The sequence below is a fragment of the Neomonachus schauinslandi genome, chromosome 4 (genome assembly GCF_002201575.2).
Source record: "Neomonachus schauinslandi chromosome 4, ASM220157v2, whole genome shotgun sequence".
In the NCBI taxonomy this organism is placed as follows: Eukaryota; Metazoa; Chordata; class Mammalia; order Carnivora; family Phocidae; genus Neomonachus; species Neomonachus schauinslandi.
The window spans coordinates 122,618,518-122,754,695 of NC_058406.1; the positions used below are offsets into that span (position 1 = coordinate 122,618,518).

The 136,178-nt window shown below is 38.2% G+C and overlaps 1 protein-coding gene across 1 annotated transcript; it reads left to right on the forward strand.

Moving 5' to 3' along the window:
* Positions 1 to 63,413: 63,413 nt before the first annotated feature.
* On the forward strand, positions 63,414 to 121,656 carry DNAJC5B (DnaJ heat shock protein family (Hsp40) member C5 beta). The gene is made up of 4 exons (XM_021688630.1): positions 63,414 to 63,532; positions 97,675 to 97,888; positions 101,750 to 101,921; positions 121,562 to 121,656. Exons 1-4 carry the CDS (start codon positions 63,414 to 63,416, stop codon positions 121,654 to 121,656), a joined length of 600 nt encoding a protein of 199 aa, XP_021544305.1.
* The last annotated feature ends 14,522 nt before the right edge of the window (positions 121,657 to 136,178 follow it).

Consider the following 136,178-nt stretch of genomic DNA (forward strand, 5'->3'; position numbering starts at 1 on the left):
CGAGCAGGTGGAGGAGCATTCTGTGCTATATACTGTAACAGGGGCTCAGGCTGAGACGTGCGGAGAAGAGGCAGGGTCGGGCTTTAACCAGAAGCTGTAACCTTTGCTCAAATTATTATCTTTCTTGCTGCTATGGCAGACACCTTACTACCTTTCAGGAGGACAAAAAGGATGAAATTTTCAGCCTGGTGTCTGACCCCAGCTTGGCTTTCTCATTGGATCATCATCACTCTCATGCAAATTGTGGTCCAATGTGACAATATATCTGCTGTTCTCCAGGAACGACCCACACAGCCATGTCTGGCTGACTGCTTTTCATGTATCTCCATCTTTCGTGATCTTGCTCATCATTCAAGAGCCTACTCAAATCTCGCTGTTGTCATCAGAACATCCCTGCTCCCACCCGCAGGAAGGAAGCTTTCTGTTCCTTATTCTTCTGTTACCATCAGAGACTATTCTAAATATTTGTCAAGGCCAGCTCTCCATTTTTTTTAATTTTTATTTTATTTTTATTATTAACACATAATGTATTCTATATTTCAGAGGTACAGGTCTGTGATTCATCAGTCTTACACAATACACAGCGCTCACCACAACACATACCCTCCCCAGTGTCCATCACCCAGCCACCCCATCCCCCTAACCACCTCCCTTCCAGCAACTCTCAGTTTATTTCCTGAGATTAAGAGTCTGTTATGGTTTGTCTCCCTCTCTGGTTTCATCTTGTTTCATTTTTTCCTCTCTTCCCTTATGATCCTCTGCCTTGTTTCTCAAATTCCACATATTAGTGAGATCATATGATAATTGTCTTTCTCTGATTGGCTTATTTTGCTTAGCATAATACCCTTCTTTATCTGTGTCAGCCTTCCTCACCAGATGGTGAAACCTTAAAAAGAATGGGTCATCCCCCCCAACTCCCATACACTTGTGCCTGGCACAGGGCCTGTGTATTTTTGAATTGTTGAAAGAATCGCAGGAGAAATGGGAAGGAATGGGGATTTGAACTTAATTTTTTTTTTACTTGAGTACAGTTGACACACAACGTTACATTAGTTTCAGGTGTACAACTTAGTGATTCAACTTCTCTATACATTATTCTACGCTCACCACAAGAGTAACTGCCATCTGTCACCATACAACACTATGACAATATCATTGACCACATTCCCTATGCTGTGCCTTTTCTTCTCAGGGCTTATTCATTCCATACCTGGGAGTGGGAGATAGAAGTTGGCTTTCAAAAAGCGTGCACTGCCTAAAACACTGAGCTCCTAACTCTACCATGGTTAAACATGTGATGAGTATTGTAAAGCAAATATATTTCCTTTTAGAAGCTGCTGTGCCTCATAAATGCCAGGGTTGAAATCCTTTAGGGAATATTTTTACAAGAACTTTTAGAAAAGTATTGATCGTTAAGCCAAATTGGTCAAATGTGCAAAGGCATCAAACACCATTTGCTTAACCAAATGGAGAGCTTGATCTGATCTTTACAGCCGTTGCTATATTGTAACTCTTGTATTCAGACATTTCACTCCAAAATTGGTTTATACTTGACTGTTAAGAAAGAGAAGTAAAACTGTTCATTGAGTGGATTGAAGGTCAATGGGCTTTCCTTCTTTCTTTTTTGGTGCTAACCACAGGTGTCTTTAACTGTATGAAGCCTTTCCAAATGACCCTTTCGGTTTCTACAGCTACTACGTTGTGAACTAAAGCTCAACAGTTTGTGGATTTGACAATTTGACTTGGTAATCCCCTAAGCAGAATCTGAAAAACAAAACAACTTAATATCTCTGTGAAGAGTTCTGCTGAAATTCAAGTAAATAAGTCTTCAGTTTTATGGCTACTAGTTAATAGCACATCTGTGCCAGGCCATAGTAACCAATTAAATAAAATGTAGCCTCTAGTTATTAAAGTTTCCATTTAACAAAATTATCAAAGGAGGTAAAGGAGAGGACTTAAACTTTTTTGTTACTTACAGGACATCAAAGAAACAATCCCATCTTCCTCCTCTTTTCTCCATCAAACTAAAGAAGGAGAAAGGAAGCAAGGGAGGGAGGGAGGGAGGGAGGGAGAGACAGAGAGAGAGAGGAAGGAAAGAAAAAAATGCAAACATTTTCAAACAATCAAACCAGGAAAATTTTAACAATGTCTCAAGAATAGGTACTATGTTTCTTAGATGAAAATCTTTAATTTAGCTGAGTAAACTAGAAATAGTAACACTACTCCTCTTTTGGCTCTAAACCCCTATCATGACATTTTATTGAATCTACATTTCTACGCTAATTGCTACAATTTTTCTAGAGTAAAACAGAACAGTAGTACAACAGTTGTGATGACACTCAAAGTGTTCAACTGTGACACACGAATGACCCACATTGTAAGGGAGGTTGGGAAAGAGGATATTTAATGTTTCCAGCTTCTATAGTAGAAGATGACAAGAGAAAAAAGGAAGTTAGGAATGACAACTGGATTAGCCAACCAGGTAAGAGACATGGCTTGCAGGTGGAATGTGTAAGGTATGTTGGAGGAAGGGCAAGTAGATGACATCTCACTGGGGCTGAGTATAGGTGAGAATTAAGAGATGAGATTAGAGAAGATAGCTTGGCACCAGGACCCTACCTGCCAAATGAAGGAGTTTGGCATTTATCCTTTTAGCAATTTGAGTAGAAGAGTGGAAATTTGAGTAGAAGAGTGATATGCTTAACAGTGTTTGAGCACCAATAATCTGGCCAGAGCATTGAATGTATTGAAGGAGGAGTCTAGGAGACCATTGCAGTGGTCCCTCCATGAAGTGGACATGAGTGGGAATGGTGGCAGTAGTATGGAATAAAAAGTATGACCATGGAAGAGGTCATAAAGTATGAATGGTCAGGACTTGCTGACTCATAGAGGACCAAGAAGAGGGAGCATCAAAGATGACACTGCAGCTTTACGCTTGGATAACTAGGAAAACATGTAATAGAAGTAGGAAATTAAGAAGGGAGCTGGTCTTAGGAAGAAGATTAGTTCAAGTTTAGATGTTGAGTTTGAGGGTTTAGATGTTGAGTTTGAGGCAGAGACAGCAGACTGTGCAATGGAAACACGTAACAGGCAGATAACACACAGCCCACAAGATATTGGACATTAAGAATAATGGCATTTCTGGTGCTGCTCCGGGACACATTTGGCGCAGGAAGTACTATGGTGTTTCCTAGAGGAGGGTTTACAGAGTGTTTCAGAGAAAGGCAAATAATTTTCTATATAGTCTGTACTCAGTACAAGTGAAGCCTGAAAACTTTTTGAGATTAGTAATAATGGCCCTCAAACAAGAAGTGGACATTTCATGGCAGTAGGATGAAATATTCAGATGTGTATCCCAAAACCTGGGAGAGGAGAATCCAGGCGGTATAATAGCTGAGACAATTCCCACAACCACACTGACTAATTGTTATCAACAATTTCTGAGTGAGAAAGAACTAGAGTATTCAAAATCACCTGTATTTTTATATCTAAGCTACTCGTTCAGTAAACATTAGGTGTAGTTCTCTTTCTAAAAGATGCTGTCATTCCAACAAGACCCTTTGTCAGATCCCTAAGTTAAAGAACCTCTGCATTAAATTGTTACAGATAGATAACTAATCAGGGTAGAAGGGAACTAACTAACACAGTCAAGATGTTGTGCCAGAATTGACACGCCCAGCACAGACACCTCAGAATGCTGTCTCGGCCAGGCCCCTATTTTGGTCTGCCTGTGCCTGTTGCAGCAGAGCTGATGCTGTCTGAAGCTTAAGTGGAGCTAAAGGTGATCTCCCTGCATGCAGTCATTGGGCTTGAGGTTGAGAGGATTCAGTTAAGAGGTAGAGGAGGGGCGCCATGGTGGCTCAGTTGGTTAAGCCTCTGCCTTCAGCTCAGGTCATGATCCCAGGGTCCTGGGATCCAGCCCCACATTGGGCTCCCTGCTCAGTAGTGAGTCTGTTTCTCTCTCTCCCTCTGTCCCTCCCCCGTTCATGCTCCCTCCCTCCCTCTCTCATAAATAAATAAAATCTTAAAAAAAAGAGGTAGAGGAAATAGATGTGTTCATCAAATTTTCTATATGAAGTAGGATTACCTTTCTACTTAGAAAAAAAATTATTAATAAGAAAAACTTCTGAGCCCCCCAAATTACAATATTCTTAAAACATCTTTTTGAAGGAGATAGAACAAGGTGAATGCAATCATCCTTATAATAGTGTAGTTTTGTTAAGTTAGTGTATCTCAACTTCCTTCCAGAGTTTTCATCTTCTCAGAGTTTATCTGTACACTGGGTTGCCAAGTCAACCAAGAAACATCCAGTAGGACTCAGACACCTAAACTAATTTTTATGAATGCCAGCCATAAGACTTCTTTTGCTTCATGTTATATAAAGCCCAGAGCCCAGCATTCACATTCTACTTCAGTTTATATTTTGAACCCTGTTTTCCTTTCATAGATAAGGATGGTTATGAATGTGTATAAGATATAATCGTATGTGGATTTACACTATTTATGTAAAAGATATAAGATGTATGTATACATGTATGGGGAAGATAGTATGTGTGCCTGTTTTAAAAATGTAAATGGGGCAAAAGTTACCGCCCCTAAAAAGAAGAATCCCAAAGAACAAACAATAACAACAAAAAGTCTTGATTATCCATATAAATGAATTAAAATTAGAGGCTAAGTTTTCTGGCTTTTTTTTTTCCTAGAAAGAACAGACATGCAAAAAAGCCAATTGATCTCAGAGATTTCTTGAAAATGCCATTATTTTGTGCTCTGGCACTTTCTACAGTGGGAGTCCTTGTTAGTCAGGGGCATGGGAGAGGAGAGACAGCTGGGAAAGAGGGCAGAGACTACTGACAGTGGTGGGCCAAGAGACCCTTGAGGGTACAGAGGACACCAATGCTTAGAAACTAGCAGATGGGTCCACTGCAGGGAATGAGGCAGCAACTAGGCAATTCAACTTAGCAAACATGCACCAACTCAAACTGTGATGAAAAATACAATCAAACCTCTGCTTTCACTTTCTCAACTTGTGGTCTAAACTCAACAGGAAAATTAAGATCTTGTCCTTTGGACCTGACAAAAATGCTTGAAAACTCCTCATGCCAGACCTTGAGTCCTATTAGCAAACAGGCTGTTTCAGCTCCTTTCTTGTTGGGATGCCTTCTGCCTTTTATGTAGATCTCTTGTAGCTGAGGTACCTGGCTAGGACTCCTGTCTCTTGATACCCAAACCTTTTGCCTGGTGGGTCACTTGAATTTCTGGGCCACTAGGTTTCCTCATCTGATTCTTCCTCTTTCTCCTCTCAGAGTCTGGAACTCGTCTGCCCACAGACCCTCCTTGATCCTCTCTATCATTGACTTCTCACCACTCTCCCATTCCTCTTCCTAGCTGAATTCCCAATCCTGGCTCTTAAGCCTTTCCATATTGTATCATGAAAATTAAGACCTCAAGGAATGCAAGTTCTTCAACTCCACACTTGGTCAAAGCTGGAACATATCTGTGATGTTCATCGCTGTTTGCCCAGCACCTAATAGTGCCTACATATGCTTGGCATACTATAGACACAAAAGAAAGAACAAAAGTTAAAATAAGTTGGTAATGTATTATTGACCCCAAATAGGAAACTTAAGATTTTTAATAAGGTTGAAACAAAAAGATGCTCTGCTTTATCAGCAGTTCATTAGAAAATTTTTTAAAAATGAAAAAATTCATATGCTTATAGTTAATTGAGATTTAAATCCTAGTAAGTCTTTCACCCTGGCCTCCTCACTGCGCCCCAAACACACCAAGTAGCATCCTGCTTTAGGGCCTTTGTATTTGATATTTCCTCTGCCAGAAATGTTCTTCCCTTAATTACTGCATGGCTCATGTGTCCTGGAATGTTTTTTTCTCTGTTTCTTGAATGGCTCATATGTTCACTTCCTCCATATCTCTGCTCAAATGTCACCACAGAGGGAGGCCTTTCCCTGACTCCCCAGCTAAAATAATAACACCCTACCACTTTCTAGATCTTTTGCTTTGCTTCATTTTCTCCCACCTGACACATCATATGTTTATGGGTCCATTTCTGTCTCCTCCCACTAGAATTTATAAGCTTCATGAGTGAACACCTTTGTTTTCTCCACTACTGTATCCTCACTCCCTGGAATGGTGCCTGCTTTAAGGCAGGTGCTCACTAGCTATTTTATTGAATGGGTAATTCAAGGTAGGAACTTAAATATGCACTTCTCAATCTGATGGTTAAAACTACATTCTTTTTTTTTTTTTTAAAGATTTTACTTATTTATTTGAGAGAGAGAATGAGAGAGAGAGAGCATGAGAGCAGGGAGGGTCAGAGGGAGAAGCAGACTCCCTGCTGAGCAGGGAGCCCGATGTGGGACTCGATCCTGGGACTCCAGGATCATGACCTGAGCCGAAGGCAGACGCTTAACGACTGAGCCACCCAGGCGCCCAAAACTACATTCTTAATCAGTACTGTACTTCAACTGAATAATCATTATTGTTGGAACATATAAGAAATCATGAAAGAAAATAGCCTATTGTATTTAATTCTACTGCATTTAACTACAGACTATGCTTATATTTATAAGTATTGTGACTTGAGGTACATTTTCCTCATTTTTATTTACCCTTTTGAGCCTCATTAACCTATTCTAAAATATGTTACTGCTTACTCAACAATATTTTATCTTCTGGCTAAATAAGACAGAACATCTGTCTCCTAAATTACATATAATAAGTGATAAAAGTACAAATAGTACAGACCCATGTTAGGAATAGGAAAAGCAGACCTCTTTAAAAAACACTCATGTTTAATCTTTAAATGGATTTTCTGTGGGGCTTTTGACAATCTGATAGCCAGAGTGCATTTACAAACTAATGCTTTTAAAGCCACCCACTAGTCATTCGTGGGTAATTCTATTGAAAAAAATTTTTTTGTCACATCTAATGGTAAGTCCCAAGCCCATGCTATGGGAAAGGATAAATCAAATGTGGGCATTTGTCATGATATCATATATTAGACACCAGAACCTAATCGCTGGCTTCCCTGCTAAGTCAGAGCACCCAGAAAAGCATACATACACTTGTCATTCCTAGGAAGTTAATGATCAAAATGGATATAAAAGGATTATAAACAAAAATCAGGATAATTGAGGTGCGGGAGGGCAGGAAGGGTAATGTCCAGAGAATATCGTGTGGGTGGTTGAACAGTTGTCAGGTTCATAGATTTTTTTAAGCCTCCCAAGCAAGATTAAAACTTTATTCTTTAGTTATTGAAACATAAAGCAGAATCTCCTGCCACTCTTTTTCAAGTACAAACTGGTAGTAAAAGTACAAACTGTTAGTAAAATGTCTATATGGAAGCCTTGAGGCCTCTCCTTCTCTTCCAGAAGCTAGATTTAACAAATAAGAAGGCTGGTCTGGAATCAGAAAAACACTTTCCTGGCATTAGGAAAGTTACTCAACTTCTCTGAGCCTCCCCACCTGTTAAGCAGAGATAATAAGAATGTATATCAGAGGTAATTGTAAATATTAAATGAGATAATATACACATGTGCTAAACTGGAGACTGGTGATTTAGTAAGCTCTCAATAAATTAATATTAATGATTATTTCTTCCACATTCTTTCTATAGCCTCACTTTTTCTCTCTGTTCCATTTCCTTTCCCTGTGTCTTTCCCTCACGACAGAGCCCGAACTGTAATTATTATTTGTAAATATGTATTGAGCATCAATCAATTACCATTAAACAATAGTTCAAAAGAGTCAATATGTATGTGAGGATTTACTAAGCAATTACCAGAAGCAACAGGCTGGGAGAATCAATATGTATGTGAGGATTTACTAAGCAGTTACCAGAAGCAACAGGCTGGCCGAGAGGTCTCGGCCTGGTTGGGTATGCAATCACACAGCAGAGCAATGCAGGCTGTTACTCAGGTTGGGGCAACACTGCTGTTGAATTGATGGTGGTGGCTGGGCCTGACTGACTCTGAGAACAAAGACCTGAAATGTCTGGTTTCTTAGGAAGCCTGTTCCCATTTGGGAACAAGAAGTTTCTGGGTAAGTGCTTCCTGTGGTGGAGAGTGAGAAGGGCTCCTTTCCCTGCCTCCTAGAGTTCCTGAGCTCAGGAGAACAGGCTCTGTGAACCCTGGGGCATGACTCTTTCAGGATGTTTCTGAGAGGTAGGCCTATCCAGAAAAACACTTTCCTGGCATCAGAAACATTTGGCTCAACTATAGCTGGACAGGGAGCTGTGAAAGTTGTTTCATGGAACCCCTCTCTGTGCTTCCCTTGCTCATACCTTTGTCTTACCTGATATCTGCTCCCTACTCCTTACCATGCCTTTCACAGAACTACTGCTCCCAGCTTCCAAATTTCTATATCAGCCATTCCGAAATGTTTACAATTTCCCAAAGGAGCCCTGTGTTCTCTCCTTTGCTTATTAAAGAGCTGCTTCCTCTGCCTTTAATGTGCTTCTTGGCCTGTCTCTTATTTCTCAAGACCTAGTCCTGGTACACTTCTGGGCAGTCTCCCTTCATCCCCATTGTACAACAAGGTGTCCCTCAATGTGTTCCCAAGGTCTCAGTGTTTGTAGCCATGGTGGCTCTCATCAGGCAGTCAGTATGTAACTATCATGACTATTCATTCTTCTGTAAGCGCCTTGATAGTACAGACCATATATGTTTGTTTAATCTCTGTGTCCCTAGTACATGGTATATACTATGTATACATAGTACAGTCCTAATGCTTTGAAAGTGCTTAGTAAATGTTGGTGGAACAAATTAATAAGAATCTGAATTACATTCCTCTACATACTCCATCTGCAAGTGAGCTGCTGACTGCTAAATTGTTCAATAAAATAGTGTTGAAAAAGTGTACACTTTCACCTATCTCCTTTGGTGTTAAAAAGGTTAATACCTATTTGGCAACAAAAGTTTAATGAGGAGCCTTAAGTTCCTTGGAGGAAAGGGGCCATACATATTTTAAAATTCAGTAGCAACTCCTATCCATGGTTATTGTCACATTTCTCCTTGTGCTCTGCTTATAGAGAATTCAGATGCCCCAAACTACTTAATAAAGTGGTACAATTTTTAGAAAATGACTATTTATTACCCAACATTCTTGTAAGATGAAATAAAAGAGATATTTTAAATGAGCGAACAACGACGACGACAACAACAACAAAACTCCCAAACAATCATTGATTTGATTCACATACTCTCCACCCTCCAACTGGGGAAAACCAACTTTTTTTTTCTTAAAGAAGACTGTGGACTGCCAACTGTTTCTGTTTTCTTTCCGGAGATAGTATGTCCAGACATCACATGCCACATTGCCATAGGCAGCAATTAAAGAAGATGGGTAGGACACAGATTCAGAAATGAATCCAAGAAAAATATTCATTGGGCATTGGTGGTTGCTCTACTTGGTTTCTGAGAAATCTACAAAGAGATCCTTGCTGAGTAATAGTGAGGGTTTATTAAACACAAAACCCTCCTCTCCCAAACATCTAGCTCTACTATGTCCCTTAATGTTTTTCAAAATAAACTCTTCCACGTACCTTTGCTTCAGGGTGCCCTTGGCATTGATGACTGGCCTTCCATAAATGACAATGGGTAGAGCTAGGGGATTCCAACTCTGATCTACTTTCCAACAATATTATCACCTAGAGTTTGTAAAATAAATGCAGAAGGAAAGGCATTAAAATCTTGAATTTTCTGGAAAGCTTCAAAGATGAGCATAAAAATATGCAATGAAAACAGAATGGTTGATATGCTTCTTGCCTCCCTGAGACACTTCCAAGAAAATGCCCTAAAAATGTCACCATAAAGAGAGACAACATTATCACTATCAGTGAAGAAAGTAAATATATAAACTTCTGAAGTGTAATGTAAGAAGGGTTCTGACCAGCTAGGAGGTAATGCAGTTGTTGTAAAAAAAAAAAAAAAAAAAAAGGCATGGTCTTAGACCAGGTTCAAACTCTGCTCTCTTACTTAGTAGCTGTATAAAATTGGACAAATTACTTAATTTCATGAAATATATCTTTCTTATTTTTAATTTGGATTCCTAACTACTTTACAAATTTATTGTTCATTCACTCAAGTAACTGATAAATGTTTGATTTTTGAGCAATTACTAGAAACCAGATACCATGCTGGGTGCTAGATATTCAACAACAGGATATGTTTCCCTCATGGATTTCATTGTCTAGGAGCAAAGATAGTTGAATAATAAAATCATTACAATATATTGTGACAACTGCCTTAATAGTGGTACATTCAAGGTAGTACAAAGGTGAAAGTGGTTGGGTCCTCTTAGGACAATCAAGGAAGTCTTCAAAGAAGAGATGGAGTTTAAGTATCAGCTAATGTTTAACAGATGAGCAGAGATAGGGAATGGAAAGACTTTTGGTGCAAAAACAACAGAGTGGCCAGTGGCATGATGTGAAAAATTTAGAAACTTCAAGAGTTCAGGAAACATCGTGTGGCTCAACTTATTTAAGAAGTAGGAGAGGATTGGTGACCATCTGAATAAAAAGGATTAGCAAAGAGAAGGATGACACCCAGGCTTTTTTAGGAAGAGACTCAGTTGAGGTTGATGTCCTTTACTGAGGGAGAAGGGGTATTAAGAAGAAGGGATGACAGAGATAAAGAGGCAATTTGGGGACAAGTTGACTGTGTGAGGGTTCTATGAAACATCTAAATGAAATATCTTGTAAGCAGTCCAATGTACCGGTCTGGAGCTCAGGAGAGAGAGCCGACCTGGAGATTCAGGTTCAGAACCCAGAGCCTCATATGTAAGACCAGATGAGCACTTGGATCTTTCCTCCACATAGACTGGCCTCAAGGCAAATGAGGAAGTCTGGGTTGTGGGGGTGATGTCCAAGGGGAAATCCATACTTTTGTTCAGAGTCTTTGTGGGGAAGAGGTATGCTTGGGAAACCCTGTGATCCATCCTTACAGTAGAACTGCCATAAAGGAAAACCTGCCATAAATCAAAAAGTACTGCAAAATTATAGAAGTTATTTTATTTGCTTACATTTAAAAAAATATTTTGAAGGAATACAAAGACCACAGCAATACTTCTTAAAACCCCTGTCTCTTTCTCATTTGCTTCCCTTTAATCACAAATTGCTCCTTTAACCCTCCTACATGTCCTGAAAAGCCTTCCCCCACTCCTAGCCCCACATCTCCTATTCATATATCCCTCCCACTTTCTCCTTATCCTACATCACTAAAATCCCCAAAAATGAGACTGATAAGGCAGGAAGAGGCTTCTTTGGAGGGTGAGGGAGGAGAAGAAATGAAACCTACAAAGTCAGGATCCTTTTAGAGGCCAGGAAGAGGAGAACAGTTGGAAGGACTCATGCATTAATAATATTGTTCTTGTTACAGTAGACTCAAAAGCCAGGCTGATCATCTAAATAAGTCATGCATGCAAAGAAGCCTAGCAGAGAGCAAGGATCCTTGTTCCAGGGAATGGGATAGAAACTAAAAAGAAAAAAAGGTTCTAAGTTCATGGGTGAAACGTGTTTCCTAAAGAAATTCCCTGGGCATCAGGCAACTGCTGCAGCAACTTGTATATGTTGCAGTGATCTCTGGTACAGGAGAAAGAAGCTATTAAAGTTTCTGCTAAGGCCTGGATATCATTGGAAGAAGATATAGAGTGAGAAGAAAACAAGAGTCAGGACAGAAGCTTAGGGAGCAGGTTGATGGAGAAAGTCAGTGAAGGATTCTGATGAGAATCTGTCAGGAGGTGGAAGAGAACCTGGAGTTTATGGTGTCTTGGAAATTAGGATGCATTTTTTTCAAGGAGACAGTTCCAAATGTCCCATAATCATCAAATTTGAATGGAAAGTAATCATTGGATTTGGCAATTGGGAGGTCACTGATAACCTTAGCAAAAGCATCTTCAGTGAAATGGTAGAGACAAAAGGCAAATTACAATGTGTTCATCGTGAAAAATGAAAAACTGGAGACATGAGGACAACCATCCTGAGAAGCCTGTCTGAGGACGGGAGACAGCACAATAACTAGAGGAGTTTCTTCCCTCCCTGTCTCCCTTTCCCCCCTCTCTCTTCTCTCTCCCTCCATTTCTTCCTTCCTGATGGGCAAGATTTGAATATCTTTAAAGGTCGTTGGGTAGGATCTTGTGAAAAAGAGTCTAGAAGTTCAGAAAGGAAATTATAGAGATGGGGGCGGAGAGTACAAGGTTAGATTGAAGGATTCACCAGGAATAATAGAAGAAGGAATATGCTTTGCTCTGAGAGTAGAGGGAAGGAAAGTTTTGGTAGGAAAGCAGGAGGTCATCAGTCAGGAAGTTGAAGGAGTTTCTCTCTGCTAGCATTTGAGTTCTCTGCCAGGCAAGGTCATCCACTGAGAGTAAGGTATAAGGAGGGAAGAGTTGGGTAGGGGGACACAGGGAGAAGTTTGGAATAGTGAAAGTATAGAATGGGAGGGGGGACAAGATAAATGGCACAAAGGGTTCATATTTTTGAGACCACATGTTGGAGCCACCTAGTATATTTGAGACTCATAGGCTACTTTTCCCAGCTGCGGCTGCATGAGGTGCAGAGATGCTATCATTAGATGTATTTAGGGATGGCAGTTTGAGGCAGGTGAGGCATTCAATAAATACCTGCTTCCCCACTAAAAAAGTACAGGTTAGTAGTATAGAAAACATACAGTTGTGACTTCCTAGCAGGAAGAAATGTTTTCATTTCTTGAAGTGAAGTTTAGTCAAGTAAAGTCTAATTGTGGCATTTAGTCAAGACCATGAAGGTCTTCTAAAATTGTTGGTTTTAACTTTGGGCAGATAAACTGCAAAATATCAGGTAGTGCCACTTGGTTACTGGACTTCAGGTTGTGACTGCTGTTATCTTGAGGACACAACAGGAGTAATCAATTCCCTTTTTGCCCTACCCATGTCAAGGGAGACAAAAGAATTCCAACAGGTCTAATCCTCTTGCCCTTGCAGACAACCTCTAACATACCAGGAAGTAGTAGAACAGTGACTTTGGGGAACATGCTCACAAAGTGTCCACACACATGAGATCATTTCTTACAATTATTGCATAAAGGCAGAAATATTTCTTTCTCAGAAAAGAGATCTGAATTCAGATAAGGCAGAAGCAAATACAAAAGAGCAAGAATCAGAATCAACCAATTTGTCCTTTTTTATCCAGTTAAGAAAGCAAACCCACTCTTCCAGCAGATAGGAGTCAAAGCAGGCAAGAGAGATGGAATGAATCAGAAGGAATGCTCAAGGACTCACGGAGGTCATAGCCATGCTCCTTGAAATTGCAATGATTGTGTAATATTTTAGAAAGAAACCTGCACCTGAGCCAGAGCCCATCTTGCGGCATTAATTTTGGTACGAACTGGGAACACAGCTCATGCGTGTATGTGTGAGTGTGTGTAGAACAAAGTGGAAGGAAAGGAAACTAACATTTTTTGGATCCTTACTATGTGCTAGCACTTCACTTTTTCTCATTTAATTCACATATCAGCCCTGTGCCATAGACGTGATTTTCTTTATTTCACAGAGGAAAGAATCTGGGCCTCAGAGTGGTATGAAAGCTTGCTCAAGTTTGCCTTTAGAGACTGCACACTGCATGGCTTAGACATGAGTCAGGAGACAGGCAGAAAGGGCCTGAGGACTTAACTCTGCCACTAACCACCCCTGTGACTTGGGGAACTATTTAAACAAAATAGTACCTGTGATGATAGATTTTTGTGTAAACTTGTCTAGGTTACAGTCTCCAATTATTCAATCACTATTCTAGGTGTTGCTATAAAGGTGTTTTGCAGGTGTCATTAAAGTCCATAATAAGTAGATTTTAAGTAAGGGAGATTATCCTGGAAAATCTTCATGGACCTGATTTAATCAGTTGAAAAATTTAAAAGTAGTGCTGGGGCTTCTTGAAGAAGAAGAAATTCTACCTGGGGACAGCAGCTTCACTCTGCCCCAAATCCCAGACTACTCTCCTCTACAGATTTTGGACTTTCTTTGTCAGCCCCCACAATCACATAAACCAATTGCAACAAACCTCTTAATATGTACCTCCTACTGATTCTGTTTTTCAAGAGGAATCTTGGCTGATACAGCACCTCCCTCTGGTGGGTTGTGCAGATTAAATGAAGTAATGTATGGCTGTATGGTAAGTACCTGACATGGTGCCAGAAACACTAAAAAGGGTTTGAAAAATGGTATTTACTATTATGATGACTTGACAAACACAGGTTGGATCTTCATCTAGTTGACTTCCAACCTGACTCTTTACCCAACAATTTGGTCAAGAACTGTAGTTACTGGGTCTGGGTTTTCTCCCTAATTCAATGTGACCTGGAGCAAGCCATAAACTCTAAGGGCCTTGGTTTCCTTTCTGTAAAATAAGGAGCTGTACACCAAATGATTTCGGTACAAACTCTTCCAGCTCTGATGTTCTCTGGGTCAGTTTTGACCTAATTTATTAGATTTTTATTAGGCCTGGTCTATTTCATCCAGCTACCAGACAAGATCTATTCCAATACAGTTACATTCAAGGCTGCTCCTACACGAATAACCCTCTAATTACTGGGTGGTTTATGGCCCGAGAATACAAACTAAGTTTAATCTTAACCTGAGCAAAGCATTCTTGTTCTTTTAGCCAGTAGTTATAGAGCTCTGGCTCTACCCCAGACTATCGGCTCTAGGGACTAATAAAAGAACATTAAATCTGGTTCCTGCCCTCGAGGAACATAGCAAGATATCTAAAAATCAGATACTACTATGAGGGACTATATATTTAAGTCTAAGCACTATTGGAGTTGAGAAAAAGGGGGAGAATAAGATCATTCTGAGCTGGAATGATCAGAAAGGCTTAATAGAAGAGGCAGGGATTCAGATAGATGGCATGTCTATGTAAGAGATGAGAAAGAAGTTAAATCTTCCACCCTTACTATGCATCAATTATTCAACAATGGTGGAATAAACAGGTAAGATTTGGGCAGCTCTTTACATTGCTGCTTACCTTTGTTGGCACAGGTGATATAAAAGTGAATGCTTCATGACTTCAGGTTTTCTCTCCTATTCTACCTAGGATGTTCTGTGCAAGGATGAATGGACAGCAGTCGTACTACCTTGCACCCATTTACACATGGATACCTTCAAACACCACGACAACCCCCATCATCCATGCATTAGGGCACCCCCCCCATAGAAAATTAAGTTCCATTAAGATGAGGTCCATGCTTCTCTTGTCTGCTATATAAATATTCATGTAATAAATCAATGAAATCCTTGGTCTCCAGAATATGGGAGACATAAAGGGGAAGCTTCCCTAACTGAAACTTTCAATGGGATTAAACCACTAAAAACAGTGATTCTTAGACTTTGGAAATTCTTTGATTGTCAATGTCAGCCCATTCTGACTCCCTGCTCCCACTCCCTGCAAAATGTTGCTTGAGCCCTACTGGTAGGGCTTCTTCTCCAAAGAGCCACTGACAGAACTTCTGCCAAAACTTTGCTGGAGCTGAACAAAAAAACTAGTCGCTGTGTGTAGAAGAAAAGTTATGCTTGAATAACAAGCAAACACCAGAAGGATTAATTTTATAAGCTTACCTTTGAGATCAGATAAAGGCAGCTTGACTTTTTAAAGACAATATTTATTTTTATCAGTTTAATAAACATCTCTTAGCAATACTGATAGTCATCTTTAATGGGTAGGAACAAAGAAACCTTATTAACAGTTAAACTTAAATTGTTCACTAATCTTACGTCAGTTTATTGCCTCTTTCATGATGATCTTTTGCTAAATGAGTCTAAAAAAATACTTGGTGATGTGTGTAAACAAGCCAGAAATTCTCAAGACTGTGGTCTAATGAAAGCAAATAAACAGGGTTTACAAAATAATTCAGAACACTGAAAGAGACAGTGTTTGAGGTATAAATATAGACTTCTAGAAATAAGAAGTTAATAATCATAAGTCAATATCCATAAGGATCACTATAAAGATTGGAAGTGGAAAAATATCCTCTGTATTCAGAAACATTTCCTAGTCAATTGCAAAATAATTCTGCCCATAGATTATTAACATTTACATTCCAACAAATTTTTGTAAATATTTATTCAGCTCCAACTACATGCAATGAAAGTTCTCAAAACATACTGTATCCAATCAATGCAATAAATCATTGCATATTTACCAAGGACTGGACTATGAGTAGTCTGGGTAATGTAGTGTACACATGCTGTTTTTGTCTGTCAGCCTCTATATATTCCCCCTTCTTCTGTTAACAACACCTGAATTTTTCCTTTGGGGAGCCACTCTCTCCCATTTCACACTAGGTGTTTCTATGAGATTGACCTCACCCTGCTAGCTCCAAGGATATTCAGGTAATCATGACCCGCTCAGTTGTCCTTTGACCACAGTGGGATTGATTTAGAGGTGGGCATATAGATTGAAGTAGAGGTGAATTTGGTGATAAAAGCCAGGCCAATGAGACTAAACTCTGGGGTTTTATTAGAAAAACTTGGGCAAGATGGGCGCCTGGGTGGCTCAGTCCTTAAGCGTCTGCCGTCAGCTCAGGTCATGATCCCAGGGTCCTGGGATCGAGTCCCACAACTGGCTCCCTGCTCAGCGGGAAGCTTGCTTCTCCCTCTCCCACTCCCCCTGCTTGTGTTCCCTCTCTCACTGTCTCTCTCTCTCGAAAAATAAATAAAATCTTAAAAAAAAAAAAAAAGAAAAAAGAAAAACTTGGGCAAGAAAAGCTCTCTTCCCACAGATTGAAAAGAGCGACGAGCTGAGACCTTGTTAAAAAGACACCAACACAGAAGATGGAGAGCAAGACCAAGTTTTAATGGTGGTGCTGGCCACTTTCCCCTTGCCCCCAGATCTCTCTCCTCCTCTCTACTGGCTGACTAAATGGATTCTATCAATCTCTCTTCTCCTCTGGCTTCCAGGTGGGAGTGCTGTGAGGAGATCAGAGATATTAGATTATTTCCCAGTCCTTTTCTGTGGCGTTTGCTCAGGTTGGCTGTCCCTCTACTGGAGGCTACAGCTCCTGTTAGGAAACCCTTTCCATAAAACTCTCTTATCTTCAGATTCCAGTAAGCACTTTTGCCTTGCACCTTTACGTCTAGAGATGATAACAATGTCCCACTATTACTTGCTTTGGTATATCAACAACCCTTATAATTTTCCTAAACCCTGTCCCCATCTTTGTAATTAGTCTTTTTTTTTTTTTTTTTTTAACTCAGTTGAACGGAGCCGTATTTCCTGCTAGGACCTTGACAGATAAAATGACATTATTATAGTTCTTAATCCAGACATGCCTAAAGATAGTGATACTCCTAACTCAACTACTTGAGCCAATAAATTCCCTTTTTTCCTAAAGGCTGTTTGAATAGGATTTTCTGCCTCTTACAACAGAGAGTCCTAATATAGTTTGTCAGGTTGTTTTGATTGCATAGACTCACACAAAACACTTAAATAATAGGGAGAGGACACTCTTATGGACCGAATTGAGCCCCTCAATTCATATGTTGACTTCCTAACCCCCAGTACTTCAGAATGTGATTCTGATTTGGAGATGGGTTCTTTAAAGGGGTAATTAAGTTAAAATAAGATCATTAGCATGGGCCCTAATCCAATCTGTCTTGTATCCTTCTGAAAAGAGGAGATTAGGACACAGACTTGTACAGAAGGAAGACAGCCATCTATGAGCCAAGGAGAAACCAGTATCTTGATAACAGACTCTACCCTCTAGAATTGTGGGAAAATAAATTTTTGTTGTTTAAGCCACTTAGTCTTTGATACTTTGTTATAGCAGTCCCAGCAAACTAATACAGGCACCTACAAATTATAACTGGGAAAGATACTTCTCGAGGCCAACAATTCTCTCCAAGTCTCTAAGTCAACATGGTCTCTTAGCTCATCTGTGTCTCTCTGTAAATTGGTTCCATTTACATGTTTATGTCACTGGCTAGTCCTTCCATATTTCCCAATCCAAAGGATCCTAAACTAATTGATTTGGCTAACTGCCATTGATACTGTTAGGGTGAGACCTTTGCACTAACCCACCTCATGAGTTTCTAGCTAGCAATGGATAAGAAGCATTTGGATCATATGCCCTTGTCTGGTTCCACCAGTGGCTATCATGTGTAGGGAACAATTATATGGTGGTTCTCTGCATAGAAAGTGGAGGGAGGGTCAGTTTCAGGGAGAAAGAGAGGCTGTATACAGCTGGCATTTGATAAGTCCAGCATTTGGTCTCCTGGGTTGGTAGCATACTGCTCAGATCTGGCTTCAACTTTTACTGTAGTAGCCAATTCCTCATTTCAGTGACTCACAAGGCCTGCTGTCTTGATCTTGAGTCTTATGAGACATTCTAAAATCTTTACAATAACCACACTATTGTGCTTGACTTAGTTTGATGTGTTTGTTACTTGAAAACAAACAAAAAAAGGCTTGATTAAAATAGTGTCCAGCAGTATGATTACATTTCTGTCTGCAGTTTCTTCTCCCTTTGGGGAGGTCAAGGGTGGCACATGGAGGTATTTGGCTGGGGTAAGGGCAACCTTGTGGGTAACTTCAGCTTTCAGGCCTACTCTGCTGCCCAGTACTCCCCTCCAGCAGAATGGCAGGGCCATTTCACTTGTATCCAAAAGCCTGGAAGTGTGAGAGTTTGAGTGTGTGGGAGAAGCTTGATATTTTAGCAACACTGAATATTTTGGGACAAGATGGGCATACTTGGAAAGCCACCTTTTAGAGGCAAAATGTAAAAACACTGAAAGATTTAAGACAAGAGAGCCATAAGATCAACTTTTCATCCCAGAAAAAACACTCTGAATAATGGAAAGTGGTTTGGAGATAGGCAGGCAAGAAGTAGAGCCAGGCTCAAAGGGAGGAAGCCAAGGTAGAGCTGATGATGGCCCAAATGAGTTGGAGCCAGTGGGGATGAAAAGAGGAAGGCACTGAGAAAAATGGAGGGATTACAAGTGTGGCTAGAGCCCACTGTTCAATACCCCAGGAGGAGCAGGTGTAAAGGTACATCTACTATGCTAGGGACCGTGGCATTGGCATTAAAGAAAGGGATGGGATGATCAGGACCATGCCCAAGCAACTCTGCTTTCAGTTCTTCTCTCTGCTTAAAGCCAGGAAAGAACTTGGAGACCCATCAGGACATTGTAAATTCCTTAAAAAGACAAAAGGATTAGCTCTGTCATCTGCAGCAGAGGTAGTAGGGTTGGAAAGAGAAAACTCTAGATCATTTGGAGCTGGATATAACTGGTGAAGAGCGAAACAGCAGCCCTTGGGGAACACTGAGGAGCATCCAGCATGGAATTGGGGTCAGATTACTATCTGGGCTGTATTGATGCAGCCCAGCCCTAGCTGGTCTTTTAGGGAAAGGAGCTATTTAAGGGGGAAGAAAAGGGGCTTTGAATTTTAGGTGGCTGCATATTAAACATTTTTTTCCCTAACCATATTTGCATACCTCCTCTTCCTGCTCCCCATACATTTTAGTGACCACCTGAATGATGAATAACAGAGGCCAGACCTTTGTCTGGTGAGGTAGATTGTATTATTGTCATATAAGTAATTGCATTTCCTTTTCTCCCTCCGTTGACATTAGGTCTCGCCATGTGACTTGCTTTGGCCAATAAAATGTGAGTAGATGCTTAAAATGTGCTCCTGTCATTTGGCTTGGCCTTTGCATTCTTGCCCTCTGTCATAGAAAGAGCCCTCTCCTTTAGCCTGGGTCCCAGAGTGAGTATAGAAAAGCCTGAACCACCTACAGGCTGGAGCAGAGCCACTGTAGGCAACCTCAGACCCATGAGCAAGATACCTTCCTTTTATAGGTCATAGAAATGTGTGTTTTCTTTTTTTATTACACAGCATTATTACAGCAAAAGCTGACTAATTTAGAAATTAGTCCCTAAAAGTATGGTGCTGCTGTGATAAGAACTTAAAATACTTGTCCTTCCCTTGGGACTGAACAGTAGGCAGCAGGAAAGTGTTGAAGACTAGAAAGATGATGATCTTGTAGAGCAAGATTACGTAGTAGCAAATATTTGGTAAAACCTGCAATTACTTGAGGACAGAAAATATACCTCATGAATGGGTGGTTTTGGGTGACAAGATTTCAAGACAGACTGTTATTAGCATGAGTTGGTTGCTGCTCTTGATCAAGGTCTTCAGGGATTAAAGAGTGACTCCAGAGATTCCAGGACTTGCAAATATGAAAAATGGATCTGTTTCTCACCCTCAAATAGAAAAAGGAAAAACTGAAAAATGCTGAAAGCTACAAACTCTGATTAATGCTAATTAAGACCAAGTCTCAAGACAAAGATCAAATAAATATTACTATCATACTCTTTGTTAAATGTGTTAATGGATTAAGGTGGTATCCAGTGAATTCTCTTATCTGGGCCAAATAGCTCATAGAAAAGAGATAAGGACTAGGTTCCACTAACTTAATAAGCTCAAACGCTATAATTAAGCCTAGAGAGAAAGAGAGGCATGACTTGAAAATTATTGTAGATATAGTTGTCTCATGGAGCTAACTTAAATCACACAAAAAATTAAAAATAGTTTTTGGGGAGAAATATAACTCCCAAAGCCCTATTGCCTGGATTAAAAGAGACTGTGGCTCTTTGAGCCATGAAAAAGGCTTAGGATAATAATGTATCAAAATTGGTTCATTAATTGTAACAACTATACCATACTATGTATAATTTTAATAATAGTAAGAGCTAGGTATCCGGTAAATGGAACTCTCTGTACTATCTTAGCAACTTCTGTGTAAATCTAAAATTATTTTCAATTAAAATTTTATATAAAAAAATGAAAGACTAAAAGTTTTTCCTCTAAGATCAAGAGCAAGCCAAGGATGTTGACTCTTGCCACTCTTATTCAACGTAGTGCTGGAGGTCTTAGCAGGAGCAGTCAGACAAGAAAAAGAAATAAAAGGCATTTAAATTGCTAAGGAAGAAGTAAAACTCACATTTACAGATGCCATGATACTATACAAAGAAAATCCTAAAGACTCCACCAAAAACCTATTAGAACTAACAAATGAATTCAGCAAATTTGCAGCATATGAAATTAATAAACAGAAATCTGTTGTAATTTTATACACTAATAACAAAGTGGCAGAAAGAGAAATTAAGAAAACATCCCATTTACAATTGCATCAAAAAGAAGAAAATATCTAGGAACAAATTTAACCAAGGAAGTGGAAGACCTGTACTTTGAAAACTATAAGATATTGATGAAAGAATTGAAGATAACACAAACAAATGGAAAGATACCATGCTCATGGATTGGAAGAATATTATTAAAATATCCCTACTACCCAAAGCAATCTACAAATTTAATGCAATCACTATCAAAATATCAATAGTATTTTCAGAAAAACTAGAAAAAAGAATCCTAAATTTCATATGGAACCACAAAAGACCCCCAAATGGCCACAGCAATCTTGAGAAAGAATAAAGCTGGAGGTATTACACTCCTGATTGCAAACTATACTACAAAGCTGTAATCAAAAAAGTATGGTATTGGCACAAAAAGAAACACATAGATCAATGGACAGAACAGAACAGAGAGCCCAGGAATAAATCCATGCTTATATGGTCAATTAATCTATGACAAAGGAGACAAGAATATACAATGGGAAAAGGACAGTCTCTTTAATAAATGGTGCTAGGAAAACTGGATAGCTACATGCTATCCAATTCATGCAAAAAAATGAAACTGGACCACTTTCTTACATCATATGCAAGAAATAAATTCAAATAGATTAAAGGCCTAAATGTGAGACCTGAAACCATAAAAATCCTAAAAGAAAACATAAGCAGTCATGTCTTGAACATCAGCCTTGGCAACATTTTTTCTGGATATGTCTCCTCAGGTGAGGACAACAAAAGCAAAAATAAACTACTGTAACTACACCAAAATAAAAAGCTTTTGCACAGTGAAGGAAACCATCAACAAAAGGAAAAGGTAACCTACTGAATGGGAGAGGATATTTGCAAATAACAGATCTGATAAGAAGTTAATATGCTAAATATATAAAGAACTTATACAACTCAGCAGCAAAAAACCAAACAGCTGGATTAAAAAATGGGCAGAGGATCTAAAATAGACATTTTTCCAAAGACGACATACAGATGGCCAACAGATACATGAAAAGTTGCTCAACAAAACCATTAGGGAAATGCAAATGAAAAATATGATGAGATATTACCTCATACCAGTAGACAAGAAATAATAAGTGTTGGTGAAGACTTGGAGAAAAAAGAACCTTTGTACACTGTTGCTGAGAATGTAAATTGGTGCAGCCACTGTGGGAGAGTAGGGAGGTTCCTCAAAAAATTAAAAATTGATATACCATATAATCTAATAATTCTACTATTGGGTATTTACCCAAAGAAAATGAAAATGCTAATTTGAAAAAATACATGCAACTCTTTGTTTACTGCTGCATTATTTACAATAGCCAAGATATGGAAGCAACCTAAGTGCCCAATGATAGATGAATGGATAAAAAAGATGTGATACACACACACACACACACACACACACACAGGAGTATTACTCCAACATAAAAATGAATGAGATCTTGCCATATGTGACAACATGGATGGACCTAGAGGGTATTTATGCTCAGTGAATAAGTCAGACAGAGAAAAACAAATACCATGTGATTTCACTTACAAGTGGAATCTAAAAATCAAAACGAATAAACAAATAAACAAAGAACAACAGAAATAATCTCATAAATAGAACAAACCGTGGTTGCCAGAGGGGAGGGGGATTAGGAGATGGGTGCAATAGGTGAATGAGACTGAGACATAAACTTCCAGTTATAAAATCAATAAGTTACAGAGATAAAAAGTATAGAACTGGGACTATAGTCAATAATGTTGTGATAATATTCATGGTGACAGATGGTAGCTACTCTCGTCCTGGTGAGCACTGTGTAAAGTATAGAGTTGTTGAATCATCAGTGTGCTGCACACCTGAAACTAATAAAACATTGTATGTCAACTATACTTCAATAATAAAAAAAAAATGAACCATGAAAAATTTAAGACCTTATGGTCCCCAACATTCTGCAGGCGGGTAGCAGGATGAGGAAGCCGCTCAGCTGCCAGGGGGTACATGTTTTCTTTCAGAAGTGGCCAAGAAGGATAATGGAAAATTACCTCTCAGAAGGTGGAGTCAAGAGTCATGAGAACAATGAAAAGAAAAGCTATTCCCAGGGAACAGAATTGGAGCCTAAACAAAGAACATTTCCTACCTTCAGGTTGGGGACTTGACAACATTTGCCCAGTGGGATTTCAGAATTGCTACAGACCAGTGACTGCTTCCCCTTCTGCGATGGGCTATTTATTTTTGCTATCCTGTGTCTGTCCTGTATGGTATGTTGAGTGGGGGTACTATTCAGCAAATTATCACTTCTGTCTCCCCTTTCTCACTTATATGAAGAATATCCTACCCTCTCCATTGATGTTGACCACATGAGTTGTTTTGGCCAATGAATGTGAGCAGAAGCTTTGAATGTGCTTGCAATATTTGACTTGATCTCTCTGCCTTTCATGTTCCCACCCCCTACGTTAAGAAGAGTTTGCCTAGGGGCGCCTGGGTGGCTCAATCATTTAGTGTCTGCCTTCAGCTCAGGTCATGATCCCAGGGTCCTGAGATCGAGCCCCACATTGGGCTCCCTGCTCGGCGGGAAGCCTGCTTCTCCCTCTCCCTCTGCTTGTGTTCCCTCTCTCGCTGTGTCTCTCTCTGTCAAATAAATAAAAGCTTAAAAAAAAGAAGAAGAAGAAGAAGAAGAGTTTGCCTAGGAGCCACTGTTCCTTTAACCTCGGTCCTAGAATGAAAGACTCCTGGAACATACCTGAACCCGACCTGCAGCTCAGAGCAGGACTGCTGTAGCTGCCCAGTCAACCTGTAACTAAGGTAAAAACATTTTGTTATTGGAAATCACTGAGAATTTTTGGTACACAACAAAAGCTGATTAATACACACAGCAAAGGTTCCCAAGGAACTGAGGGATGACTCTAGATGGGGTTTGCACATAATAAAGGTAAGGGAGAAGGTGGAAGAGAAAGTTGTAGGGTGTTTCCAGGTAATGATCCACTTTATCTCCCAAATCAGGATAGAGTATTCCAAACATCATATTCATGGGAGACACTAGAAGTTTCTCAAATGACTAGAGTCCAGCAATTTATATCAAACTTTAATAATTAGTGATACCATTAAAATCCAGATAATAACTATAGTCCCAAACAAGGTCCTATAATATAGAAACTCCTTGGGAATGAGATTGTGATATAAAATGCTAATGAATATTAGAACTTCTTAGATCATTTTAATGCAGAATACACAAATCTTAATGACACAATCTCAATTGTGTTTTTCTGATAACTATCTTGAAAGCAATTATTAAAATAGACATCTAAGGGAAAAATTAACTGCTATATTTATAGAACAAAATTTAAAAAGCACTTGTTCATCTTTTGAGCTATAAGTTTGCACCTGTAAGATGAACAAAAGTAAAATTAAAACTTTTTACTGAAAAATTACTTGCCAACAATGGCTTAATAATAATTTTGATATTTATTTTGCACTGATACAAACTTTATACATTTAATTTCATGCAAAGCAATATTTGATACAACAAAATACCAACACAACAAAATAATTCAGACTTACCCATGAAGTTTGTTTTAACAGGAATTGACCTATGTTCAATGACTGCAAACCACTTTAACTGGTTTTACTTGTTTATATAAGAGACATTTTTAAAAAAGACATTTATTTCCCATTTTTCCTGGCATTAACTAGGGACAATCTTGCCACAATTCTACTTTACAAAACTACAAGGAAGGAACACTCAATTTGATGTTCATGTGAAACATAATTACCCACTTTTCTTCCTTTACAACATGTACTCCATAGTCAGGATGACAAGCCAAAAAGTACATAATACACTGCCTGTCATTAATAACAAGTATGCTCTTTTGAAATTATTTCACAATAACACTTATTCAAAATATCCTTTACTTGCTTTTTTTGACTATTATATTAGAGCACCTCAACAAGTATTGCCTGCTTCAAATCAAAGAGAGAAATAAAAATTTATTGAGTAAATGAGTTGACTAGGTGCAATCATAAATAAGTATTGTAAATTTTAACATGTACAGTTTCATCTCTGCCCATGTCTCTTAAGGAAGTTACACTGGCAGGGTAAGGGTCTGTGTGCCAGGATTATAGAAAGATGTAGCTCTTCCATCTTGCCCTAAATAAATATCATGCATCCTTCGAGGCTCTTCACAAAACCCACATACTGAATGAAGTCTTTCTTGAGTCTCCCAAGCATATCTGATCTCTTTTTCCTTTAAATCCATAGTGTGTAATTTGCCTCTCTATAAGAATAACAAAGCTAGTAAGAGTCAAAATTATACTGACTTATCATTGAGAACTTCCAAAGTGCTTTGACCATGCTAAAGGATATTATTCACCATCTCATTTCTTCTTTACAGCACTCCTGCAAAGCAGGTATCATTATTTCCACTTTATAGATGAGGAAACTGGGAAAGAATCTGAATTTAGGATTTAACTTAAAAAATGATAGTCTTAATAATTCTGCTGGAAATAAAAGTTTTTTTTTTTTATTTCCTAAAATGTTTGGTATTGGCCCTCTATATAACTTTCTGTTCCTCAGAGAGGAGCCAGTCACACAACAAATGTAGTCCTATAGAGATCACCTTACAGGATCTAAACTGAGACGTCCCTGAGACTTTAGTTATGATGCAGAATAAACTGTATCTGGTAATAACTTTAGCACTGTATTTTTTGGATATGTGATTCACTTACTATTTTAACCTTCCAAAGCCAAAAATTTTAAAGCACTCAACTCAAACTACTTTTATTGGCCTGGAAATGTTTTATTGCAGTTTGGCTGACATTTTCTTTCACAAATGTCATGAGCACTGCTTAAAAATGAATTATGTTAGAGTGTACAGTACTACCTTTGTTTTGAAAAAATAGTATGATTTTATGAGCACATGAGGTGGGTCTCATGGGAACCAATATTAGCAATATATAGCTTCCTAATTTTCCAGGCATGCTTATATTTCTATTTAGCATAAGGAGCTTGGCTTGGAAAAAGGCATAGATTTAGATTTACTTTTCTGGGATTATGTTGAATTCTCATAATAGCCTTTAAAGGACAGTCCACTACGACTTAACTAAAATCTTGCACATAGGCTGTTCATATTCCTTCCTATTTTGTAGCTTTAGCTCTGGTAATTGTTGTTATGTTAACACTGGTGTTCAGTGGGTCACTGAAATCAAATTAATGCAGGCATCTGAAAAATCAAGCATCATTTGAGTTCATTCATCAATATTCTCAAATATAAAAGGTACAAAATGAAGGAAAAGGGATGCTGTTTATTATTAGCCTTGGAGAATCCTGAATGGATGGACATAGATTGTAAGCATTTTACTGGAAAAATAAAAATTATTTGTGGAAAAAAAATCCTAATTAAAGAAAATAAACACCAAAATAAGGACAAACTTCTTTAACGAATTCTTTTCCGAGTCTTTAATAAAAATACTCAAGTCTCAAATTGCATTTCCTAGGTCTCTGGAAATGCCTGTAGATTCTTCCTAGTTTCTTGGGCCGAGCACAGGGTTCTCCAAGTGTGGTCCCAACCATTAGCTCCATCATCATCTGGGAACTTGTTAAAAATATAAAGTCTTGGGCCTCTCCTAGGCCTCCAGAACCAGAAACCTGAAGGTGGAGTAAGCAATCTGTGTTTTAACAAATTCTCCAGACACTCAGATGTTCTGCTCTGAAGTTTGGGAACCTCTGGCCTATAGAAATTATTCTCAAACATTTCTGCACAGTAGAATCCCCTGGACAGTTTGCTTAACCATGGGTCCCTAATCCAGCCCTTAAGATTTAGTGGTAGTAAATCCAGGGAATTACCTGGGACTCTGCATTATTTTATTATTTTTTTTAAATAAAGCAGGTCATTCTGATTTAGGTGGACTGTAGCCCACAATTTGAAAAATTCTGGCTTGAAGTGGAATTTAAGTGTTGACAAAAAGAGTATTTTTTTTCCCACAAAATTCCCCTCCACAATTGAGCAAAAGCCTTTGAACTCTGACTTCCATCTATAATTTATTTAGTCTAAAGAATCCCTGCTTGCAGAGGTATTCCCTCATTCCCCCACTGTCTGAGGGACCTGAAACCTTTGTGGGCTCCATCTCTGAGGCTTTGCCCACAGCTTCCACAGGTGTAGCGTGTGTTTCATTACAGAAGCTTACACAAAAGAAGTGATGTAGTCCATACATTTGCAGGATGTAAAGTATTAAGTATATGCTCAGACAAGATAAAACACAAGTGAGGATCTAATTTTTTTTTCCTGAGATAACTGGAAGGAGATCCCTTCAAGAAAAGGGACCTCAATCCTTACATATCCTGCCATGAGAATACTTTGTTCTAAAGGTGACTTTTAAACGAAGTTTTGGAAATTATTCATTTAATCCATGGACACTACTAAAAATACTAATGGAAGTAGGGGAATTCTTGGTTCACTTTATGATTCTTCTAATGAATTTCTGCTTGCTCTATAGGTCTTTCCACTTTGTGTGGTAAGAGGTAATGTAAATTTTTGGATAAAAAGAAATAAATAAAAAGAAATAAAAAGAAAGATATATGCTGTATACTGGTTTCACTACAGAAGCAATACTACAGAGATGTATATATGAATATAAATGTCCCATAGCTCCCTCCAATTTTATCTACTGAATATATTTTTCAAATAGCCTTTTTTCCCCTTAATTTAAGAATATATGCCCATTCTAAAACATCACACATAATCTCCCATTCTGAGGTAAGCACTGTTGATATTTTGGTGTAGATCTTTCAAATTTTCCCCAATATGTATATTTATTAAAAATGGTACCTACTTGGGGCACCTGGGTGGCTCAGTCAGTTAGGTGTCTGCCTTTGGCTCAGGTCACGATCTCAGGGTCCTGGGATCGAGCCCCTCATTGGCTCCTTGCTCAGGGGGGAGCCTGCTTCTCCCTCTCCCTCTGCTGCTCCCCATGCTTGTGCTCTCTCTCTCTCTCTGTCAAATAAATAAATAAAATCTTAGAAAAATGGTACCAACTTTTTTGTTACCTAATATGTGTGGGCATTCTTCTATATCATTAGAATGGAAAATCCTGTATTTCCTAAAGCATGATTTGTAGTATGTGCCACAACTGATGTGTGAGATTATTTTTTGGTATTGTATGAATATATTTTAAATATTTTCAGTGATTACATCTTTTGTGAATAATTGAAAAATATAGGATATTGAGCCTGTAATTTTGCAGATGCTGCTGCTTCTGCAGATACTGTAACAAGACTAAGGAAGGAAGCACAGTGATAATCAACTTGATGAAAAATGTGTGGATTACACTGTGATCCTCAGTTATGTCCATGTATATCTCGGATGACTTCTTGGAATTGAGTGGTGGTCAACCCTGTCAGGTCCAGTTTTCCCTTTTAATGACAATGTTTTATCTCTTGTCAAATTCTGAAATGATAGTCAAAGATAGCCTGCCTATGAATTTAATAAAAGTCAATATAATGCCCTACCCTGGATAAAAGGAGAAACTAAAGAAAATAATTTGTATAAATGAATATACATTTTAGTAGTTAAATGCTTGAGCTTGACTACAGTGGAGAATATAATGGGAGATTTGCTGAGACTATGAAGATGCAAGCGTAGACAGATACAGGTGAGTTTCAGGGTGACTTCAGGGCACCATGGCTATCGGATAGGCTGATTTTTCCAAAATTGTGAACAATGTTTGGTAAAGTTGTGAAGAAAATAGAATATGGTCTTGCCTGATGTACAAAGCTGCTATATTTCTGGAAAAATCGGTGTATAGTAAAACTGTGCAAAAATTTTGCATCTACATGTTAGAAAGATTCAGGTCTGGCTTAGGTAATTATAAATTATGAATAATATTTAGGTCTGGCTCACTAGCTTTTTCACTGACTTGGATATTCTGTGAGACATATAAAGTCACTTGGCATTATCAGTCAATTCTTGTTCACATGGGAATATGCCTGGCATTGCAGGCTAACATCTCTGGTCCCTGCCTAACAAAGCCAGGAGTGCCTCCAAGCCCTGATAATTGCAACAACCAAAAACACTCACAAATTTCTGAAATGCTTTCAGGCCATAGCACAGTTCCTGAGAGCCATTAGTGAAAATCACACAGAGGGCTAGTGTGGATTCTTGTATACTGACTGTCCATGTGACAACCGTGCTCTTTTCTGAAGTACATCAAAAGGTCACTTTTTTTTTTTAAAGATTTTATTTATTTATTTGAGAGAAAGAGAGAGAGACAGAGAAACAGCATGAGAGGGGAGAGGGTCAGAGGGAGAAGCAGGCTCCCCACTGAGCCGGGAGCCCGACGTGGGACTCAATCCCAGGACTCTGGGATCATGACCTGAGCCGAAGGCAGTTGCTTAACCAACTGAGCCACCCAGGCGCCCTCAAAGGATCACTTTTTGAAGTTAAAAATCATTTAGTATGCCAGCTATGTAGAAATATACATAATTGCCATTTGGAATCAGACATGCACTTCATTTCTTTTCCTGACTCAGCCTGTTGTACACTGCTGGTGAAAAAAGATTTCTAATGCAGAAAAGTGAAGTTTATGACAGGAATAAAGGGTATTAATTGTGATTCGATTAAATCAGTCACATTTTTTGCTAGGTAGCAGCACCAAAATCAATGCATTAAAAGCATTACTTCCAGTCAATGCATTAATAGCATTACTTTGTATTCTTTTTTTAAATTGAAGAATAATTGACATATGATATTGAATTAGTTTCAAGTGTACAACATAGTGACTTGGTAGATATATACATTACGAAATGATCACAATAGTCTAGTTACCTTCCAACACCATACAAAGTTGTTAACAATATTATTGACTGTATTCCCTATGCTGTACAATATATCCCTGTCTGGAAGACTGTACCTCTTAATCATCCATCCCCCTGTCTGTCTTCCTGCCGGCAACCATCACCTTGTTCCCTGTATCTATGAGTTTCTGTTTTGTTTGTTCATTTGTTTTGCTTTTTGTGTTGCACATATAAGTGAAATCATACAGTATTTGTCTTTCTCTGTCTGACTTATTTCACTTAGTGTAATACCATCTAGGTCTATCCATGTTATTATGAATAGAAAGATTTCATTCTTTCTTATGGATGAGTATATATTGTTTATATATTAATATTAATATTAAAATAAACAAATATTATATACAATATAAATATATTAAGTCTTCCACTCCATTAGCATGGAATATCTATCCATTTATTTGTATCGTCTTTAATTCCTTTCATCAATGTCTCACAGTCTTTCACCTCCTTGGTTAAACTTATTCCTAGATATTTTCTTCCTTTTGATGCAACTGCAGATGGGATCGCTTTCTTAATTTCTCTTTTTGATAGTTCATTATTAGTGTATTAGAAACGTAACATATTTTTGTATATTGATTCATATCCTGCAACTTTACTGAATTCATTTATTAGTTCTAACAGTTTTCTTTTTTTCATGGAGTCTTTAGGGTTTTCTATATATAGTATCATGTTATTGCAAATAGTTTTCCTTCTTCCTTTCCAGTTTGGATGCCTTTTATCTCTTTTCCTTGCTGAATTGCTGTGGCTAAGACTTTTAATACTATGTTGAATAAAAGTGGAAGAGTGAGCATCCTTGTCTTGCTCCTGATCTTTGAGGGAAAGCTTTCAGTTTTTCTCCACTGAGTATGTTAGCTGTGGGTTTTTCATATATGGTCTTTACTGTGTTGAGGTATGTTTCCCCCATACCCATTTTGAGAGTTTTTATCATTAATGGATGTTTAGTTTTGTCAAATGCATTTTCTTCTTCTATTGAAATGATCATATGATTTTTATCCTTTGTTTTGTTAGTGTGGTGTATGACATTGATTGATTTGCAGATGTTCAACCATCCTTGCATCACTGGAATAAATCCCACTTTAATATATTGTTGGATTTGGTTTGTTAATCTTTTTTTTTTTTTTGAGAATTTTTGCATCTATGTGCATCAGGGATATTGGCCTGTAATTTTCTTATAGTGTCCTTTGTCCAGTTTACTTATCAGGGTAATGCTGGTCTTGTATAATGAGTTTGGAAGCATTCTTTTCTCTTCAATGCTTTGGAATAGTTTGAGAAGGATAGGTATTAACTCTTCTTTAAATATTAGGTAGATTTCACCAGTGAAGCTGTCTGATCCTGGACTTTTAATAACTGATTCAATTTCATTAAGAGTGACTGTTCTGTTCATATTTTCTATTTCTTCCTGATTCATTCTCAGAATATTCTGTTTCTAGGAATTTCCATTTCTTCTAGGCTGTCCAATTTGTTGGCAAATAATTGTTTTAGTAGTCTCTTATGATCTTTCACATATCTGTGGTATCAGTTGTAACTTCTCTGCTTTCTTTTCTGACTTCATTTATTTGAGTCCTTTCTCTTTTTCTGTTGATGAATTTGGCTAAAGTTTCCTCAATTTTATTTTTTAAAGAACCAGTTTTTAATTTCATTGATCTTATCTATTGTTCTTTTAGTCTCTATTTCATTTATTTCCACTCTGATCTTTATTATTTCCTTCCTTCTACTAACTTTGGGCTTTGTTCTTCTTCCCCTAGTTCTTTTTAGGTTTAAGGTTAGATTGTTTATTTGAGACTTTTCTTGTTCTTGAGTTGGCCTGTATCACTATAAACTTTCCTCTTAGAACTGCTTTTGCGTCCCACAGATTTTGGAATGTTGTGTTTTTATTTTCATTTGTCACAGGATATTTTTTTATTTCCTGTTTGACTTTTTTCACTGACCCATTGATTGTTTAGTAGCATGTTGTTTAGTCTCCATGTTTGTTTTCCCAGTTTTCTTCTTGTAATTGATTTCTAGTTTCATACCGTTGTGATCAGAAAAGATGCTTGATATGATTTTAATCTTGAATCTAATGAAACTTTTGTGGCCTGAAATATAATCTATACTGAAGAATGTTTCATGTGCACCTGAGCAGAATGTATATTCTGCTGTCTTCGATGCAATGTTCTGTATATATCGATTACATCCATCTAGTCTAATGTGTCATTCAGAGCCAATGTTTCTTAATTTCCATCTAGATGATCTATCCATTGATGTAAGTGGAGTGTTAAAGTCCCCTATTATTATTGTATTATTGTCAATTTCTCCCTCCGTGTCTGTTAATATTTGCTTTATATATTTAGGTGCTCCTATGTTGTGTGCATAAATATTTATAATTATTATATCTTCTTGTTGTATTACTCCTTTTGTCTCTTACGGCTTTTGTTTTAAAGTCTATTTTGGGGCACCTGGGTGGCTCAGTCTGTTGGGCATCTGCCTTCTGGCTTGGGTCATGATCCTGGGGTCCTGGGATTGAGCCCCATGGTGGGCTCCCTGCTCAGCGGGGAGTCTGCTTCTCCCTCTCCCTGCTCATGCTCTCTCTCTCTCAAATAAATAAAATCTTAAAAAAATAAAAATAAAAAAAATAAAGTCTATTTTGTCTGATATACATATTGCTACCCCAGCTTTCTTTTTGTTTCTATTTGCATAGAATATCTTCTTCTATCCCTTCACTTTCAGTCTGTGTCTTTAGATCTGAAGTGAGATCTGAGTCTCTTGTAGGCAGCATATAGATGGGTCTTGTGCTCACATGGGCTTTCTTGTACTGTTTATCATACCACTTCTGATCTTGTTGGTGGCTACGGAGCTTCCTGGAAGTATGAAGACCATGACACTTGCCCATCCTGCCAGTGCCATGGGCCTGAGCAAAAGAGCTGTAGTTCTTTTCTGTTCCTTTCTTCTTGTCTTGTCCCTTTCCTTGTGATCTGATGATTTTCTTTAGTGTTATGTTTGGATTTCTTTCTCTTTATTTTTTATGTATCTATTATAGGTTTTTGGCTTGTGGTTATCATGAGGTTCATATATAACAACCTATGTATTTAGTACTCTTTTAAGTTGGTGGTCACTTAAGTTGGAACACATTATAAAAACACTACTTTTTTCCGGACTTCCAGCTCTATTACAAAGCTGTCATCATCAAGACAGCATGGTACTGGCACAAAAACAGACACATAGATCAATGGAACAGAATAGAGAGCCCAGAAATGGACCCTCAACTCTATGGTCAACTCATCTTTGACAAAGTAGGAAAGAATGTCCAATGGAATAAAGACAGTCTCTTCAACAAATGGTGTTGGGAAAATTGGATAGCCACATGCAGAAGAATGAAACTGGACCATTTCCTTATACCACACACAAAAATAGACTCAAAATGGTTGAAAGAGCTCAATGTGAGACAGGAGTCCATCAAAATCCTAAAGGAGAACACGAGCAGCAACCTCTTCAACCTCAGCCGAAGCAACTTCTTCCTAGAAACATCGCCAAAGGCAAGGGAAGCAAGGGCAAAAATGAACTATTGGGACTTCATCAAGATAAAAAGCTTTTGCAAAGCAAAGGAAACAGTCAACAAAACCAAAAGACAACCAACAGAATGGGAGAAGATATTTGCAAATGACATATCAGATAAAGGGCTAGTATCCAAAATCTATAAAGAACTCATCAAACTCAACACCCAAAGAACAAAGAATCCAATCAAGAAATGGGCAGAAGACATGAACAGACATTTTTCCAAAGAAGACATCCAAATGGCCAACAGACACATGAAAAAGTGCTCAATATCGCTCGGCATCAGGGAAATCCAAATCAAAACCTCAATGAGATACCACCTCACACCAGTCAGAATGGCTAAAATTAACAAGTCAGGAAACGACAGATGTTGGCGGGGATGCGGAGAAAGGGGAACCCTCCTACACTGTTGGTGGGAATGCAAGCTGGTGCAGCCACTCTGGAAAACAGTATGGAGGTTCCTCAAAAAGTTGAAAATAGAACTACCATATGATCCAGCAATTGCACTACTGGGTATTTACCCCAAAGATACAAATGTAGGGATCCGAAGAGGTACGTGCACCCCGATGTTTATAGCAGCAATGTCCGCAATAGCCAAACTGTGGAAAGAGCCAAGATGTCCATCAACACATGAATGGATAAAGAAGATGTGGTATATATATACAATGGAATATTATGCAGCCATCAAAAGGAATGAGATCTTGCCATTTGCAACGACGTGGATGGAACTGGAGGGTATTATGTTGAGTGAAATAAGTCAAACAGAGAAAGACATGTATCATATGACCTCACTGATATGAGGAATTCTTAATCACAGGAAACAAACTGAGGGTTGCTGGAGTGGGGGGTGGGGTGGGAGGGATGGGTGACTGGGTGATAGACACTGGGGAGGGTATGTGCTCTGGTAAGCGCTGTGAATTGTGCAAGACTGTTGAATCTCAGATCTGTACCTCTGAAACAAATAATGCAATATATGTTAAGGAAAAAAAAAAGAAGAAGAAGAAGAAGGTAGCGGGAGGGGAAGAATGAAGCGGGGGAAATCGGAGGGGTAGACGAACCATGAGAGATGATGGACTCTGAAAAACAAACAGGGTTCTAGAGGGGAGGGGGGTGGGAGGATGGGTTAGCCTGGTGGTGGGTATTGAGGAGGGCACATTCTGCATGGAGCACTGGGTGTTATGCACAAACAATGAATCATGGAACACTTCATCTAAAACTAATGATGTAATGTATGGGGATTAACATAAGAATAAAAATTAAAAAAAAAACACTACTTTTTTATTCCCTATCCACCATGTTTTATGTTTTTGATGTCATATTTTACATCTTTTTATTTTGTGTTGGTGTTGTCCTACAGGTCCTTTTAACTATCTTCATTTTTTTTTTTTTTAAGATTTTATTTATTTATTTGAGACAGAGAGAATGAGAGACAGAGAGCATGAGAGGGAGGAGGGTCAGAGGGAGAAGCAGACTCCCTGCCGAGCAGGGAGCCCGATGCAGGACTCGATCCCGGGACTCCAGGATCATGACCTGAGCCGAAGGCAGTCGCTTAACCAACTGAGCCACCCAGGCGCCCTTAACTATCTTCATTTTTAAAAATTCTTTTTTCTTTTCAATTTGGGTGATTTCTACTACCCTGTCTTCCAGATTGCAGATCCATTATTCTGTATCACTTAATCTGCTGTTTATTCCCTCTAGTGTATTGTTGATTTCTGTTATTATATCCCATAGTTCTGATTGGTACTTTCTTACATTCTGTCTCTTTATTGAAGTTCTCACTGTGTACATCCAATCTTCTCCTGAGTTCATAAAGTAAACGTCTTTATGACAATTACTTTGAACTCTATTGGGTAGATTGCTTATATCTGCTTTGTTCAGTTCTTTTCCTGAGGTCTTGTCTTGTTCTTTCACTTGGAACATATTCTTCACTCTCCTATTTTGCCTAACTCTGTTTCTGTATATTAGATAATTCAGCTACATCTCCCAGGCTTAAAGAAGTGGCCTTATGTAGGGGTGTCCTGTGGGGGCCCAGAAGTGCAGTTCCCCTGGTCACCAGAACTAGGTGTTCCAGGGGTGTCCTGTGTGTGGGCTGCATGCCCCCTCCTGTTGTGGCAGGGTCATGACTGCTGCAGGTATAGTGGTGGGTGGGACTGGCCCAGAGCCAGACTTTGTTATATCTGTTTTTATAGTTATCTGATACCTAAAGTAATTATACTACATTTTTACTTATGTAGTGATAAAAAATTACCTTTAAATTCTCTTATTTCAGTAAAGCGTGAGAGTTAATTTAAAGAAGATATTAAGTAGATATTAGTGCAGATGGTGCTATTCCAAAGATAGCCCATGAATGATTAAAGTTCTGGAAAACTTCACCCACAACATTATTTTCATGAGTTAAACATAATCCATTTTACCAGTTTTCTAATATTGAGCTTTTAATTTGTTTTCTATTATAAATAATGCTTCAAAGAATGAACCTCTTCTAGCTAAATATTATTCATATCCATGATAATTCTCTTAGGAGAATTCACAGATGTGGAATTGTCAGGTAGAAGGGCAATGGTTGTATTATTTTAAAGTTTGAAATTAGTGTTCACTAACCATTTCTCTAAGTTTTTATTGAGACATGTAGGAGGTTAGTAAAGCAGTATTTATGACCCAGAGGAATACTTTCTTCTTTGTTAATCAAAAGGTTGCCTAATGCAATTGCCTTCAAGTGACTTCCAGGACCACATGACAATTCCTCCCACCCTGGGGAAGCTCCGTGGTAGGAAAAATGCTTGGTTGGAAGATCTAGTTTGTAGCTGATGTTACTCTTTCCACTTAATTAGCTTTGTGATCTTGTGCAAGTCACAACCTCTCTAAGTTATAATTTTCGCACTCATAAAATTGTACTAAAAATAATACACTGTTTACCTCACTGAGCTGTGAAGATTAAATGAAATGATATATGTGAAAATGGCTTGTAAATGCTAAAACATGATGTAAAATGTTAGTTGTTGGTGTTATAAAAGTGTAATATATGTTCCCCTCTTGAGAGATTTTGCAAGTACACGTCTCTGGCTTCACAGATACAAGTCATCTCATGCAATGCAGATAATTTTTTAATGCCATATGGAGACAGTATCGAGAGAAAGTGAACGGTATGAAAGAGAGTTAAATTCCAGTGAAAACCCTGTCCTCTTCCCATGATACACATTATCTGAATGGTTTCTTGTCATGGATGGATTCAGGTAAAAATCATCCAAGCTGTCTATCAGAGAACAATGATGTTGACAAAATCCAGAGAGTAGAGCCCAACATGAGTGCAGTGTGTTCAGAAGGACAGGGGGCTAACACTGAGGGCACCTGGCTTTAGATTTAGCTCTGCCATTTAACTACCTGGAATCTGAATTTTCTCATCTGTAAAATAAGGGAGTTAGATTAAAATCTAGTCACTAGGTCTCCAAGGTCTCTGCTCATAGTAAGATTCTATGATTCTACTGCTCAGTTAAGAAATAAAGGGATTAGGGGCACTTGGATGCCTCAGTCGGTTAAGTGGCTGCCTTTGGCTCAGGTCATGATCCCAGGGTCATAGGATCGAGTCCCGCATTGGGCTCCTTGCTCAGTGGGGCACTGCTGCTCTCCCTGCTCATGTGCTCTCTCTCTCTCTCTCTGTCAAATAAATAAATAAAATCTTTGGGGGAAAAAAAGAAGAAATAAAGGGATTAACCTTCCCAAACTCCCATCCTGGGCAAGACAGAAAATGCTGAAGCTAGAAGGTCTCAGCTGGGCCTTTGGGAGGAGCAAAGATTCTACTCTGTGACATCATAATATCCAGCCCAGGCTTAGCCATGGCTACTGAGTAGAAGGTAACAGAAGGTTCAGCTATTGATATATTAGAGGTGGGACGCTACCTGACTGAGCTAGAAGGAATCAGCCAGCCATGCCTCCAGTTCAGGTATGTAACAACTGCTAAGCTTAGAACAGAAATTGCTGGTATCTAAAAAAACAGGAGGAGACCATAAGATGAGTGTATCTTCAGGCTTAGGAATAATAGTATAAGCACAGAGACTATGCACCAGATACTTTAAAGTGAGCAGAAAAAAGGCCAAAGATAGTCCCACCAGAAAGAGAGCTGAGGTGCATCCTCCCAACAGCCAGACTTATTTATTGTCATGAAGCCAGATGAGGACATTTCCAAGGCTGTTAGCTCCTCACTGTTCTCTCCCCAACCATTGCAAAAATGCAAAAGAAACAGTTACCTCAAGAAGTCAGTGTAAAATTACTTTGTAAAGTAGTTTACATTTATTGCCTGGTAATGTTTATTCTTTTAATAGCTTCTCCCCAAAATGACAGGGAAAAATAACTAAACAAAAAATAAGTTAACTTAAAGAAGTATTTTAATAGAAGATAGTATAAAAATAAAAACAAAAGTAATAAAAAGAGGAGAAATAAATTTATTATGGGTTAGCAACCAAGATTAATTCTAAAGTCTGGTTTTGAGATTTCAAGGCTTAAAAGGCAAAAAGGCCATCATCTCCTATAAACAGTGAAAGAGAAGGCCCTTATGGTTGAGAAGTAGGTAAAATAGTTCAGCTGGAACCATTTACAGCTCCTCACCCTCTAAAGCACTCACGCCGGTGAAATCATCACTGGGGATGCAGACATTTCTGTTTTCTTTACCTTACCTTGGGGTTTTGGCTTCTAAAGTATTTGTTTCTTCCTGGAGTCTTGGGGCCCTGAGAGGCTTGAGTGACGGGCAAATAGCTGTTCTGTTTACCAGTAGGGCGGAGCATGGGGTGGGTGCCAGGTCCTGACTCATCTCCATTGGCCTCTCTCCGTGTCTCAGCACACTGAGACCCCGGAGCCGAGTACAGGACTGTTCAGGCAGGCACGCTGAGATTTGCCTGCAAGAGCTAAGTTTATTGCCACATTCCCTCAGTAGAAGCAGCAGGCTAGTGTTCTGACAGGTAGATTAGTTACCCACAGGAGACCCCACCAGCAATAGACAAGGAGAGGGGAGACCCAATCTCTAACCACAGGACACAATTTTAACATTCTTTGGCCTCCCAACACATCAGGAATAAATATATCTCAGCAGTAAGACCAACACTGTATACACCATAAAAGTAATAATAACCCAAAACGTGTCAATAAATCCAGAGGTCGAGATAAAAACAAAATGTACTTTCACATTAACTCTAGTATATATCCAACTTCCCTCTAGAGAAGGCACTATAATTTTTACAATTTCATTATGACCCAACCTCTTAGGTCCTTGCAAATTAAAACTTCATCAGTCCAATTTTTAGAATTCATTCTTAGTCAGTGACAACGAAGTTTAGGTCTAACCTAAAATAATATCCAAAAAACATAGAATGTCCTAACTTGTCTATACATATTTATTGACTATAATGTTCTCTGACCATTGTGTTAGTCACATACCACAGAATTTTAAGAGTTGGAAGGGAACTAAGAGATCATCCATTCCAATGTCTTCATTTCCAGAAGAAAAAACCAGCATAGAGAAGTTGTGTCTTGACTTAGGTCATTAAGCTAGTGAGTGCTAGCTTGGGGACCATAGCTTAAAGCCTCTTACTTTCAGCCTGGTGGCTCCTTCAATACTCCCTGCTCCTAATTCATGCTGAATGAATTTATTGGTTCTTATTTCAGCTATTTTAGAATATCCTAAGAGAGGAAATCTCATTTTACCCCCTTGATGTGGTTATTGGTAAATTCAAGTATTCTATGTAGGTGACACTAATCACCAAAGCTCTCCTAGCCTTTACAACCCAAATAAAATAAGCTTTGGTCAAAGTCAAGAAAAGGCACCCAAGACCCCATAGATAACAATGAAAATAAATCCTGGGCAATCGACAAGTTACTCTGCCTTGAGGCCGGATTAGGAGTAGTTTGCTGGGGGAAAAAAAAGGCATTTATACCATTAACTGCGTTTTTGCTTTATAATAAATATGCAAACTTTCTGTGGCCTTGTCTTTTCCAGTTTAGGTAGATCGCTTTGTTTATGTATATGTGTGTGCATACTCTGTGACATATATATATGTGTACTCCACAAATAAATGTATATATGAGTGGAACACTTCATCTGGCAGGTGTGGATATTATACCATCTGTGGTAACTGGCCTATACTTATTACCTAATATGTCTCCTTTACGAGCCTTTCCTAACTTATCCTGCAAATTAATTTTATTTGGAATTACCTTGATAACTTAGGAGCTGCCTTAGATTTGTTTGTTTTATGTAGAGCTGTATATGTCTTGCATCTCTAATTAATCTGTAAGTTTGAGCCCAGGCACTCCCTGGATACAGACACTCAGAGCTTTTTCCAATTCAATTCACTGCAAATATATTAATATCTGTCTAAAGTCTCCAAATTTGAAAGAAAATGAAATGAAGAATTGCTAAGTATAAATATAGATCTTGTTTTCATAGTCATCAGTTCCAGAGGTCTGATGAATATTTTCTAGGTCACTAGATTGTTTTTTAACCAACTGAAAAATATATGTCCTGTAAGGATCTTCCATATGTTTCTAGCTATCCACACAGAGTATCTTTAACAAAAAGAATTATTAAATGATCACTAATAGAAAAGAACATTCCATCATGACATAGGGCTTAAACAGGGCTGTGGTAGTATCTTTCAGCTTCCATATTAATTTCAAAGGTTGTGTAACATATTGAGTAATTTTGTACATACTATAGCATAAAACTACAGGAGAAAGTTGATTATGAAAAATGGAAGGATAAAAAGAGCTTTAGTTTCAGATTCTTCATTGTGGGTATTGAATTCTCAAATCTCTCCAGTAAACCGGAAACACAGGTATGCCAAGTGAACTTTTGAAGTGTTTTCCATCAAATTACCCAAAAAGATGCATCCTGATAAGTCTTATTTAACAGCCTTGGGGAAAAAAAAAAAAGTAAAGAAAGCTACCTCGCTAGAGATCAAGACATTTGATTCTGTTGCTGCCACCACCTGGGGTGCCTTGGCATCTGGCCCCACCTGGATCTCTGACATATACAGGACTTTCCTTTATCCCAGCCCAGCCTCCATGCCTATTCTCCTAAGAATTATGCAATGAGACCTTTGTAACCTGAGGCCTGTGAAGTCTGGAAAGGAATGTGACACAGAGCCCACAGATGTTGCTGCCACCAGGGCAAAGAAGGACCTTTCCTGCTGGTCACCTGGTGCCTGGGGGAATCTCAGAAGGGGAAAGGTATGCTCTAAAAGGAGTGGGAATGGAGCCCTTAGCAAGACTGTGAAGCAATCACTCCAGTGTCTTTTCCCCCTTGTCTTTGCCAACCTCCAGAGTCATGCTTCATGCTGTTCCCAAGAGTAGTCTCAGATCCATTTTTGAACCACTTCCTTTCCTACTCCTAACTGCACTCCTGTTGAAAGCTATGTGCTGTAGGTCTCATTCTTCCAATGCCCCTATATATGCTGAAGGGTGATCTTAATGGGGGGTTCCATATTAAATAGTGATGTCGATGGTAGACTGACAGGCACTTCTGGCAAGACAGCTAGAGAGATCTTTGTGATCTGAGGCCTATTGGTACTTACCAGCTAGCAACAAAATCTCTTCTCCCCACTGCCCCCACATATAACTTCCTCCATCAATGACAAGTGCACAATCTGCCCACTGGCAATACTTGGGGTTGTTCCACCTTCATTCCTCTACCCAGGGAATTATGTAATGAGCTGAGTCATGAAGACCCCTCTTTTAAGTTGCCCAAACATCTCAATGGCCACACAAGTGGACCTCTAACTAAAAGGAAGAACTAAAAGGAAGTGAAAGACTTAACCCTCAGTCTTACACTGTTTAGTACAACTAAATATAATTAACTGTAAAGGACAAGTCCTGTATTTTATCAATATTGCTTATAAGCCAAAGGTGGTGCCTGAAAAACAGACTTTTTAGCCAGTTGAGAAGACAACTTACTTGAATTTATTAGAATACCAGTATTCCTCTCCTCCTTTTAAGCATATTTAAAGATTTTTTTTTTTTTATTTGAGACAGAGAGAATGAGAGAGACAGAGAGCACATGAGAGGGGGGAGGGTCAGAGGGAGAAGCAGGCTCCCTGCCGAGCAGGGAGCCCGATGCGGGACTCGATCCAGGGACTCGATCCAGGGACTCCAGGATCATGACCTGAGCCGAAGGCAGTCGCTTAACCAACTGAGCCACCCAGGCGCCCCTTTTAAGCATATTTAGAATGCAAAGTCATTATTATTAGAAGAGGGGGGAAAGCATTTCTTTTATGTTAGAATAGGTTCCTTTCTTTGTTAGGAACTGACACTATCTCACACCTCTAACCAACATATTATCTCTTGATTACTCTGTCCTTTCAAGGTGGTTACTGTCCTTTCTCCTTTCTTCCCCAGTGTCAGTTTCAATCCACTTTGTATTTTTTGAAAACTTAATATATGACAATTAAAAAAACTAAATGTTGGGCATAAATTGGGCTCTTAAAGAATTAAGACTTTCGTTAAGGAGACAAGATATACACCTGTGAAGAGTTCAAAAGCAAAAAAGGAACTGCATAACTATGTGAAAAATGTTTGCATTGTGGACTTCAAAGTGCCCCAGGGACTGAGTGCAGAGTAGAAGTGAAATTGTCCTGAGAGTTCAGGTTGCTCATCACAGCAGAACCGGGACTTGAAGAGAAAGAGTAGTGATTAACACAAGCTTGGAGAGAAAAACAATTTTCTAGTGCAAATTTCACCCCGGGCACAACAGGTCTTCATAGACCTTATCTCTACTTTCCCTGTGCTTTTACAACTCCTTCTCTGCATGCAAGGCAAACAATTCACATGACTTTGTCGGGATATGGAAAACAGGAGTCATGGAAACATGCCACACCAGAAAAGATGAAACCAACCCTAACAGGTGGTTTCTGTGAAAGGCCCTGCATGCTGTACCCTAGGTTGTGTCTGATTTTAATTATGGACATGGGCTTCCTGACCTTATACCCAAAAGTCGACATGTTCCAAACTTAATTCATTATCTTCCTCCAAAGCTGCTCTCCTTTTGTGATTCCCATCTCAGCCAATGACCTCACCATATTCCCAGTTACTCTCGCTAGCATTGTGAGTCCTCTCTTATTCCTGGATCTCTCCTCCCCTTCACTTGGTCATCAAACCCAGGAGGTTATCTCCACATCTCTTTCAAATCCATTGCTTCCTGCTAGTTCTGCTTGCTGCTGCCCTGGGGCAGGCTCTCATCCTCTTTCCCTAAGATCATCCAGTTCCCCAACTTCATTCCTCTGCATTCTGTTATTCACATCTTTCTAAAATAAGTACTGGAGGTTGTCATTTGCCAGTTTAAAAACAGTTCAAGTTTTCCCACTGTTTAAAAAATGAAGATCAAACTCTATCTTGGCTTTCAAGGTCTTTTCACCTTCTCTAGCCACTCTCCTCTGCCACCTATTCACTCAGTCCTCCCCACTTTATTCACCAGAGGGACCTCTCTTCTTTCCATTCTCCAGCCTGCCCAGCCCTTTCTTGCATCAAACTGTCTTACTCATACAGTTCTCTTCTTCTTCTTCTTTTTTTAAAGATTCATTTGAGAAAGGGGGAGGGGCAAAGTGAGAGGGAGATAGAGTCTTAAGCGGACTCTGCACTGAGCACGAAGTATGACTCAGGGCTTGACCTCACAACCCTGAGATCACAACCCGAGCCAAAACCAAGAGTCAGATGCTTAACCAACTGCACCAACCAGGCGCTCCATACAGCTCCCTTCTGATAGCTGAACTCCTACAGGATTCCTCCTCAAATGGGTAACTTTTTCTTCCTCAATTATTTATGATTTTCTTATGACATTCTTATTTTTATGACCGTTTATGCTGAAGGAGTGAGCCAGGTGGGGTTGGAAGACCTGGGATAAGAGAGTAGAAGAGAGGGCGCCTGGGTGGCTCAGATGGTTAGGCGTCTGCCTTCGGCTCAGGTCATGATCCCAGGGTCCTGGGATCGAGTCCCGCATCGGGCTCCCTGCTCCTTGGGAGTCTGCTTCTCCCTCTGCCTTTCTCTCTCGCTCTGTCTCTCATGAATAAAAAAAAAAAAAAAAAAGAGAGTAGAAGAGTTTCTTAAGATAGGAAATAGCATGTGCAAAGACTCAGAGGAAACAGAATGGTGTCTTCAAGGAACTGAACAGTGTACAGTGGTTAGTGGAAATTGAATCTGAGGAGAGAGCAAAGAATTGGGGAGAGATGGCACTGGAGAAAGAGGAAGAGGCTGGCCCTGCTAAGGAGCTGGGATTTTAGCTTAAGATCAGTGGGCAGTTTTTTTTTTTTTAATAAAGTTTATTTTTTGGTAATCTCTACATCCAACATGGGGCTCGAACTCACAATCCCAACAGTAACAGTTGCATGCTCTTCCAACTGAGCCAGCCAGGTGCCCCCAGTGGGCAGGTTTAAAGGGTTATAAGCAGGGGAGCTTTAGGATACTATTTGCATTTTTAAAACAATGTAGTGTATGGAGAACAGATGAGAGTGGGGAAAAAGGAGAAAGGACTGTCAGGAGGGCACAGTAAACCAAGAAGATGATGAGTTTGGCTTAGGGTAGTAACAGTGGGAAGGAGGAAGGCAGTGGACTTCTGGAAGGCCCAGGAAAGATACTAGTAGTACTAGGTGCAGTGTCACTTCCCACAATGCCCTACTGAGCAGATCGGACTTTATCTTGTAGGAAACGGGAGGCAACAATGATTTCTTGGCTTAGGTAAATCTACATTTTTGAAAGAGAACATTGAAGATGGTGTAGAAGATGGCTAGAAGGGCAAGACTGGTTGCAGTAGGACAGAAAGGCAATGCTGTTGGGGGGTGGTGTTAAATATTGACAGTGCACAGCTGCTCAAAGCAAGTGGGCCCCTCTTGGTACTGGTGATCCTGCCCTAAGCACAGTTTAATGAAAATAAGAGTTTTAATTGAAAAGTTATACATGCATGTAGTAAAAATTTAAACATCATAAAACTTTATGCTATAAAAAACAATTCTCTGTCTCATCCCAGTCCCCAGTCCTTTTCCTCTATGGAACTGGACAAATTTCACGTACTCTCCAGAAGTGTTCTATGCATATACAAACATTTCTAAGTATGTATTATGCATATGCTCTCTCTCTCTCTGTTAAAGTTCCCAGGTCACCTAGGTATTCAATAAACCTTGGTGAATAGACATCTGTACCTCTAAGTATTGTTCCTGATGGTCTCTGTACTATTTTTCCCTGAGAATTATTGGGCATTTTATCCTCTATTACTTTTCACAGTATAAATTTTAATTTGACACTGTCCTTTTTTCCAACTCAGATTTTAGATGAAAGTCTTGATTAGAAGACAAGTTTCCTACCTGCCAGGTCACTGATGACCCTCAAAGTCTTCAAGGTGTCCCTTTCAGGGTGTCTACCATCTGGTAGCCAAGGTCATCACCAGAAAACCAAATTGTGTCCTTTGACACCATCCTGAGATAGCCGTCTGCTTCCCACATTTTTCTTTCTCAAAGTCATGGCCTATACCAGAAAAGATAAAATATCCCCAGGAGCCTTATGTATATTATACTATATAATGTATACATATCTTGATACATACCCACATACATGTTATAGTAAGTGCTTGTTTTAGAAGATCAAATCTTCTGAATAGCACACAAATAGTAAGTGCTATTTAGGCCATTACTGGCATTTACCTGTCTCTCAAACATAATTTCAGTCAGCTTTACATACAGACAACATTTCTTGCCAAGTTCTGAAATAACAGAAATAGCAATCATAAAAACAACTTTTTTTGTATTTAGCACCTACTGTATTAGGGTACTCCAGAGAAACAGAACAAATAGGAGATATCTAGCAATGTTTATATCTATATCCCTATCTATATCAATGATTTATTATAAGGAATTGGCTCACACAATCATAGAGGCTGACAAGTCCTAAGATCTTCAGTTGGCATGCTAGAGACCCACGAGAGTCAATAGTGCAGTTCTAGTCCAAATGCCAGCAGGATAGAGACCCAGGAATTGCCAATGTTCAGTTACAGTCTGAAGGCAGGAAAGAACCAATGTCCCAGGCCAAGGCAGTCTGGCAGGAGGAAATTTCCTCTTCCTCGAAGGAGGGTCAGCCTTTTTGTTTTATTCAAGCCTTCAACTGATTGAATGGGCCCACCCACTTAGGGAGAGTAATCTGCTTTACTCAGTCTACAGATTCAAATGTTAATCTCATCCAAAAACACCCTCACAGACACACCCAGAATAATGTGTGACCAGATACCAGGCACTCCATGGCCCAGTCCAGCTGACACATAAAATCAGCCAACACATCTTTTATGTTACCAGCAGGTTTAGTAATTATCTCATTTAATTGCCACAAGGAGCCATGTGGAAAGCAGTGTTATTTCCATTTGCTCAAAAGACATTTATTTAACAAATGTTTGCACATTTTAGAGATGAGGAAACTAAGGTTCAGAGAGTTGAAGTAAGTTGTCTAAGGTTCTCACCTAGGTCTAAATGATGCCATCTGGTACTCTTAACCTGTGTGGTAGCTGCCTCCCAGCACTGTTGCTACATTCCCCACAGGTCTTGAGGTGCCGCACCCTTTGTGATGGGACATGTCTGAAGGCATTAGCTGTAGGTCCAAACTCAGGGGCAGCAGTGGAAGCCGGGGTGGGGGGGATGGAGTGGGGTGGGGCTCATTTTTTTCCCCACATATCTGAATATATCAAATTTAAGTGCAAATTGGAGCTACTGGGAGGGCTCCACTTTCCTTTGCCTTTGAGGTAATCCACAGAACATTAACAGTTGCTCCCCTTTATTGAAAACTACGTGCTTGTGTTTTGCATGAATAATTTCATTTAATGTTTGCAATGACCCTGTGTTCTTCCCACGACTCCACTCTTCCGTGGAAGGGGGAGGATGACATGGTCACTGTGGACTGCCAAGTGCAGCGACTGTGAGTTATCCCTCTTAAACCACTGTCTTCAGAGCCACCAAGAGTGCTCTACATTGCCTTCAAGGTCCCCATGGGCCAGCAAAATCCTGTAACACTCCCTAAAATCTGCCCATAAAAACAGCTTACAACATGCATGAATCAATAATTCTACAGGTGTGTGGTGTCTGCTGATTCACCCATGGAACAGGCCTGGGCTTTCCCTTCATTTGGTTTGCTCCTCATGGCCTGACATGTTGCTGCTCCTCACTTTCCATCTCCTCTAGCACTTTTAGGAAACATTGTCCAGTGACAAACTTACTGTAAGTCCCTAAATCAATCTCATTTAAAGGAGACTCCTCTGTCCTCTCTTCCTATAGCACTGTCTAGGTTGCTCCCCAGAAGTTCTCTTTGTGGTGACAGCAAAAGCAGTCTTTACGGTGTTCCTGAGTTAGCTTCAGCCACAGCAAACCCCTTGTCTGAGAGAGGAGGAATGGAGATCAGGAAGGCATGTGTCTTACCCAAGTTCATGGTTAGAAGCAAAGGCATCCATCTCCCAGTTCAGTGTTTCTGGTGTACCTCATAGGTATCAGTTCTGATGGGAGTGGGGTTCAGTCCAATACGGTGGAGGATATCTCCAAGGCAACATGTGAGGGGCAGACATGCAGGTTGTACCAGATGATGGTGGGGGGAGGTCAGCACTTCTTTTGCATGTCTGCCTCTACGTACAACAATGCACAATGATGTAGGTACAGCATGAACAAAGCAAGGTATCAGTAGAAAAACTGGGACAAGGTGGTCCTTTTTTATCAACAGAAGAAAATTCCCTTTGGTTTTCTAGCTTCACTGGAAGGCCCAGGAAAGAGCTGAGATTCTTATCTGTCTGGAATTGCAGCAAGTGACTCACTATGGCCCCCATTCCCAATGGAAGTGGCTTTGGCTTGTATCAGGTGTTTACAGAAAATCAGCTTGTAAGTCTGCATGGATCCACCCATGATCCACCTTTGTAGGCCAACGGGCAAGCATTTGGGCTCTGTGGGATGACATTACTAGATGACATTTCTAGATCAGAGCCCTGGTCTGGCTCCCTCCATCTCATCACTGGTGTTTCCATAGCTTGTGAACCATATGACAGAAGCTGAGAGTAAATACGCTTGTTTCACCAAAGACTCTGAGAACCCTCTACAAGAAAAACACTAACACAAGGAAACAATCATTGGTGGTAACAACTCGCAAAAGAAAGAAAAATAAAACTTTTATTTTATTCAAGATCTTCCTACTTTTTATTTTTAAACAAAGAGTAAATGAAACTTAGGTACTTCGAGAGCAATAAAGTAACTGAGAAGGCGGCACATTCTAGAGGTGGATAAAGACTTTGGGAGGTACCCAGAGATGTGGGTGCTCGTCCTGGATGCCAAGGACTTATTGGTGCCCTTGGACAAATCATCTACTTTACTGTTTGACCTGGGATTCTCGGAATTGGGAGACCTGTGTTTGTACCCAGGTTCTGTTAATAATTATCTGATGTTGACATGAACATTCTGTGAGCCTCAGTTTCTTGATTTGTAAAATGGAAATAATAACATATACCCTGCCTACCTGTCCCAGTTGTTGTGTAGGTTAAATGAACCTATGTGAAAATACTTTGTTAACAATAGACTGCTCTCTCTGTTTTTTCCTATGATGCAGACGTAATATCTTTTGCTGAAAGTGAAGAAGATTGGAGGAGAGTGGTGGAGCATAGTAAAAAGACTGGGGCCCTCTAGGACACAGAGAAGCATGTGGGACAGGGTTGCAGCTGGGTTTGGAGACCTATGGTGGCAACATCTGCCTCACCAATGAATGTACAATTGAATACTGGCTGCAGTGGTGGAAGAAATTAGGGATATCGACAAGGGAATAGGTACAATGGTGATGCCAGAGTCTAAGTTGAACAGGGAAAGCGTTGAAGAAAGGGACATGGCTGATAGATTTGGGGAGTTGGAGGTGTTAGTGAAATGTAAGTGTTGTGTGCACAGAGGAGTTAGCTGGTGAGGTAGGCAATGACAGGCTTGGAGCGTGAGGTTGGAGTTCAAGGTTTGAGAGTTGGAGGAAATTCAGGTATCCTAGTAGGGCAAGGAGTCATGAGGGAAAGGGTGCTGGCTGGGAAAACCACATGGGAGCTGAAGGGCACCAAGTCAGTGACAGGACTTGGGGTGGAGAAAGAACTGAGTGCCAGAGTCCTGAGAGAATATGGGAGGTGTCAGATCTGGGAATGAGTATGGGGGGGACAGGGAACCTATGGATGGTAGACACACCAAAGGTAGGGGGCAGAATATGTGGAAGGGCTGGGAGGAAAATGCTGAAGCTATTTCAGGGTAAATGAGGCTCAGAAAACAGAATGACCCAGAGGCATGCTTGATTTAAAATTTGATATGAGTTATATATAAATCAATCATTTTACATTTTGATAATCAAAAGTTGTAGGGGAATCTTGGCCTCAATACGCAAATATTTAAAACAAATTATAATGGATAACTCCTTTTACCCAGTGCCATTTTTTAATATAATAGGCCCAGTGGCATGCTGGAGCCAGTTAGTATCAGTGGATGAGAGCCACACATTGTTAAATTCTCTGGAATTTTGCAAGCTAGGTGTCATGTTGGTAGCTTGCAATAGGCCTGGAGGGAATAGTTACACCATGAAAATCTGCAAACACTATGAACTCGGGCTTTCTCTCCCCCTGAAAATCTGGTTGTTAAACATTTCCCAAGACACCACTGAAGAGGCCTAAATACAAACTCCAAATCTGCCCAACTTTATAGTCCTGTTACTGTGGGTTTAACTGCATCACTAGGGGCGCCTGGGTGGCTCAGTCGTTAAGCGTCTGCCTTCGGCTCAGGTCATGATCCCAGGGTCCTGGGATCGAGCCCCACGTTGGGCTCCCTGCTCTGCGGGAAGCCTGCTTCTCCCTCTCCCACTCCCCCTGCTTGTGTTCCTGCTCTCACTATGTCTCTCTCTGTCAGATAAATAAATAAAATTTAAAAAAATAAATAAATAAAAAAATAAAAATTAACTGCATCACTAACAGAGTTATGTCTAAACCCCTGATACATGTGATTGTGATCTTATTTGGAAGTAGGTTCTTTGCAGATGGAATTAAGATATAAGTTAAGATGAGGTCTACTGGAGTAGGGTGGTCCCTTAATCCAGTTTGAGTGATGTCTTTATAAGAAGAGGAGACACAGAGACAGACACACGGAAAGAACACCATGTTAAGATGCAGACACAGGGAAGAATGCCATGGCTATAGAAGCAGAGATTGAGGTACCTCAAGGATTGCCTACAACTCCAGAAGCTAAGAGGAAGTTGTGACCCAGATTCTCCCTCAGAGCTGCCAAAATGAACCACAGCTACCAACACCTTTGATTTCAGATTTCTAGCCTCCAGAACTGTGAGAGAATATACTTTTGTTGTTCTTTTTTTTTATTATTATTTGTCAGAGAGAGAGATTGAGAGCACAAGCAGGGGGAGCAGCAGAGAGAGAGAGAGAAGCAGGCTCCTCACTGAGCAAGGAGCCCGATGTGGGACTCGATCCCAGGACCCTGGGATCATGACCAGAGCTGAAGGCAGACGCTTAATGACCCAGCCACCGAGGCATCCCTACTTTTGTTGTTTTAAGTCACCCAGTTTATGCTACCTTGTTACAGCAGTGCTTGGAAACTGATATATGTTACGCTATCAAGTTTGGGCACAAAGCAAGCGGAAGTTTCCCAGTGTGAACCACAAAGGGAAGGTCCCTGGTCCCTGTGGTCTGGCTCACAGGGGGCTCCTCCCCTCCTACCTCCTCCAGCATGTATTTTCTGTACCATCATCTGGTCCTTATTGTTAGCTGCCTTGTATTGTGGATTATGCTTTGTGTAGACATGTTGCTGCCTCCTCTTCTAGGTGGTAACCAGAGGTTGTAGACTCATGCCTTGTGGATCAAAGTTGCTAAATGTGATGCTGGGGGAACCATTTCTGGAATGTGTGTCTGCCTTTAAATAAAAACACCCCGTCCTGCTGGCCAAGGAAAACCTGACTAAGATCTGCCATCTGGGGACTTCCACAATGTGCCCAAGGGAGAGGGAATGTCTCTTGGCTTTTGCCTTCCCCCAATAGCAGCTGGTAGGCATTTATTCACTGTGAATTTGCTGCCTGGACCTCTTACATCTTCTGTCCTGGCCCAGCCAATGAGTAGATGGGTCTGAGACCTCAGAAGTTCAACAACTGCCCCAAAGTTTCTGCCTTCAGACAGAAGCTTCAACACAAACTTTTTGTAAGGTTATAATTCAAATCCCCCAACTGACTACTTGACAACTATTGCAAAACTTCAGCCTCAGAAGAATGCAATAAAAGGGTGGTGCCCCTCTAGACATGGCTTGCCCCACCCTGATGTTCCATGAGTGTTTTTCTCAGAATTCTTGGAATCTCAGGTGGCTGAGGGAGAGGCCTCAGGGATACTGAAAATCAAGGGTGATTTGGGGTGAGGAATCTTTCAAAGTTGAAACTCTTGTTTACAGTCCATTTCTTTTGAACACCAGAGGGCGATACATCTACACTGAATAGCCAGTCTGCCTTGCTTCAGGACTGAAATCCTGGGAACTAATGACATTTTTTTTTTTTAATGTGAGAACAAATGCTGAATTGAATATTTGTTCACTTGACTATTTTGCTTAGACCTCTGATAAAGTTACAGAGAAGGCTTTTGAGCTGATTACTAAATGTCCAAGCCCTGGGACCTGGGGCAGGAAGATTCTCAGAAGGGTGCTGGGCAGGGTTGCTGCTTCCCTTGTGGACAAGCACTTGTTGCTCACACTCTCACTCCATCCAGAGATTGTCTAGTTCTGGTCAGTTTTGTGGGAGGATTTAGACTGTGTCCCAGGTAAGAGCTACCTTGTATAGAGACCCAGTTTGTCACTTCTGGGCTAGTCATTTTAAACTGGTTCCATGGGATTGCTCTACTTAGTATCTGGAGGTGAGGTCTGGCCCTGAGAGAATGGAGAAGACAGGAGAAGATGCTGTGAGGAGGATCGAGGGAATGCAGAGATCCTAACAGTTATTACCCAGACAGTAGTAGGGCTCTGGTGATGGTGGCCACTGACCAGTCTGTGCCTGTGGTCTTATACCAGCTCCTACCAATGCCCTCTGATAGTGAGGACATCCAGCAAAATGTTCATGGTTTCTGGAGCAACACAGAAAACTGTACAGTGCATTGAAGAGTCTGGAAGGAGCAGGACTAGAGCAGCTGGGGAGGCTGGGAGGCTTGCCCATGGGAGTGGTGGTGAGGGCCCTGGGAAACAGTGACTGGGTCAACATCTAGAGGAGGGCTTGTCTCTGGAGCTCTGAGGCCTGAAAGGAGAGCCCAGTTTGGACAGGTGCCTGCCTAGGTGGCAGGAGGGAGGAAACACCACATCAGTGCTCATCTAACGTTGCATGTCTGGAAGCCATGAATGTGTGTATGCAATTGTAGAAAAATCTGCACCCAATTAATGACTCATTCAGAAAGGGATTTGTCCACTTTCACCCCTTGGGAGAGGCCAAGCTTTAGTCATTCATTTCTGATCACCTTCCGATGGCACTCAGCAGAGACCAAGACTGTTCTTAGCAATGGCATGTTTTGTCTGGTATGTTGTCAATAGCAAAGTAGCATTTACTATATAAGATACAAGAAGGTCTTATAGACCAAAAGCTGTGATAATGGGTTGGCTGCAATTTAGTGGGCCAGCTGAAAGAGAAAACCTTGACAAAATGAGGGAAGAATGTATATCTAAAATAGAAGGCACAAGGTAATTGTCATTATTCAGATGAATAAGATGAAATGTACCAATGAGAAGATCCACTTTGGACACTAGAAATTGGTGCAAAAATCTTGGTGCAGTGGACCCAGAAGTCAGAGGACTGCTCTGCTTCCCAGGCCTGTGACCACCGCAGGGGCTGTCTGGCCATGTACACCGATAAGAAAAGTATCTCTTTGTCATTTACAATTATATTGTTCAATACAGCCTTTTTACTTAAGGATATAAGACAACAGAATTTGGAAGCAGGGCACTGAGATTTCACTTCAGTTCCAGCTTTTTGCCCCTCATCATTGATGTTCATGCTTGGGGAAGTCACATGACCACACTTAGCCTGTTATCTCTTTCTAAAAATGAGCACTGAGTATCAAATAATGTAATGACCAGTGAAAATACTTAGGAAATTACCAAGGATATAAGTGCAGTTACTGGTCTCTAGAGGGCATCCTTAGCAATTCCTTCTCTCAAATATCTGTCTGTCCCCTGGGCTGGGTGAGGCTTCACTTGAAAGGGGGCTTCATTAGAGTTAAGATAAAGATATATCTTAAGGTCAGTACTATTATTAAAATACCACTTAAATGCTAAACGAATAGGAATGAAAACTATTTTGCTTTCCAAGTACTGTTTTCATAGGCTGTTTAGCTACATTCAGATGACAATTTGCAGAACAATCACTTTGTATTGGAAACCCTGTTGAAAAGGACTTTTGCCTTGAGCAAAAATTTTTGCATTCTACCTTTTTTAGCTAATTAACATAAGAAACATCAGGGATCTAGAGGGGAGGGGGGTGGGGAGGATGGGTTAGCCTGGTGATGGGTATTAAAGAGGACACGTAATGAATGGAGCACCGGGTGTTATATGCAAACAATGAATCATGGAACACTACATCAAAAACTAATGATGTAATGTATGGTGATTAACATCATAAAATAAAATTTAAAAAAAAACAACAAAAACAAAAACAGAAACCTACCAAAAAAAAAAAAAACTATCAGGGAACAAGTATTGGTAAGAACAAGGATCAAGGGTCTGCTTACAGACACTTTGTCAAAGAAACACTTCTGTTGGACCTGAAGCCTCCTTGGTTATTACAGAAATGGTTTACTGTAAGTAAGTGACAAGGTGTTTAAATTTCACACTGTGAAATACATATTGCATTTCCTGATCAGGGGACAAGACTTGGTCAATTTTTTTTTCAGTAACACAGGTCTCAGATTCAGAGCTTTATTTAACTAGATACTGTCCTTGACACCGAACTACAAGGTAGACCTCATTAATGAATGTGCTCATGGTAGTTCCTTGTTTGTCATTACTCCAACAATTTTTTTTTCTTGAGCTTTAACACACACACCATCTGACTCAGTCACAGATTGATAAGCAAGGGAATATCGCAGGCAGGAGTCCCCTGCAATTAGACTGTAAGCGTCTGAAACAAAACTCTGGAGTGAGAGCTTAGGCTGTGGAACAGCCAACCGGCTTCAAAGCCTGGGTCTACTGCTTACTAGTTGGCGACCTTGGACAATTTATTTAACCTCTCCTCTCTAAAATAATTCTACACTCCTCTGTAAAATAAGGATATGAAAGTACCACCTTATACTTTTGTAGGATTTCAATGAGATAATCTAGTTAATGTGTTAGTTACTACCATCATCATCACCATCATCCCCGCCTCTGAACCTCACAACCTCCACTATAGTGCTCTGCACTGTGTGACAAAAGGGGAGCAATTTCCCTTTGTTGTACAACTGACTCTACCTACTGATGAATTATAGATTTCAGACGAAATCTACCAGGATTGCCCATTCAAATTCTTAAAGCACTTCCAGTGTATTCTGTTCTTATTTTAGGGGGCAGGAAGAGAGTAACTTCTTAACAATTGCCCAAACCCCAACCCTAGAAGACAATCATTAGATCTATGTTTATAAAAGTTCCTGGCATAATCTTGCCACACTGTAGTAGACTTTGTTAAAAGGTCTGAGAAATAGAAAGGTTTATATTTCATTACTGTTTTACAGAGAAGACACAGGCTTATAGTGACTTGCCCAAAGCCTAAGAAACAGGAATGTTGTTTTTGGATAGTCTTTCTTAAGTTAAATTATGCAAAGTCAAATTCTGTTTTGTGTTTAATAACACAGATACAATTATCTTTAGTAAATGTTTTCTTAGGAAACACAGGCAATGAAAAATTCCTCCACAGAGCTGCTTGGTTGGCAGACGTTTTCTATGTTATTTAACTGAGGAGTCTCTGTCCACAAGATCTGGTGAATAAGTGAAGTTATGAACAGTGGCTCTCAACCTGGGCAGCTATTTAGAACCACCTAGAGCCCTAAAAATGCCTGAGCCTAGCCCCACTCTGAGATTTTACTTCAGGATAACTCAGAGATTTTGCTTTGGGATAATCTGGTAGGGCCTAGGCATCAGAATTCTTAAAATCTTTCTAAGCAATTCTAGAAAGAGTTCCCATCTAGTTCTTCCTCTTTAGCCTTCTATGATTCTATATTCTCATGCTTACTACATATATATAGATTTAGCACATTAAAATGCCATCACCTTTGTAACTTCTCTTTAAAAGGGACATTTTTTAACTTTGGAAAATTATGAAACATGATAGGAATTAAACAATTTGTTCTTCTAAAACATATATAAACACTTGGTTTTACAAAAGAAATACCAGAATTGTTCTGTAGTTATGTCTGAGATACCACTGGTGTGGTAGCCAATGGCCTCTTCATTTTACACAATCAAGCAATCACCTGTCTTTTTCCTTTCTAAATTAGCTTAACAGAATGAAGCTTGCCCAAAGACTCTTCCCATTGAACTTTACAGAATGGTAGCCTGAATTCCAAACACTGTAATAATAATACAATGTAGAGAGGTAATAAAAATAGTAAAACAATATTGATAATACTGAATAGGATTTGTTCGTGCTATATGCCCTTGCACATTGCATGTTCAAAAATGAGTGATAGCTGCACTTGCCGAGATATGAAATTTAAATGAGACTGTTTACTCTAATTTTCATGACTGATTATTTTGGTTGAATATCCAAATTCATCTGGTACCTGCTACAGATTCTGTGCTGATGTACTAGTCATTTCTTATAATAACCCTAACCCTATGCAGTAACAGAGACAGGTACATAAAAGGTCTCTAGGAGCACCTAAGGGAATGGTGAAGACTTCATAAATAGGAAACACAGGGAAAACTGGCATGTAAACTACTCCCTCCTCACCACATACGATTCTCTCTCCAATTTTCTACCTCCCAGAGAGGCCACTTTTGTTCAATCTTGGAATATCTTCTCAGCTCTCCTCTTTAAACTTGAATGATTCGATCGGCAATGCTTTTACAATACACTTAGTGCATTTTGCATTGAGGAATTTTTTGTGTGCTTGCCATGACTTATTTCCTTTTACAAACATCACTTGAAATTCACTGCTTCTAGAAAGTCTCACCTGGTTAAGTGGAATGTGATTCCATTAATCTCTGGCTATATCTTTAGATGATATATCAGAAGCCATATATGCATAGGCATGTGCTGATATCCTATGTGTGAGAGCACACGTCTGCATATTTCTTTTATTTCTCCAATTTAAGCACCCAGGGACAGGTATGTTCAATGGAACATATTCTAACTGCTTAGAATACATTTTGCTTCTACTAGCAACCCTTCATCTGGTTCTTTTCAGATCTCTGCTTGGTTATTTTTGTTCAGGAAAGCTTTCCCTGAGCTCTGTTACACTGATTTACATGATCTTGTAACATCTCTCCAAAGTCTCATTTATATACTTATTTGAGTGGTCATTTGATTAATACCTGCCTTTCTTGGTAGGTTGCAACTCTGTGACCACAAACCCAGAGTTTACATTTGATTTTGTTTACCAGTGTATTTCTAGCATTTAGCCCAGTGCCTGGACCTAGTAGGTGACTAATTGCTGACTGACTAAATGAGTAAGAAACTGTGTGTTTTCTCTTTGAAACACAGATACAGTTCTACTTCCACATAGGAGTTTTGAAATACTTAAACAATTTTTGAACTCATGACTTATGCAATACATTAAAAGATTAAAAAGTAATGATTAAGAAGATTTAAGAAGTGGTTCATTATATAAAAATAATGAATTTTACTAAAAATATTAAACTGAATTTGAAACATAAGGTGTAATTTTTAAAAAGAGTCACCCATAATTTCATATTATTATAGCAACTATTTTCATTTCATCAAAGGATGTTGCCCTTAAGCTAATATTATTTTCATTCTAAATGTCTTTAGTTCCACTCCCCCACCCACTTCTCTGCATGATGTTAGGCTGCTTCCTAAACTCTGGCTAGAAATCAGGATCTATGGGAAATAGCTTTTTATTCCTTTGCATCTAAAAAAAACCCCAATGCTATCTAGAGACAAGATTGCTTTGAAAGGCTCACACAAAATAACCCTAGCTTGCTACCCGTTGTGCTAAGCAGCACACCTTAAATTCTGCCTTCAGCCTCAGGAACCAGACCCCATTGTGCCAAATTCAGAGTGACACCTATCTCATTTGATTTAAGACTTTTTCAGTTATCGTACTCAAAATCATAAGAATTGTCCTCTCATGTGACTTTTTGTTGCATATGAAAGTTAGGACATTGTTTTAACAAGAGGTTCCTTCATTCTTAAAACCACTGCATTTACTACCATGACTCAGTGCCTCTTGACCAAGATTCAAGTAAAATGTTCAGATATGAAAATTAATAATTAATTAATGATTAATGTAATGAACAATTAAAGTTTCCTTATTAATGTTACATGGTCTTTCCAGTGTTTTTTTAATTATTCAAGTATAGTTGTCATACAATGTTATATTAGTTTCAGATGTACAACATAACGAATTAACAATTATATACATTATGAAATGGTCATAATGGTAAGTATAGTTATCATCTGTCACCATAGATGTCATTACAATATTATTGACTATATTTCCTATGCTATAATTTTCATCCTGTGACTTTATTTTGCAATTGGAAGTTTGTACCCTTTAATCCCCTTCACCTGTTTCACTGAACTCCCCACCCCTTTGGAAACCATCAGTTTGTTCTTTGTATTTATGAGTCTGTTTCTGTTTTAGTTTTGTTTTTTAGAATCCACTTATAAGTGAAATCATATGGTATTTGTCTTTCTCTGACTTATTTCACTTAACATAATACCCTTTAGGTCCATCTATGTTGTCATGAATGGCAAGATTTCATTACTTTTTTATGGCTGTAATATTCCATTCATATCTTCCTTATCAACATTCATCTACTGATGAACACTTAAGTTGCTTCCATATCTTGGTTATTGTAAATAATGCTGCAGTAAACATGGGGTGCATCTTTTTGAATTAGTGTTTTCATTTTCTTTGAGTAAATACCCGGAAGTAGAATAACTGGATTGTATAGTACTTCTGGTTTTAATTTTTTGAGGAAACTCTGTATTGTTTTCCATAATGACTGTATCAATTTACATTCCCACCAACAGTGCACATGGGTTCCCTTCTTTCTACATCCTCATCAACACTTTATTTCTGCATATTCTCTTAATTGGCAGTTCTGATGGAAACCTGGAGGCAGTTCCATAGTAGCATTTGATTGATCCAAGCACCAGTTGACTAATGATCAACAGTAAATGTAGCATATATTTTGGTATCACCTGGTGCCTTGTAATGGCAACCTTTACTGTCATGCATGTTTTATTCTCTCTTTGTTATGTTTTCCAGAGGGATTACGAATTGGCTGATAGAGTAACAAATGAGAAGTAATCTGACTCCACTGACCTGTTTACCCTGGATCAGAACAATGGAAAGGAGTAGCCTTTTACTTTGAAACAGTGGAACAGGTATGGAATTGCTCCTTTCATTGTTGCCTTCCTTTATTTCTTTGCACATCTATTTCCAGACCAGTTAAAAACAGCAAATTGCTCCTGTTTTGAGAACACTGAATCGGAGTTATAGGAACAGGTACTGTGGATTATTTGTAACATTTACAAGTTTTCCCATCTTCAAGTTGCTATTTATATAAGTGCCAAAGTAATGAGTAATTATGCTAGGGAGAATTATTACTTTTAAACATAGGATTAGCATTTTGGATGTGTGCTTAGCTTTAAGATACAATGTTATTTGGATAAGGAAATTTTGCTTCACTAAATAGATTTCAATGGAGGAATCACAGAAGTAATAAAATGGTAAAGCATATTGGTTTCCCCAGTGACAGCCATTGAAAGTGTTTTTGCTGTGTTTAATGATCTAATTTCCCTTGCCCACATTCATTTTCTGAGTCTTGAAGAAAACCTTTCAAGAAAGGTATAGTTTGATTTTTTTCCATTTTTGAGAATTCACATAATAGAAATAGGTGAAGCTTTTTTTTTTTTTTTGCTTTGAAAGGAACATTTTATGTCAAGATGAAAAATTTAAGCATTTGTAAGACTCCTGGAATTAGAATCTTTAAATAAGTGTTTATTTTGAATTGGATGTCCATCATCACCAGACTGCTGAACCTTCTTTCAATCATATCTGTTATCAAAAGACAGGTGAGCTATAGATGTTTTAGTAGTGACTGTATAGTTGTCAGTGCTTTAAGAAATGATATTAATGACATTGTAATGTACCAAAAAGTAATTTAAGTTCAGAAGATTAAGTAACCTATACTGGATGATCAAAATTAAATTACTAATAATTTTGCATGACAACATTTTTTTTCTCCATTGGATGGTTTATAGATGAGGGACTATGAATAAATAATAAAGACTTGAATTTTACATAGGAATATTAGAATTCAAAAGGCTACAGAAAAAGAATTCATAAAGATTATATTTTATATAAGGAATTAAAAGAGAGTATGGCTCCATTATTTAGTATTTAGTTTAAGGTTACTTAAGGAGAGTTTTTAGAAGACATTTTGACTATTACTCTGTAATTAGTATGTTCTCAGGGCACATATCTATTTTTATATATTAAAACGACTAAAAGTTTCAAAGTATTATGCCATTGAATTTGAAACTAAATGTCATCTACATCAATAATGTATGAAGAGTCTGGTTTCTTTTATCAGTAAGGAGACAGAAAAGGAAGCACATTGTTGGTGTTTGATGTATAGAGAGCAATTCTACAGTTTTCTGGTCCCTTTATGTTTCAGTCTGTAGAATCAGCCAACAACTAACCACACTGACCAACTATTGACTAACTATCTTTATCTTGTGTTCCAATGGTGATATAAAAGGGCTTTTTTTTTTTTTTTTTGTCTTTAACAGACTTTATCTGTTTGAAAGGAAATCTTTTGGTAATAGAGCAAAGAAGGTGAAACAGTAATTTCCAAATTCTTTGTAACAACTCACTCTGCATATTGTTCAATCCACACCATAAAGCAAGTCAGCTACCGGATTTTATTCAGCAGGAATGGATTACAGTGTGATTGGATTTCTAAAAGAGATGATTTGAAAAAATACATAAACCAAAGTAATAGCAAGCTACCTACCATGTTTTCCTGGGTGTGAGTTTCTATGTATGAAACTATTTGAGAGATGGAATCTGCCTTCCTTTTTTCCATTGGGAAGAGGAATGTGTAGAGGTATGGCCAAGGGGTAGGGAAGGATAAGTCCTAGGCAGTTTCCATGACTATTCTGTGGAAAGGATTGAGGGTAGCCCCCCAACTGACCCCATCTCTCTTGTTCTATACCTGGATAACTTTGAAGGGGGTGCCTCGGGAAAAAAAAAGTTCCAGTCACAATGTGAGAATGTCCTCCCTCCTCTTTCAGCCCCCAAGCCCAAAAGTCTTCTTTTCTTTTGATTTATGCAAACAAATAATCAAGAGAGTCACTGGCTACCACATCTATGCAGATCCAAGGTTAGGCTTAGATACAAGGGCTGTAATAGAAATATGTGCCAAGTTCTACAGAAATAAGTGGTTGTATTATTATCAGTCCAGATTTCATCTTTTCTGTGAAGTTCTCCCTAACATCCCCATTCAAGTTAACCACTCAGTTTTGATTTAATTACCCAACAGACATTTATCATACACCTAATACATCCTAGGTATAATGTTGGGCTTCTGGTGGCACAAAACAGAATCTCTGCCCTCCAGAAAATTCCTTCTCGCTCTATCCTCAGTATGTGTTTAACCTCTAAACAGTAGTTTCATTATTGGCTTATAGTTTTGTATCTCATATTAGTCTGAAATCTCCCAGAAGACTTGGCCTGCATTGCAGGCTTTGAATAAATAATTGAATTTTCTGCTGTGGGTATTACCATAATCTGTTTAGCAGATTATCTTCAGTAACGTGTAAATCCTTTTCCTGGATTAGTGATAGCAAGATCCCAAGTAGAAAGGAATCAAAGCTGGTCATGGAGCATGATGCTCAAAACTGTGGAAACTGTGCATGTCTGCGACTTGTTAAAATTGATTTTAGGACATCTGTTGATTTATGGGAGCCATGATATCTCTTATTTCAAGAAATAGATGAAGAGTAAATATATTTCTTCCCCTCAAATTGAAACTGTTTCTTTGGAATGCTGAATATAGATAAATAGATAAAGCAAAGATAACTATTTGCCATACTTCCATTTCTTCTTAGTTCTCCTGAATAACTCTCCATAAACTTTTGTTATGAAAGTGCCTTAACCCAGATTTATCGCTGCTCCTTTTATCTGTACTAATAATGTCTACACAATACACCTGAATAAATTTGTTTGAATATCTTAGTATATCATTGTTATTTCTGTAAAGTATTCATTTCCAAGTACCAGGAAGCTACACTCAACTTAAAGGATAAGTAGATGCAATAATTTAAGATTAGCCTGGCTTGGAAGTGCTTGGGGAACCACTGGTGGTGTTTAATTGAAAGAGTATATGACACTTAGGAGTTCTGGTTAACAAAGACCAAAACCTAGCTAAAATATGCTCAAAAGAAAAAACATGTGTAAATTTATGTATGGAGAGGAATTTTATTGGCTAAATCCAAGGAAAAGTTGATTGACAAGCTGTGGGAGGGGAAGAGTTGCGAGTGCACCTCTGAAAAAACTGGAACAAGAAGACAACCCTACTGGGTCTCTCTCTCCCATCTTTCAGCCACTGCTCCTCTTCTATGGATCAGTTTCAAACTCTCTCATTTCAGGCCAGCCAATAATACCTCAATCTTACATTTTACTGGTTTTACCATCTGTAAGATTGTTCTGTATATAAAAAAAATGCTAGGGAAGGACTCTTATTGGTCTGCCTTGGTACCTACTCTTGCTCTCCTCAACTGAGATCAAGTAAGACTGAAGCAGCTGTCAGGAAAGGCATATGTTGCAACAGGAACTTGAGCATTCCCCAGAAAAAGGAGAGCTAATAGTAAAGTGGTCTGCTACAATGATCTATGGCCCAAATTTCCCAAAAGGCATTTGTTAAGCTGGCTTATATAACCCCTAACTCCATATCTTACAGTCCTAAAATTTGAATCATTATGTTGATAAATTCTTAGTTTGTGACTCGGGTCTTGCTAACCAGTGACATCTTAAAATCTCAGAGAGACTGTGGTCCTATTCCTTGTCCACAAAGCCACACAGAAATCCCTATCTTCCAAACTCCACCCACTTGTGGCATTTAGTATGACTTGTGAGAAGTCGGCCGGTTGCCTCCATTCCTGGGAACCATAGGTGGATGTATGGTGCAGGGCATCAGTATCTTGAGCACTTGTGTGTGTGGTGGCAGTAGGACAGAGGGGACAGGGAAGGAAGTAGGGAGGGTGTCAGTTTTTCAGGCACGTCTTCCTTCAATTGTGAATAATCAGCTGGGCTGTGGTTTCAAGATAGGGCTGACCTGTAGGACTGGAACACATAGATGAATGGCATACCCCAGGCCTTGAATTGCTTACTCCCTAGGGAAGTTGTGATGGGTAGGCAAGAAAAGTAAGTTAGAGCAGTAATGAGTGTTAAGTGCCACAATTTACTGAACGGCTGCTGGTCAGTATGCACATTAGAGTTTCTTTTGTGGCAGGCAAAATCAGATTCCTTCTCCTCTTATCCTTGTGTGAACCAGGAATTTGGGACTGGGGTCCTTCTGGCCTCCAGGGACACTACTTTCACAGGAGGCTGATTGAGGAAGGGACAGTGAAGCCATGCCATAAAATAAGCCCTTGTCCTTGGCACCGTTAGGCAAGATTTTTGCCCAGGTCTGATTTTTTCAGTACTCTTCAAAGCTTTGCTTTTCTTCCCCCAAGAAGATAAAGGCGCACAAAAATACTTTGGAATTCCTCATATTGTTGCTGTTTATTGAATTCCTTAGGACCACAAACACTCACAGTACCATACTGGGGCCTCAGGGACCTCTAAGGCCATCCTGACCCACCAGTCGACATCTGGGGGCTCTGTTCTTGCTTATGTTGGTTTGGTCATTAGCCTGGTGAGAACAGAGTTGGGAGATCAGCTCCATTTGACCCCATCCACCACTGGGATGTGCCCATCCAGTTCAGCTGCTGCCACCGTTGTCACCAGGGATTCCCTGTGTTGAACATGAGTGTCTCTCTAAAGACATCCTAAGCCATCCTAAAACCAATAGAATCAAAGTAAAATGGAAGATTATTTCCACTGCTAGCTAAATTCGGAAAATATACATAAAAGGAGCTGTTCAAATTCTGGCAAAAAAGAATCTACATTGGGGGTGCCTGGGTGGCTCAGTCATTAAGCGTCTGCCTTCAGCTCAGGTCATGATCCCAGAGTCCTGGGATCGAGCCCCGCATCGGGCTCTCTGCTCGGCGGAAAGCCTGCTTCTCCCTCTCCCACTCCCCCTGCTTGTGTTCTCTCTGTCGAATAAATAAATAAAATCTTTAAAAAAAAAAAAAAGAATCTACATATGTTGACCTGTGAGGATTCATTTTCAACAATTCTGAATTAGCTGGGTATTTATTTAACATTTCACTTCTATATAACCATGTGGACAAAGTCATACTCCATTTACATGACTGCTTGTAGCCTTTAACACCCTGACATGAAGCTCTACTTTTGGCTCTCCTAAACCTTTTCTCCTCTCCTTTTGTGGCTGACATAAAAATGTACTTCAGATTGTCATTTACAAAAGGTTAAAGATAAACTGTCTTTCTCTTCAGAGAGTGGGACCCAGTATGCATAACCTTCATGGCTATTTCCCCTCTTTGCTTTTGCAGCCTGAGAAAATGGCATGTAACATACCTAACCAAAGACAGCGGACTTTGTCTACATCTGGAGAAGCTCTATATGAAATTCTTGGTCTGCATAAGGGAGCATCAAATGAAGAAATTAAGAAAACCTACAGGTACAGAGAAAGTTCAATGATGACATTCTTGTACTACTAGTGATATTTTGTGATAGGCAAGTGCCCCCAATTAAAGACATAAGCTTCTTGCCAAGACCAAGCAATTGTAGTTTTGAACCTCATGTTCCCTGTTCCACAACATAGGCAGTTAGGAATAGACAAGTATGACACTGACTTTCTCTTTTTTTTTTTTTAAAGATTTTATTTATTTATTTGAGAGAGAACACATGAGAGGGGATAGGGTCAGAGGGCAAAGCAGACTCCCCGCCGAGCAGGGAGCCCAATGCGGGACTCGATCCAGGGACTCCAGGATCATGACCTGAGCCGAAGGCAGTCGCCCAACCAACTGAGCCACCCAGGCACCCGACACTGACTTTCTAAAAGAATGCTCTCATGATTTTGGGCCTTAGGAAAAGGAAGCCTGTGTTCTAGGCCTGCAGTGTCAGAGAAAGAAAGACACAGATCACTGAGAATGACCAGGAGTTTTAATGCCTTCAAGAAGCGTGTGAAGAATAAATGACAGAGGTGAAAATTGCCATTTGGATCCAAATAGTTCTGTGAAAATGGTCAAGGAGCTTGATCCAAAGTCACTATCAATCTTTTAGTTTATATTTCAATTAAGGTTCTGGGGACAGAAAGTCTTTGCTGTTTCATTGCTCCCCAGAGTTATTTAGGAGTATGCCTGGGAGCTGCTCAACCTTCTGTGTATAGATACCCTTGGCTGAAAGTTACTAAACTTGATTCTTAAGGCTTCAGGCTTAGACACTGTGCTGGAAATGGGGGTTTGGAATCAAAGTAATTGCACTGGAAGCTTACTCTACCTATAAAGATGCTTCCCAAAATGAGAAAAAAAGTGATATCTAACTACCTTGTAAGCTTTAAAATCCACTTTACAAATGTGACTTTTAATTGCCTCAATTAATTTTGTAAGCTAAAATTTCAGACCATATCCTAATTAAGGCACTAATTATGCTGAGTTGTTTGCAAGTTTAATAATTACAACCTAAAATCTTTTCATGTAATCAGTGTCTTGCTATTAATTTTGTTTTAATGTCATACAAATATCATTTTTTTCAGCTGATTAGGGTGCTAGTATGCTGCCAAAAGCATCTACTTCTATCTAAATTACACATTTGTATTCTGCAAGTTATTCAAAATATATGAGCAGGCTGAAAATCCACTGAGAACATTATTCTTATATTCAGAGATCTGGATCAAAGCAGTCACAATATAGTGAAATTAAAAGTCAGTGAAATTTAATAAAATTACAAATTGTTGAATCCATACTCTACTTGACCAGTGTTGTAATCCTTGGTTGTGCTCTTGAAAGCAAGGCTGAATTAGATTTCTTCTTTTACATTTTATTTTTATTTTTGAACAGCTAATATAGTCACCTGATTAAAATGAGAACATGCAAACACATATACAAAAAAAAGTTTCCCTCCTACCTCATATTCCCCAGTGTCCCTCCTCAGGGAAGACAATTTTTTGTGTACCTTCCAGAGAGATTTTAGGCCTATATAAGCTTATATAGAGACCTTCTGATCTGAGCAAAATGGTGTAGACTTGTTTCTCTCTGCCCCTTCCTGTCAAGCATGACTAAAAGCCTTGGAAATAACACAAGAGACAACTAAAGAAGAACCCTAAAAGGTAGAAAGAGGAAGATGAATTAGTTAGGGACCAGAGGACCAAGGGAACAACACAGTGGCAGGGCATGTTATGATTCTCCATCCAAGAGAATGTAACCCAGGCCCAGCCTGTCCTGACGCCCAGTCTAGCAAGAGAAGGCAGCCAGATAGCCTTATTCTTCCTCCGAACTGAGCAAGAGTCCTGCCAACAACTCTAGACAAGCCCAGAAGAATAGCAAGAAGAACCAACTGAATGTTCCCCTAACAGTAACCTACCAGAGAACTTTCCCACCAGTCTGAGACTCCTCTCTCCTACCCAGACTCCACCTGACAGGGGAAATGAGCAAGTGGGATTCTTCCACAACAAGCACCCAGCCCCAAAATTGCTTTTTGTCTCTGTAGCGTGGAGATTTCCTTCCTCCACATAATGGCACCAAGCCACTCAACCTGGGAAGCTCCTTCTACTTTCTCAGCTAATACCAACAAGTACCAGTGGGGCCTCAGAAAAGGAGACAAAGAAGACAAACACAGTACCATCAAGGCTCTGAAAATTAGACTGTCATTGGAGCCACAGCCCACAAAAGGAGCCTATGACCAATATGCTAAATCTATACAGAGTAAATAGCTGTAAAAATGAAAAATTTAAGTAGGACCCAGAGTCTCCTAATAGCCAAAATGCCCAGATACAATTAAAATCACTTATCATACAAAAAACAACAAGCAAGAAAATTGCAACTTGAATGAGAAAAGATAATCCTTTGAGTCTCACACTGAGATGAACCAGGTACTAGAATTATCTGACAAGTAACTATCATAAGAAAAATTCAACAAACAATTACAAATTCTTTTGAAACAAGTGAAAAAAATAGAAAATTTCAGCAGAGAAATAGGAATTACAAAACAGAACCAATAGAAATTATAGGACTGAAAAATAACAGAAATAATAAAAATACCTTGAAGAGCTCAATAGTAGAGTGCAACTGACAGGATAGAATCAGTGAAGTTGAAGACAGATCCATAGAATTAACCCAATCTGAACAAAAGAGAGAAAATAAACTGAAAACGAACAAACAGAGCCTCAGGAACCTATAAGACCATAGCAAAAGAGTAGAACTGGTGTCCTAGAAGGGGAGAAAGAAAGTGGGCCTGAAAGAGTATTCAAAGAAATAATGACTGTAAATTTCCCAAATATAACAAAACATATAAATTCACAGATCAAGCAGCTAAGTGAATTCCTAAAAGGATAAATCCAAAGAAATCCATGCCCAGACACATCATAATTATATTTCTGAAAACTAAAGACAAAGAAAATATCTTGAAAGCAGCCAGAGAGAAACAAGACATTACCTATAGAGGGATACCTATTCAAAAGACAACAGATTTCTCATCTGAAACAACAGAGGCCAGAAGTAGCACACAATTTTTCAAGAAAGAAAAGAAAGAAAATTACTGTCAACTGCAAATTCTATATCTGTGGAAACTATACCTAGGGATTTAAGGGAAAATAAAAAAATTCCCACATGAAGGAAAACTAAAAGATTTTGTCACTTAGCCAGATTTACTCTTAAAGAATGGCTAAAGAACATATTACAAAAGAAATAATAAAGGAAGGAATCTTGCATCATTAAGGAAGGAAGAAAGAACAATGGAAAATGCAGAAATATGGGTAAATACAATATACTATCATCTTCATGAATTTTCTGAATTATATATGACAATTGGCACAAAAATTCTAACATCATCTGATACTCAAGACAATGATATTTAAAAGTGGGGAGGACAAGAAAACCTAAATGAAAAGTTTCTGTACTTAGATTGGTAAAACACTGATATCAGTAGACTGTGATAAATTATATATACATACTCAACCATTAAGAAAACTATACAAACTAATATACTCCAAAATATTACAATAAGGCTCTTCAGCCCTGGGAGATTTCTGGGAGGCCCTAGCCACCAAACTTCCAAGCATGCCATGAATACCCCAAACTCCTAGCCCTCACTGTGATGGCTCAAAGATGGCATCCCTATCATAGCCCTACAACAAAGCTACCTGACTCTGTGTTCTCCTTGGTAACTTGAATGAGGCAAATAAATAAATAAATAAATAAATGCACTTTAGGTGTGTCATTAGACCCTTCTTTTCTTGATACTGACTGGCACATAAAAATCCTTCACTCCAAACACAGTAGATTGTTGATCTATACCTCATACTGCTGTCTACTTATAATGAAGCCAGGAAGGCTGATCAGAGCATGTAGCATGTAGTATGTCTAGAATCTCTTAGAATCCTAATGGCTTTATAACAACAAGTCTAGTTCATTATTCAACAAATATTTATTGAATACTGTTTTAGGCACTGAGAAAATTGCATTAAACAAAAGAGATGAAATCCCTATATTCCTGAAGCCTATATTCTGGGCTGGGGGAGCAGGTAGGCTTAATAATAAATAAAATATACAGTCTATCAGATATTGGTAAGTGCTGTGGAGAAAAGCAAAGCAGTTTGGGGAGTTCTAGGAGTTATATATTCTCTTTAAGGTGTTCCATGTTGATTTTAACACTAAAATCCCTCAGTTGCAGTGAATTTTAAGTATAAAGTAGCAGCAGTTAAGAGTAGAGGGTATGAAGTCAGAAAGACCTGGATTCAAACCTCTTCTCTTAGCCTCATTTTCTTCATAAGTAAAATGCAGTAAAATGCAGAAAACAGTACTGACTTCAGAGGGTTGCTAAGGATTAAAAGAAATGATACATGTAAAGTGTTTAGCCAAGTTCTGGCACACAGTTACTGGGTACCACAAAGAATATATAAGGCAGCAGAGAAAGAGGCCTATGGAAGCATTCTTCAAAGTTTGCCGGGGCATAGGTGTAAGAAGACTCTCCAAGAAATGTGTGTGTACGCATGCATGCACATGTATGTGTGAGAGTGAGTGTGTATGTGTATGTGTGATTGTGTGTATAGATTCTGTGACATTTAAATTCTGTTGAATACATTTAAAATAGTGTTACAACTGTTTTATTTTAACATGCCAATGTCTGTAATATGCTGAAAATTACACCCTTTGCATCTGTTTTATCTTACAAAAAAAATTTAGATACCAAGTTAAAAATGTTGACAGGACAATTTCTCAAATTTATTTTAAGGAACATATAAGCAAAAAATTAGAATCTAATTGATAGAGGGAGGGAGGGCGGGAAAGAGAGAGAGAGAAGGAAACCTAAACATCATACCCAAAATGATTACAAGGAGCCATTTAGGTTGATTTGGGAGAGAAGGCCTATGGGGGCCTTCCCTGCAGCCCTTTATATGTTCCATAACTCACTGTGCTGTTCAATCAGAGCATGAAATCCTCACAGGTTGTAATTCACTCTTCTTTTCTGCCTTTCCCATTCCATCAAGTCCCTCGGGGCAGGCATTATGTTTTGTCTTCCATTGCACTTCCATTAGTCCTAGCTAATATTTACCAAATTCAAAAATGAATTGGTCAACAAATAGATTTTGCCTGTGGGTATATGTCTGTTTCTCCATACTAATATTCTTAGCTTCTTCAGGACCTTTTCTCAAATGTTTTGTCACTTAGCTGAACAGGAAGTCATTCACTGACCCAGTGAAGAAAGGGACAGCTCAGCAAGGAAAGACCATAGTTTCAGATTGGGACACAGTACATTTTTTTAGGGCTGTGAGACCTTCAAGTAAAATGTAGTTAGGGGATAAGGAAAGGAAAACTCTGAGAAAATAGAGCCAGTTATGTAATATAGAAAATGTGTCTTGGGTATTCAAAATCTCATATGCAACTTAAATGTTAGTTTTTATTTACACTGATGTGTACATTTTTTAATTTAGATAGAAACAAAATTAAGATGCCAAAAAGGGAAGCCAACTGGTCTTCCTAGCATTTTGGGTACAAGAGCCTAACAAAATGCTGGCCTACTAGATGAGAAATGAGACAAATATCTAGCCCTTTCTTAGCTCCTCAGAAAACCACAAAATCAGAGTGAACTAGTTTTGTACATTAGCATCTGGGTTTCTGTGCCTCATGAATGAGCTTGTCGATGAGGTACCAAATATCCTTTCACAGGATATCAGGGACTTGATTTTTCTACTTCATTCAATTTCACATGGAACTTTCTGGAAATCATCCTCCTCTGAAGAGGTGAGTTTGCTCAGAGTAGACCAACATGAGGCAAATGCTATTTTCACAAGAAGCAGGAAAGAGTGTCATTTCCATAGTGATCTGTGGCAACCCCAATCTGTGGTGCTTTTACCCATCTTTATTAGCAATTATAGGTCATAACAGAGGCTGCTTATGAATAAAGTGTAAATGTCAGGGGAATGCATAGCTAATAGAAGAATTGTAAATATTTACAAGGCAAAGTGATGATTCAAGCTCACAAGATAAATTGAAATTAATCTCTATCAGTACTAATTTGTTTCCTGAATTCTAAAACCTTCCACTAAAAAGAAGATTATATGAGGCTATGTCAGAGTTATCTTTCAGGTCAGCGGCATAACCTCCCTTGTTCCATAGCAAATCTACTTGGGCCTCTTAGTTCTTCACACAACTTCATTTCTTTCCTGGGCACTAGAAGCATTATGATCAATGAATTTTTTCCCACTCACTCATTCACTCAATGTCTATTTAGTTTTGGATACATATTTATATTATACTGTGAGAAATGAATACACATATCTATCTATGTATCTATGTCTATCTATATACATGTAATTTGTACCACTTAAAGGGCTCACCTTATAAAGAGTTAGATTTAGTAAGGTTGAAAGATACATACAGAAAGACAAGCAAAATAAGGGAGACTGTGGTGAGTGGAATAGATTGACTTGATTCTTGTCCTAGAAACTATACTAGTTTCTATTAAGAAATTAGTTCTGACATATCTTTGGGAATCTAGAAGCTACTCACCTTCCCACAGCTGTACACACTCAGGAAAGACCTGCGAAAGCCCTAAGTTCTCAATTCTGGCTGACCTTGTAGATCTGTACAAGCAGGAAGTAAAGGCTAAGGTAGAGTTGTAAACTGTCTGGCTCAGCATTGAAGATGTGTCCTAACATACATACAAAGCCCACCAGTGAAGGCTGGGAGATTCTTGGTTCTAGGTAAGAAAATCTCTGTCTAATCCTTAGTTGGTAAGCTAATGGAACAGAGACTTCAGTGGCCACACATGACTAAGAATACAGATGTTACAAAATTAGATCAGAAAAGTCACTGAATAAACAATTACAATAAGCAACAATTAAAAATCATGGGGACAGGGGAGAGTCTAATTTGCAGAGCTGCCAAATTATAATATTCAAAATGTCCAGTTTTCAAAAAAATATATGAGGCATGCAAAGAAACAAGAAAGTAAGGTCTGTATTGGGGGGAGGAGGGATCTATAGAAACTGCCTTTGAGAATGCTCCAAATTTGGACATGCTAGACAAAAACTTCAAATAAGCTAAATATGTTTAAAGGCTAAAGGAAACCATGTCTAAAGAACTGAAGGGAAGGTTGAGAATGATACCTCACTAAATACAGAATATCAATTAAAAAATGAATTTATATAAAGGAACCAAAATAGAAATTCTGGAGTTGAAAAGTATAGTAACTGAAATGAAGAATTTACTGGAGGAATTCAATAGGTAATTTGAACAGGCAGAAGAAAGAATCAGTGAAATTGAAGATAGGTCAATTAAGATTATACAGTCTGAGTAACATAAAGATAAAAGAATGAAGAAAAATGAACAGATCCCAAGAGACCTGAGTATAGCATCATGCATTCATATATATATATATATATACACACATATATATATAATGAGTGGAAAGAGAGAAAGGGGCAGAAAGAATATCTGATTAAATAATGGCTGAAACCTTTCCAATTCAATGAAAAATATTAATCTATACATCCAAGAAGTTCCATGAACTCCAAGTAGAATAAACTCATGAAAATCTTCACTGAGATATGTCATAACCAACCATTCAAAGTCAGAGTATATTTCAAGTAGCAAGAGAGAAGTGACTCATCATGTATAAGGGATCCTCAATAAGATCAACAACTGATTTCTCATTAGAAACCATGAAGCCAGAAGGCAGTGGGATGATATATAGTCAAAGCATTGAAAGAAAATATGTCAACCAAAAATTCTATATGTAGCAAAATTATCCATCTAAAATGAAGGAGATATTCATTTATTTCTAGATAAATGAATAACTGAGTCATTGGCAGACCTTTCCTATACGAAATGCCAAAAGGAATCCTTCAGAGTGAAATGAACATTAGACCAAAATTTGAATCTACATGAAAAATCAGAGAACACCAGTAAAAGCAACTTCACAGGTAAATATGTTTGTAGATCCTCTTTTTTCTATCCGATTTAAAAGACAACTGCATTAAGCAATAATTATATATCTATGTTGAATGACACAGAATGTATAAGGATGTAATTTGCAGCAATAGCTGGAAGTAAAGGCTAAGGCAGAGTTGTAAACTCTGGGGAGGTGGAACTATAACAGAAGTTTTTGTATACTTTTGACAGCATATTAATATGAACTAGATATTCAAAGATGTTAATGGTAATCCCAAGGGTAACCACATACACACAAAAAGCCTTAAAAATATATAAAAGAAATGATATAGGAATTATATCATTCCTAGTAATGGAGAGAAGCCAATAATAATAATAGGAGAATTGAACAAAAAAGATATAAGAATACAAATAGAAGGGTGCCTGGGTGGCTCAGTCGATTAAGTGTTCAACTCTTGATTTTGGCTCAGGTCTTGATCTCAGGGTCATAAGTTAAAGCCCTGCATTGGGATCCACGCTGGTCATGGAGTCTACTTAAAAAAAAAAAAAAAGATACAAATAGAAAAATGGCAAAAGTCCTTCCTTATCAGGAATTACTTTAAATATAAATGGATTAAACTCTCAAACTAAAAGACAGAGATTGGCAAGTGGATTTTTATAAAATGATCCAACTGTATGCTGTCTCTAGAAACACTCATCTTAGATTCAAAGACAAATAGGATGACAGTGAAAGTACGGACAAAAATATTATATGGAAGTAGTAATCCAAAGAGAGCTGGAGTGGCTATACTAGTATCAGACAAAATAAACTTTAAGATAAAGTTATCAGAAACAAAAGAGGACATTTTTTTTTTAAAGTCAATCCTTTAAGAATATGTAGCAATTAGAAACAAATATGTGCCTAACAACAAACAGAACCCCAAAATACATGCAGAAAAAACTGAAGAATTGAAAGGAAGGACAGATGGTTCAACAGTAGTAATTGGAGACTTCAATACCTCACTTTCAATAGTGAACAGAACAACTAGACAGAAAATCGGCAAGGAAACAGAAGACTTGTACAATGCCATATACCAGTTAGAACTACTGTACATCTATAGAACACTCTACCCAATAACACAAGTGCATATGGAACATTCTCCATGTTAAGCCATATGTTTGGCCACAAAACAGGTATCAATAAATTCAGAAACATTTAAGTCAAACGAAGTGTGTTCTCTGGCTACAATGGAATGAAATTTGAAATCAATAACAGAAGGAAATTTGGAAAATTCAGAAACGTGTAGAAATTAAACAACACACTCCTAAATAACTAACGCATCAAAGAAGAAATCACAAGGGAAATTGGAAAATACTTTGAAATCAATGAAAGCAAAAACACACCATACAAAAACTATGGGATGCAGTGAAAGTAATTCTCAGAAGGGAACTTAGAATAGCAAATGCCTACATTAAAAAGGAAGAAAGATCTCAAATAACCTAATCTTCCACTTTAAGAAACTAGGAAAAGAATCACAAACTAGACAAAAAGCATGAGGGAAAAAAGAATAGTGAAGATTAGAGTGAAAATAAGTGAAATAGAGAATAAAAGAATGAGAAAATCCACACAACCAAAAGCTTGTTATTTGAAAACACTAACAAGATTGACAATTTTTTACCTAAACTGACCAAAAGAAAGAGGAAACTCAAATTACTAAAATAAGGAATAAAAGCACAGGGACATTACAACTGACCTTACAAGAAAAAAAATTATAAAAGAATACTATGAACAATTGCTTACCAATAAAATTAGACAACCTACCAACTTGCATTCCCACCAACACTGTAAGAGGGTTCCCCTTTCTCCACAACCTCTCTAACATTTCTTGTTTCTTGCCTTGTCAATTTTTGCCATTCTAACTGGTGTAAGGTGGTATCTCAACGTGGTTTTGATTTGAATTTCCCTGATGGCTAATGATGATGAATATTTTTTCATGTGTCTGTTAGCCATTTGTATGTCTTCTTTTGAGAAGTGTCTGTTCATGTCTTCTGCCCATTTATTGACTTGATTATTTGTTTTTTGGGTGTTGAGTTTGAAGGGGGGGAAATCAGAGGGGGAGACAAGCCATGAGAGACTATGGACTCCGAGAAATAAATTGAGGGTTTTAGAGAGGAGGGGGCTGGGGGGCTGGGTTAGCCCGGTGATGGGTATTAAGGAAGGCATGTATTGCATGGAGCACTGGGTGTTATACGCAAACAATGAATCACGGAACACTACACCAAAAACTAATGGCGTACTGTATGGTGACTAATATAACACAATAAAATAAAATAAAATAAAATAAATAATAAAAGAAAAGAAAAGAAATAAAATAAAATAAAATAAAATGGACAACCTAGATAAAATGAACAAATTCTTAGAAACACACAAACTAACAAATTCACTCAAGAAGAAATAGAAAATCTAAATAGATCTATAAAATGTGAAGATTGAGTCCATAATCAAAAAAATATATCCAACAATGAAAAGTCCCTATCCAGGTGGCTTCACTGGTGAATTCTACCAAGGAGAAGGAGAAGGAGGAAAAATAACAATAATGCTTTCTCAAGTTCTTCCAAAAAAGTAGGAGAGAGGACATATCCTAACTTCTTCTATAAAGCCAGGGTTACCCTGATATTAAAGTTAAAGACATCACCAGATAAGTACAGGATAATCAATCTTATGAATATAGATGCAGAAATCCTCAACAAAATAGTAGCAAACTGAATTCAACAACATATTAAAAAGATGATACACCATGACAAGTATCATTTATTCTAAGAATATAAAGTTGGGTCAATATATGCAAATCAATGTATTTTACCATATTAGTAGAATAGAGAATAGGGCACCTGGGGGGCTCCATTAAGCATCTGACTCCTGATTTCAACTCAGGTCATGATCTCAACGTCCTGAAATTCAGCCCCACATTGGGCTACATGATCAGTGGGGATTCTGCTGGAGACTCTCTCTCTCCCTCTCCCTCTGCCCCTCCCCCTGCTCACTCCCTCTCTCATTAAATTAAATAAATAAATCTTAAAAAAAAAAAGACTAGAGAAAAAAATGGCATATTCATCTTGATAGATGCAGAAAAGGCTTTTGACAAAACCAGTACCCCTTCATGATAAAAATACTCAACAAACTAGCAATAGAAGGGAATTTTCTCAACTTGATAAGGGGCATCTATAAAAAACCCATAGCTATCTTCATATTTAAGGGTTAAAGATTGAAAACTTTCCCCCTAAGATCTGAACCAAGGTAGGAATGTCTTCTCTCACTACTTCCTTCAATGGTGTATTGGAATTCATACTAAGGCAATTCAGCAAGAATAAGAAATAAAAGGAGTCCAGATAGGAAAGAAAGAAAACTAAATCTATTTACAGATGACATGATCTTATACATAGAAAAACATACTGAATACATACCAGTGTGCACATACACACACAACTAGAGCTAACAAATGAGTTCAGCAAAGTTTTAGGACTTAAGTTCAATATACAAAAATCTATATGCTAGCACAATCCAAAAATAAGATTAAGAAAAGAATTCTATTCACAATAACATCTAAAAGAATAAAATACTTAGGCAAAAATTTAACCAAGGAAGTAAAAGACTTACACTGAAAACTACAAAACATTGTTGAAAGAAATTAAAGGCCTAAATACATGGAAAGACATCCCATGTTCACAGATTGTAAGACTAAATATTATTAAGATGAATCTACATATTTGATGCAATCTTATCAAAATTCCAACTACCTTTTTTTGCAGGATTGGATAAATTGATCCTAAAATTCACATGGAAATGAAATGCAAAGAACCTAGAATAACAAAACAGAATCTTGAAAAAGATGAAGTTGCAGGATTCAACATTTCCTGATTTCAAAACTTATTACAAAATTTTAGTAATAAAAACAGTGTGGTACTGGCATAAAGACAGATACAAAAATCAATGGAATAGAATTAAAAGTTCAGAAATTAACCCATACATCTATAGACAAGTGAATCTCAATAAGGATGCCAAAACCATTCCATGAGAGAAAGAAAAATCTTTTCAACAAATAGTGCTGGAATAACTGGATATCCACATGGAAAAGAATGAATTTGGTCTTCTACCTCACACCTTATATAAAACTTAATCAAAATGCATCAAAGACCTAAAACTACAAAAATCAGAAGGAAACATTGGTACAAATCTTTAAGACCTTAGATTAAGCAACTGTTTTTTAAAATATGATACAAAAGAGGAAACAGATAAACTGGACTTCATCAAAATTAATAACTGTTGTGCACCAAAGGACTCTTTTAGGAAAATAAAAAGCTCACAGAACTGTAGAAAATATTCAAATCAGACATCTAATATGTGTTTAATATCCAGAATATATAAAGAATACTTACAACTCAACAATAAAAAGACAACTCAATTTAAAAATGGGCAAAGTGCTGTATGGCGACTAACATAACATAATAAAATAAAATTAGAAAAAATAAAGTTTAAAAAAATAAAAAATAAAGTTTTAAGAGTATAGGTCTTTCAAAAAAAAATGGGCAAAGTGTTTGAATAGACAGTTTTCCAAAGAAGATATACAAGTTGCCAATAATCACTTGATTAAAATCAACATTACTCATCAGGAAAATGCACATCAAAACCCCAATAAGACACCGCTTCACTTTTAGTAGGTTGGCTACCATTAAAAAAATGTTGGGAAGGATATAGAGAAATTAGACTGCTCATACATTTCTGGTAGGAATGTAAAATGCTACATCCACTGTGAAAAATAGTCTAGTAATTTCTCAAAAAGTTAAATATAGAGTTATCATATCACCCAACAGTTGTGTGCCTAAGTATATTCCCAAGAGAACTGAAAACATTCACACAAAACCTTGTACATGAACATTCATAATAGCATTATTCATAATAGCCAAAAATGAAAACAACCTAAATGTCCATTAACTGATGGATGGATAAACAAAATGTGGTACATCCATATAATAGAATATTATTCAGTCATATAAAGAAACAATTTGTAACTTATGACAAAAGAAGCAAGAATATACAATGGGGAAAGGACAGTCTCTTCAATAAATGGTGAATGGTGCTGGGGAAACTACACAGCTACATGCAAAAGAATGAAACTTGACCACTACCTTACACCATATACAAAAATTACCTCAAATTGGATTAAAGATTTGAATGTAAGACTTAAAGTCATAAAAAGCCTAGAAGAAAACTTAGGTGGTGCCCATACCACCCAAAGCAATCTACAGATTGAGTGCAATCCCTATCAAAATGCCAACAGAACTTTTTACAGAACCAGAACAAATAATACTAAAATTTATATGAACTACAGAAGACTCCCCAATAGCCAAACCAATTTTGAGAAAGAAGAACAGAATTGGAGATACCATAATCCCAGATTTCAAGATATACTACAAAGCTGTAGTAATCAAATCCATAGACATGGATCTTGGTGATGCTTTCTGGATTTGTCAACAAAAGCAAAGGCAACTAGAGCAAAAATAAACAAGCGGGATACATCTAACTAAAAAGCTTTTGTTTTTGTTTTTGTTTTGTTTTGTTTTTTAAAGATTTTATTTATTTATTTGACAGAGAGAGAGAGAGGAGGTGCACACAAGCAGGGGGAGTGGCAGGCAGAGGGAGAAGGAGAAGCAGGCTTCCCGCCCAGCAAGGAGCCTGATGTGTGGCTTGATCCCAGGACCTGGGATCATGACCTGAGCTGAAGGCAGACACTTAACCAACTGAGCCACCCAGGTGCCCCAAAAGCTTTTGTATAGCAAAGGAAACCATCAACAAAATGAAAAGGCAACTTACCTATTGAGAAAAAATATTTGCAAATATCCACTAAGGGATTAATATCCAAAATATATAAAGAAAACATAAAACTCAATAGCAAAAAACCAAACAATCTAATTTAAAAATGGGCAGAGGATCTGAATAGACAATTTTCCAAAGAAGACATACAGATGGCCAACAGGTATAGGAAAAGATTCTCATCACTAATCATTGGGAAAATGCAAATCAAAACCACAGTGATAATAAAGTAGCAGAAAGAGAAATTAAGAAAACAATTCCATTTAAAATAGCACCAAAAAGCGCCCCAAAATCTAGGAATAAACCTAACCAAGAAGGTGAAAGACCTGTACTTTGAAAATGATAAAACACTGATGAAAAAAATTAAAGATGACACAAACAAATGGAAACATATACCATGTTCATGGGGGGCCACCTGGGTGGCTCAGTCAGTTGAGTGTCCAACTCTTGATTTCCACTCAGGGCTTGATCTCATGACCCTGATCAAGCCCCACATTGGGCTCCAGGCTGCATGTGGAGCCTACTTAAAAAACAAAAAACAAAAAAATGATATACCATGTTAATGGATTGGAAGAATTAATATGGTTAAAATGCCCATACTACCCAAAGCAATCTACAGATTGAGTGTAATCCCTATCAAAATGCCAACAGAACTTTTTACAGAACCAGAACAAATAATACTAAAATTTATATGAACTACAGAAGACCCCCCAATAGCCAAACCAATTTTGAGAAAGAAGAACAGAACTGGAGATACCATAATCCCAGATTTCAAGATATACTACAAAGCTGTAGTAATCAACAGTATGGTACTGGCACAAAAATAAGACACATAGATCAAGAGAACAGAATAGAGAGCCCAGAAATAAACCCATGCTTATATGGTCAATTAATCTACGACAAAGGAGGCAAAAATATACAATGGGAAAGACAGTCTCTTCAATAAATGGTCCTGGGAAAACTGGACAGCTACATGCAAAAGAATGAAACTGGACCACTTTCTCAAGCCATACACAAAAATAAACTCAAAGTGAATTAAAGACCTAAATATAAGACGTGAAATCATAAAACTCCTAAAAGAAAATAGGCAGTAATCTTTTTTTTTTTTTAAGATTTTTTATTTATTTGACAGAGAGAGACAAAGCAAGAGAGGGAACACAAGCAAGAGGAGTGGGAGAGGGAGAAGCAGGCCTCCCGTGGAGCAGGGAGCCTGAACGCAGGGCTCCATCCCAGGACCCTGGGATCATGACCTGAGCCGAAGGCAGACGCTTAATGACTGAGCCACCCAGAGCCCTGGCAGAAATCTTTTTGACATGGGCCTTAGCAACATTTTTCCACATATGGGATGTTTCCTCAGGTATGGGAAACAAAAGCAAAAATTAACTACTGAGACTATAGCAAAATAAGAAGTTTTTGCACAGGGAAGGAAACCATCCACAGAGTGAAAGGGCAACCTATTGAATGGGAAAAGATAGTCACAAATGACATATTGGATAAGGGGTTAATATCCCAAATCTATAAATACTTATATAACACCACACCAAAAAACAAATAATCCAATTAAAAATAGGCAGAGTATCTAAACAGACATTTTTCCAAAGAAGACATACAAATGGCCAACAGACACATGAAAAGATAGTCAGCATCACTAATCATCAGGGAAATGCAAATCAAAACTACAATGACATATCACCTAACACTTGTCAAAATGACTAGAACACAAAAGACAAGAAATAGCAAGTATTGGTAAGGAAAAAAGAAAACGCTTGTGCACTACTGGTGGGAATGTAAATTGGTGCAGCTAGTGTGGAAAACAGTATGGAGGAGGTTCCTTGAGAAATTAAAAATAGAAATACCATATGATCCAGCAATTCCACTACTGGGTATTTGTTCAAAGAAAATGAAAACAATAATTTGAAAAGATATGAACCACTATTTATTATAGTTATTTACAGTAGGCAAGATATGGAAGCAACCCAAGTGTTCATCAATAGATGAATGGATAAAGAAGATGTGGTGTGTATGTGTGTGTGTGTATATATATATATATAGTGGTATATATGCATGTATTAGGTCATGTATACATGTATATATACTATAATGGAATATTACTCAGCCATAAGAAAGAATGAGATCTTGCCATTTGCAACAATATGGATGGACCTAGAGGGTACTATGCTTAGTGAAAAAAGTTAAACAGAGAAAGACAAATACTGTGATTTTGCTTATATGTGGAATCTAAAAAACAAACCAAACAACAAACAAAAAACCAAAAGCAGAAACAGACCCATAAATACAGAAAACAAACTGATGGTTGCTGGGGGGTAGAGGGGCAGAATGGGAAAAATGGGTAAAGGGGAAAGTAGAGGCTTCCAGTTATGGAATGAATAAATCAGGGAGATGAAAGGTATACTGTAGGGAAATAGTCCATGGTATTGTAATACCATTGTAGCTACACTTGTGGTGAGCATAACATATCAAGTTGTCGAATCATGATGTTGTATACCTGAAACTAATATAATATTGTGTATCAAAAACACTGATATCACCTCATGCCTGTCATAACGGCTAGTATCAAAAAGACAAAAGATAGGGCGCTTGGGTGGCTCAGTTGGTTAAGCGACTGCCTTCGGCTCAGGTCATGATCCTGGAGTCCCGGGATCGAGTCCCACATCAGGCTCCCTGCTCAGCAGGAGTCTGCTTCTCCCTCTGACCCTCCTCCCTCTCATGCTCTCTGTCTCTCATTCTCTCTCTCGCAAATAAATAAAATCTTAAAAAAAAAATTTAAAAAAAGACAAAAGATAAGTGTTGGTGATGATATGGAGAAAAGGGAACCTTGTGCACTGTTGGTGGGAATGTAAATTGGTGAAGTCACTATGGAATACATTATAGAGGGTCCTCATAAAATAAAAAATAAAACTACTATAACTACTATATGATCCAGCAATTCCACTTCTGGGTATTTATCTGAAGGAAATGAAAAAAACATCTGGAAAAGATATATGTACCTCTGTATTCATTGCAGCATTATTTGCAATAGCCAATACATAGAAAGAACCTAAGTGCCCATTCCACTTCTGGGTATTTATCTGAGGGAAATGAAAAAACCACCTAGAAAAGATATATGTACCTCTGTATTTATTGCAACATTATTTGCAATAGCCAAGACATAGAAACAACCTAAGTGTCCACTGATGGATGAATCGATAAAGAAAATGTGGCATATATACAATGGAATGTTATCAAGCCATAAAAAGGAAGGAAATCCTATCATTTACAACAATATGGAGAAATTTCAGGACATTATCCAAAGCGAAATAAGTCACACAGAGAAAGACAAATATCTTATGATCTCACTTACATGTGGAATCTAAAAAAAAGAAAAAACTCATAGATGCAGAGAACAGATTGGTGGTTGCCAAAGGCAAAGGGTGGGAGTAAAATGGCTAAAGGATGGTCAAAAGGTACAAACTTTCAGTTATAAAATAAATAACTCCTGTATAAAAATATAAAACAAGGGCGCCTGGGTGGCTCAGTTGGTTAAGCGACTGCCTTCAGCTCAGGTCATGATCCCAGGGTCCTGGGATCGAGTCCCGCATCGGGCTCTCTGCTCTGCGGGGAGCCTGCTTCTCCCTCTCCCACTCCCCCTGCTTGTGTTCCCTCTCTCGCTGTGTCTCTCTCTGTCAAATAAATAAATAAAATCTTTAAAAAAAATAAAAAATAAAATAAAATAAATAAAACAAAAGGAGCAGGCTACTTTTAATAAAGATCAAATTGCCACAACATGATGATATGTGTACACGATGCTTTGCCATAAATATTATAAAATATGTTAAACTACCATGGGAAAAAAAGCATCAAAAAATTAATAGCATTCCAAAAAAAGTTGTTAAGAAAGTGTTAAATAGCTTGGAAGTTGGCAATTCAGTAGTATATTTTTAAAAACAACAAAACAAAACAAAACAACAAAAACAAAGTTCTATCTACTCAAATTCATTGAAACAAAGTTAGAATTGTGGTTTCCAGGGGTTGGGAGTGGGGAGGAGGAAATGGGAAGTTGTTCAACAGATACAGAGCTTCAGCTTCAGCTTTGCAAGGTAAAAAAAGTTCTAGAGCTCTGTTGCACAGCAACGTGAATATAGCTAATGCTACTGATCTGTACACTTTAAAGTGATCAAGATGGTAATTTTATGTTATAGGTTTGTTGTTTGTTTTTTTTTTTTTACCACAATTAAGGAAGGAATGAAGAGAAAGAAAGAGAAAGAAAGAAAGAAAGAAAGAAAGAAAGAAAGAAAGAAAGAAAGAAAGAAAGAAAAGAAAAGAAAAGAAAGAGTGGAAGAAAGAGAGGAAGGAAGGAAGGAAGGAAAAAGGAAAGAAAAGAGGAAAGGAGAGGAAGGAAAGAGAGAAAGATGTGTTAAATAGAATAACAGTAAAACTTCAAAACCAGACTTTGGTGCACAGCCAAATCAACTGTGGAGCTTTTGCAAGCATACAGATGTCCCAGACCTACAGAATTAGAACCTCTAATAGTAGAGCCATGACACATGAGTTTTTTAAAAACAACATCCCATTCACAGATGATTCTGAGCATCAGATGTTGAAAACTACTGATTTAACTGGTGAGCACAAGAGAAATGATAAACATAGGTGACTATAGCAACACAGCCAGATTGCCTATTCTGTTCCTGGTCCTTTTTATGAGAAGTGACCTTCCTTTGGTTTATGGAGAGTGATTAAAATCCTGTATCTGACATGTCCACTTTACTCTCAAGTTCCTGCTCCTGGCTTCCCAGTTCTTTGTCTGCCCTATCCTTACCTGGTGTTTGAATACTCACTTGCTTTTGGTGCACTGGTCCCTTTGGATAATAGTCCTGCCAGCCTTGGCCTCAAGGGACCCACATATGTCTGCACTGCCTTGTCTAGCCTCCCGGTCAGGACAGGGTAAGAATCAGGAAGACATCTTGGAAACCAAGGGAAAAGAAGGTGTGGTCAACAAACCTTATAGAGAGGTCAAGTAGAATGAAGGCTTCAGTTAGGATGATGAAATGGAGAGCAAGAAATCAGATTACAGTGGGTTGAAGAGAGAATAGATACTGAGGATGCAACCTTTTTGTGTAAACTATGCTTTGAAAAAGTGTTATGAAGAAGGGAAGGAGGAAATAATTCAATAATTTGAAGGGCAGGGGAGGACATAAATATAGTTTACCTTTTTAAAAAAATGATGGGGTATGTTTGCTTGCTGAAGACAAACAGAGATTATTGAAGATACTGGAGTTGAGGGCAGGGTAGGGATTGATGACTGATGGACCGGGATTTGGGAAGATGCACAGGTAGATCCTAGAAAACACTGGCGAGGTTAATCTTAAAGAGAAGAGGTTCTTCTTCCCTCCAAATAAAAAGAAGAGGGAAAGATGGCACAATCACGCAGAATTATTTCCTTCTAATGAGCATTTTTACCTCTTTTGAAGTAGGAAATGAGGTTTCTTGTTGAGAGGGGTGAGGGAATGAGGAAGAGGAATCAAAGAGAAGTTGTAAAAGTTGGAATAACTGCTACAGAGACTTGAGAGGGAACTTATGGAGGCCAAGCAAAAGGATTGGCAAGCAGCTTAGCAGACCAGCTGATGTAGAAAATTGTAGGTCTCTATTGGCCTCAGTTTGCATGGTTGTGCAATTTTCTCCAGCAATGTTGGTCATCCCAGAAATGGGAGTGGAAGCGGTGGAAGACTAATTTCCTTGGCGGTATGACAGGAAATCCAAACATTTATAGAAGTGAATCATTTGATTTGAGTGGCACTGAAGCACATGACCACAAGGTTCAGACTGTGTAGTTAAGGAAATTAAGTCAGTGAGGCTGGCAGTCTGGAAGAATAGGTCCTGGTAAGTTTAAAAAATGGGTTTAGGGAGAACAAGAAAGTGAACGCTTAACACAAGGATGTATCAGGGAGTTAAACTATATATTTTTGCACTGAGAAACCTAAAAGATAAAGACACTGGGGACCCTACAAGAATTTTCAGGCTGGACCACCACTGGAAATTGCTAGGAACTGTTTGCAGCCTTGACACAATTCACTATCACCAGCACTTGAGCTGTCAGACAGCAGGTAGAAGGCCTACAGAGAGCAAGTGCCTGCTAAGGGCTTTGACTAGGACCAGGGGTGGGTGCTGCCGTTGGAAGTAGGAGACAGGGTTTGTATGGCCATTTCTTCTACATCTCAGTTCTTCTCCCTTGATGTCAGAGTTCAGTAAAGATTGTTAGCTTTAAGAAAACAAGAATACAAAAATTTTCCCAAGAAACATAATAAAGTTAGAGGTCCAGAAACTTCTGTTGGAAACCTGAGCCAAATACAGAGATCTTAAGTTGTATGCAGCTCTCAGATTCTGGGCAAGCTATAGGCTGGTAAGAAAAAAAAAAAAAAAAAACATTAAAAAAAATGTAACACACAGAGATCGTAGTGGTCTGCTAAAGGCTTGAAGGTTTACAGTGGCCTACTGGTGTCAGAACATCAAGTCCTTATTTCTTAAAGCAGTACTTTTATGATTGGTGTAGACAAATACTTCTAATATTGGACACATTTTATCTACTGTGCACAAATATTCTAGTCTATTCTACCTTATTAGGGAGGGTAAAAAGCTGGTTCTTAAAATTAGCCTTAGAAAATAATTGTGAAAGACATGTATCATATGACCTCACTGATATGAAGAATTCTTAATCTCAGGAAACAAACTGAGGGTTGCTGGAGTGGTGGGGGGTGGGAGGGATGGGGTGGCTGGGTGATAGACATTGGGGAGGGTATGTGCTGTGGTGAGCGCTGTGAAGTGTGCAAGACTGCTGAATCACAGACCTGTACCTCTGAAACAAATAATACATTGTATGTTTAAAAAAAAAGAAGATAGTAGGAAGGGAAAATTGGAGGGGGAGACGAACCAGGAGAGACTATGGACTCTGAGAAACAAACTGAGGGTTCTAGAGGGAAGGGGGGTGGGGGGATGGGTTAGCCTGGTGATGGGTATTAAAGAGGGCGCGTACTGAATGGAGCACTGGGTGTTATACGCAAACAATGAATCATGGAACACTACATCAAAAACTAATGATGTAATGTATGGTGATTAACATAACAATAAAAAAATGTTAAAAAAAATAAAAGAAAAAGAAAAGAAAATAATTGTGACCAGAAAACTATTTAAGACAAAGATTTATCAATTGGAATTTAAACTTTTCAAAAGTTAAGTATTTTTAACTCTCATATTAAAAAAATACTCAAGTATGATGCCTCATAAAGTCAAGTTATTATATAGTCTAGTAAAAACTTGGGAAGATTTTTTGCCATAAAGTGGTATCACTGCTTTGACTGCCACTAGAGGTCAGCACTTGACTCTCCATCTGGTTTTATATGAGATGGGGGGAAGATCAATTCTCTAAAACAGATCATCATTTATGGTTCCTATTGTTATCTCATGCCATCTGTCTTGAATGACGAATGTGACTGTGGATCACAGAGAACTAGAGAACACCCTGACAATTGCTGGGGTGAGCTGTTCTGATATTCCATCTGCAAATGTGAGGAAATCATAGGACTGTGTAATGTGGCGTTCAGAGGCCCTGGGTGCCTTGGTGGTCAAAATACTTGAATCAGATACTATGGGAGCAGGTGTTGCAGAAATAATTACATGGTAGAGTAGTATTGGCATTATTATTTGCAATTTGAAGCTAAATGGTGCCCTGAATTTGCTATTCTGTCCCTTTTGCAGGACTCTGTACTAATCCTCACCCAGTGGCTCCTCTTCCTTGAGCCCCACTAACACTCTTGTTCCTGCTTTCTTTCAGCAGCAGACTGTATTAAGTTTCTTGTGGGGAAGGAAAATGTACTGGGTACAAATGCATGAAGTGTTTGTAAAGGGTTCAAGGGACTTGGGGGCTGATCAAGGGATAAGATACGACCATGAGAGGCAGTAACACACGACAAGCTTTATTGGGTGGGGCTCAAACAGGATTGCTTGAGAGGGGAAGACCCTCACAGCATGAGACCACCCAGAGGCTTACAGCTTTGGAACTACCCTCAGAAGGGAGGGGACAAGGGAACTTGTTATTTGTTACACAAATAATAATGCCAATACTACTCTACCATGTACCTGTTGGAAAGGGGACTTACATGTCTAGGTGATGTCACTCAGGAGCATAGCGGGAAGTCTCTGAGTCAGCTTCAGAGGGCCATAGTAGCTTGGATTCTTAGAACCACAGGACTCTATCTTATCAATAGCCAGCACATGTAGGGTGAGGTCTTGCAGGTATAGAAAGTGAGTAGGCTCTGAATGGCTGATAATCTGCTTCTTTGGGCTATTTAAAAAAAAATTAAATGTGTAAAAATTTGAGTTTTACACTGGTGAGCTTTTGAACTAATGGGTCTCAGCTTGCAGTAAAGGAACAATACACAGAGGCAACCTTTGGGCTATTTATATAACAGTGGTGTAAAGCCTTTTATGCAATTAACATTTACACTTGACCCTTGAACAACACGGGTTTGAACTGTGCTGGTCCACTTTTATGTGGAATTTTTTTTTTTTTTTTAGGTAAATACAGCCCAGTACTGTAAATGTATCTTCTCTTCCTTGTGATTTTTTTTTTTAAGATTTTATTTATTTATTTGACAGAGAGAGACACAGCGAGAAAGGGAACACAAGCAGGGGGAGGGGGAGGGGGAGAGGGTGAAGCAGGCTTCCCGTGGAGCAGGGAGCCCGATGAGGGACTCGATCCCAGGACCCTGGGATCATGACCTGAGCCGAAGGCAGACGCTTAACGACTGAGCCACCCAGGCACCCCCCTTATGATTTTCTTAATAACATTTTTTCCTCTAGTTTACTTTATTATAAAAATACAGTATATAAGTTAATTGACTGTTTATGTTGTCAGTAAGGCTTCTGGTCAACAGTAGGCTATTAGTAGTTAAGTCTTGGGGGAATCAAAGTTATACATGGATTTCTGACTGGGTGGGAGGTCGGCATCCTAACCCCTGCATTGTTCAAAGGGAGTTATATACTCGACTATACTTGAAAGAGGAGATGGACATAAAAGATAACCATGAGTTTCTGGTTATCACTGACAAGGTAATTTTGATCAGGTGTCCCTTCCACTGGGAAATTTGGTGTCCCCACCAAATTTTATATATACATCTTAAAAGCATTTGAAATTAAAGAATTACTGCTGACTAGGTCAGGATAAGGAAGAAGAGAAGCTGAGAGGCTGAGCAGGGCTCTCTGGAGAAAGGAGAAAACTCTGGGACCTTATCTAACAGTATGGGAGTCCTGCAATTGTGTTTAGACTCTGAAGTGCTGTACCCCAGGACAAAGGACAAAATGGAAGTAAATCATCTGTGGTTCACTATGACTTTTGTGGTCCTCCATAAACCATATTCCCTGGTATTCATGTCCTTGTATAGCCCTCTTGAATCTGGGCTGGCTCTCTGACCTAATTTAACCAACAGAATCTGGCAGAAGTGATGGTGTATCTAATTCCTAAAAAGGCCCAGCAGTTTCTGCTTTTGCAGTCTGGTTTAAGCTAGCCATCTCTTAAGAAATATGACTATCCTGAGATTATCATACATTGGGGCTCCTCATCTAGTCACATGGAGAAGCCATATGGAGAACAGAATTCCCAGCCAACAGCTCTCACTGAGCTCTCAGCCATAGCCAGCACCAAATTACCAGCAGGTCAGTGAGGTCATCTTGGAAACAAATCCTTCAGCTCCAATTGAGCAGTCCTAGCCAAAGCCAAACAGAGCACAGAAAAACTCCCCACCAAGTTCTGCCTAATTACAACATTATAGGCAAATTAATAAAATATTTGTTGTTTTAAGCTATTAAATTTCACCATAGCTTGTTACACAGAAATAGATAATGGAAAATACCAGTCTTTTATGGACTCTAACTGAACTTTAAGCCATCAGGGTGACTGAAAAAAATCTCAGTACCTAATATTGGATTGTGATGACCCCTTATAAGTGCCTCCAGATATCTGAAAGTAGGAAATAAAACTGCTCTCTGGTATAAGACAACATTTTCTTAGTAGTCCTATTTAAATTTTTTTCCAGTTTTATTGGGAAATAATTGACATACATCACTGTATAAGTTTAAGGTGTATAGCATGATGATTTGATTTACATACAATGTGAAATGATGGTTGCAATAGGCTCAGCTAACATTCATCATGTCCTATAGATACAAAAGAAGGAAAGAGAAAAAATTTCTGCTTATGATAAGAACTCTTAGAATTTACTTTTTCACAACTTACCTATGTATCATATTCTTTTAAACTTTTTAAAATACAATATCTGGGCACAGTGATAAGCATAGAAGTCAAGACAATATGAACAAGAATCAGCAGAAATGAGACAATAGACACAGCACCATGGACAACCTCAGGTATTAGAATTATCAGATACAAATTTTAAAATATCTCTGATCAAGAAATAAAATACAAGATTGAGAACTTCATAGAAAACTAAAAATTATTAAAAGGGACAATTTCAAATTTTTTAAATGAACACATAAATTTTATAACTAAAAAATACAGCAACCAAACTAAAGAATTCAAAGGTAGGGTTTAGCAGGTTAGAGATGACTGGAAGATACTCCTGAATAAAATAGCAAGAAAAAATTACAAAGGACAGGAAACAATGCAAGAAGATAAAATACATAGAAGGTCTATTAAGAAGGTCTTAGAAAAAGGCAACTGGAGTCTGAAAAGGAGAGTAAAAAGAGAATGAGAGGAAAACCACTTGAAAGCAACGTGTGTGAATTTTCCAGATTCATGAACAATATCAATCCATATATACCAGAAGCCCAATAAAAGCCAAGCAGAACAAAGAAAAAGAAATCTATATCAAAGCACATCACAGGAAAACTGCTGAAACCAATGATGTAAAGCCTTTATGGCGACTAGAAAAAAAAAATACAAACTATCTTCAAAGAACAACAATTAGACTTAAAACAGATTTTTCAACAGAAATAATGGAATTCAGAAGACAATGGACTGAGATCTTCAGTGTGAAAAAGAAAATAATTGATAACCTATAATTCTATATCCATGGAAAATAACCTTCAAAAATGAAGGTGAAATAAAGACAATTTTAAGTTAAACAAAAACTGTAAGAATTAATTATCAGCAGATCTGCACTAACATATACAAAAGGGTGTTCAAAGGCAGAAGGAAAATAATTTTTGATGGATGGTTAGAGATGTAAGATATAACCAATAGCAACAAAATTGGAAAATGAGTAAATGCACACAAACACTAATTAATTGTGGAAAAGATCATTAAATAATAATTGTATTAAATAGCAATTCTTGAGGGACTAAGAGATGGAGAGAATTAAAGTACATGCTACCAACAACACTTAAGTTGGAAGGAAAGTAATTGTGTTCATGTTCTAAGATTTTTATATTGTCTTGGAGAAAGACAAAAAGTACCTTCACATTGGACTCTGATAAGGATTTTGTAATCTATAGGAAATTCCCAAGAGGAATTTTAAAAATGTGTAATTTCCAAAGCAACAGAGGAAAAAAGTAGAAAAATTAAAAAGAATCAATCCAAAAAAAGGCAAGAAAGGAGAAGAAAGAAAATATATTTTAGATGGGACAAAAAAAAATATGGAAGTGGTAGATTTAACTTGAGATATATCAATAATTATATTAAAAATAAACATAGACTAAATGCTTCAATTAAAATAAAAAGATTGTCATTGTGAATTAAAAAACCAAAACAATATGGTGTTCATAAAACACACATCTAATATAAACATACCGAAACTTTGAAAATTAAAGTAGAGAAAAATATATTATGTAGATGCCTACCAATGAAAGTTGGTGTTGCTTTATTAATATCAAAGTGATGGCAAAAAGTGTTACTAGGGATAAAGAGACATATTTCAAATGATAAAAGTTCAATTCATCAGGAATGTGTAACAGTTGTTAATTTGTATGCTTCAAAAACCATGGCCTAAAATACAGCAAGAAGTGACAACTATAAGGAGAAATATGTAAACCTACAGTCATAGTGGGAGACTGTAGGTTTAACATACCTTGTTTGATAGATTAGTATAATGGCTAAGAGTATAGAAGATTTGAACAAAAAAATTATCAAATAAAATCAAGAATGAAGCACTTAAGAGGTATGGAATATGTAGTCTTTAAAGTACACACGAAACACTTATAAAATTAAATAAATAATGAGACTAAAGCAACTCTGAAATTTTGAAGGATTTAAATAAAATAAAATGCTTTCTCACTGTACTGCACTCAAGCTAGAGATCAAAAACAAAAAGTAACTAGAAAATTCTGATATATTTGAAAATTTGGAGGCACAATTTAAACTAACTCATCAGATCAATGGAACAGGATAGAGACCCAGAAATGGACCCTCAACTCTATGGTCAAGTAATCTTTGAAAAATCAGGAAAGAATATCCAATGGAAAAAATTCTCTTCAATAAGTGGTGCTGGAAAATTGGACAGCCACGTGCAGAAGAATGAAGCTGGACCACTCTCTTGCATCATACACAAAGATAAACTCAAAATGGATGAAAGACCTATATGTGAGACAGGAATCCATCAAAATCCTAGAGGAGAACATAGGCAGTAACTGCTTCGACATTGGCCACAGCAACTTCTTTTAAGACATGTCTCTAAAGGCAAGGGAAACAAAAGCAAAAATGAACTTTTAGGACTTCATCAAGATAAAAAGCTTTTGCACAGCAAAGGAAACAGTCAACAAAACTAGGAGGCAACCCATGGAATGGGAGAAGATATTTGCAAATGACATTACAGAAAAAGGGCTGGTATCCAAGATCTATAAAAAACTTCTCAAACTTCAATACCCCAGAAACAAATAATCCTGTCAAGAAATGGGCAGAAGACATAAACAGACACTTCTCCAAAGAAGACATACAAATGGCTAACAGACACATGAAAAAATGTTCAACATCACTAGCCATCAGGGAAATACAAATCAAAACCACAATGAGATACCACCTTACACCAGTTAGGATGGCAAAAATTAACAAGACAGGAAACAACAAGTGTTGGCAAGGATGTGGAGAAAGGGGAACTCTCTTACACTGTTGGTGGGAATGCAAGCTGGTACAGCCACTCTGGGAAACAGTATGGAGGTTCCTCAAGCCGTTAAAAATACAGCTACCCTACGACCTAGCAATTGCACTACTAGGTATTTACCCCAAAGACACAGATGTAGTGAAAAGAAGGGGCACATGCACCCCAGTGTTCATAGCAACAATGTCCACAATAGCCAAACTGTGGAAGGAGCCGAGATGCCCTTCAAGAGATAAATGGATAAAGAAGATGTGGTTCATATATACAATGGAATATTACTCAGCCATCAGAAACAACGAATATTCACCATTTGCACTGACATGGATGGAACTGGAGAGGATTATGCTAAGTGAAATAAGTCACGTAGAGAAAGACAATTATCATATGGTTTCACTTATATGTGGAACATAAAGAATAGAGCAGAGGACCACAGGGGAAGGGAGGGAAAACTGAATGGGAAGAAATCAGAGAGGGAGACAAACCATGAGAAACTCTGGACTCCGGGAACCAAACCGAGGGTTACAGAAGGGAGGGGGTTGGGGGGATGGGGTAACCAGGTGATGGGCATTAAGGAGGGCACGTGTGGTGATGAGCACTGGGTGTTATACTCAACTAATGAGTCGTTGAACACTACATCAAAAACTGATGATGTACTATATGTTGGCTAATTAAACATAATAAAAAATATAGTATATAATACATACAGCATATAATGTGTTAAAAAATAAATAAATCACAATTAAAATGAGAAAATATCTAGAAGTGAACGTTACATATTAAAACTGTGGAATGCAGTTGAAGTAGTACTTAGAGGAAAATTTATAGAATTAGATACACATATTAGAAAACTGAGTCCAGCAATAAATAAAAAATAATACATAATGACCAAGTTGAGTTTATCCAAGAACACAAACTTTATTTAATATTAGAAAACCAATCAATCACATTAACAGAGTGAAAGAGAAAAAATGTGTTTCCTCAACAGATGCAGAAAAAGCATTTGATAAAGTTCAACATCCATTTACTGTTAGTGAATTGGTAAAAGTGAAGAACTTGCTTTTTTTTTCAAGATTTTATTTATTTATTTAGTTATTTAGTTATTTCAGAGAGAGAGAGAGCACAAGCTGGGGAGGAGCAGAGGGAAAGGGAGAAAGAATCTCAAGCGGACTCTGTCCTGAGCATGGAGCCTGACGCAGGGCTTGATCCCATCACCCTGAGATTATGACCTCAGCCAAAATCAACAGTTGGACACTCAACCAACTGAGCCATCCAGGCACCCCCAGAAGAACTTAATCTTTAAGATACTAAGACATACTTTAAAGTACTATTTTCAAACTATTATTGGCCCAGAAATAACCAAGCAGACCAATGGAGCTGAACAGACAGCCTAGACATATAGGGAAAGGATTTTATTTTTTTTTTTTTATTTTTTTTTAATTTTTTTTTTTTTAAAGATTTTATTTATTTATTTATTTGAGACAGAGAGAATTAGAGAGAGAGAGCACATGAGAGGGGGGAGGGTCAGAGGGAGAAGCAGACTCCCTGCCGAGCAGGGAGCCCAATGTGGGACTCGATCCCGGGACTCCAAGATCATGACCTGAGCCGAAGGCAGTCGCTTAACCAACTGAGCCACCCAGGCGCCCAAGGATTTTATTTTTTAAATAAATGGTGCTGGGACAGTTGGATAACTACATTTTAAAGATAAGATTGGACACCTACCTTCCACCACATTGAAAAATCAGTGACAAATCAATCCTTGACTACCATGTGAAAGGCAAATCTATAAAGATTTTAGAGTTATAGAATTTATAGGACAATATCTTTCTGAATTCAGGATAAAATTGATCAATTCAACTAAATTAAAATTAAGAATTTCTGTTCATCAAAAGATTCCAGAAAGAAACTAACAACAACAAGTTCCCAGAAAGGGAGACTATATATGCAATACATATAAATGACAAAGGATTCATATATAGAATATGTATTTTTTTAAATACTACAATTTAAACATCAAACTAAAAACTGGCAAAAGACTATGAACTTAAATAAATGATATCCAAATGGCATATATATGTATATCAGCCCATTAGTAATTAGGAAAATGCAAATTAAACCACAAAGGGATATATATATATCACCAGACTGTCAAACACTAAATGTCCACCAATACCAAATGTCAGGGAGATGTGCACTAGGACTCCTATCCTGGTTTATTATGTTTTCACTTGGGTGTTGACTTAGTCCAAGAGGGCACAGGAGTTCCACTGAACTTCCAGTATTATGACAACTATCAAGTTCCATTATTGCAACACTTGCCATCACCTGGGTTTGCTAATCTAGGGTTTGTTTTCACCTTCAAACTCTGGTTTATAACAGTTCATTTTCCTATTTGCGACCAGTCTCTTTCCCATTATAGCCAATTTTTTTCTAGAAAGAATAGTCTATGTCTGAGCTCAGCTTTTGCTTCTTTTGCTACCTGAGCTTTTTCAAACTCAGATTTTGCTTTTTTTTTTTTCCTATCTTTGCATTAGATGCTGACTCTGTCACAAGGATAGTTTTAAGGGTTCTAGGATATGGGAAGAAATCACTCTTCCTTTTCTATTCTTTCTTCTTAGGCAGCAGGTAGCTTCTTCTGGGACATTGGAGGGGCAATAAACTTTGTGGCTGAGAGAGTTTAGCAGAAAGTCATACCGCAATGGAGAATTTTTTTTTGTTTTTTAAGAGAGGGGGTAGGTGCGAGAGGGAGAGGGAGAGAGAGAATCTTAAGCGGGCTCATGGGGCTCCATTTCACGACCCTGAGATCATGACCTGAGCCTAAGTCATGTCACTTAACCAACTAAGCCACCAGGCACCCCCATAATGGAGAATTTTGAAATAAGAAACAATAGGTGGTCATTGGAGAAAGCAGCTGAAAATGTGTTGAGTGGGGAAAGGCAACTTACAGACAGCCATGCCAGGATGGAACTTAATTCCCGGAAGCTTAGATACCACCTTTCCCAAACAAGGTTTCCTGTGACATTTTAACCCCATGGAGATAGCTCTGGCCTAGAGGTGGGGCAACATGGTCAGAATCGGGTCTTAGATGACTTAGAGACTGGTAGAGAGTAGTAGGTAGATCTGATGTTAAGAGGATTTGATGTTAAGAGGAAGAGAACTGGGCAGAACACTGTAATTTTTATTAGACTTATGCTACTGCCTCAGAATAGGGGCATTAAATAATTACAACTATACATCCTATGTTTATCTTATCTGCCACTCATTGAATTCACTATGCATTTCAGTTGACAGTTGTTATTGGATTTTGAAGTGGAAGTTAGAGGGATTGATGCTATTATTCTAACATCAGTTATAGCCATACCAGATTAATAGGTGACTAAGTACAGAGAGATTTAAAATAAAAGGCACACATTCTGGTTGTGTATTATGTCACTTTTAAGTATAAAATGAGAAATTATAAGAAAGATCTTTAAAATGAATTAGGTGAATTTTATATTTAAATGTACTCTAGCTTCTTCCTTTCACCCTAAATTCCATACATGCTTCCTTGCTCTATAGGCAATTCCCAAAGATGGGTCATTGACCAACTACTTCCTGAGCAGTTTTGTAATTTTGGCAGCTGCCTCTGCTAGCCATATTTCCCAAGGATTCCTCAGAGCCAAGAGTATCTGCCAAGAGGAGTCAAAATGCTGCTGACGACCAGGAATTGGATTTGTTACAAATGGAGATGGTTCAGCCCTCTGAATTTGCCAATGCTATTGTTAGAGGAGTGTGATAAATGGTTGAGTGCATCTGCCCTTGTGAGCTGACAAAGATCTGAGCAGCTTAAAATATGACAAGAAGCCAGGCTTCTCTGGCTAAGTCTTGGGCAGTGTGTATCAGTCTACAACTGAAACTTAAAAACAAGAGAATGTATGCAAAGAGGCACTTTTCAGGGGTTTCTTTTTTCAAGGCAGAAGTAATAGCTCTTGTACTTGATTGGCCTGGAAATGATTTCTGGAACTAGTAGGGGAAAATGCTGCAATTGTATCCCAGAGCACAGTGTGAGAATTCCAGGAATATTATGCCATTGAAATTAATGTGTTTAAAGAATCCACTTGATGTTTTTTGATGATGATCATTGTATCATTGAAGTTAGAGGACTTCTTCTTTCTTCCTTTGTTTTACCCCTTTTAATTTGGTAGTAGGTAATTTAAGAGAACAAACTAAACTTTCAGCTATTAAAAGAGAACAACATTTATAATGAGCTTAAAAATGCTTACAGAAGGAAACTACACAAGTAATCTGGTTTTTTCTTTTTTTTTGTAACAAGAAAAAACAAAATAAAGAATCACCTATAATCATAATATGTAGCTAAAAGCACTGGTAATTGTGGTTATAACCTTTCATGTTTTTCTTTCTTTTCTACTTGTTTTTCTGCTTTATTCCATTGTGTGTGTGTGTGTGTGTGTGTGTGTGTCAAGGTCACCAAAGATCTCTATATCACTAAACCCAGTGATCAATTCTTAGTCCTCATCATATAGGACCTATTAATGGCATTTGAAACAAATGACCACTCTCTTCCTTGAAATACTTTGTTCACTTAGATCCCAAGATATATTCTCCAGATTTTTCCTTCTGCGTCATTGGCTTTTCTTTGTTCTGCTTGTCCTTTCTTCCCAAAGCCCAGGTTTTAGACTTCTCTTGGACCCACTCCCAATCCCTTGGGAATCTTTTCTAGTTCCATGGCTCTAAATACCATCTACCTTCTGAGAACTCTCAAACATAACATCTCCCACAATAATTCTTGCCTAAACGCCAGGCTCATATATCTCTCTTACTTCCATGTCCACTTGGAAGTCCAATAGGCATCTCAAAGGTATCTAAAACACAACTCTAAATCCTAGCAAACCATGCCCTACTGCAAAAAAAAAAATCTATTGCCAACTCATTAAATAGTAACTACAAACTTCTGTTTGCTCAGGCCCAAACTCTGGGGCCATCTCTGATTTCTCTCTTTCTTTTATATCCCACATCCAATCCATCAGCTAGCCCTCAAAATATATCCAGAATCCAACCACTTCTCATTATATCTTCCACTACCACACTGACCAGAACCACCATGAACTTTTCCTAAGAGAGTGTCCCTGCTTTGGCCTTTTTCCTCTCCAAGAGTTAGTAATCTTCCTAAAACTAAAGTCAGATCATACCACTCTTTTTCTCAAAAAACCCCAATGGCTTCCCATGTCACCTAGACCAAAAGCCAAAATCCTTACAATGGCATACTAACATTCTGTGTGCCTTACTTTTTTAATTTAAAAATATAAAAAAGGCAGCATAGTGCTGGTTAAGAGCATGTGCTCAGGGTCAGATTGCCTGTATTCAAAGCCTGGCTCTAATTATTAGCTGTATGATATTGGGCAAGTTACTTAGCTTTCTGGTGGCTAAATTTCCTCACCTGTAAAATGCGATCATTATAATACCTATTTCATAGAGTTGTGGTGAATATTAATGAATTAATATTTATAACATGCTTATAATAGTGCTGGCATATAGTAAACATTATAAAAGGTTTTTTAAATGACAAAATAGGCATTTTGTGCTATTTAGCATGATTTCATCATGAATTCTGCACATAAAAAACATCTCCAATGGTCCTATCTATAAGAATTTATAGAGGGGCACCTGGGTGGCTCAGTTGTTAAGCGTCTGCCTTTGGCTCAGGTCATGACCCCAGGGTCCTGGGATCGAGCCCTGCATGGGCTCCCTGCTCTGTGGGAAGCCTGCTTCTCCCTCTCCCACTCCCCCTGCTTGTGTTCCCTCTCTCACTGTGTCTCTCTCTGTCAAATAAATAAAATCTTTAAAGAAAAAAAAAAGAATTTATAGATAACTCAAATGTCTCTCAAAAAGTGTGAAATGTTTTGATTAAACAAATTTAAAATGACCTATCATTGCTTTATTCTTTTTGTTTATTCTGAGTGCAGAGTTGAAATGGATTTTACACCATAATTTATACTTTTAAGTATTTTGGTACTTTTTAAGCACACTGATGCTGAGCTGCTTAATCACCTACTTCCTAACCAGCAATACTTTAATTCTTAAAGTGGCGTGATTTTTTTTCCTGTTTATTGGGTAGATTGACTTATAAAGTATACCCTACTTTTCTGCTCTATTTATGGCCTTTTATTATTGCATTAAAATGAAGTGGTTAAGTCTAAACCAAAACAAAAGCTTAAGGTATATTCCTATATATAGCTATGATGGGCATAGTAGGGAGAATGAGTCATATAAAATTTCCAGTACAGAGTCATGAAATTCATTGACTTTATAGTGGAAGAATTACTATAGACTCAAGTTTTGCACATTAAATCATTATTTAAATCTGTCTGTAGAGGGAAGTGAAGGAAATGGCCACCAGTCAGACCCTGACTATCATAGCTCAGTTCTTACCATCACTTTACAGGTTTTTTAATACTTGAGTATAACTGAAGAATAAATAACCCCCAAATATCTCTTTCTCTCTCTCACATACACACACACACACACACACACACACACACACACACACTGCAACATAACACATACACATACCCTTCAGGAACTGATTTATGATCCACAGAGAAGCAAGGACATTTTACTCACAAGTAAACTTCTACAGATTATTTGAAGTGGAAAGATCTATTTGAAAAGAAGTCAAATATACATTTGAAAACAAGGGAAGTCCTAGTAGTTGTTCATAAAAACAAAAGGGAGTAAGGATTTGTGGAAGATCTGTGAAAAGGGTCATACTATTCATTCAAGGGACGATGAATCAGGTTTTTTTTTTTTTGACAGTTGAGTTTAACGTTTTGAATATGTGGTGTGAAGTTTTGTTAATTCTAGAAACTTGTTACAGTGCTAAATGGAATTTTGGTATAAACTGACCCTACTGTACAAACTCTTAAAGGCCTCTGCATATTGAGGTGGGCCACTGATCAGCTGCCAGGTAAAAACAAACTTCACATACTTGCCAACAGCAAGAACAGACTCTACAACAATGCAGCAGTTGAGAATTCCTTTGAGGATGTGAGGAGAGAAACAATACTACTGTGCCTGCACATCGGAAACAAGAGACAACATCTGATGAAAACTTGCTTAGTTACATCAACATTTTTGTGAAACTTAGCACTTCACAGTAATTGCATGTAAAAACGGTGTACAAATGAATAGTGCCCCTCCTAAAATGGCAAAGCAATTCTTGTCAAATAACACTTTTCCTCATTTTTTTTTTTAATTTTAAAAGAAAATTGGCCCTGAAACACCATCCAGACAAGAATCCGGATGATCCAGCTGCTGCTGACAAGTTTAAAGAAATCAACAATGCCCACACAATACTTACCGACATGTCAAAGAGAAACATATATGACAAGTATGGATCACTGGGACTGTATGTGGCCGAGCAATTTGGAGATGAAAACGTTAACACCTACTTCATGCTGTCAAGCTGGTGGGCAAAGGTAAATCAATTTTTTCTTTAAAAACAATTTCCTAGAAAAATCATGGTATTATTCATTCTTTTAGACTCCATCTCAGAGAAAACCTAATCTTACTATATTATTAAACTCTTGTAAATAAAAAGAGATATCACTTTGACTGAAAGCTGTTATTTGAGGATCTTTTGTTTTCTTTTTTTCTTTAGCTTGTCAAATAATTATAAAATACAGCATGACTTAAAATACCTGTAGACATTAATTATAATTGAATTTGAGGCTTCAGGTTAATTCTGACTGCCCTCCCTCTCCCCATAATGACTAATTAAGAACTGACTCACTGCTCAAAACAAAAATAATTTATTAGTGTGACAAGTGCTTAGTAAATTATTATAGGACAAATTTAACCATGTACTTTACTATCTAGAGCATAAGCTACCTGAGCAAACATAGTACTTGGGGGAATGCACGGTAATTATGTGATGGGCTCACGTGGGACCTGACTTCAAGTAGTGGAGAAGGAAATGAGGGGGGAAAAGTGAGAATTAAGTAGTGCTGGAAAGATGTTGAAGAGACACAGAGGGAGAAATAAAAAAAAAAAGGATATCTGGTGAAGAAGAAGGCAACATTTTTAAGGACTTAGTGCAATCAGAATTGACTTCTGACAGTAAATTTTGTGTGGTTTCCTAGGAATACCTAGTATATGAGTGTTTGATGATGGTTATATATATATATATATATCTTCTGATAAAAGGGTATTTACATGTGAACCATACATATGGTCCATCAGCATCTTTTTTGTATAATTCATATAATCTGGGAAATCATATGAACTCACATTCATATGGGTGGTAATAATTTAAAAAGCTACAGATCTCCAAAAAGAGGGATTGTTATTTTCTTCCACTAAAATAAATCTTGCTAAATTGAAGAGTCTTATATATGCAGGAGGAGAGAGAATATATTTTTATACATAAGCATGGAGCGTCTGCAACCTGAAGCCTCACTTGTCTTCTGCAGTCTCCAACATTTCTTTTCCTAGAGATAACTGGGATTCCAACTGAAACCCCCTTTCTCTATTGTTGAAGACCTGGGAGGGAGACAAGTTCCCACTGAGTGGATTTGGACCTTGGAACAAGAGTGTACATAATGACAATGTCATTTATAATAGATTGAGTGTTCATATAACAGTGTGGGCTTGCCTGCAAATCTAACCTCCAGGCATGACATTCTCTCCATGGGAAGGTATATTTGGCATTCTAGATAATTTACATACCAGCACCTGGTTGCATATTGGGGCTGGCCTGCATAAAAACGAGAATAGGCTTCCTTGCTGCGGAAGTTGACAAAATTGATCAAAATTCATATAGAAAAGCAGAAGCTGTCCAAAAGTATAAGAGATTTTTGAAATAATTCCTGATATGGCTCTTTAAAAATACAGTTACAAAGAAATTTACCTTCTTCTTCTGCTTATATCAAAAACCTAATTGCACAGTGCCCATTAGAGAGGGCTGGCACAGAGTGATCATGTATTAGGTGTGCACTGCAAGAATGACTTATTGTACCAATGAAAATATGTATTTCAAAATATTGGACTCCTACTTATGCCTAGTAGTGTGCTAAGCACTGTAAGTATATAAGGCAAGGTTATTCTGCAACAGGCAAACAATCTAGTTGGAATAATTAAAGAACAAGACAGTATATGAATTAAAGGAAATTTTCGGAGAAGAGAAAAATATGGGAATTGCATGGTAAAGACAAAAAAGGACAAAGGTAGGTAAAAAAAGGAGTAGCTGGTTGGGGCAGTAGCTCAGGAATACTGCACAGGAGGGTTTTGGAGGCAGCTGGTGAGGAGAAGGGTGTTGCAGTTTTGTTTTCAGAGTAATTTACTTAAGTCTATGAAAATGTAGAGTACACACGGCAAAAAGATTATCGGCATGAGTGTGTGACTATAGGCTCCGTGAGCCACTGTAGGCTCCACCCCATAATGGGGACCAGAGTCAGAGATGGGGTGCTGGGCTAAGAAGCAGGAATGAGCCAGGTGAGGCTCATCGACGTTAAAGATTTCTACCTTAACTTCCTGAAGAACTACATATACACAAGTTGATCTTTATCCTCTTTCTCTTTTTAGATAAAATCTGCATTCTGATTCAAAGGTGTATAAAACACTTCCTATGCCAAATAACGTATTTTTTAAAAAAAAATCAAATTTATTTTGCTCAATTAACAAAAGTTTTAAATTGGAGGTTGGGAAAGTTTTTCATTTTTAGCTATGGCAGACTTAGTAAGCAAACCTTTATCTTTTTCTAAAAAGTATTTTTATTTATTTATTTTATTTATTTATTTATTTATTTATTTATTTATTTGAGGCAGAGAGAATGAGAGAGAGAGAGCACATGAGAGGGGGGAGGGTCAGAGGCAGAAGCAGGCTCCCCGCCGAGCAGGGAGCCCGATGCGGGACTCGATCCCGGGACTCCAGGATCATGACCTGAGCCGAAGGCAGTCGCTTAACCAACTGAGCCACCCAGGCGCCCTATTTATTTATTTTTGATTGAGAGAAAACAAACATGGGGGAGGGGCAGAGAGAGAAGCAGGCTCTCTGAGGAGCAGGGAGCCCAATTCAGGACTCGATCCCAGGACCCTGGGATCATGACCTGAGCTGAAGGCAGTCGCTTAACCACCTGAGCCACCCAGGGACCCCTAAGCAAACCTTTTATATGCTTGTGGGGAAACCCTGGTGCTGGCTGTTCATGAGGAGGAACAAGTCATTTGTTTATCTATTAATTACTTCATACATTCATTAATTCAATAGGTATTTATTGTCTTCCACATGCCAGGTACTAAATCCTTAGGTTAGGAGGGACCGAAGGGTGACTAACATATAGTTCCAGCCTTCAAGAACCTCAGTCTAATGTGAGACAGACATATAAACTGATCAATGTCTTAAATTGAATTTTGTCCTAAAGAAATTTATATGGAGTACAGCTGGGGCACAAAGGAAGGAGAAACTGTTTTAGAGTGGGGGGGGATCAGGAACGATGTCAGAGAGAGGATCTTTGAGATGAATCTTCAACACACAGTGGGCATTTTTTAGATGGCTGGGGAATGAGAAGGGGCCCTCTGGGCAGATGAATCCACAGGGAGAGCAAATCTATCAGGTATGGCAGGAACAGGGCTGTGCTAATTCACAGAAGGGTTTGAAGCCAGATGACTATTAATAAGGACCTCAAGCCTTTCCTGAGAGGCAGGAAAGTTGCTACATACATTCAAGAGAACATGTATTTCAGAAAGCTCCAACAACAACGTGCAGAGTAGAACAGGAGGCAAGAGTAGAGGCAGGGAGGCTGGTTAGGAGGCTATTGAAGTGTTAAAGGCAGAGATAACAAGATCTTTCTAAAGTCCTATCGTCAGGATAGAGACAAAGAGGAGGGTGTAAGGGATCTTGAAGAGATTCTGACAGGACTTGGTGACTAACAGAAATGCGGAGGTGGGAGGGAGAGCTCTCAAAATCTCTTCTTTGGTGAGAATAATTCAGTCCCCTTGGTTAGCTCATTTGATCTGTAGAGATTGTGTTTGTTTTGTTTGCTCTACTCTTAATAATGACCACCATAGCTTATGAATAAAGAAGAAAACATCACCCTTCATTACTTAGGCTACAAGTCACTTCCTGTGAACTTGTTAGGCAAAACTTTATAAGGAACTTGTTTCCAAGGTAACTGAAAAGGCAGTTCTTGTATGGAATAAGGATGAGGGTGAATATGTGGTCTGCAGGGTGAACTGCATTATCTTCAGGTCTCTGAAGATACATGGATGCACACTTAATTTCTGGGGTTCTCCCACACTCCACCACCCCTCACCCCTATTTTGCTTTGCCTCTGCTTCCCCTAGACCCTGTTTGTCATCATTGGCCTCTTGACTGGCTGTTATTTTTGCTGCTGCCTATGCTGCTGTTGCAACTGCTGCTGTGGACGCTGCCGGCCCAAATCGTCGGTGCCAGAAGAGGACTTTTATGTGTCCCCAGAGGATCTTGAGGAGCAGATCAATACTGACATGGAAAAAGGTGGAGTAAGATGAGAACAGAGCTAGTGGGTGTCCCTTCGCAGGCCTAACCAAGCATGAGATCCCTGACGATGGTTATCACTAGAGTGAGAGAGATCCAACAACCCAATGAGGGGAATCCCAAAGACAGTCATCTTTGGTACCTCTTTTGGAGAGGATAAAAGGACAGTTACCTCTCCCAGCTGCAGAGAAAAGTAGAACCTGACACCATTAAAAAGAAATATGCTGACCACAAAGCAAAGCCAGTACAATTCGTGATCTCATTACAGGAGCATGAGCTCTAGGTTCAGGGAGGTTTGGGTGGGAATGCTCAGGTGTACAAGAACCAAGCCTGTTACCTTAGGATCTCTATTTACATAGAAGGGAGTGGACATCACAAAAAGTCAACAACCCTTGACTTTTCTTCTTTCTGATTACTTGATAAATGAGTTTTGGGTAGAACTGGGGAAGGGTGATATTTCTTCCCTGGAAATGTAGCTTCCTTTCAAATCCACACATTCAGAGCTAGCCTCAACCAGCATCAAGAATATTGTGCTATGTAAATGGGACTGTTTGCTTTGCTAAATCACCTCCACATGTTTGTCTATGTGTATACATGACCATGAAATATTACTTGATTCTTCAAGCTCATTCCACCCAGAAAATGATAAAGAAAAAAAGTATAAAGAAAGATAAAACCTCACAGAATTCACAACACCAGGAATACTTCATATGCTCTGGAAAATGCCTTTGTTTAAACAAGCTGGAGTCAAACCTGCCATTGTCCTCTCTGTCTTGCAGCCATAATCCTACTATCATTTTCTCCTTTAGAATGCATCATTATTCTGCCTTACAGACTTCATCACTAAATCACAAAGAACCTTGGACAGCCAAATAAAAGAATTACTTGATAATTCAGACAGTGGCCCGTTGTTGTCAGAATTGCTGAATTTAGGAATGGTACACTTCTCTGGACTGTACTGATTCTTTTGATCACAATGAAATAGAATTTCTATGAAATCAAGCAGCAGAGACTATTTAAAGACTTCCACATACCTTTTATTCCCTATCAGATGTGATGCTAAGCAATAGTGTTATTACCCACCCTGACTCCAGCTTGAAGGAAGAAATCTTCAATTATATTAATCGTACTTAGTCCAGACAATTTTAGGATTGGGAGTCAGAGAAGACTGAGGGATTTTCCTGCAACCTGTGACCCCTCTCTATGGGGACCAATGCGTGGTCATTCTGGCAAAGAAGGGGGGTTACTCTAACAATTTTTTATTACTGCCCCGGTAGACAAATCGTGGGCCCATGGTGAGATATAATTACAATTGCCTTTTGCCTTATCTGGGCTATAAAAGGACAATTAATCTTTTAATGAGGACATATATACCAAAAAGAGCAAGCAAGAAGTACTACTTAAAAATGGGTTAAACAGAAATATATATGTATGTAAACTCCTCTCCATGGAAGGGCCAGTGACCTTGCATAACTTGCTTAAGAATGATGATCCCAGTACATTAATCCCATCTGCCTTTGCAAGGGAGTTAAACTGTTATAAGATCACATTTACTGGCTCTATTGTCTACAGGATCTCCCATAACATCCATCAATCCAGTACAGTATTCAAATACTAACAGAGGATAGGAAGGGACAGTGAGATAGGAAAGTATTGTCATCATTATCCACTGTGTCAACCTTACCTTAACTTTTCCTGTATAGTGCAGAAATCAAAACTAGGTGAATTGAACCTAGATATCCCAAATCTACTGTTTCATACTTCTCTGAAAAGCCTCAAAGTCTTTCCTCTTTTAAATTAGATAAAAGCTCTACCAGGTCATTTCAGCAGACCTCTTTGCAGTTTTTTTTTCTGGAACAGAAATTTATACTCAGTGCCAAATTCCACCCAGGTTTCCTTCCTGCAGGATGGCTGGTGATAAATCTGTGTGCCTCTCACTGTTCTCAGTTCTGACACCCCAGAGTTACCAATTCCATTGCAGAGGTCATATTCTAGACTAAGTAAAGCATGATTTCACTTGAATGTGTTACCAAGAATCCTTAAGCAAAAAGAAAAGTTTTATTCTATGCCCAAATATTTAAAAGCTCTATGCAGAGTTGATTCAAGTTTTATAGGGCTTGACACTTAGATAATTTGGGCAGTGCTCTTTAAGAAAAAAAAAGCACAAAGTTACAAATACAAAAGTAGGTCTGAAAACAAATATTTATTTGTAATGAGAAAAGGAAATCACAACAAAATGCAAAGCTTAAAAACTGAAAATACCATAAATATCAGAAGTCTAGAAAAGTAGCAATGGTTTAATTAACAGCCTGGCACACCTCTGTAATACATTCCCCCTATGTTTTCTGGATGCACTGTTCTTTGACTGCCTCTTCATTTAACAATAATTTTGGAATATAATTTTCTATAGGAAGAATAGAAAAATAATTCTGTTTTTCCTCTAGTGTGTTTGATCAAAATTTGTTTTCTCTCATGGCTTTATAACTCATTATTGATAATGTCTAAATTTTTAAGGATAGCTATTAAATTTGAAAGACTAGTCTATTTCATTCGTAAGATTTGGAAGAATTTTTCACAGACCACTTTTTAAGTCTGTGCATTTCCAACTTTGTTGCCCCTACATCATCCAATACTTCCAATATCAGAGCCCCCTGGGCACAATCATACAGGGTGACATCACCTCTGGCGTGGATCTTCATGTCTCCTCAGCAAGTGAACTGGCATAGGGAGCTATTATGCCGGTATGGCTAGCAATAATGAGCTATGCATAGATTCGTTGCAAACCACAAAAACATATGCCACTAAACTCAAATGGGATCTATTTCCCCTTAACTGAATCCCCCAAATATCCATAGCCCCTCTGTTGCCCTTCATCAAGAAGAAACGTGTGATGGAGGGAAAATCAAAGTGGAAAGAGACACTGTTTTTGCTGATTATAATTAAAATATCTTACTTTTGCAAATCTACAAAAATATAAGCATATTGCTAGGGCCCCAAAAGGCCCTCAGAAAGATCTGCACAGATAGAGGTCCCTGAAGCTTAAATTTCATTAACCTAACAAACAGTAAATTCACCAGTGCTCTTCAGTCTAACATTTCATTATGAAAATTTATGCCTTATTTGCAGCTAGGTGCACTAGTTTCAGATTTTTACCCCACTAATTCAGAGACTTAATGTAGTTTACAGATAAAATTAATGTAAGTTAGGGCTCGTAAAGATGAAAAAAGAAGATTCCATGTGAAGACTATGCTTCTGGACTGTGATCCAATAAATGGAATACGGTCTCTTCTGTTCTACAAAAGAAGGGGACCCACTTAAAGTTGTTTAAGAAAATACACTTGAGGGGTGCCTGGGTGGTTCAGCCGGTTAAGCGTCTGACTCTTGGTTTCAGCTCAGGTCATGATCTCAGGGTGCTGAGGGGCTCAGTGGGGAGTCTGCTTGAGATTCTCTCCCTCTCCCTCTGCCCCTCCACCTGCTCATGCACACACACTCTCTCTCTCTAAAATAAATTTTAAGAAAACAGAAAATATACTTGAAAGGGACTACTAATCATTTAGATATCAAGCTACTCCTGACAAATGATAAGAAGCATATATCAAGATTTGAGTCCATTGGAAGGCACTGGTGAGCCCTGGGGCTTTAAGATTTTTTTTTCAATGATTCTGAAATTAAATAAAATATGGTAAACATTTTCTCACTTAGGGAATTTTTAATTATCTTACATTGAATCTAATCATACCATCCTAGGATTTTATAGTTGGAAGAGATCTGAGTAGTCAACCCTCACCTCCCCACAAATTTTCTAGCAGACCGCTGCCTAACCTCATTTGAAAGCTGCTAAGGGTGGGGGGATTTGGGACCTTGTATGAAAGTAAGAGATATCCATAAAAATTCAACAACCAAAGAAGGATACAGAGTCAAAAGCAGGTTTACACCAACCTTCTGGTACTAGTTCCCCAAGGATAAAAACACTTTTAAAATTTTTTGTGTAAATATTTATGGGGTTTCATTTTACAAAACCGGTATCGTATCTACATATATTTTTTGCTGCTTCTTTGCAGAGCAAAAATTTTGATGAAAAAGGTGTCAAATTTTTAAGGGGATTATGCTTTTAATGTCATGTCTAAGAACTTTTAGCCTAACCCTGAGTCATGAAGATTTTCTCCAATGTTTTCTAAAAGTGTTATAGTTTTATGTCTAACATTTAGATCTATGACCCATTTTGAGTTCATTTTTGTTTATGGTGTGAGACTTAGGTCATCTTCTTTTGAGCATCTTTATGAGCCCTAACTTACATTAACTGTACATTTTTGGGGGGAAGGCACATGGAGTTTAATTGTTCCAACACCATTTGTTGAAAAGATTATCCTTTCTCCATTGAATTGTCTTTGCTCCTGTCAAAAATCAGTTGGCCATATTTCTATATGTTTATTTATGGACTCTATTCTGTTCCATTGATCTATGTGTCTATCCCTTCACCAATAATACAGCCTTACTTTCTGCAACTTTAAAGTAGGTCTTAAATTCAGCTAATGTGATTCCTCCAACTTCATTCTTTTTCAAAACTGTTTTGGCGATTCTATTTTCTTTGCCTTTCCATATAAATTTTAATATTAGGTTGTCTAAATCTACAGAAAGATACCAATTTTTAAAATTAGAATTGCATTAAATTTGTATATTAATTTGGGAAAAATTTAAGTCTTTATTACTATGTTGAATCTTTCAATCCCCCAATACAGTATGTGTCTCTACTTATTTAGGTCTCATTTGATTTCTTTTATGAGTGTAGTATAGTTTCAGCATACAGAGATGGTATGTTAAATGAGTACCTAAGTATTTCATTTTGGGGAGAGCTAGTGTAAATGGCACTGGTTTTTAACTTGGGTTTCCAATTGTTCATCACAAGTATTTACAAACATTTTTGTGTATTGACTTTATATCCTGTGTTCCTGTTAAGCTCACTTACTAATTTATATTGTTGTGTGTGAATTCTTTGGGATTTTCTATGATGACAATTATGTTATCTGCAAATAGAAATGGTCTTATTTCTTCCATTCCAATCTGCATGACTTTTATTTCTTTTTTTAAAAATTTTATTATGTTATGTTAGTCACCATATAATACATCATTAGTTTTTGATGTAGTGATCTTTTTCTTGCTTTATTGCACTGACTAGGATTTCCAACACTTGGTTTATTACTCTGCTGCAACCATCTTCAAATTCTTAGCTTTTGAATCAGCTATACCACATTTTCATTTTGCATTGGGTTTTGTAGTTATGTAGCCAGTACTGCTGAAATATTTCCCTGTATGGACTATAAATCCTTATTTCAAGCTTGATACTCACTGGTAAGGAACAGAACAAAATTCCTCCAGAGCATAATGCCCTGCTTTTAGGGAAGACTGAAGTTAACCGAGATGATAAGGTGCAGTGGGGAGAAGTAGGTGGAGCAAGAGTTTTATATTAATTATCAATCTAAATGCTATGCTACAGATTATACTGTGCTTAGAGACTTGGCCAGTATATGAAATTACAATTGAAAATTTATTTTTCATATGTATTAATTTTCAAAAAAGTATGGTTAGCATTTATTATATTACTCTGAATTTAATTTCCAGAAATGCCAAGATAAAAAGTATAATAAAACTAATATGAGATTATCCTCTCTCCAGAATAAAAGTTATAGCTGCTTAATACTTATTGCCTCCTATGCCTAACTAGACTAACAAAGAAGAAGAAAGAACAGGAACTAGCTAGAGGAATATATTTCTGATTTGAATTCAGTGACTAAACACCTCAAACTTTGCTTTTAAGGATACATTATAGAACATTGTACAAATCTCTTAATTTATGAAAATCCAAATTTAAAATATCAAACTCTTTTTTAACCAACTGACTTATTAAAAAAAAACATTAGAAATGTTTTTCACCTACCTTGATATATTTAATAATTTTAGTTTTATATCTAAAGCCTATAATTTTTCTTGGATTTTTTTTATTAAGTGCATATTTCAAACATGCCTACTCCTCAACACTGGCTAAAGCCTAAGATAACTTCTGATGCTGTAAAATAGTACCAGTTTCTGTTTGAGAATAGTGGTATAGGGTAGGATTTGGCAGTAGAAAGGAAAGATTGGCTTTAGTATTTGTATCTCTTTCAACTATGTGAAAGGGTATAATTCATATATAATATAATATAATTCATATAATTCAGCTTCTACCCTTAGTTCAGGGGAAAAGTTCAGTGGCATCTTCAATATTCACTGGAAACTACAGAACTTATAAATGGATATCCATTTCTTTCTCAAAATAAAGATATACTCCCAGTGGGATCCTAGGAGCACAGGGAAATGCTATTATTCTTATGAATCAATCAGGATCAAATAGAAGAAAGAAAGTGTCTAGGGGAAGACCATCACCCCCTTTTTTTTATCTTGGAAAATTTGAAACTTGAAAGGTAAAGGTAATGGGCACCAGGTGATTATCCTTCCTTTCAAATGTTCACAAATTAGAAGTTCCACTTTGTGAATTTTTTAGTGGTATATTTAAAACAATCTCATTTAGACCCCATACTCCTCTGTTGGCTGAAGACCACAACGAAATCAGACTACTACTAGCCAAGAGAACTTTGTAGACCATCTTGAGGTACCCTGTTTCCCAGGACTCTGTGTGTGTGTGTGTGTGTGTGTGTGTGTGTGTGTGAGAGAGAGAGAGAGAGCGAGCATAAGCAAGAGCATAAACGAGAACCAGTTATCTCTAAACATCCTGGCAAAACAAACCAAGAATACAACAGCTAACTTCAGGTTTGTTTGTTTGTTTTTTCCAAACTGAAGGCAATGGACTGAAAACTCCCAGTTAAATCCTAAAGATTTTTTGTGCAATCATGATTTCCCCACTTTTTTGGAAGGAGAGGGAATAAGATATCTAAAGAGAAGAATTTAGAGTGTTGACCTTGGATCTAAAAATATGAAATTCAGTGATAGAAAAATCTATTGATTGCTTAACTGCTCTTGATACTCATTGGATAAAACCCAAATAAATTCACAGCCACTGAGTTGAAGAGGCCATATGGCTTGTAATTAGACTCTTGCTCTCAGCCAAGATATTGAGACATTTATTACATTTGCTCTTTAGCATTCATCACACATTGCTGCCCAGGAAAAGGGCACAAGGAAGTGATTAAATTCACCTTCCCTTGTTTCACCAACCCTTACTCAATCTCCTTCCTACCTCCTTCCCCCCAACCAAAAGGAACCCATTTTTAAAATTAATTCATGGAAAAAAATTCTTGCAACTAACTAATCCGAAGTCCTTTGCTTCTTCTTTATATGACTATATCAAGTAAGCTCACCAAGGCTCTGGCCAGGAGACCAGAACGAGTGAGTGTGCTCAGAATGCTACCCCAAAAGCGGCTCAAAGTGGATCCAAAGTCTCTTCAATTTTTGGCTATCAAGGTTCAGTGAGTAAATTTACTGGACAGGTTTATTAAGATAGTTTTTCCACAGCAAACATTTATTGAGCACTTAATATTTGTTAGACACCGCAGCGGGAGCTAGAAAAAAAGAAATACATGGCCCCTGCTATCTTGGATTTTATGATCTAGCAGAGGACATGGGGCAACAAACGTCAAATAATGACACAAAGAGCTAGTTAATTTAAAAATATAATAAACATACCAAAGAAGAGGCACAGGGGCTGTGATAATAAACACGAGGGGGCCTGACTTGGGAGACAGTGTAACAAGGAACAGAAGCAAGAGCATAAATAGGAACCGGTTATCTCTGAACACCCTGGCAAAGCAAACCAAGGATGCAGGTAAAGACAGCTTCCCTGAGGAAGTGACATTTAAAGCTGAAGACATAAAGAATGAGGAGTTAAGGGGGAGGAGATTATGGAGATAGAGAACCCTGAAATGGATGAATCTTGATACCAGCAAAACGTTTGGCACAATATCTCCCTGCAATGTATGGATAAGATGGCAAATTATGTTCTCATGCCAGACAAAGCAGTTACGGTCATATTGGGCTTTTCTACTGAATAGTTTTATCAAGGAATTGAATGAAGCAGAAGTTGTGCAGAGACCATATTTGCAAATAACCCAAAGTGGAATATGTTCAGACAAGGGCTCATGCCATCAAAGTGAAATATGATAGAGGAAAAGCAGCTGGAATCCCAGGCAGTTTGTTAAAGAAAAAAAAAAAGCAGGAGCAGTAAGATTTAACTAAATAAAGGGGGAAATGTGAAAGGGTATAACCCAGCTTATATAGCTATACATATACTCTATAGCTATAATCCAGCTGTAAGTCAGGAGGCTCTGAGGAGAAAATTACAAAAAAGTAGAGGAGGGGAAATTTTATTCACCCATAAAAAGTAATGAAATACTGAACCATGCTACCATGTGGAAGCACCTGGAAACATTATGCTGAGTGAAAGAAGCCGAATACAAAGGAACAATTATTGCATGATGTAACTTATACGAAATAACAAGAACAGATAAATCTATTGAGGCAGAAAGTAGACTGATGTTTGCCAGGGCCTGGGGGAGGGAGGCCTAACGGGTCCCTAGTTTCCTTTTGGGAAAAGGTTTTGAAACTAGATAAAAGTGGTGAATTACGATTAATGTTATGTGCATCTTACCTCACTTAAAAAATACACATTGTAGAGAAGGGTAGACCAAGATTTGACTAGAGAAGGAAACTGAATACCCTTCCTTCAGAAAAGGAGAAGTTTTTTTGTTCTCCACAGATTCACCCATGGTAGGGAATGGAAGATCCCATGGGCCTAAGCAAGGCATCAAATTCACAAAGTGAGGGGAGATAGGAAAGTTGGTTATCAGCCTCTTATGCCAGCTACTTTGAGAGCAGATACTGCTAGTGGCCACAACTGAGGGCTTTGGAGTCAGACAATTCTATTTCAAGCCCTAATTCGATAGGTTACTGGTTGAGATTTTGGGGGTAATTCCCTTAATTCCTTAATCTGTTATTGCTTTTATTAAATATTGAATACACACAGCTATCATGACTTGACTTTATACTTTTCATAAAAAGAATATTGCCATTACCTCTTCAGTTCCTTGCTGACTTTCCCTCTGCTGTCTTAAATCATTTGTAATCATTTTTTCCCTTCAGTTTTATTGAGATATTTGACATACAGTGCTGTTTAAAGTGTACAGCATAATTACTTGACTTATATATATTTATGAAATGATTGCCACAATATGTTTAGGTAACATCCATATTCTCATATAGATACAAAAAAAAAAAAAAGGAAAAAAAGGTTTTCCCTGTGATGAGAACTTTTAGGATTTACTCTCTTCGCAACTTTCAAATATACCACACAGCAGTATTAACTATAGTCATCATGTTGTACATTACATCCCCAGAAATTATTTATCTTAAAACTGCAAGTTTGTACCTTTTAACTACTCACACTTCTGGTAACCACAAATCTGATCTCTTTTTCTATAAGCTTTTTTTTAATCCACATATAAGTGAGATCATAGAGTATTTGTCTTTCTCTAAATTTCACTTAGTTTAATGTACTCAAGTTCCATCCATGTTGTTACAAATGGCAAGATCCTTTCTTTTTTATGGCAGAATAATATTCCATCACATGTTCATGTGTGCAAGCATACACACATACCTTTTTTTTTTTATCCAAACATTGATAAACACTTAGGTTGTCTCCATCCATGTCCTGGCTATTATAATGTAATCATTTCCTTACTATCCTTTTTAGTATTACAACTATATATATTTACATTCCTAACGAGTACATTGGTTGGTTTTGCATATTTTTGAAATTTAAGTGAATGGACTCCACATTTATCCTCCAACTTGCTTTTTTCACTCAACATCATATTTCTGAGATCCATTCACATTGTGACTGCCTTTCATTCACTTTCACTTCTGTATAATAGTCTTCTGTGAGAACATACCATAAATTTATTTATCCATTCTACTGCTGACACATATTTGAGTAGTTTCCACTTGTTTGCCATTACAAACAATGCTGCTATGAATGTTCGTGTACGTGTCTTCTGGTGCGTGAGTGCTAGGAGTGAATACCTTAGTCAAAGCGTTTGTACAAGTATACCTTATTAGATGATGCCAAGTTGTTCTGCAAAATTGTTGCACTAATATCCATTCCTACTAACAGTTAATAAGAGTTGCTCCTGTTGCTCCACATCCTTGACATCACCAGACTAATTGTGTGCCACACTGGTGGGTGGGAAATGGTATACCACTGTGGTTCTAATTTTTGTCTCCTTGATTACTAATAAAGTTGAACATCTTTTTATATGCTTATTATTCATTTGAGTTTCTCCTTCTATGAATTGCCTATTCAAATCTTTTGCAGGTTTTTATTATATCTATCTTTTTCTGATTTTTTAAAAAGATTTTATTTATTTATTTGACACAGAGAGAGAGAGAGCACAAGCAGGGGGAGCAGCAGAGGGAGAGGGAGAACCAGGCTCCCCGAGGAGCAGGGAGCCCGATGCGGGGCTCAATGTGGGGCTCGATGCAGGGCTCAATCCCAGGGCTCTGGGATCATGACCCAAGCCGAAGGCAGTCGCTTAACCAACTGAGCCACCCAGGTGCCCCTAACTGATTTTTTATATTCGGGTTTAACTCTTCATTATTTTTTTTAAAATTTATTCTCCCAGTTTTTATCTTGGTGTTTTTCACTCTATGGTGTTTTCTGATACACCAAAGTTCTGAGTTTTAATGTAATAAAATGTCAATCATTGCCTTTATGTTCAGTGATTTTTGTGTTTTAAGAAATCTTTCCCTATCCCAAGGATATAAAAGTCTTGTTCTATATGGTCCTCTCAAGATTTATAGTTTTGTGTTTCACATTTACATGTTTAATCATCTGGATTGATTTTTACATGTGGTATGGTATATGGTTCCAATTTCATTTCTTTTCCATATAGAAAGCCAATTGTCACAGCACAGTGATTTCTAGTCTTGGTTTTAGCATAACTTAAGATTCAATAGATGGATAGAGGAGTTTCTGGGCTTTCTTTTCTGGTTCACTGCTGATTTTGTCTATCTGTATGCAACACCAGGCCCACTTATAAAAATTTCTAGTACTCTTTAGGCAAGTCTTCCTGCCCTGTTTTTCAGGGGAGTCTTACATATCCTTGGACTTTTGCTTTTCCATATAAATTTTAGAATCACCTTTGTCAAGTTTTTAAACAAAAGGTATTTAAATAAAACCTTTGAGATCTTGTTTAGAATTGCAGTGACTCTGTAGATCAGTTACATGGTATTGATATTAAAAAAAATGTGTCTTCCAACATATGATGTGATATATCCTTTCATTTATTTAGGTCTTCTTTACTGGCTTTTGCTAAAGATATCTTTGGTTACATTTATTCCTGAATATCAATTTTTATATAATTATAAATAAATTAGTTTTCTACTTGTTTTTCAGAAATGTACTTTTTTAAACATTGATTTTGAATTAAAGAAACTAGCTAAACTCTCCATTTCCAATTATTTATCTGTAAATTCTTCAGGGTTTCTATATAACTGCTTCTATCATTTGTGAATAGTGATAGTTTTGATTCTTCCTTCCCATCCTTATGATTTTTTTTTCCTTCTTTCTTTTTTAAAGACTTTAGTTATTTGTCAGAGAGAAAGAGAATGCACACGGGCAGGGGGAGTGGCAGGCAGAGGGAGAAGCAGGCTCCCCACTGAGCAAAGAGCCCAATGCAGGATTCAATCCCAGGACCCTGGGATCATGACCTGGGTTAAAGGCAGATGCTTAACCAACTGAGCCACCCAGGAGTCCCTTTCTTTTTTCTTGCCTTTCTGTATTTGCTGAGACTACCAGTAAAATGTTGAAGAGAAGATGCTTTCTTTCTTTTTTTTTTTTTTAAGATTTTATTTATTTATTTGAGAGAGAGAGAATGAGAAAGAGAGCACATGAGAGGGGGGAGGGTCTGAGGGAGAAGCAGACTCCTTGCCAAGCAGGGAGCCCGATGCGGGACTCTATCCCAGGACTCCAGAATCATGACCTGAGCTGAAGGCAGTCGCTTAACCAACTGAGCCACCCAGGCGCCCCGAAGAGAAGATGCTTTCAAAATTGGATCCTAATTATGAGTCTTGCTGTAGGTTTTTGATCAGGTTAAGAAAATAGTCTCCTATTCCTTTTTTGTTAGAACTTTATCATGAGTGTGAAATTTTATCAAATATTTTTTCTTCACCAATTGAGATGGTCATGATTTTTCTCCTTTAATCTGTTAATATGAAGAAAGATATAAATTGTTTTTCCAAAGTTAAGATAATCTTGTATTCTGAGATTAAACCCAATGCAGTCATAATGTATTAACTATTTTATTTTTTGATGAAATGGGTTTGCTGATATTTTGTTTTAGATGTTTGTATCTATGTTAATGATTGAGGTTGGTCTACAATTTTCCTTTCTCAAAGTTTCCTTATAGGGTTCTATACCAAGATTACGCCTCATGAAATAAATTAGAAACTATTCCTTCTTTTTAAACTTTTCTTAAAGAGTTTATGTATTATTGGATTTATTTCTTTCTACAGGATTTTGTAGGACTTTCTGGGCTAATGTGCAATTGTACAAATTTTAAATTATTGATTCAATGTATTAATGTTTATAGGCCATTTAGATTTGCTATCTTTATTAAAAAACTAGTTTTTTAAAAATTTCCTCTTATTACCTTTCATGCATCTATAAGATCTGTATTACTGTCCCATTTTTCATTCCTTATATTGGTTATTTCTGCTTTTTTTTTTTTTCAGCCATTCTACCAGATATTTGAAAATTTAATTGGTCTCAAAAAAATAACTTTTGGGTTTGATTCTCTGTATATTTGTTTCTTTTTAATTTTTATTCTTTATTATTTCTCTTAACTTGTTAATTTTCTAACTTCTTAATTTTTACACTTAATTTTCAGTGCTTCTTCTTTTGTGATATTAAGCATTTAAGGCTATAAATTTTCCTATAAGTACCATTTTAGTGTCACACACATGTTTTTATATTATTCTTATAATCTGAGCTCTAAATATTTTCTAATTTCCATCATAATTTTTTTCTTTTTTGGGGGCGATGTCTCTCTCTTTTTTTAAAATTTTATTTATTATGTTATGTTAGTCACCATACATCACCAGTTTTCGATGCAGTGATCCACGATTCATTGTTTTCGTACAACACCCAGTGCTCCATGCAGTATGTGCCCTCCTCAATACCCATCACCGGGCTCATTCATCCCCCCACCCTCCTCCCCTCTAAAACTTTCAGTTTGTTTCTCAGAGTCCATAGTCTCTCATGGTTCATCTCTCCTTCCGATTTCCCCCCTTCATTTTTCCCTTCCTTCTCCTAATAGCCTCCATGCTATTCCTTATGTTCCACAAATAAGTGAAACCATATGATAATTGACTTTCTCTGCTTGACTTATTTCACTTAGCATAATCTCCTCCAGTCCCATCCATGTTGATGTAAAAGTTGGGTATTCATCCTTTCTGACGGCTGAGTAATATTCCATTGTATATATGGACCACATCTTCTTTATCCATTCATCTGTTGAAGGGTATCTCCGCTCTTTCCACAGTTTGGCTATTGCAGACATTGCTGCTATGAACATTGGGGTGCATATGGCCCTTCTTTTCACTACATCTGTGTCTTTGGGGTAAATACCAAGTAGTGCAATTGCTGGGTCATAGGGTAGCTCTATTTTTAATTTTTTGAGGCACCTCCACACTGTTTTCCAAAGTGGCTGTACCAACTTGCATTCCCACCAACAGTGTAAGAGGGTTCCCCTTTCTCCACAACCTCTCCAACATTTGTTGTTTCTTGCCTTGTCAATTTTTGCCATTCTAACTGGTGTAAGGTGGTATCTCAATGTGGTTTTGATTTGAATTTCCCTGATGACTAATGATGATGAACATTTTTTCATATGTCTGTTAGCCATTTGTATGTCTTCTTTGGAGAAGTGTCTGTTCATGTCTTCTGCCCATTTTTTGACTTGATTATTTGTTTTTTGGGTGTTGAGTTTGAGAAGTTCTTTATAGATCTTGGATACTAGTCCTTTACCTGTAGTGTCATTTGCAAATATGTTCTCCCATTCTGTTGGTTGCCTCTTTGTTTTGTTGACTGTTTCCTTGATGAAGTCCCAGAAGTTCATTTTTGCTTTTGTTTCACTAGCCTTTGGAGATGTGTCTTGAAAGAAGTTGCTGTGGCCGATGTCAAAGAGGTTACTGCCTATGTTCTCTTCTCGGATTTTGAAGGATTCCTGTCTCATATATAGGTCTTTCATCCATTTTGAGTTTATCTTTGTGTATGGTGTTAGAGAATGGTCGAGTTTCATTCTTCTGCATGTGGCTGTCCAATTTTCCCAGCACCATTTATTGAAGAGACTGTCTTTTTTTTCCATTGCATATTTTTGCCTGCTTTGTCGAAGATTATTTGACTCTAGAGTTGAGGGTCCATATCTGGGCTCTCTATTCTGTTCCATTGGTCTATATGTCTGTTTTTGTGCCAGTACCATGCTGTCTTGGTGATCACAGCTTTGTAATATAGCTTGAAATCAGGCAACGTGATGCCCCCAGCTTTTTCTTTTTCAACATTTCCTTGGCGATTCGGGGTCTTTTCTGATTCCATACAAATTTTAGGATTGTTTGTTCCAGCACTTTGAAAAATGTCATTGGAATTTTGATCAGGATGGCATTGAAAGTATAGATTGCTCTGGGTAGCATAGACATTTTAACAATGTTTATTCTTCCAATCCATGAGCATAGAATGTTTTTCCATCTTTTTTGTGTCTTCCTCAATTTCTTTCATGAGTGTTCTGTGGTTCTGAGTTGTTTTTCTCTGGCCTCCTCTTTTCCCTTTTTGTTTATTAATTGGTCACTAATTCGTTCTTCTGCCTCGCTTACCCTAGCTGTTAGATTATCTAGATTAGATTGGATCTCACTGATTGCATTTTTAAGTTCTGCCAATTCAGCTTTCATTTCTGCCCTTAGAGACTTTGTGTTGCCATTAATTGATTTCTCCATTCTAGCTATTGGCTTCACAATTGCTAGCCTGAATTCCATCTCTGACACCTTGGTTATATCTGAATCCATTTGTAAATCTGTGGCATAAGTCATAGTCTCTGAGTCTTTCCTATTTTGGGGGTTCCTCCTCCTAGTCATTCTGTTGAGGGGTGGTTGAGGGAATGTATGGAGTCCAAATTATTGACCACAACCCAAGCAAGATGCACCTGTTTTCTAGGGACCTTAGGGTTGCTGGCCTCTTCTTTTCCCAGCCTGTCTTCTGGGGAAGGGGCCTGCCATGCTGTTACTCAGGCAACCCTGTTTGGACAGAGTTACCCTGCCCCCTGTGGCAGGGTATGGGCTCAGTGAAAACCGGTTTTGGGGGGCTTTTGTTCTGTTCTGGTGGCTTTCCCTGGCGGCTTTCCGTGTCTCTTCCGAGAGTTAGAGCAGACTGCCTCAGAGTGGAGAGATCGCAGTCTGTTCTTCAGTGAGCTCTCCAGGCCACACTCTCTCTGTTTCTGTCTGTGCTGCTATAAACTGCAGCATCCTGGGTTGTGGGACCCTCAGCAAGCCTCCCAGTCCTCACCTCCAGGTCAGGGCACGTCTCTGCCCTTTGTGCTTCTAAAACCACCAGCCACCCCCAGTTCGCACATGCAGCCCCACCTCTCCGGGTTTCCGTCCGGGGGGCTGCCCTAAAGTCCTTTCCCCATCGCTACCAGTCTGCAAGTCTGTGCCCAGTCCCCAGCATGGGAGGCTATCGCTCACCGGCGGTATAGGATCCCGATAGCTGGGCTCCCTCCCCCTTCCATTTATCCTCTGATATGTGCCCAGAATCACGGCTCCCCAGTTCGTACCTCGAAACCAACCACCTGCAAGATTCTGTTTGTGGAGATCCAGATCTATCTTCCTACATCTCAGGCTGATTTTGTGGGTGTTCAGAGTGGTCTGGTAGATATCCAGCTCAATTCTGGGGACTGGTTGGAATAGGGTCCCCTACTCCTCTGCCATCTTTCCCCCACTTCATAATTTTTTCTTTGATCTATAAGTTAGGCCTATATGTGTCTTAATTTGTAAACCTGTGGGGATTTTTCAGGTTCTTTATTTTTGTTTGTGTCTAACTTAATTGCATTGTGATCAGAAATTATGGAAAACATGACTCAATAGTTCAAAATATCTTGAGGCTTGCTTTACATCCTATAACTTAATTTTTATAAATGTTCCACATTGCTTCAAAATAATACATTCTGCATTTTTTAGTTTCACTGTTTCATATATGACTATTAAATAAATCCAATTTATTATATGTACTAGTTTGCTAGGGCTGCTGTTAACAAAGTACCACAGACAGGGTGGCTTAAACAACAGAAATTTATTCTCTCTCAATTCTCGAGGTTAGAAGTCGAAGTTTAAGGTGTGACAGGGTTGAATTCTTCTGAGGCCTCTCTTCTTGGCATGTAGATGGCCATTTTCTCCTCATGTCTTCACATGGTCTTCCCTCCGTGTATCTATGTCCTAATATCTTCATCTTATAATGACACCAGTTATATTGAATGAATGCCTACCCTGAGGACCTCATTTTAACTTAATTACCTCTTTAAAGGTGCTCTCTCCAAATATGATTCACATTAGAGGTACTGGGGGTTAGAACTTCAACATATGAACTGGGGGAGGGGGGGCAGTGTGTGTGACACAATTTAGTCCAGAACACTGTATTTACCAAATGTTTTATATCCTTAAAGAATTTTTCGTTTGCTTCATCAGTTACTGAAAGAAGCATTCAAATCTTCTACTGTGATGATGGATTTCTCTATTTTTCTATAAAGTTCTATCAATTTTGCTTCATGTATTTTGAGGCTATTTTATTAGCGTATATAAGTTTAGAACTTTAATAGCTATTTGGTGAACTGAATATTATATTACATAGTTACTCTTTAGCTCTATCAATGCTTTTTGTCTTTTACTTTGTTAAAATATAGTTACATTAGCTTTCTCTTTAGTAGTGTTTGTGTGGTAAAGATGTTTACATCTTTTTACTCTCAATTATTTTGCTCTTATATTTTTTTGATGTGTATTTTACAAACAACATATGGTAGGGGGTGGGATTTATTCAGTTTGAGAACATTTTTTTTTAAAAAGGTATTAAGTCCATTTTATTTATTAAAATTAATGATATATTTTGATTTTTTTTTCTACTAACTTACTCTTTCATGAGAGCTAGTATAGCATAGTTTTTAAAAGACTTAGGAAATACTGCCTAGGTTTGAATACCAGCTCTATTATTGACTACCTGAGTAACTAGGGCTAGATACTTATAATTAGTTATATTTAGTTATTAATTTTTTTAATGATCACTTTAAATTGACATTTTTTTCTGTTTATTTTTTCTTTTTAATGATAGAATATTTTTTTCATATTTCATTCCTTTCCCTCCTCCAGTTTGGAAATTATATTCTCTGCCCTGTTCTTTTAGGGTAACATTTATTAAGCATACTTGTTATCAAAGTTTAGAATTAATTCTTATCTTTACCCCCTCCTGAACAATACAAGAACTTTTTAACATTTTAACTCTGATCACTTCCTTTTTCATTTATACACTATTCTTGTATTCTAGTTTTATCTTAATTTTAAGTCTCCTAAATTATTATTGCTGTATACAGTCAATAAACCCTTATTTTTATTCATATACCTACCATTTTCTTTACCAGTCATTCCTTTTTACAGCACAAATTTTCCATCTACAAACACTTTTTTTGTGCCTGAATTACAGCTTTTAAACTGAATCTGTTGGTGGCACAATTTCCATTTTTATTGTCTGAAAATGCCTTTATATCATGGTTTAAAAAAAGTAACAAGACCGTTTGTAAACAAACTTTGGTTGATAGCTTCTTTTGGCATATTAAAATTATAATTCCATAGTTTTGGGGCTTCTATATTTGCTATTGTGAAATAAAACTGCTGTTAAAACCATTGTCTTTGAGGGGGTGTCAGTTAAGCATCCAACTGTTGATTTTGGCTCATGGATTTTTGGCTCAGGTCATGATCTCAGAGTTGTAAGATAGAGCCCCCTGTGGAGCCCCACAGTGAGTCCTGCATTAGGCTCTGTGCTGGGCATGGAGCCTGCTTAAGATTCTCTCTCTCTCCCTCTGCTCCTCCCTCACCCCTCTCCCTCTCTCTCTCTAAAAAAAAAAAAATTGTCTTTAGTGTTTTTCAAAGTCATTAAAATGTTTTAAATATGAGTTTCTCTTTAATTTATCCTGTCTGGTTCTTGAATCTGTGGATTGGTGTCTTTCTGGAAAATTCTTAGCCATTAAAACCACAAATATTGCCTCTAAACTTTTACTTTATGAAAGTTTTATCAGATATGTTAGACTTTATCATTCTATTCTTCATGTCCTTTAACTTCTTTCATATTTATTTTTGTGTTTCTCTGTGTGACATTCTGATTAACCTCCTCAGATCTGTCTTCCACTTCATTAATTCTCTCTTTAGCTGTTAAACCCATTCATCAGGTTTTGAAATTTTCAGATATTTTGATCTCAAGTTCTTTTGTATTAGTTTCAAAATCCACTTGATCACTTAAACACATATATATTTTTTTTAATTCTGTGTCTTAAAAGTGAGGGATTTGAAGTCTTTCTGAGTCTGATTTGGCCTTCTATTGTTTCTACTAGCTCTCAGTGTGCATTGTTTTTGTGTGTAATCTTTCACTCTCTCCGTTTCAATATTTCAATCTCTCTCGCTTGCTCTCTCTCCCTGTTTTTTACTGAGTTCATGTTTCTTATAATTTTTTAGTTATTTTTTGAGGGTCTCTATTTCTCTAACTCTATCTCCCCTATCTTTCTATTCATTTTTACCTTGAGTTCATGTGTTTTAGCAATATTTCAGTGATTCTTTAAGGTCTGGGTTGAAGATGGGGCCATCCTCTTCTGGTAGGTGCTTGGGAGCACATCTTATACTGGACCATTTTAAATTAAACTATCAGCTTGCAATTTCTTAGAACATATAGATATTTAAATTTGGTCTGCCAATATGTGTGCTCATTGGCTTGCCATTAAATATTTGTAGGGGAGTTCTTTCCTTTTTTACCTCAGCACCAAAACTCACGACTAACAAATTTCCTTGTAGATTTAGGGGTATGGTGATTTAGAGAGTGCATAACCATTTTGGATACTAGCTTTATGTGGGGAGCTTCCTATTAAACTGTCATCTAAGCAAGCTCTGGGCTTTGACCTCTCTCCCAACCAGGGCCATATATGTAATTGTACACTGAACAACTTTAAGAGGCATTTTTAATACAGATATACATTAGGGTCTATGTGATGGACCTGTCCTCATCCCCACAAGATGGTGAAAACTAAAGCTCAGGTACACCAGGTTCAGCAATTGCCTGAACTTGAAAGTTGGTTTCAGTGCTTTAGTTTTCTAATTCTATAACTGACAGAACTTAACTGAATAGTAAAGACAGTGTCTCCTCTCTTTTGAAATCCTTTAAAGGTCAGGCATCCTCAATATCTTATGAAATGAATTGGTTTTTCAATCATCATTTCAACAAAAATATCCACCACTTGCCCCATTAAAGGAAATGTAACATGATCAGATGGTGTTTATTGCTTTGCTTTGTTTATTTTTAGATGTGGACTTTCCAGTTGTTCTCCAGCCTACAAATGCAAATGAGAAAACACAGCTAATCAGAGAAGGACCTCGAAGTTATTGCACAGACTCTTAATATTGAGACCATTGAGGGTCCACAGTACCCCCTCTTGGTTAAACCATGTCACCAGGTGGTCATGGGTGGGGCAGGCTAAAGGATGTGAAATGCTGTGAACTTTTCCACATTTGTATTTTATTTTTTAGGTTAGGGAAAGATGATCGCTACATAATTTTCTCAGTATGCAGTCTCACTCTTTGAGTAGAATTCCTAATGAAACACATTCCATTTTGATGAATAAAAGCCTGAAGAGTTGTTTTATGCTCCTTGCATGAGGTAAGATGGTGGCACTGGACAGGTTTCATGAGCCTGCCCTTTATGTAACCCAGATCTAATTCCTTACAGACAAAAGTAGCATTCCAAACAGAAGCCACTTTCATCTATCTAACAATACAATATTCCTATCTGCCACAAATATCATCAGCAAAATACACATGGAAACTTAAGAGGAATTTTTTGTGTGTGTGGAGATTTTTTCCTGCCAATATTTAATACGGCTACAGAAATATTTCAAGAGGCAGGAAGAAATTATTAGGTAAAAAAGACAAATCACTTAATTTTAAAGTATATCTTTGAAAGATTAAAAGTTGTTATTTACTGAAAACTGATGAGTAAAACCAGGAAGAAACAGGTTTTGTGTACTTTTAGACTGGCATAAAAAAGCAAAAACAAAATCTCAACCTGGTCAAATGGTATAAATGATCCAGAAAATCATACTGAGTCCAAACCAGCCCCCCAAAATATGATGACCATTTTTAAGTAAAAACATTTTTTGTACAACTGACCTAGATTAGACAGCAAGGAAAAGAAACATGTAGGGTAAAAGGTAGAATTCTAAACTCTACAGCCTAACTTTAGATTTAAAGGCATATTATTTACCCCATTTTTGGTGGGAATAATTACATTTACCAGAAAATGCTCAGCTCTGTGCATGTTGAACAATTAAGGTCAAAGGTCATGTCTGCATTTACTGTTTGATCCTTATATTCATTATGTGGTCAAAGCCATGTCCTAAAACCATGTTCTAAAATAGTACAGAAAGTGTTTTTTCTTAGTTCTTTATATAATATTGCAGTTTTCAAGATCTTGTTATGTTTTTATATAATATTGCATGAAATGCCATTTTTTTTTTGTTTCTTATTCCCACCATCACCAAATTACAGTCAAATAATCCTAAAATACACATTGTAAGTGAAAACTGGTGTTACAGCTCTGACAGTTCTGAAGTCATTAAAATTCTGCTTTAACTCTTGAGTTACTGGAATTTTTTTTAATCGACAATCAAGTACGAAAAGCCCTGGTTGGAAAGTTAGGAAAGCTGGTTCTAATCTAAACTCTTGCTACCTAGCCCTGTGACCAAGTGAGATGAGAATTATATGGCTAATTGCTCTGACTCCATTTTCCTATTTGCTCTGATCACCTTCCAAGTTGCTGTGAGACAAGATGAAATAGCTGAGGTAAAAGTACTCTACAAAGCCAAGTGTTTGACAAATATTAAGGTGGTTTTACATGAATCTATATGTTTATACACAGACAAATATAATGTGACTTCTTATGTAAACTCTTACCCAAAAACCCATGAGGATACCTAGTACTAACAGTGACCAGCAAGTGCTTGGAACTCTATATTCAACAAACAAGTGCTACTTTCCATTTGAAGGGAACATAAGATAAATAGCCCTGTCTGTGAATAATTTGAGCCACTACATTTCCTTCCTGGAGTCTTTTTAAGCAAAAAGGTCAGGTCTATTTTTGAATTGCAGCCTGTAAATCACAAACTTCCTTTTTCTCTCCCAGACCTCATTTTTCTTACATGGAATTTTTTACTTCTACTCCCAGCTTGTCCAGAGAGCTGGTACAAGAGTAGAAAGATGAGAACAGGGCATGAATCAGAATCAGAATCAGATGGTGGAATTAAATTCATAAGGGGATTCTTATTAATGTTCTCCATCAAGGGCTAATTACTGGGTATAATCATGTGTGGTAAATGTTAAGGACATGAATGTGTATGAATGAGGAAATGAATCTACAGAATGCCCCTTAGCTACATAGAAACAAGGATCAACTCTCCATCGAAGAGAGGCCACTTAGGCATCATGTTGGGGGTCAACTGAAGCTGCCATCCAGAGTCACCTGTGGTTATTCTGAATCCATAAGCATCTTAGCAAAGAAGCACCAAGAAGAAACACGCTCACCATGAACCAGCACTTCAGTGGCTTACTACCTAGTCCTGGGCTCCAGGTTACCAGAGTAAGGGATTTTGTATAAGGTTTCAAAGTTCATCCATTTATTTTTTGCTGTTTTACATAAGAATATAATAAAAAAAGTATGCCTTTTTCTTTACCAAAATACACATGCCTTAATTCTTTGAGAATAAATGACATTCTATTTCTACATTTTAAATGGTATGGATGCTAAAACACATTTGATGTTTCCTAGCCTGGAAATACACCCACCTGGTAGTATACTGCTTGATTTTTTTGATCTACACAGAGGGTTCCAATTAGGGCTACATAATCTTTGTGACTGGCACAATGATGCCCCCTCCAAGATGTACTTATCCTAACTCCCAGAAATAGTGACTATATCACCTTTTATGGCAAAAGGCACTTGGCAGATGTCATTGTTAAGGATTCTGAGATAGGGAGATTATCCTGGATTATCCAAGTGGGCACGATCTAATCACATGGCTCCTCAAAAATGGAGAATCTTTCCTGGCTATGAGAGAGATGTGACTATAGAAGAATGATCAGAGGGGTGCCTGAGTGGCTCAGGTCCCAGAGTCCTGGGATTGAGCCCCACACTGGGCTCCTTGCTTAGTGGGGAGTCTGCTTCTCCCTCTCCCTCTCCCTCTGTCTCCTGGCTCTCGCTCTCTATCTCAAATAAATAAATAAAATCTTAAAAAAAAAAAAAAAGGAATCGTCAGAGATATGCTTTGAAGTTCGAGGAGGAAAGGGACCATAAACTAAGGTATGCAGACAACCTCTAAAAGCTGGAAAACTTAAAGAAATGGATTCTGCTCTAAAGCCTCCAAAAAAAGAAATGCAGCCCTGCCACCACCTTGATTTTTGCCCAATGACACCCATGTCAAACTTCTGACCTTCAGATTGTATGAGTTTAACACTAAGTCAGTGCTCCTCACTTGTTTCTTTATTGTCCTCACTCCTTATTCTAGATTTCTTTTTTTTCATCCCTTCATCCTGAGTGTCTAACTTCATTTTCTCCTCTGTCCCTTCCATTTCCTGTTTCTCAGTGCTCCAACTCCTTTCCTGTTCTTCTCCCTTCTTCCACGCCTACCTTTCTTCCATTTGACCCTCACCCCTCTGTTTTAGTCTCCTAATCTCTCTGCTGGCCAGTAGCAACTCCATCTCCACAATTTACTGGTCTTTTACATAAATTGAGCTATTGTAAATCTACCCCCCAACCGGTAGGGCAGGGAGAGATAGCAAAAAATAGTCCAGGTAACAATATTCTTAAAGGAATGTCTCCCCCCCTACCCCCGCCAAATTCAAGCACAAATAATCATAATGCTAATAGGCCAAAGGGGAACAGAAGTATTTTTTCAAACAATTCTGAGTATATTAACAAATAAATATAATTCATATTGACCACATTCATTATTTGAATGCATGGCAAGGTAATTTGAGACATTAATTTTGTTTTGTCCTTAGTAAGACTCAAAGGAATAAGGGCTCTCCTTCTGAGATTCCATCTTAAAAAGGTCACTTCCTTGCTACCATGACCTTGGAGGTTAAAAACGAAGGTAGAGAGACACCTGGAAAACCACCACCCAGGCTTTTGTTTGGGTGCTTGGGCTGTGAGAAGGGCTGTTAGAAAGATGTATGCTGAAATTTGAGGAAGAGAAGTAGCCCCATCATGAGGGACATCTAGACTAAAGATGGGTTGGGAGTTTGGGGAGGAATTCCCAGAGTACCCCAGACTTGTGTCTGTTAGAATAGGCAGTTAGATTCTAACAGGATACCTGAAGCCTAGCAATGAGGAAGCCATGGCCAGCTATCAGGAAAGTCAGAGGCCTGTCCTGGTAGCACTCCACAAGAAGCCATATCAAACCATGCAGGCCCAAGATGGTGGGTGCCATGACAGGAAACTCCCGACCAAATAAGGAAGAAAAAGCCAAAACCCTGCTTCCAAGAAATCCCTGCCCCAAGTAAGGAATATTGCACTCCCTAGTTGGCAACGGTCAATAAAAGATAGAAACCCAAACCCCAGGGTGCGCAGCTCTCTCTTCAGATTGCCTGCTCTAACATCTGGAGAATATACTTGAGCTTTAATAAACTTCACACTTGTGTCACTCGTCCACTGTGTTGTGTCTGTCCTTGAATTCTTTCTCATGAGGAAGCCAAGAACCTTCAGCATCATCTTTGTGATGGGCTGGGTCAAGGCCCCAGGGCCCAGGGTCTCCCCAGTTCACTGGTAACATGCCCACAGGGGAGAGCCCCTCTGATGAGATAGCACTTGGATGCCTGGGTGACAAAATTAAATTTTGGCTTCTTAGCCATAGCAAAAGATTCCTGTACCCACAACTGGCCCCTCAAAGGAACCATGTAGGGTTGGACACAGAGACCTCAGGAGCAACCAGGCTGGAGTAAGATGAGGGCTTGGAAACATACTTGGAGGAGGAAGACAGAAACCCCGAGGACCCCAAACATCCCTAGGAAGTGGGACGTAGGGAAGGGGGACTCTCAAAATGTGGCTGAGGTGAAATTTCACACTACCTTGTTAAACTTCAACTCTGAGTCAGAATTAATTTAGAACATATAATGTATTGAGACCATGAAGAGGCTTCCCCAAGATCTTTTCTCAAATGTCACTTCTTCATACGCTTTCCCAGACCACCCTGCCTAGAACTGTACCCCACCTCATGCTTCCTATTCTATACTTTTTTCCTTAGTACCTTTCACTAACATACTTTTTAATCTTGCTTATTGTTGTCTCCCACACCATGAAGGCAAAGATTTTTGGCTGTTTTTGTGTCCTGTTGAATCCCCAATGTTTAAAATAATGCCTGACACATGATAGACAGCCTGGGAATATTTGTTAAATGAGTAAATGTTTAACCTGTATCATAGAATAGAGAAATTCCTACCTGCTAGAAATGCAAAAGCTGCTAGAATCTTTAGTTTTTAGGGAGGTTTAGTATATTATTTTTTGGATATTAATATGAACAATTTAATTATTATAAAATTAATGGTAGCTTGGCACCCAATCAAGCCTCTGACCCAATTACAGCATTATCTTTTTTAAAAACTTCAGCACGGGGGGGAGGGGGAGCAAGATGGCAGAGGAGTAGGAGACCTAAATTTCACCTGGTCCCAGGAATTCAGCTAGATAGGGATCAAACCATTCTGAACACCTACGAACTCAACAGGAGATTGAAGAAAAGAATAGCAACAACTCTCTGAACAGAAAAGCGACCACTTTCTGGAAGGTAGGATGTGCGGAGAAGTGAATCCGAGGTGATACTTGGGAAGACAGACGGTGGGGGAGGGGGCCTCCGTCGGCCGATTCTGGCAAGTGACAGAGCAGCAGAGCACAAAATTGGAACTTTTAGAAGTTTGCTCCGCTGAGGGACGTCGCTCCAGTGGCTAAGCAGGGTGGGGGGGACCCCTCGCTGGGACAGTGTGGTCTCGGGACCCTTGGGCTCACAGAAAGACCGGGGGTGCCTGAGTGTGACAGAGCTCCCAGGTATCAGAGCGGGGAAGCCGGCTGCAGAGACAGAGCCGAGGAGTGGGCTCTCAGCTCGGGGTTGCCATAAACCGTGATCCGAGGCACAGTCGGGCCACTGCTCCTCCAGCAGGGACCCAACAAGCGGCAGATCCGAGGAGACTCCCCTTCCTCCCCCGGGAGGAGTGGTGGGGAGCACACTGCAGGGATCTGCTGGGTTTGGAGACTCCATACGGGTCGGGTGCCAGAGAAAGAAATGCTCGGTCACAGGCTGGGTGAACACACAGTGCAGCCGGAGACCAGGGAGACGGGAGTGACTGACTGCTTTTCTCTGGGGGCGCACTGAGGAGTGGGGCCCCGAGGTCTCGGCTCCTCTGGGGCAGAGATTGGGAGGCTGCCACTTTCACTCTTGTCCTCCAAAGCCGTACGGAAAGCTTGCAGGGAACAAAAGCTCCCGAAAGCAAACCGGAGCAGATTACTTAGCCTGGCCTGGCAAGGGCGGGGCAATTCCACCTCCGGCAAAGACATTTGGGAACCACGGCAACAGGCCCCTCCCCCAGAAGATCAGCAAAAACAGCCAGCCAACACCAAACTTACCAATCAATGAGAACAGCAGAATGCCAGCACTAGGGGAATACTGCACATAGAATTCATGGCTTTTTTCCCATGATTTTTTAGTCTTTCAAAGTTAATTTTTTAAATTTTCTTTTACTTTTTTTTTAATTTTTCTTTTTCCCTTTTTCAACCAATATCTTATCAATCCCCTTTTTAAAAAAATCTTTTTTATTTTTCATTTTTAGAGTCATAGTCTATCCCTTCATAGTAGTTAAGCTTATTTTTGATATATATATATATAAGTTGGTCTCTCTTTAAAATTTTGGGATACAGTTTCTTCTAACAGACCAAAATATACCCTAAATCTCTAGTGTATGGCTTTGTTCTAGTCTCCTGCCTGATCACGTTCTCTCCCCCCCTTTTTTTTAATCCTCTTCTTTTCTCAAACAACTTCTTTTCAATTCCTTTTATAAAATCCTTTAAAAATTTCATCATCTTTACAGTCATATTCCATCCCTTCATCGTATTTACCCTTATTTTTGTACATATATAAGCTTTTCTTTCTTTAAAATTTGGGAGGCACTTTCTTCTAACACACCAAAATACACCCAAAATCTAGTGTGGCACTGATCTATGCACCAGCCTGATCATATTTGATCATACTCAGGTTTTTTTTTTTGTTTGGTTGGGTTTTTTTTATCTTTTTCTTTTTTCTTTCTTTCCCTTTCATTTCCCCCAGTTTCAGGTCTCTTCTGATTTGTTTAGTGTATATTTTTCTGGGGTTGTTGTTACCCTTTTAGCATTTTGTTCTCTCATTCATCTATTCTCCTCTGGACAAAATGACAAGATGGAAAAAATCACCTCAAAAAAAAGAACAAGAGGCAGTACCGACTGCCAGGGACCTAGTTAATACGGACATTAGTAAGATGTCAGAACTAGAGTTCAGGATGACGATTTTAAAGAAACTAGCTGGGCTTAAAAAAAGCATGGAAGATATTAGAGAAACCCTTTCTGGAGAAATAAAAGAACAAAAATCTAACCAAGTTGAAATCAAAAAGGCTATTAATGAGGTGCAATCAAAAATGGGGGCTCTAACTGCTAGGATAAATGAGGCTGAAGAGAGATTTAGTAATATAGAAGATGACAGAATGATAGAAATGATAGAAAATAAAGAAGCTGAGCAAAAGAGAGATAAACAACTACTGGATCACGAGGGGAGAATTCGAGAGATAAGTGATACCATAAGATGAAACAATATTAGAATAATTGGGATCCCAGAAGAATAAGAAAGAGAGAGAGGGGCAGAAGGTATATTGGAGCAAATTATAGCAGAGAACTTCCCTAATTTGGGAAGGAAACAGGCATCAAGATCCAGGAGGCACAGAGAAGCCCCTCAAAAACAATAAAAATAGGTCAACACCCCAACATCTAATAGTAAAACTTAGGAGTCTCAGAGACAAAGAGAAAATCCTGAAAGCAGCTCAGGACAAGAGATCTGTAACCTACAATGGTAGAAACATTAGACTGGCAACAGACCTATCCACAGACACCCAGCAGGCCAGAAAGGACTGGCATGATATATTCAGAGCACTAAATGAGAAAAATATGCAGCCAAGAATACTATATCCAGCTAGGCTGTCATGGAAATAGAAGGAGAGATAAAAAGCTTCCAGGACAAACAAAAACTAAAAGAATTTGCAAACACGAAACCAGCCCTACAAGAAATATTGAAAGGGGTCCTCTAAGCAAAGAGAGCCTAAAAGTAACATAGACCAGAAAGGAACACAGACAATACACAGTAAGAGTAACCTTACAGGCAATACAATGGCACTAAATTCATATCTTTCAACAGTTACCCTGAATGTAAATGGGCTAAATGCCCCAATCAAAAGACACAGGCTATCAGATTGGATAAAAAAACAAGACCCATCGATATGCTGTCTGCAAGAGACTCATTTGAGACCCAAAGACATCCCCAAATTGAAAGGGAGGGGGTGGAAAAACATTTACCATGCTAATGGACACCAAAAGAAAGCTGGGGTGGCAATCATTATATCAGACAAATTAGATTTTAAACCAAAGACTATAATAAGAGATGAGGAAGGACACTATATCCTACTTAAAGGGTCTATCCAACAAGAAGATCTAACAATTGTAAATCTCTATGCCTCTAACATGGGAGCAGCCAATTATATAAGCCACTTAATAACAAAAGCAAAGAAACACATTGACAACAATACAATAATAGTGGGGGGACTTTAACACCCCCCTCACTGAAACGGACAGATCATCTAAGCAAAAGATCAACAAGGAAATAAAGACTTTAAATGATACACTGGACCAAATGGACTTCACAGATATATTCAGAACATTCCATCCTAAAGCAACAGAATACACATTCTTCTCTAGTGCCTATGGAACATTCCCCAGAATAAATCACATCCTAGGTCACAAATCAGGTCTCAACTGGTACCAAAAGATTGGGATCATTCCCTGCATATTTTCAGACCACAACGCTTTGAAACTAGAACTCAATCACAAGAGGAAAGTCAGAAAGAACTCAAATACATGGAGGCTAAAGAGCATCCTACTAAAGAATGAATGGTTCAACCAGGAAATTAAAGAAGAATTTTAAAAAAATCACGGAAACAAATGAAAATGAAAACACAACTGTTCAAAATCTTTGGGATGCAGCAAAGGCAGTCCTAAGAGGAAAGTATATAGCAAAACAAGCCTTACTCAAGAAACAAGAAAGGTCTCATATACACAACCTAACCCTACACCTAAAGGAGCTGGAGAAAGAACAGCAAATAAAGCCTAAACCCAGAAGAAGAAGAGAAATAATAAAGATCAGAGCAGAAATCAATGAAATAGAAACCAAAAGAACAGAAGAACAGATCAACAAAACTAGGAGCTGGTTCTTTGAAAGACTTAACAAGATTGATAAACCCCTGGCCAGACTTATCAAAAAGAAAAGAGAAATGACCCAAATAAATAAAATCATGAATGAAAGAGGAGAGATCACAACCAACACCAAAGAAATACAAACAATTATAAGAACATATTATGAGCAACTATATGCCAGAAAATTAGATAACCTGGAAGAAATGGATGCATTCCTAGAGATGTATCAACTACCAAAACTGAACCAGGAAGAAATAGACAACCTGAACAGACCTATAACCACTAAGGAAATTGAAGCAGTCATCAAAAATCTCCCAACAAAAAGCCCAGGACCAGATGGCTTCCCAGGGGAATTCTACCAAACATTTCAAGAAGAATTAATACCTATTCTTCTGAAACTGTTCCAAAAAATAGAAATGGAAGGAAAACTTCCAAACTCGTTTTATGAGGCCACCATTACCTTAATCCCAAAATCAGAAAAAGACCCCACCAAAAAGAATTACAGACCAATATCCTTGATGAACCTGGATGCAAAAATTCTCACCAAAATACTAGCCAATAGGATCCAACCGTACATTAAAAGGATTATTCACCATGACCAAGTGGGATTTATCCCTGGGCTGCAGGGTTGGTTCAACATCCGCAAATCAATCAATGTGATACAATACATTAATAGAAGAAAGAACAAGAACCATATGATCCTCTCAATAGTTGCAGAAAAAGCATTTGACAAAGTACAGCATCCTTTCTTGATCAAAACCCTTCACAGTGTAGGGATAGAGGGTACATACCTCAATATCATAAAAGCCATCTATGAAAAACCCACAGTGAATATCATTCTCAATGGGGAAAAACTGAGAGCTTTCCCCCTAAGGTCAGGAACATGGCAGGGATGTCCACTATCACCACTGTTGTTCAACATAGTATTAGAAGTCCTAGCCACAGCAATCAGACAACAAAAAGAAAGAAAAGGCATCCGAATCTGCAAAGAAGAAGTCAAACTCACTCTTTGCAGGTGATAGGATACTTTATGTGGAAAACCCAAAAGACTTCACCCCAAAACTGCTAGAACTCATACAGGAATTCAGTAAAGTGTCAGGATATAAAATCAATGCACAGAAATCAGTGGCATTCCTATACACCAACAGCAAGACAGAAGAAAGAGAAATTAAGGAGTTGATCCCATTTACAATTGCACCCAAAACCATAAGATACCTAGGAATAAATCTAATCAAAGAGGCAAAGAATCTGTACTCAGGAAACTATAAAATACTCATGAAAGAAATTGAGGAAGACACAAAGAAATGGAAAAACATTCCATGCTCATGGATTGGAAGAACAAATATTGTGAAGATGTCAATGCTACCTAGAGCAATCTACACATTTAATGCAATCCCTATCAAAATACCATCCACTTTTTTCAAAGAAATGGAACAAATAATCCTAAAATCTGTATGGAACCAGAAAACACCCTGAATAGCCAGAGGAATATTGAAAAAGAAAAGCAAAGCTGGTGGCATCACAATTCCGGACTTCAAGCTCTATTACAAAGCTGTCATCATCAAGACAGTATGGTACTGGCACAAAAACAGACACTTAGATCAATGGAACAGAATAGAGAGCCCAGAAATGGACCCTCAACTCTATGGTCAACTAATCTTCGACAAAGCAGGAAGGAATGTCCAATGGAAAAAAGACAGTCTCTTCAACAAATGGTGTTGGGAATTGGACAGCCACATGCAGAAGAATGAAACTGGACCATTTCCTTACACCACACACAAAAATAGACTCAAAATGGTTGAAAGACCTCAATGTGAGACAGGAGTCCATCAAAATCGTAAAGGAGAACATAGGCAGCAACCACTTCGACCTCAGCCACAGGAACTTCTTCCTAGAAACATCGCCAAAGGCAAGGGAAGCAAGGGCAAAAATGAACTATTGGGACTTCATCAAGATAAAAAGCTTTTGCACAGCAAAAGAAACAGTCAACAAAACCAAAAGACAACTGACAGAATGGGAGAGGAGCAAATGACATATCAGATAAAGGGCTAGTTTCCAAAATCTAGAAAGAACTTATCAAACTCAACACCCAAAGAACAAAGAATCCAATCAAGAAATGGGCAGAAGACATGAACAGACATTTTTCCAAAGAAGACATCCAAATGGCCAACAGACACATGAAAAAGTGCTCAACTTCGCTCAGCATCAGGGAAATCCAAATCAAAACCTCAATGAGATACCACCTCACACCAGTTAGAATGGGTATAATGAACAAGTCAGGAAACAACAGATGTTGGTGAGGATGCGGAGAAAGGGGAACCCTCCTACACTGTTGGTGGGAATGCAAGCTGGTGCAGCCACTCTGGAAAACAGTATGGAGGTTCCTCAAAAAGTTGAAAATAGAGCTACCCTACGACCCAGCAATTGCCCTACTGGGTATTTACCCCAAAGATACAAATGTAGTGATCTGAAGGGGTATGTGCACCCCGATGTTTATAGCAGTAATGTCCACGATAGCCAAACTGTGGAAAGAATCCAGATGTCCATCGACAGATGAATGGATAAGAAGACATGGTATATATATACAATGGAATATTATGCAGCCATCAAAAGGAACGAAATCTTGCCATTTGCAATGACGTGGATAGAACTGGAGGGTGTTATGCTGAGCGAAGTAAGTCAATCAGAGAATGGTAAGTATCATATGATCTCACTGATATGAGGAATTCTTAATCTCAGGAAACAAACTGAGTGTTGCTGGAGTGGTGGGGGGTGGGAGGGATGGAGTGGCTGGGTGATAGACATTGGGGAGGGTATGTCCTATGGTGAGCGCTGTGAATTAAGACTGTTGAATCACAGACCTGTACCTCTGAAACAAATTATACATTATATGTTAAAAAAAATAAAAAAAGAAGAAGATAGCAGGAATGGAAAAATGAAGGGGGGGAAATCAGAGCGGGAGATGAACCATGAGAGATTATGGACTCTGAGAAACAAACTGAGGGTTCTAGAGAGGAGGGGGGTGGGGGATGGGTTAGCCTCTTGATGGGTATTAAAGAGGGCTCGTACTGAATGAAGCACTGGGTGTTATAAGCAAACAATGAATCATGGAACACTACATCAAAAACTAATGATGTAATATATGGTGATTAACATAACATAAAAAAAAAAAAAAAAAACTTCAGCACCTGCCCTCCCTTACTCCTCATTGATATGAAGGCAAATCTACTTCCAGAGCACCAGTCCTCCAACAAAGAAAAACCTTTATTTGAGAAACAAAGTCCTCCTCTCCAAAACCCCTCTTTTTCCAGCCTGCACTCCTCCTAAGCACCTAAATAACATTTACCTGTATATTAGTTCTGAGCAGTTCTAGACTACAAAGGGCCAGAAATTTAGATTAAATCATGTATAACCAGTTTCTGTATAACAAAGCCACTTCCAAACTGTAGATGGCTCAAATTAGCAGTGATTTGCAGAATAACATCTTACAGTCAGAGTAAGTTCTGTGCAGTGCTAAAAACGAAGTAGGAACTAATAAATACCTGTTGATTAATTAATTCTTACAACATATGTCATTTCTGAGAAAAGCCTTTCTCCAAAAAGAGACCTAAACATGCTCAGCATCAAATGAATGGGAGTGATACAACTTTCTGGAATTTTCATGCTGTTCAGGGCTGTCCCCAAGAAGCAAAACTAAATTCCCAGAATCAAATCAACAGTAATAGGACAGCTGTTAACACATTCTGCTCGCTACTGGGGCTGCCAACCCAGCTTTCTAATAGCTGAAAATCTTATTATCAACTTCTTCAATGCCTGAGAGCCCCCCAGGTACATCCTTGTTCCCAGACCCAGGAAGAGGGGATCTTACCTGGTGAAGGTTTTATGCTTCTGAGTAAGCTGCTCTGGTACCCAAATAATCTTCACTCCTGAAATGTTGTCCAGATTCATCTCTTCTTAGAGATCTGCAATGCACTTTCTTTTCTGGTGAAAAACAATTGGGGGGAGATTTTTAGTGCAGATTTTCACTTTGGGAATGAAATTCCAACATTTCCTTAAATTTTTTTTAAAATGATCTATTCAGGCATGTATACATTAGCTATTTACTAAACTGGCATTTTTCAGGATTATTTATTATAATTGCATAAAGCAGTATTTCAAAGCTAACTAACCTAGGTTTAAGAGGAACAGATGAAGGCATCAGGAACTGAAACATATAATCAATATATAGATTAACTTATTAGCATAACAGTTTTATATAAAATGCCTTCATTTCAAAAGTTTATTGTATTTAGCATGGAATTTATTTTTTTTAAGATTTTTTATTTATTCATTTAAGAGAGCACACACTTCCAGGCGGGGGAAAGTCAGAGGGAGCGGGAGAAGCAGACTCCCCACAAGTAGGGCACGTGACATGGGGCTCAATCCCATGACCCCCCCCCAATCATAACCCAGGCAGAAGGCAGCTGCTTAACTGACTGAGCCACCCAGGTGCCCCTGGGATTTATTTTTTAAACTCAATATATAGCATACTCAGAAAGTAAAATTTTAGCTACCAAAACCTGAAAGATACAGGTTATTCTGAGTAAGAGGGTAAAGTTTTCATAGAAAATAAAAACGATTCACTTCCCTGCTTCTCTTCTGCTTTTCTTTGTTCTCTCTTACCTCTTCTCTAGCACATCCCATCCCCCAAACTAAAGAATTTGAAAGGAGGTGGGAAGTGATCGCTTTTAGGATCACAAGAGCATTTGTATTTGAACAAGATGATTTATTCTTTCATGAATTAAAAATAAATCTGTCAAATGAACAATAATAACCAATAGTCATGGTGCTTAGTACCTGACACTGCCCTAAGAGCTTTTTCCTAGCTTTATATATTTTATATTTATATATGCACTTAATACACTATCTATGGGACAAGTACTATCAGCATTATCGTTCCCCATTTCCAGACTAACAAACTAAACCACAGAAAGTTTAAGTAACTTGGCCAAGATCACCCAGCCAGTAAGGGGTAGAGCAGGCCCGTCCTCAAATCCATAGTATTAATAGCTGCACTATATTGCCTCTCCATGGTGATCCTGTATTTCCAACTACATTTGTCCTTCCTGAAAACTAACCCTCTCCACCTCCCTGCTCAACTCCTTCCCAGAGTTCTCTTATTTTCAAAAGAATACTCCATTGGGGCACCTGGGTGGCTCAGTCGTTAAGCGTCTGCCTTCAGCTCAGGTCATGATCCCAGGGTCCTGGGATCGAGCCCCGCATTGAGACCCTCATCGAGCCCCGCATCAAGCCCCACACTGGGCTCCCTGCTCCGTGGAAAGCCTGCTCCTCCGTCTCCCCCCCCACCCCGCTTGTGTTCCCTCTCTTGCTGTGTCTCTCTGTCAAATAAATAAAAT

Coding starts and splice junctions, on each gene's coding strand:
- DNAJC5B (XM_021688630.1), top strand. CDS start 63,414: ATGGCATGTAACATACCTAACCAAAGACAGCGGACTTTGTCTACATCT. Junction 97,889..101,749: donor TGTCAAGCTGGTGGGCAAAG/GTAAATCAATTT, acceptor TGCTTCCCCTAG/ACCCTGTTTGTCATCATTGG. Junction 101,922..121,561: donor CAATACTGACATGGAAAAAG/GTGGAGTAAGAT, acceptor GTTTATTTTTAG/ATGTGGACTTTCCAGTTGTT.